The following is a 144,179-nucleotide window of genomic DNA, read 5'->3' as shown; positions in this document are numbered from 1 at the left end:
AAACAGCCATTATTATTTTCAAAAAAAAATTTTAAAGCAAATATTCTTAGGGAGGTGAACGATGAGGCAGAACTCAGCAAGTGTGAGAACCACGCGTTTGGGCTCCCAGTTGGAGGAGGCTGTCTGGCTAGTAGGTGGAGTGAGGGTGAACGTGGACGATCTGAGGTCCACATCTGTATTTCACGTCAAGTTGCAGAGCAGGTGGGAGTGATAATCCTGGGGGCCCGGCTCCCTGTTTCGCCTTCCCCCTCTTTATTACCGAAAGCCCGTTTTAATGAGCATCAGGGTAATCGATGGAGGACAGGACCAGATGGCTGTGGGTGCTGGAGTTTTGCCTCCAGATACGGGACCTGACACCACATCACCTTTCCCCTGCTCGCAGCACTCCTCCCAGATCTGCCACGAGGCTGAGGAGTGGGCGCTCATTCCCTCCCGCCTCATCCCCAAGCACATGGTAGAAAAACTGGGCTGCGGGAAAGCTCACCCCCACCCGCCCTGGCCCCAATACCAGGGACCCTTCACTAACCGGCCGTGGAAATAAACAGGGACGTGGAGGCTGGGGACCAGCTGTCATGCAGTTTGTGTGTCTAAGAATGGAAACCCACTGGCTCTGTTCTTCCTGCCCAGTCTGCCTCTTCATCTAGGGGTGTCTGACCCCCCTCCCCCCACAAAAAACCCTCCTCGGCCCCTTGACGCCGGCCCCCTCCCAGGTATCTATTTTGACAAGAGAAAATGGCTGAATTCCCGTCAGCTGGGGTCACTGTCTTAAAGAGGTGGGCGGTGGGGGGGGAGGGCTGGACGCAGGAACCCGCAGGCACCAGAAAACTGCAGTCGGCCTGGTGACTTACAGACCCATTCCAGCGTGGTCTCCATGTGGGAAGCCTGCCTGCCCTTTGCTTTTCTGCCTTTGATTCAGGAGAAAAGAAGGACTGGCAGGAAGCAGGGAGGAGGCGGAGCCAGCCCTGGAAGGCGCCCTGTGGTCTCATGCTGAGCACCTGCGTGGCTGAGGCTCTTCGCGCACCTGTGCTGAGCCTGGTCGTCCTGTCCCTGCAAAGCTCTTCTCCTGAATCCTAACTCCCAGGGTGATGACACTAGATGGTGATGGTTTTAGGAGGTGGGACCTTCGGGAGGTGATTAGGTCATGGGTAGAGAGTCCTGGTGATTGGGATTGATGTCCTTGCAAAAGGTGGGGATGCAGGGAGGAGGTGGCCATCAATCCTGCTGGCGCATTGATCTCAGTCTCCCCAGCCTCCAGACTCCGGGAAATAAATGTCTGTGGTTTCAGCCACCCAGTAAATGGTTTTCTTGTTATAGCAGCCCAGATAGACTAAGACAGACACTTAAAACCAGTGCTTGCTGCCTAAGCCCCAGGTGTGCAGGGCTGTGTCCTCGGGGCAGTGCTGGGAGGTGGTGTGGTACGGAGGGTCACAGGCTGGACTAGCCCCCTCTCTGCGTCTAACAGCCTGGGTGATCGCACAAAAATCACCTGGACCCTTGGGGTTTGGGATGCTCACCTATGAAACACATGGCGGAGGGCGCTGGATTTTGTGGCCAAAGCTGCTTTGGAGCTGGACCTGGACCTGCCTGCGATTCTGTGAATGCAGCTGTTGACTGCACGATGGACTTAAATCTAGGGACCCTGCACAGCCCTGCAGCTCAGATCGCCGCAGCTCTTCCTGCTCCTGACTGTGAGCCCCAGTCCATCGCACTGTAGTGACAGAGCAGTCATTTGCACAGCTCTTCGTGGACGGCCCTGCCCTGTGTCAGAGGTGCTGAAGGACTGTCGAGGGGCTCCTCCTGGGAGAGTGCCTTCCTCAGGGACTGCCCATCGACAAGAGATGTGACCGCATTCCGCTGCTATTTCCAGCTTGAGGTGCTTCCTCCCCCAAGGCTCCCTGCTTTTGAGATTCTGGTTGTATTAAACAGACATCACAGTAAATCCCAGCAGAGAGGAAGTACAAGGGACCCACATGACAGCGAGACCGCCCTGGTCGAGCAGATGGGCTCTCTCATCTCTGAGGATCTATGGCCCAGCACCAGGCAGGGCTCAAGGGGGCTGCCACCTGCCCTGCCAGCCCTGCGGGGCTCAGGTCTAGAATGACCTCAGCTGGAGAAAGCAAGTGCCTTTGAGCAGTTCCCATGGTCACTTCAGGTACATTTTCAGGTCCTTCTGGAAAAACAATAATCCACTGTGAACACAGGGAGAATGAACATACGCACCTTCGATTCCAAAAGCGGCCCCTCTGGGGCTGTCAATCCACACTCAGCTCTCGCTCCCAGAAGAAAAAGTCTTAGTCTTCAGAGCTCAGTGAATCCGCTGCCTGTTCCGTTGCTCACAAATTGCTGGGCTGTCCAGGGAGGGCTGGGGTTTAAGCGTCTTTTACTGGCTGCCAGCCACAGTCTCACATACCATTGGAATTCGATATTAGCCATGACTTCTTGGAGACAGGAAGTGTCTGAAATTGCCCTGTCTAGAAAAATGCAGGTCGATGGATTTCTTAATAAATATGTAAAGTGAGGACTTCTGCGAATCCATGCTGAGTAACAAGGAATGGTAATTAACTTGTGTGTGTTCTTGGGTTTTCAAAGCCAAGTCAGAATAACTTACAAACCAAATGTTTTCTCATGAGAGGGGGAATTTCAAGGGCTTGCCGGAGCCCCACTCTTTACGGAAGTGAGCTAGTGAATGTCCGAAACACATTCGCTTTCTCCCAAGAGCCGCTTTTTTCCTATTCATTACATTGGAGACAAAACTTGCGCCACACAGACCTGAACTTGACTTCTTTAGGACGACCAGAGATTAGGGTGTGGTCATGCATTCATCCCGCGGTGTTGAGTGGCCATGGGGTACAGGTACTGCGGATACGATAGGTTAGATTTAGTCCAGAGATGAAGATGAAGATGGGGGATGCCACGTCACGAAGTCATGGGATCTCTAAGGGGCCACCTGCGGTTGTAGACTGTCCCCGGGCAGCTGAAGGCCAGTGCGTCTGTGCTCCAGGCAGAGGGAATGGCCTCTGTGCAAGGCTGTTGCATAGGCACAAACGTAGACGAGATCATGGAAGGAGTGAGCAAAAAGCACGAGTGTGAGTCGGGGGAGGCAGGGGTGAGGGCGGAGGTGGCTGATACGGGCAGGGCAGGCACGGAGATCCTGAAGGTGTGACAAAAGAATCTGGATTTTACTCTCACGCAGGGCTTCTCAGCTTTGGCCGCGCCTGACATTGGGTCTGGATAAGTCTTTGTCGTGGGGCAGGGCAGGAGGCTGTCCTGTACACGGTGGGATGTTCACACCCACAGGATGCTCAGCAGCGTCTCCCCAGTCGTGACCATCAAAGGTGTCTCCAGATGTTGCCAAATGCGCCCCCTGCCTGGGGGTGGGCAGCCGGATGTCCCCCTGTTGAGAACCTTTGTTCCGGGGGCAACAGGGAGCCCGGGAAGGGTTTTGAGCTGCGCCAAGGCCCTGCTAGCGGGAGAGTCTGCAGGGTGAGTTGCTCTGCCATTTCGTCTGTCCTTGCTCCCCGACTTCCTTGCCTCCTTGGGTTGAGCTTCTTGTGAGCATGAAGAGTTAGGAGAAAAAGGAGTTAGCGCGCCTCTTCTCGGAAAATGGAACAAGAGAAAACTCCTGTTTTTGGTGCACTTACCAAGCCTGAACAGTTTCCCTCTCGGCCCTGATGGTCAGAAAGCTTGGACTCGTCTTTCCACTCGGTTCCATCAGTCTGTCTTCACTGATGCGAGTCCGAGTTGCCCACCTGTGCGCCACAGGTGGAGGGTGGGGACCTCGGAACCAGACGTGGCACGTCTCCGTCTCACCTCCAGGGGGCAGCATCGCCTCAGCTCCCACCGTGGGGCCATTGCGTAGGATTTGGGGATTGTTCAAGAAAAACAGGAAATCCAGGTTTCTGTGTCAAATCTCCCAATGTTGAATCATTGGCAATGAGATAAAATGTGTGGAAGGCATGTGCCAGGCCCAACCAAACAGTCCTGGGGATGTTTTCTGCTCAGAGGTCTGTTTGTAACCTCTTAATCTATGGTTTTTGTTTCGATTTTTTAAAAATGTATCCTGTTTGTCTCTTTGCTCTGGTTTTAATTATTTTAATTTCATTTTTACTTCTTGGAAGGAGAGGATGGTGTTGAGTGTTTTCCATTAACCCCACCCAAATCCATTTATATCCATCTTTCTCCACGCGCCCTGGGTCCTGGGAGCCAGGACAGGCTCTCTCGCCTGGTGACCCTGGCAGGGTTCAGGGGAGGAAGGAAGTTAGAATACGCCCCCCCAGGTCTCCCCTCCCTCCCCCTGGGCTGACCAGGAGGGGTTCAGGTTGGCCAGCCTTGCCTGCAGCACCCTCTCCAGCCTGGACTTGGTTCCCTGCCCCCGACCATCCTTCTAGGGCAGGTGAGCTAAGGAGCCTTCACACCTTCACCAGAACCTTGGTGGTTTCCCTCATCCCAGCCCAGTCTTTGTGAACAGCCCCCTCGTCAAACTCTCCTCAATTATCCAGTTCGCGGGTCCCATTTGCTTCTTGCCAGGGCCCACGACTGACAAAAAGTCATTCCAAGTAGACTGGGGCAAGGTTGGGGGTTGTGCTTGTGAACAGAATAGAGATCCTGGCTTGGTCTCAGAGGTTGGTCTCAGCAGGGTGGATGGGAAACCGTAAGGGCAACAGAAACAGGGTGGGTTTCTAGATTCCTCTCTATCCAGTCAAGTCCGCCTCACCTGACGTGAGCCTGAGCCCTGGGTGGAAAGCAGCTGGCGCCGTCTGTGCGGAGCGGCGTTCGCCCCGTGTGAGTCTCGCTGTTCTCGAGCACGCGGTCTCCCCTGGAGGGGAAGCGAGGGGGCACTTCACAGGAGCCTCGCGGGTCTGCTCTCCTCGCCACGGCTTATTTCTGCCCCTTTGTCCGCTTCTCTGCAGCCTCTCCGCTCGTCAAAGCCATCTGGGTTCTTCTAGGCGGCGCAGAGCAGCGGTTAAGAGCAATTGCTTTTGTTTAGTAGGGCTGATCTGCAATGTCAGGTTAGTTTCTGGTGTGCAGCATGTGCTTCAGCTATGCACACACACATTCTTTTTCATGGTCTTTTTCATTGTCGGCTGTTACAAGGTACTGAATGTGGCTCCCTGTGCTCTACAGTAGGACCCTGTTGTTTCTCTATCCTGTATGTAGTACTTTGTATCTGCCTTTAAATTAGAGGCATTTGTGTCGGAGTCTCAGCTCTTGTCATTTTACCTGATTGGCTGGGTACGAGCTACGTCGTCTCCAAGCTTCCATTTCCTCCTCACACGCACCTCTCAGGGTGGCCGGAAGGATTAAGCGAGAAAGTGTAAGGAAAGCACTTAGCATCACTCTGGGCACGGGTGGGGGGGGCGGTAAATGGAAGAGACTACGGGCAAATCAGCCCCATTGCGCAGGAAGCTGTCACCGTTGACAGTGAACGTGTTTACGTGAGCTTCTGTCTGTTTACAGTGCACTGGAAGTTTCCTTCAGGGAAATGACCCTGAAGCAACGCACAGTTCTAGATCAGTGTCCTCCAGATCATCAAAGATCGCGTACCGTTTGGTCTCGTGCTCAACGTTTCCTTCTTGTTTCTGCATTTTGGAAATTCCCACGACGGGATCTGTGTCCAGCCCCTCCGTGCTCTTCTCACCCTCCCATGTGTGTTTCTCCAAGACTGAGGTGGTGGCTCTGGGACGACACCTGCAGACCCGTCAACATCACAGGTGCGGCCCCTCTACACCTGGAGACCCACCTCACTGAGAGATGCGGCTGCTTCCTTCCACCTCGTCACGGATCGGGGGCTGCAGTCCCCGTGCTGGGTGCCTGTCTCAGAGCCTCATTTCCCCGACATGCTTGTAACTTGCCAGGACCACAGATGTCACATTAAAATCAGCATGTCACTTGCTGGGACCATAAGGTCAAATGCACTGAGTCAGAAGCGAGGAGGACTGGAGGTGGTGGCGATTCCAACCTGACAGAGCTGACACAGAGCGGAGGGTGAGAAGTGCTGATCCACCTCCTGTGGTCCCTGTGGGGCTTGATTCTCTCTTAAACATTCGGTGATGTCCTCCCCAGCCTCCCTGCAGATAACGCCTCCCCGGAGCCTCTTGTTCTGGGTGAGCTGGTACAGGCTGTCATGAGCCTGGGTCATAGCCTGCACTGTCCGGTCACATGGCTCCTGGTTCCTTAGCTGTCAGTTTGACTAACACCATCAGCCACGTCCTGCCAGCACTGCGGGATGTTTAGCACGTACCGGCACTTGGTGAGGATTATCGCTTTGCTCCCCCAAGACAAAGCCCTGAAATGGAGGCTCCTGCCGGCTACCACGTTGTGCAGCTCGGTGCCGGGCAGCAGTGAAATCTGCGGGGCCGGGCAGGATGACTTATGATGCGTGTGCGGATGGGAAGAGGAGACAGTCTAGGGCTCGCAGTGTCTGGAGGTCAGGAGAAGGAGGGTCCAGCAAAGTAGGCAAGTGAGAAATGAGAGAGTGGAATCCAGGAGCCAAAAGCACCGCCCTGTGTCTGGCTCCCTCCGTAACTGTTGGCAGGGGGTGCAGCTTACAGTGAAGTCTGTGTTCAGGAGAAGACAGACCCTCCAAGGAAAGAGTAGAAGACACTGTGGGTGAATTCAGCGAACACAGAGCTGTGCGCTCTCCCCCAGGTCTGAAGCATTGACCAGGTTGTCCCGTGACCTCAGCCAGCCCTCCCTCAGGGAGATGAACAAGGCCGTCCAGGAAGCCATCCTTAACCACCCTCTGGCTCCCGCCCATTCATGGCAGCAGGTCTACCCTGTGCCAGGTGTGCACTGGGGCTACAATCATGAATCAGACACGGCCCAGCCTTCCAGGAGCCCCGGCTGAGCAGGAGGAGAGCCAGCCTGGGGCCACATCTCAAGCAGCGGATAGACAGACTCTTGACGTCAAGGAGAAAGGCAAGCACTATCGAAACTCCTGTGGGGAAGCGCCTCCCTCCAGGAAGAGGCGCGCTGGCTCCGAAACCCCGCCTTGCGGTGGACACAATACTGACGGTGTCCTCGCAGCGCTGAGCAGATGGCGGCTTCGAGGCTGAGCACGGGGGAAGCACTTGGCTTGGCTTGCGTTTTGAGGTCATGTTGTACGAAAAATATGCGTTGTAGCTTTAAACATGGGCGTGTGGGATGCTCCCAGCACGAGAGGGTCGGAACTGGATGCGAATGTTCACAGGTTCACACTCAGGGCGTATGCTAACGGTGGGGCTGGCTGGCAGAGCCCCACACGTTACTGACATTATTTTTTATTGAGAGTTTTCTTTGAGCACCTGCGGTGGAATTCAGTCGAGCTCAGTGTGGATGTGACGGGACCTGACTGCAAAGAGATGACTGTGGTGTCATGTGGCAAATGCGATGCTGTTTCAGAGGAGGTGACACCATTCTGAAGACGCAGCAGGAGCCCCCACCTCCAAGGCTCCCGGGGATCCAGAGAGGCTGGTGACAGTTCTGGTCTCTGCCTACGTGGATGGTGGAGCTGGGTTAGTTCTGGCCCCAGTTGGTTTCTCCCAGCCCATCCCACTCGCCCAAAAAAGGGTAAGAGTGGGAAAGACCCCTGCCCCAAGGGCCCTCTAGTGGCCCCACACAGGGGGACAGGAGGCAGAACAGCAGTCACAGCGGGCCTGTAGGAAACTCTCCGGTCCTGCCTCTGCACCATTTCGATTCCCTCCTTCCGCGGAGTCCTCCCAGAAGACTCAGCACATGCTTCCTTCGCAAGCCCCTCCAGAGGCCCTGCACCCAGTCAGGTCCATCCTCCCAGGCCCTGCGAGGATGGGGTCTGCCCACGCAGTTCCCAGCGGGCTGCTGTCACCGGTGCACACCGGATCATTCCAGCCCCTCCCCAGCCTATCTCCTCGCCTCCTCCCCAGCCTCTCCAGGAGCCTCTCCAGGAGCCCATCGGGCCCCGGCCTGGCACCTGCTGCAGACGCACTTCCTGGGCACAGCGCCATGGGGTTCACTGCAGGCTCCGCATGCAGGCGTCCCGGGTGGTAGACCCTCCACTTCTGTCCATCTGAATCTCTATTTGTTGTTGTTGCTGTTCCTTTGAATGTCTTAGTTTGGGGATAATTTCTGCTTTTTATGTATTTTTTTTATCAAAGTATAGTTGATTTACAATGTTGTGTGAGTTTCTGGTGTACAGCATAGTGATTCAGTTATACACACATATATTCTTTTTCAGATTCTTTTTCACTGTAGGTTATTACAAGGTATTGAATATAGTTCCCTGTGCTGTACAGTAGGACCTTGTTGTTTATCTGTTTTGTATATAATAGTGTGTATCTGCAAATCCCGAACTCCCCAGTTATCCGTCCTCACCCCTGTCCCCCCATTGGAGCTGTGTTTATTCACTTTTCAGCCTGCCGATCCTGGCCTGCAGCCAGTTCCGACCTCCATTAGCCCACTAAACAATAAGAGAGCTCCCCAGGGGCCCCAAGTGGCCGGGCTCCTGGCGGATGAAGACGCCCACGGCCGCAGGCAGGAGCACGTTCCAGGAGCACATCTCCTGTCCTCTTTGGGTGAGGCGAGGGATACAAGGTGGGTGTGATTAATTGCCAGTGGCTACAGAGATGCCGAAAGCAGTGAGTTCAGAGGCAGATCTGGCCTCACCTGTGACCCCGGGCTCCTCACAGGATTCATAATAATGCCCCTCCAGGGGGTTGTGAGTGTTCATGGAGCTCATTTCTGCAGAGCAGTCCTGGCACATGGTCATCTGATGGACGGTGGCTATGCTCACAGGTAGATTAGAAATGACGTGTGGACAGTGTGGACTGGACGCCATGCTGGGGCAGAGGGAGCTGCGCCCAGAGAGGAGCTGGGTGGCTCCATTTGATGTCAGTGTCACTAATTCCATTCTTCCAACTCAGTGGAACTGCCACTAAGGGCAATTTGAGATACAGAAGCAGGGGGTCCAAAACAGCTCTATGAGGTGGAGATTAGACTTGGCCAGTGTGGAACAAGGCTTTGCATCCTGAAGTTTTCCAGACTTTTCAAGTACCTGACCGCATGGAATCCTAAAACAGTCCTTGAAGCCATCATGACCCTTCCACAAATGAGAAAGTGGGAATACAGGAAGTTTGGCTTGCCCGTGGTCCCAAAAGCCACCACATGGCAAAATTAGAACTTGAACCCGGAACCCAGCTCATTGCCCTGCATACGATAACAAATGCTTGTTGACCGAGTGAGCAACTGAATAAACCAACAGATAAATTCAGTACTAACTTCAAAATGCGTCGTCTTTTTACTGTTGCATGATAACCCTTTCATTATCTGATAAGGTTTTAGAAGATGAAATAATGGAACTAAAATTATACAAAGTATAATAAAAGGTGATGTGAGCAAAGAGTTGCTTTTTTTGAATTGATTTTTGAATTCTCAAGGCACTCTCACCTGGGAATGGAAAATTCTCTTAGGCTGTGATCCTGAACTTTTACAGAAAAGGAAGAAAGGCCTTTTGAGATTTGAGCTGCTAATAAGTGAGGTTAATAAACAGTGCAAATCTTATCTGTTTCTGACAATTTTTTTTTAAATTTAGAGGAACTATTTGTGCAATAAAGGGTTGAAAATTAAGGTTCATGTTTCAAAATAAGCACTTTAAAAGTTTGCCCTCTAGTGGACAGAGGTAAAAATGCACACAATGTTAAAAGAACGCAATGTCGTACTTAATCCCTGAGGCCGACTTTGCACCCCCCCCCCCCCGTGCTTACCTGAGCTCGTTTCCGCTAAGAAAACAGGAGAGCCGCTGTCGTGGGCTGAATTGTGTCCCCCACCTTCACGTGCTGAAGCCCCTCCTGCCCCAGGCCCTCAGAACGTGACTGTAACTGGGGAGAGGTGTTTACAGAGGGGATTCAGTTACAATGAGGCCTTCGGGGGTCCCTCATCCAACCTGCGGTGTTTTTATAACAAGCAGACACCTGGACTCACAAAGAGACGCCAGGACGTGGAGCACAGCAGGAAGACCAGTGAGGACACAGGGTCTGCCAACAAGGAGAGAGGCCTCGGGAGAGGCCAACCCTGCCGACACCTTGATTTTGGACTTTCAGCCTCCAGAACCGTGAGACAAGAATGTGGTATTTGTTACGGTGGCCCTCGCTGACTCACAACACCACCTGGGAACAAGCTTCCCCACCGGTGAGGAGGCTACACATTTGGGTACCACTGAGCATCTATTCTCCACACGGTGTCCTACCTCCTGAGGGGCCGCTTGCCGGGCAGGCCACCATCGGACTCAGGTGAAACCCTCGCCAGGCGTCCTGGGAAGAGGGCAGGTCCCTCGTGGAGCCCCCGTGGCAGCACCCGCTCTCACGCCAGCTGGGTTCCCCCCTTTCCCCACAGCCCTGCCCACTGGCCTGTTACAGAGGTATGCAGCGCTCGACTTGGCAGAACATAGGACAGAGGCAGATCTGCAGAGGGAAGAAAATTCATGTCATGGTTTCCAAAATAAAAACCTAAATAAATTCAAATATTCTGTGTTATACCTTTGGTTGCTGGTGCATATGGGGAATCTAGCATTATCTGTCATGGGCATAGACTCAGGCCATCTCCTCACCTCCCACTTTGTTACCCCTTTGGAGGGCGATGCTTCCTGTGTCAGAAATGAACCAAGACTCCTGGGGGGCGGGGCGGGGTAGGAACACAGACGATGTGGAGGGAGCACAAATGGGAAAACCTGGGGCCACACGTGATAAGATGAAAGTGCACATGCCATGGTTGACAGCCCTGGATCCGAAAGGCTGGAGAGACTGCTCAAACTTTCATTTCTGAGTGAGTGTTGGATGCCCACTTCTGAACAGTCACGTGGAATCTTGGAGCAGACAAAGATCTCTCTAGAAAACACAAACATGCTATCCATAAAGAAAAAAAGCTGGCAGATTGGACTATATTAAAATTAAGAACTTCTGTTCATCAAGACACACTAAGGGGGTGGAAAGGCCACACACGGAGTGGGAGGAGGCATTGGCGGTGTGCACATCTGACAAAGGACTGATAGAGGATGCCTGCTAACCAACCAGAAAAGACAGAAAACCAGCAGAAACATGGGTCAAAGACCTGAACAGATACCTCATAAGAGAAGATACCCAAATGGCCAATAAAAAGGAAAAAGTCTTCTGTTTTATTCATCATCGGGGCAAAGCACAAGACCACAGTGAGGTTCTAGTGCTCACCCACCAGCCTGCCTGAAAGAAAAATGGCAGCCAACGTCAAGTGTCGGTGAGGATGTGGAGCAACAAGAACCCCTGTAAACTACTGCTGAGACTGGAAGTGGATGTGACCACTCTGGAAACCTGTATCTATCTAAAACTGACCCCACGCATACCCTAAGACTTGGTGATTCACTCCTAGGGGTCCACCCAACAGAATGGCACATGTAGTTCTCCAAAGGAGATGCACAAGTGTGCTTGGAGAAGCTCTATTTGTAAATAATCCAAAACCAGACACCCAGCTGCCCATCAGCATTAGAATGGACAAATTGGAGGTGGGACAGCCCCACAGAGAGCGCTGGTCAGCGGTGGTTCTCCAAGCGCAGTCCTCAGGCCAGAAGCATCCGCATCATGAGAAACTGTCTAGAAAAGCAAACCCTGAGGTCCTGCCCCAGACCTACTGATTCTGAAACTCTGGGACAGGGCCAGGAAATCTGTGTTTTTGACAAGCCCCCAGGTGTCTGCTCAAGTTCGAGAATCACTGCTCAACAGCAGTGAGATCAGACTACAACTCCATACAGAACTCTGGGTGACTCTCACAGCATAACGTTGGGCAAAAGATGGCAGACACAAAAGGGTGTGTAATGGATGATTCCATTTCCATGAAGCTCAAAAGCCGGCAGGACTCATCTGTGCTCTTAAAAGTCCAGATCAAGGTCAGTGCTGGGGCGAGGGAAGCAGGGTGCCTGGGGCAAAATGTAAGGAGGCTCACATGCAGACTTCTGAGTTTTGCATCCCAGGGGCAAAACTTGCCTCCCCTGAGCCACCATCCCCTGGGAGGATGCTCCCACAGAAGGAGCACGTCCAGCCTTCCAGCTGCTGTGAATGTCTGTGTGTCCGTCCGGGTGCTGGTTGCATTGGGTGTTGGGTTCCTGAAAATTCACCACCCTGTGCATGTATGACTTGTAAACTTTTCTAAATATAAATTCAGAACAATCTTTCAAAAAACAATTTTTAAAGAAGAGATTAAATACATATTCAACTGGAACGATCCCCTTAGTTCAGTGATGAAATAACAAATTGCATGCGTTGGTAGCCTTTGATTGTCGTCGCTTTCAGGCCAGGGGCCTTTTGTTTTATTTTGAAATGGGCTCAGGAAGTACCAAAAAATAACCCAGAATCAAATCTGGTGGATAATATATAGGATCAAGATGGGTAACATCGTGATCTTTTGTTCTAAAAAATGAGATGAGGTCTCCAATGTGGCTTCAGTGGACTCTGAGGCCACTGCCAAGGAGAAGGGCGTCTAGGTGTGCTCCGGGTGGGAAAACTTCAGATTAAGGTATAACTTCTCAGGGAGCTTCTCTGAGCAGAGCCTCCTTGAAGTCAGTGATGTGGGGCACATGCGCTAACAGGCCAGCCGTGTTGCTAACAAGCACACGCGGTAAAGAAAGAGTCTCCAGCCCGTGCCCCTGCCCCCCAGGAAAGACCTGACACTTCTCTCTCAGTTTATGCCGCTCTAAACTCTTGGAATGGCTGCACTCACCTTCCCTGCTGGGTTTTTTTGGGGTGGGGGAGGTGGGGAAGACAATTAGGTTTTGTTTATTTTATTTTAATTTTGGGGGGTGTGGGGGAGTAGTTAGACTGTTATTTATTTATTTTTAGTGGAAGTACTGGGGGCTGAACCCAGGACCCTGTGAACGCTAGACACACACTCTACCGCTGAGCTCTAGCCTCCCCCATCCACCTTTGTTTTTGGATGCAGAGGGGGGATGTCCCCACTGGCTGTGCTTCCTGAGCTCGGCTGGGGACAGCGACAATGCATGAACGAGGACAGACCCTGGGAAAAGCAAAGGCCTTCTGTTGAGATGATCAAGAAAATATGAACAAGTCATTCTGGGGTCTCCCGCCTGGAGGCTGGAGGAGTCTGATGGTTGGCGGGGAGCTGTTGGTCAGAACGCGCCCCGCTGACAGCTGAGCCTCGGACCCTGGGCCGGGCAGCAGGGAGCACTGAACGACAAATGGCCCCTCTGACAACGTCTTCCCTGCAGCAAAGGCCTGGGACAGCCTGTGTAGATAAAGTCCAGCTGGAGTAAGAGGCGCCTGGCTCCCCCCCTGGGGCGCCCTCCCCGGGCTCTAACCCGCTCTGGGGACAGACCCTGCTTCTGACCCGGAGCTCCCACCTGGCGACGTAAGGACCCACCCAGGCCTGGCCGAGGGTGCTGAGCAGCCAACGGAGAATAACTCTGTCTCTTTCAGGATTACTTCACTGTCTAAACTCCCCCGGAATTTGACTGAATACGTAAGTATTTCCACAAATGTGCTAGCCTCTCTTCCCCCAAAGCACAGTGTGCCTGTTTTCATTCCGCTCAGCATCCAGGTGCTAAGGGAGGAATCATTTCGTTCTGTCTGTCTGTCTGTCTCTACCTAGCGTGCAGCCGCTTCCCCTGACCCCCGGAGCCACCATCCTTGCCAAGCCCCCTCCCCTGGAGTGTTGCAACAGCCTCCTATCCCTGGTCCACCCTTGCCCCACCTTCCCCGGCGCACCTCTCCTGCACTGGAAGCCGAAGTCCGGGGAGCCACGCCCATCCTTGGCCCCACCCCTGCAGTGCTCCCTTCTCCTTCCGTATTAACCTTGTATTTCTGATGCTTTTTGACATCTCGGGGACTTGCTGACCCTGGAGACATGGCCTCTCCCAGGACTGGCCATTTCAGAGAGATGGCGAGCCGCTGGCCTGTGGGTGCTTTCATATGTCAATCAACACCCCCACCCCCTCTGTGGAGCTGCCCTGCTCAGGACCCCCACTCCCCTGTCCTCATCACACACAGAGCCAGGTCCCCGACAGCCAGGGGCAGCCCCGTGCCCCAGAGCCCCCGACGCACGCTCGCCCACCCTAAGCCGGCTTGTCCGGCCTCCCCTGCCCCTTCCTCAGAAACCACAGTGAAGGCTCTCAGCCACGTTTCCCCTCGCCATCTGCCTCCTGACTGACCTCCGAGTGGCCCTCTGTGGAGCAGGGTGTCCCCTTCTCTTGTTAACTGTCAGTGTGACCGACTAACTTTATTTCTGTTTTTATTGACACTTTTTGTTTAATGGAGGTACTGGGAGTTAAACCCAGGACCTGGCGCACACTAAGCACGCGCTACCCCCGCGCTACCCCTGAGCTGTGCCCCGCCCCAAACTACCCCTCAGTGCCAGGTTTCTCCCATTCACCGGCCTTGCCACGCCTGCATAATAATAAAATCTACATTTTAAAACACTCTCAGAGGAAAAGTCAAGGTCTTCACATGGTCTAGGCTCTGCTGCCCACGATGGTAGCCACCAGCTACCTGTGGCTCTTGGGCACCTGAAATGTGGCCGGTCAGGAGAGGTACCACGGGCCAAAGCACACGCTGGGTTTCAAAGACAGCACCAAAAAAAGCACAATGTCTCATCATTAATTTGACCACATGTTGCAATGATAATATTTCAAACATATTGTGTTAAATAAAACATCTTAAAGTTCATTTCACCTGCTTCTTTTTGCTTTTTCAGTATGGCTACTAGAAAATGGAAAAGCACACATGGCTGGCATATTTCTATGGGACAGCCCTGCTCTACGGGGCCTCACGTGATCTGACCCCACTGCCTTTCTGGCCTCATCTTCTGTCCCCACCACACTGGCCTCCTTGAAGTTTCTTTTTCTGTTTTTAGAATTTTATTTAATTTTTTTAAAGTTTCTTTTGTTTGTTTTAGAGGGGAGATAATTAGGTCTATTTATTTATTTATTATTAGGGTTTGTTTTTTTAATGGAGGAACTGGGGATTAAACCCAGGACCTTCTGCATGCCTGCTAAGCACACACTCTACCACTGAGTTATACCCTCCCCACTCTCTTTGATTATTCTTGAGTGTGCTCAGCAGGCTCCTGCCTCAGGACCTTTGCACTTGCTGCTCTTTCTACCTGGAACAATCCTCTCAGATACCCACCCATGTGGCTGGCTCTCTCTCTTCCCTCCCGTCCCTACCCCATGGTCACCTCCCAAGTGAGGGCTGCCCTGGACTCCCTCTCTAAAAGGTCAGCATCACCTCCCAAATTCCTATCTCTCTCCCCTCCTTTATTTTTCATGCTTAATGTGTATCTCTAGCCAAAATCGTGCTCGTTTATCCTGTTTATGACCCACGTCCCCACCGGCAGGAAAGCGGCTAACAGAGGGGTTTTGTCTCTTTTGTTCTCGGCAGTGTCCTCTGTACCCAGAAAGAACAGTGCTCTGCACACAGTAACACTCAATAAATATTTGCTGAATGAGTGAAGACAGAATACAGGCTTTTAGCCTCAGGATTCTCACTCCAAACGAGAGAAGTCAAATATTTATAACAGATAAAAATTTATATAACAGTGCGGGGGTGAGGGAGTGGAGCATGAGAGAGCGGCAGGCGGTTGGGAGCTCGACCAGCTGAGGCGGCCAGGTCCCGGCCAAGAGGCTCTCAGACCTACTCAGTCCCGCTGCCAGCTGGTGGTGGTGGGTTTCCGGCTGGAAAGAACAGAATGGAGAACTTGTGGTTTTCAAACTTTTCTATTGGATCACTATTATATATTTATGGGACTCACTCATGGAGACCAGCCCTTGGTGCAGTGGGTTATTTTTACAAGTGTGATGGGACACTATGGATGACGAATTGGCCCAGCTTATAGGGCAAGTGGTCCAGAAACTTACTGCAGAGACTCGTCCCAGAAATACAGATTAAAATTTGTCCCCGTCCCCAGAGAACCGTGTGCCTGTCGCTCTTCAAAATGCAGTCCGCTCCATTAGCGGATGAATGGAGAGAGAAAATGTGGTCCATCCATACAGTGGAATATTTTTCAGCCTTGAAAAGGCAGGAGATTCTGATACAAGCTACAACACGAATGAACCTTGAAGACATTGTACTAAGTGAAATAAGCCAGACACAAAAGAACAAATATTATACGATTCCACTTACATGAGGCACCAGAGTAGGCAAATTCATAGAAATAGAAAGTACGATGGTGGGGGCCAGGGGCTGAGGGGCAGGGAGAATGGGGAGTTTGTGTTTACTGGGGACTGGATTTCAGTTTGGGAAGGTGAGAGGTTCCCTGGATGGATGCTGCTGATGACTGCACAACAGTGTGAATATACTTAATGCCATTGCACTGTGCACTTAAAAATGGTTAAGATGGTCAGTTTTATGTCTGTATATTTTACCACGTCTTATGAGTGCTTCCGCGTTTCCCAGGCTGGGGCCTGCGCATCTGCACACCCAGTGAGGCTTCCGAGGGGGCTGATGCTGCCTGTCCGCGGGCCTCCAGCGCAGCTGGCACAAGTCAGTCCAGCACCATCGAGCTCCCCACCCCCCCAAAGCACCTCGATCCAGTGTCCGGCTAAGGACCAGCGTTGTGTCTGCTGCTCCCCCAAGCTCTGCCCTCTGGGTTAGCAACAGTTTCAACAGTAAACACAAGAAGCCCCCACAGCCCCGCCTCCTGCATTCAAGGACCAACCGCTCTTTTTCAGGGAATCCAACCTCAACATCACCTCTACCAAAGCACTCATGTTGTAATTTCCCACACGCACAAAGCAGAGTATCCCCTGGGTGGAAGTGCGCGTAAGAGTTTATTACAGAAAGCTTGCACAGATCGACAAAGAATGAGTAACATCCTGACGGGAAAACAGCCAACAGTAGTCATGAAGAGGCACTGAGTGAAATAAGAACTACCAATGGCTGATCAGTGTCAAAAGTGATGAACATCATGAGTAATCAAACAAATGGAGGAAAACATTACAAAAATGCATTTTTCACAGATTGGTTTGGAAATAAATTAAAAGAATAATAACCAGTGTTGGCCTGGGTGTGAGGAAAGTGACCCACATTCTCTGATTGGAGAGACCGTAAACCTGTACATTTAAGCAACAATCCAGCAAGGTGTATCAAAAGCCTTTGCAGGACAGCACACTCTTTCCAGGAGTCTGTTCTTAGGAAAGAAGCAACAGGCACATGAAGATACATGCCCGGGATAGTTCACTGCTGTGTTGCCCAGGATAGCAAAAATAATCCAAACCTCCTAAACAACTGGTAAAACACATTTAATCTGTCTGTGGTAGTAAGAGAGGACTATACACTCATTAAAAGAAAAAATACTGTGCAGGTAGGCAGGGCTGAGTGGTGGAGTGTGTGCTCAGCACGTGCCCAGGGTGCGCTTGCGTCCTGGGTTCAGTCCCCGCTACCTCCATTAACAGCAATGAAGATACTGCGGATTATAGTTCCACTTTTACTCATTGGGAAGGATGTTCGGCATGCATGTGTTGGAAAAGCAGTTTAAACAGCTGTGTAATATGAATGGCATTTGTCTGAAAAGGACATACATATTTACATTCAAAGTCAGGAATCAACATTCCTGTCTCTGGGTGGAAAGATTTGGATTATTTTAATCATATCTCTGGTTGTTGCCTACCTGTATTATCTAATTTTTCTACAAGGATTATGTATAACAGTTTTTTCTTTCTTTTCTTTTCTTTTTTTTAATCTCTCATTTTGGCACATGAAAAGGGGCCACGAAGAACCCGGCCACCAGGATGAAGGGTGTTTGCCAGACTGAGCTGTGCCGCGGGGTCGCAGGCGAACTGAGAAGGGGGAGATTGGACGGAACCTCAAGGGCTGAGGCTTTCCGGGGAGACGCAGAGCCCCGGTGTTCACCGGGTGCCAGGAGGACACCGGGAACAGCAAACCCGGGGCTGCGGGGAGGGGTGAGCTTTCGGGTTCGGGACCCCGGCCCGGCCCGGCGATGACCCGGGCGGGGATGCTGCCCCCCCCCACAGCCGCTCCACTCCAGCCCCCGCCGAGCCGGCCGGGAGGGAGGGGTCCTGTCCCGCCGCAGGCACAGCGCAGGGTCCCTCCCGGGTCCCGCCCGCCCTGCAGATGTGGCTCCGCGGGCTCCGGGGTTTGTTCCCGCGGCAACCTGGCCACGGCCCAACAACGCAGTGACAGAGCCACGGCCCAGCTGAGGGCAAGGTCACAGTCACGCACCATGCAGGGGAGGGGCGGGCCCAGCGCCCCCTCCGCCCCGCCCCGCCCGCCCCCTCCCTCCCGCCGGACCAAGGCCGCGCTCTGCCTGCCAGTGGGGACCCTCCCCGCCCCAGCCGGGCTGCGCGGGTCCTGCCATCCCACCCCCGGGGGCTCTGTCCCCGCAGACCAAGGCATGAAGGGCGCCCTCTGGGCACCTGGGCCACAGGGGCCCCGACTCCCGGATAACGATCCGGTATCCTAAAATCAGGATAATCTGTTGGGGACCCAATTACAGCTCGTTTACCCAGATCTCCCATCTTCAGCAAAATGGACCACACCGGACACACCCGAGAACTGGAGGAGAAGCACGAAAATCAGAAGTAGGAATTGAGGTTTCAAAACCAGCATTTAGAACCCCGGGTCAGCAAATGCATCCGGCCCTCAGTCCCGGCTGCCTGCTCTGTTCTGGTACAGCTCCTGTTTGCGGAACCAGCCACAGACCGGGCAGCTTACCACCAGCAGAAACTGGGCTGCATTTGCCACCAGAAGCCACCTCTGAGTGCCCCCCGCCCCCATCCTCTATCAGAACGAGGTCTGTATCCTGGGCATCCTCAAGCACATGAGGTCAGGGTCCGCTGTTTCGCTCACGGCTGTATGAGGGCTCAGTAGTTAAGGGTGAAATAAGTGAACAAAGTGCTGTCAAGAACCCAGAAAGCCACCTGGGGCCGCCCAGAGCAGGACAAAGAGCTCTGGCCACTTACTTCCATGGTCCGAATGCACCCGTGCACCAGAGCCCAGGACAGCCTCTCCCACTCGGACCAGGAGCCCCCAGCAGGGGCTCTGGGAAGCTCCAGTTTCCACAGGACACGTTTCAGTCTTTGCTCCGGTTACCCCAGCCTCCTTGAACCAGTACGTGGGCTATACCCCAGGCCCAGGGTTCCCCCCAGGCACCTGGACGGCCTCCCCAGCCCCACCTGTGAGGCCTTCCCAGACAGGGCTGGCTCCAGGCTCCATTCCCCCAGGCCTGGCGCTCCGGCCCCCAGGCCCTTCTTCTGGGTTCCCGACAGTAGCTTTCACCCCCGAACATCCTAACTGTTTACTTGTTTTCCTGGCTCACTGTCTGTCTCCTGGTGGAGCGTAAGCTCTGTGCGATCAGGTTTATGGTTGTTTTTCCCCATTTTGTTCAGGGCTGTCTCCCCGGTTAGCCCCACACTGGGCACACAGCAGGCACTGGATAAATCTTTCTTTGTTAAGGGAACATGTAAGATGGAAGCATACAGTTAAGCATGGACACCCGGGACAGAGTAGTGCAAATCGTGAGACGAGGCTCAGGAGGCATGAAGCCTGGAAGCTCTGAGGCTGTGCTTGGCAGGGGGCTGGATGGCAGGCAACAGCCTAGAGAAGACGGAAATACTCGGCCCTGCTTTTCTCCCTTCGTCTGTGCTTTCTGAAAATGACCTTAAAACCGGAAGGGAAGAAAAGCTTATGTGATGGTGTAAATTAGCTCTGAGAGCTTGGAGGGGAGACAAGTCACTGTCTTCAGTGTTTCTCAGTCACCTCCAGCCTCCTCCTACCCCTTTCCCAGTTGAGCAGGAAACCCAGTCTCCAAGATTTCGTGAAGGCTTCTTCCCGCAGGGTTATTCAAGAGTCCCTAGGAAAGGGGTGTTTAAAAGTGCCCTGCAGGCCCCTCTCATTGTCTCCTGGCCCTGCCCCAGGCTGGACAAGAGATGGTGCAGGCCCCCTGGGCAATAGTCTCACCCTCTCTTCCAGATCTGGCCACAGAGACCCAAGTTCAGTCCTGGTGAGCAGAGCCGTGTGGTCCAAGGAAGGAGAGAAAGCAGGCAGTTGGCACTGAATCTGTCCATCAAGTCGGACAGGCAGGTCCAAGTGAGGACCCTCCAGGAGGCCAGGGGGAGGCTTACTGGAGGCACACAGACCGTTAGGAATCTTTGAGAAATCACAGGAATGGTGAGAGGCAAGGATATTGGGATGGGAGTGGGGTAAGAACAAAGGTACCAAAACCACAGACCAGTGTGACCTTGAACACTAACATCTGTCCAGGTGAGATTAACAAACCAATGTCGTGTTATTAAGCTGATGTTGCCCGTACACTAAGGAGAAGAATGAATGATTCTAGGGCGTTAACTTGTGTAACCTCATACCTTATTAGTTTTCTTGATAGATTGAAACTCGGGATAAAAGAGCGTCTTCATTTCGGCGAGATGATTTAGGCATAGACAAGCTGGGGAAATGCTGGCCAGACGAGTCGTCCACACTACATACATCCTCACCTCCTGTGCTGTGCGAGACTCCGAAATCAGGAAAATGAATAAAACGTGGTCCTCGCCTTGGAGAAGCTCAGCCTGGTGAGTGAGATGGCTATGTAAAGAAGTAATTATGATACACTTTGATAAATGCGGCCATTGAGTCATTCCAAAGTGCCGTGTGCGGCAGAAAGGCAGCTGACTTTGTAGCTGGTTGAAGGACATTAGTTATTCAACATCAAGGTGGAGGGAGGTCTCTATACTACTTCAGCACAAAGATTTATATGTTGTCCAAACTCTTTTAAAAAACTTACAGGAACGTAGAGGGAGGGTATAGCTCAGTGGTAGAGCATGTGCTTAGCATGCACAAGGTCCTGGGTTCAATCCCCAGTATCTCCATTTAAAAAAACAAAGCAAAACTGAGAAGCAGCTGGAGCCCTGATGATCTGGGGCCTGCCCGGTCCTGGCTGCACAGAAGCGCCACATAAGACCCAGCTCTCTGCATAGTTCCTCGCCCCCTAGAACGATGGGGCCCATGCTGATGACCGCCCTTGCCCCACAAATTAATTGGATCGAGAAATAGTTAGTACAGCTCTATGCTAGAAGCCATTCTGATACTGCTCTGACACTGTAAGCCAGCAGCTCCTTTTCTTTGCTTATGAGGAGGAGCGGCTGACTTCCTTCTGCTCAGGTCTGCGTATCCTGAGGTCTCCTGTACCTGTTTCCTTAACTTCAGCTGCTGCCTGATGCTTACTGCCTGCCCCTCTCTTCCAGCCCTGTTTCTGAGGTTCAGGCTCCTCCCCCACCAGCCACATCACTGATGGAGCCTCTCGGATAAGTTGGTCTTGTGCTGGCACTGCTGCTTCCTCCCTCCCCACCTGTCCCTTCCCTGCTCCCCGATCTCCATGCCTGCAGGACCTGGATGTACCAAGCCCCTGTCTGATCTCTAAATGTCAGCTTCCCTTCTGCCTCATGTCTACTCCAGCCAGGACCCCAACACATGCAAACATACATTCCTGTGTCCATGCACACACTTACACACAGACACATGCCTGTTCACAACCCACCGACTCCCCTGCCTTGGGCTATTCTCCCAACCCCTCAAATCCAGAAGGCTTTGATGTATTGTACCAAGGGGCAAACCAGGGCAGATGGGTGAACATTCCTCTGTGGCAGATTTTAGATCGGTAAGAGAAACAACGCTGTTAAGACTCTTTGGCTCAAGAATATTATGGGAGGGGATTTCTACTATTCTCTGTAGGGAGTTAGACCAGGCCAGTGTTCCCAGATCTGGCTGTACAGCAGCTTGTTTAAATGCAGGCTCCAAGGCCCAATCCAGAGCTGCCATGTTCGGATTCAGTGTGGGAGGTGGGAATCTGTATTCTTAGCAAGTTCACTAGATTATTTGATGCAGCTGGTTCTGCGACTGGCATCTGAATTAGATGCTCTTGCCTCTAAGGGGGAGCCCACATTTGTGCTTTTTTCACAATGATGGCTCTGTGAGGTCAAGACACTGTTCAAAATGTTACAGCTTAAAAGGCTAAGTTTCAGAGCAGCTCACCCTTTAACCCTGCCAGCAAAGCCAGGACTGCCATTCCTCACGTTCAAGGATGCTGCAGCCTCTGGGACTACTTCCTGCTCAAATGCTCCTGAAAGGTCAAGTGCATGAGCGTCAGACCTCTGCAGAGGCTGTGCTACCAGAATTCAGGTGCATTCCCTGGGGCCCTGGCATGGCCTCGCCTTGTGAGCACGGCCCGGCCAGGGTCTGACTCTGCCGACGCTGGGAACAGCCCTGAACATCTGCTTCCCTCTTGAAACCATGAGCCTGCGGGTGAATCCGCGTGGTTGGGGCTGGGAGCCAGGGCATCACAACTGTTCTGGCTAATCGTGCAGGAGACCAGACCCCATCTCCACTGGGAGAACAGCCCATCCTCTTCTGACACAGGGCCTGGCCTGGGTTTCCCTTCTCCTTTAAAGAAAAAGATATTTTGGACTCTCATCATTTAGTACTTGAAATTAGCATCTCTCTGTAATTATACATATATAAAATAAATATATATATATAATGAGAATGTACTGTGTATATATTTCTACCTGTCTCCTGTCTGTAATGTCTGACACGTATCTGGCCAACTCCTAACCCTTCCATCGGGAACATCCCCTTTTTTCAGTGTATCACCTTCCACCAGCACAATGTTTCTCATATCCAAAGGAGGCTAGTAATAGTGTTATCCACAGTCACAGTGGACCAGTTTTACTTCTTGGTGTTTCATTTCATCCCAGGATACGCTGAGCTTCAGATAAACATATACAAGTAAACTAGAACACAGGTCATGAACCCCAGACGGAAAAGGACAACCTTTTACTGAACAAGCCCGGGATGCAGGCAGCAAGGGTAGAAAGAGGGCGGGCAGAGGAGGAGCAGCCAAGGGCTTAGATGTCCCTGGAGCGCTTCACAGGGATGACTGTGCATGTAAAAGTCCGAAATCCCACGACAGCTGCTGAGGGCCATTGATGCCCGTGAAATGCACCCACCATAAAGCCGGGGACTTGGTGGGATTTAGGCGTGAATCTGGAGGCAAAACAAGGATTTTCTAATGTCGAAGCAACACACCAAGGGCGTCAGAGACTCTTTGGTGTGCTTGATAAAGCAGGGTCCTGCTCGCCCCACCCATGCAGGACAGTGGCAGTGTGGAGCCCTCCCCCTCTGGCCCTGCCGCGGAGCTCTGGCCCAGGTCTCAGAGAGCACGGGAGAGGCGTGGGGCACAGGACGGGGCAGCACCCCATTCTGTCAGAAGTATCACTGGTAGACAAGGAGTCAGCCTGGCAGGAGTCCCGTCCCCGCTAGTCTTCGAGGCTCCTGGGCTTGGACTACACACCCTGAGGCCGGGGATCCGGGTTCCCAGCCCCCCGGGCTTCAGTGGGAGGGAGTCAGGACCGTGGGTGTGGCTGGCAGGACGTTCGAACCTGCGCCTGCGCAGACGTGGAGAACGAGGGCTGGGGCAACTGGCCGGGGTGGGGGTGGGGGAGTAAAATAGGTCTCAGTAGGCTGGTGGTCTGAGCATGAGTAATTTTCATATGAAGTGGATGTCACAGTGGACTCTGCGTGCAATTTCTGTCTGTTAAAATGAGGTGGAGGAAATGCAAGTAGAATTGCTCCAAAAAGCAGCACAAAATCATCCTGCAAAACAGCTTGTTTTAATCGCCAGAAATCATCTGTTGATTGTTATTCTCAGGATCTGGGCAAAAGAGCACCGCAGATTCCATCTCTGCCTCCCTCGAAGCTCGCCAGTCAAAGAGAGACACGTAAGTAGGACACGGAGAGCAGCGGAAAACGTCTAAGCGAGGCGGGCGGTGAGGGAATGGCAGCCCGCGTAGCTCTGGCGCGCGCAGCCGCAGTGCGGAGCACGGCCCGGAGCGCTGCCGCGGGCAGACCCCGCAGGCAGCCCGGCCTTGGTGCGGGCCCTCAGCGTTCAGAGCGCTGGCCGGGGGCCAGCCCTGCACCGGGAGTCTGGAGGTGTGTAAAGATGAAAAAGGTATGATCCTCACTCTCAAGGAGGGTACCATCCAGAGGACATTAAGGCATACACGTGATGGAGTGGAAACAGCACAGGTGTGAAGGCTGCCATCAGAATTCAACTTCATAGTGCCACTCTGAGCCACTGTTTCTTCTTCTGTAACAAGGGGTAATAGTATGGGCCTCCCAGGGTTGTGGAAACATTGAAGGAGCTAATAAAAAGGCCTAATGCAATGACTGATCTAATAAATGTTAGTTTTCCTCCTTCCTTCCACCAATTGCCCTAATACAAGGCCGAATGTGATATATCACAGAGGTAAAAAAAAAAAAACTGTTCTGAGAATTCAGAGAACTGAGGTGCAGTTACTTACAGCTGGGGGAGCTCATTAAAGGGTTCATGGACAAGGTGGCCTTTGAACTTGACTTTGAAGATGGGTAGGTTTAGAAATGTAGAAACAGGGGTTGAGGAGTTCCAGACATAGGGACCAATATGGGCAAAGTCCAGGGGCAGGTGGACGCTGGCGTGGGAGATAACATCGGGAGATCACGAGGGGTCGTGTCATTGAGGGCCTTGATGCCAGGCTAAGGTTAAACCTCAGGTATAATCAAAGGTATCTGAGCAGGAAGGTGAGATTGGTGGGAGCTATGCTTTATAAATATGCATCTTGTAGCTGAGTTTCTAATCAAGTGGAGAGGAATTCTTACCAATTCTAGAGGCTAGAAGGTGATGATGTTCTAAACTGTGCAGGGGAAATGGACTAGGAGGTGGCTGGAAGACTTGATAAGCAGGATATGTGGGTGAAGAGCACAGAGGAACCCCATCTATGATGCTGGAGCCTTAGAGACTGGAGGGATGGAGGCCCCTTTAATAGAAACAGGAGAAATGCAAAGAAGATGAGGAAGTCAAGCTGGTGGCGTCTATTCTGGGAAGAAAGGACCTACAGAAGAAAGGAACTGTAGCTCAGAAGAGAGGTCCTACATAGAAAGAGATGCTCGTGAGTCACCGACATCAGGGTCGATGGAGCTGATGAAAAGAAGGCCGGGGACAGAGCTTTGGGATGAGGACATCGTGGGGGGAGGGGGAGGGGGAGGAAGACGTGGGAGCCAAGGAGACGATAGAGAGGCAGAGGCATGGGGCAGGGCAGCTTCAAGGAGGCCAAAGAAAGAAAGCTCCTGGCAGAAAGGGAGGTGACCTCTGGTCACTAGTGACCAATGGTGCAGAGACACCAAAGACGATGGAGAACAAGAGGGTAGCTTTGCAACTTAAAGCTCATCAATGGTAATTCTTTCAAATCCCATTTTTGTTGCTGTATTTTTTTTTTTTTTGCTTTTGCTTTTGCTTTTGGATTTTGCACAGATTGTTTTTGTAATAACAACAACAAAAATTACTAATGATCTTGACCAGATAAGACCTCTCAGATAGTAAAGACTTCAGGAGAGTACTAAGTTAGGAAGTATACGCGATGGTTGTAGGTGGCCCTTTGAGAAGTTCCATCACCAAGAGAAGGAGAAAGATGGTTCCAGGAACATCTTATGGAAAGATCACTCCAGGAAGAGTGCAGTGATGATCCAGAGCCCCCTGCTTTGGGGACAGCTGGTTATTAAATTGTCAGGAATTCTGTGAGCTTCTTGTTACAACTGGCTTGAAATACCCCCACCATGGGCATGTTTACACCACAGAAATTGGCAACTGCTACAAATCACTCACCCACCTCCTCTCCACAAACCCAACCAGTAGCTAAACGCTTCACCAGTGTTAAGATGGAGATGGTGATCGTGTTTCTCTGCTGGGTAGATGAACATGATGGAGGGAGAGACTGGAAGTGGTTAACGTGGAGGGACAGGAGGTGGGCCGGGGAAGGGAGGCGCCAAGGTTCAGCGAGGCCCCAAGTGTTGCTGTGGCAGGTAGGGATACGGAGGTTACGGAGGATGCCGGATTGTGAGGGCCAGGTTTTGGAAGCATCATCATGTGAACTCAGATGAAGGACTAAATAAACCCCCCCTAACCTACCTGACTCCGCGAGTGAGCTAATAAGCATCAACTCCATCTCAGCAAAGAAAGCAATTAGATCAAACTGAAAAAAATTATGCTTGAGGGGAAAATACCTTTAATTGAAGCTGGAAAGCCATGCCTTCACTCTGGTGTGGTCTCTCTTTGGGTTGTCATGCCTCATGCCCTAGAAATCATTGCCAGTGTTAAGGCTTGTGGTGGAATCCCTGAGTTTAGCAGGACCCCTCAGTCCCATTACCATGAGAATAACTCCATCAACCAGAACCAGAAGAGCTGGACAGGAAGGCACATTGTGGTCTGAGTGAACATGATCACAGAGATAATACACTCTACGTGTGTGTGTGTGTGTGTGTGTGTGTGTGTGTGTGTGTGTTTGTGTGTGTGTGTGAGTCCTTGCACTGGCCAATGGAGATATCCTTGGTGAGTAACTGGGCTCTAGTGTGACACTGGGGGGGAGCAGGGGGAGATAATTAGGTTTCTTTCTTTCTTTTTTAATGGAGGCGCTGGGGATAGAACCCAGGACCTTGCGCATGCTGAGCATGCGCTCTCCCACTGAGCTACACCCTCCTCCGTACATTGGTTTCTTTTTTCTTAGGAGAAAATGAACATTTCAGCTAGACAATCATCAGATTGTGAGGCTAAGATTGGAAACTTGGTTAGTGGTGACAGTAACCCTCAAAAATGAGCTGGAAGTTTCTTTCCTCAGATACAGTATTTGAAATTTGCTCTTTCCTGACACTCTTATGACACATTCCTTGACCTTTCAGAATTTTCATTTAATTTTAAAAGGAATTATGATAAAAGTACATCTTATCCTAAAATATATTTAACCTTCATTGTCGGTTTTATTAAAGTGTTCTGTGTAGGTTCACACACACACACACACACACACACACACGGAAAGAAAGTACATGGAAGAGGTAGATAAGGAAAGAAAAACAGAGACAAGAGAGAACAGAATAGAACACGCTGGGCCGCCCGCGGGTGAGGACCCAGGTGTGACTGAACAGCCTTCAGTAAGGACATCACATCTCTCAGGTCCCCTCATGGGCATTAATAAATACAGGAATTTCTCACCATTGCAGGGCTGACTGCAGGCAAGGGCTACCAGCTGCTTCCTCACTTAGGACGGCAGTCCCCCTGGCTCCCAAGCAAACGTTAGAAATGCCATCCCTACTCCCAGACACGTATCTCAGGAAAGACATTCTCAGAGCAGCTGAGGACACTTGCTTCCATTTCCTTCAAATCAGTGATGTCTCTGACTAACACACTTGGCCCCCCACTGCTGAGATTTCCAGAGGGGAATTCTTTGCAACTCTCTGTGATATGTTATCTGGCCCATGAATAAAAACCTGCTTTTCTCTTCTTTGAGGATAAACAGTGTCGTCAGTGGATGGGAGAGAGATTTCTCAAAGTTCTCAAAGTTAAGATGGAGCCCAAGATCTTGGACTCAAAAGGTCAGGGACGGGTCATCTTTGATTGAAGGGTTTAAGTTAAGGTGACTTTCACTATCAGCTCAATGTGAATTAACTTGGAAACGTGACATGCTCTGGAAAGAAGCTAGAATGACATTGCAGAGAGAGGAATAATAGTCATAACAGAATCTAAAAAAAATGAGAGGTGGTTGATGAGAATTTCTCAGTAAGTGCATGCCACTGTCCCCAGAGAGGAGGTCGGGAGAGTGACCAGGTGTCTAATCTCTTTGCCATTCTTATTGTGAACTAAATAATTTGGTAATCCTGGTTTATACAGGTGTAAATCTGTGTTTGAATAGGTTTAGGTTGAATGATAATTTATAAATCCATTTTTTAAAAAACAGCAATAAAAGTGATGGTTAATACAGACAGAGACTTGACTATGTGCCAGACCTTGATCCCTAGAATTTCTTTTCTCTTCTTTATCACCTGGCAAATAGCTAGCTAGCTATCTTTCAAGACTTGCCTCAAATACTCTTTAGCCTGCTCCCTCCTCTGGAATCAAACTCTCTCCATCCTGTGTACAGATATCCATCAGAGCCCTCTTGACACTTTCTTGCACTCATTTTTGTAATTGCAGGCACCTGCAGGCAGTGACCACGTCTGATTCATCCTGATCGTCCCAGCACAGCTCAGGAAGAAGACTTGGGTAATTTTTTTGTCAGCATCCTTGAAATGTAATCTACATACAGTGAAGCTACCATTTTTAATTAAACAATTCAGTGAGTACTGACAAGTGTATACCATTGTGCACATGATCACAATCATGAGACAGAATATTTCCATCTCTCCAGAAGTTCCCTCTGGCCCCTCTACATTCATTCCCCTTCTCCCACCCCCTGACCCAAGGCAAACTTTGATCTGCTTTCTGTTACTGTATTGCCTTTTGTAGATTTCACATAAGTGAAGTCAAATAGTATATTTGTGTCTGATTTCTTTCACTTAGTATAATATTTTAGCAATCCATCCATGCTAATGCACTTGCCTCTGATTCATTCCTTTTTCTTCCTGAGTAGTATTCCATTGTATGGATATACCACAGTTCATTTATCCATTCACAGGTGGATGAGCATTTGAGGTATTTCCAGTTTGGGGCTGCTATGAACAAAACTCATAAGAACATTTGAGTACAATTTGTCATGGACATGTGGTAGGAGTGGAGGTCCTGGATCCTATGGTAAGTGCATGTTTAACTTTACAAGAAACTGCTGAATTGTTTTCCTAAGTGACCATAACGTTTTTCACTCTGATCATCAATGCACAGGGGTTCCAGTCACTCCAGATCCTTCCCAAGGACTTTTTTTTAAATTGAAGTATAGTCAGTTTACAATGTTAGCTTCAGGTATACAGCAAAGTGATTCAGTTATACATATACATACATACATATGTATATTTTCGGTTTTGTTTCCATTATGGCTCATTACGAGAAACTCAATTAAGTTCCTTGAGCTATACAGCAGGTCCTTGTTGCCAAGGATTTTTTTTTAATCTTAGCTATTCTAGTGGGTATCTCACTGATTAATCAGGTTAGCATCTTTTCACATGTTCATTTGCCAAACTCAGATCTTCATTGATAAACATATTGTAAATCTTTTGCCCATTTTATTAAAACGTTGGGTTGTTTGTTTTCTTTGTATTTAGCTGTAGGCATTCTTTACATATTGTGGATATAAGTCCTTTGTCAGACACATGTTTTAGAAATACTTCCTCCCAGCCTGTGACTTGTTTTTTAATTTTTCAGCACTATCTTTGGAAGAGCATAAGTTTTAAATTTTTATGAAATCTAGCTGATGAGTTTTTGCTTTTGTGTCCTATTTAATAAATCATTGCCCAGCCTAAGGTCACTAAGAACTTTCTCCTCTGTTTTCTTCTAGTAGTTTTATAATTTCAACTCTTTTATCTTTTATTTGTATCCATGTACCATTTCAAGTTAATTTTTATAAGTGGTATGAGGTAAAGATATATATATATATAGATATAGATATATATATATATAGCTATCCAGTTGTTCCAGCATGATTTGTTAAAAGATTATCCTTCTTCATTAAACTGTTATGGCAATTTTTTCAAAAACTCAATGGCCATATATATGTGGATCTATTCTGAAGATCACTACTCTAGTTCATTGAACTACTTGACTGTCTTTAAGTTGATACCACACTATCTTGATTTCTGTTGCTTGTAACCAGGGAGTGTGGGTCCTCCAAGTCTGTAGTTCTTGTTCAGAACTCTTTTGACTATTCAAGGTCCTTTGCATTTCCATGCAAATTATAAAACCAACTTGTTGATGTCTATTTAAATAAAAAAAAAGCATGCTGGGATTTTGACTGGTATTGGTATTGTTTTGAATACATAAAAATGTTATGTATATGTTATATGTTAATTTGAGAAGAATGGACATAATTGTAGATGAATATGTGAACTCCTTTTACATGCAAGGTGCTTCAACCCATTTGATTTGTATAGCACTTTATAGGTTCCAAAGTCAATTCACATATGTAATCTCATTTGATCCACCGAGCAACCAGAGGGAAATGGTGACCTCACTTTGCAAATGAGAAAACTGAACCACAAGAGACTGACTGGGGGCAACGAGTGGGTGTGTGGTGGCGCCAGCTGGCCTGGCTTTTTCACTTCACCTCTGCCGGACATTTGATGCCTGATCCTGTAAATATTGATCTGGTGGATCTGAAATGCTGGCATGTAGGCCAACGCAGAGAAGATCTGGCACAGAGCAAATTCAGCCCTACACTTCCACTCCCTTTTATTTGGTAAAGAGTTGGCTGGAGACACAGTCACCCCTGCTTTCAGACCAGCCCTGGGGAGCTGGCGCCAACCATCTTGTGCATCATAAACATCCCGGAGCTTTAAAAATGCAGATGCCTCTGCCTCACCCCCAAGGTTTTGATTCACTTGTCTCGGGGTAAAGCCCGAGTATTAATAGTTCATAAAAGCCTCCCCGGTGATCCTAATACACAGCCGCGTTTGCAAACAGCAATCCCGGTGTTCCCAGGGAAAGAAAGAGCAAGAAACCAGAGGAGAGGCTTCTGAGAGCTGCAGAGAGTGAGAGGCCTGTGGGTCATTGGTCCCTGGCGTAACGGGCCCCGCTGATCAGAAGGGAAGGGATATGAGAGCTGCGCGGAGGGTCTTGAGAAATTCCTTAGAATCAGGAGCAGAAACCATACACGTGACCACTCCCTGCGGGGACCGATCCCCATTCCTTTAAAAATACCCTTATCCTCAGTGAATAATCAGAAATTCAAGTCTCATAGAATCAGATAAATTCATAGCAGGAAAGGGCTCGAGATTATTTTGTCCAACTTTCTCATTTCACAGATAAGAAAACTGAAGTCCTCCGAGACTAACGGCTGCGTCAGCACCGTCCCCCTCCCCTCAGACCGGGCTCTTTCCACTGCTCTGTGCAGCCTGAGCCATCCGTCCACTTTTTATGAGGAGGTAACTCCAGCTGGGGTGCGGGGCTGATTTCTGGCTTATGGACCGCTCAGGCCACTGGCTCCCAAATCTTGGCACATCCAACGCATCACTGGGGAATTTAAAATATAGGCTCCTGAGTGCAGCCTAGAGCCCAGATCTTTGGGGTGGAGACTAGGAATATGATTCATCCCCTCCCCTACTCCCCCCGGCTCCTGTCTGGCCTCTCTTGTCCAGTTTAGTGTCTCTTGCAAAACTATGACCCAGTCTTCATTAAGCCCCAACGCCCCACCCACCTCCCTCCAGCCCCTGGCAACCACCACCTACTTCCGGTCTCTATGAATTTGACTCGTAAAACAGGAGAGCAAGCAAATTTCCATGCATTTTCTATTGACAACATTTAAAATGTGATGGTGATAACTGAGTTTATTTTTCGGTGAATGAGGGAGGAGGGGCTGGGGCTGGGGGCCCAGTTCTCCGTGAACTTCACCTTCCTCTGGGGGGCTCTGTGCTGCCGCTCCACCCCAAACAGCGCGGGAGCGCAGCGCACAGAGGAAGCTGCGCTCGCGTCTGCGCCGCCGGGGCGCCCGGCGCATCTCCTCCTGGGTTCCCTGCAGCCACTCAGCGATCACCAGTGACCCCGTGGGCAGGCACATTCTGTGTTTCCAGCAAGTTTCAGGCGAAGCAGATGTGCGAGCCTAGGGACCACGCTTTGAGAAAAGCAAGGCACCCCCCCCAGCTGGGGGAACCTTGACACCCAGGCCAGGCAGGGCCTCCCTGAGGTTCAAAAAGTCCAGTCCCAATTTGTTTTTTGCCTTTTTACTTAATCACCTGATAGATTAAAAAAATTTTTTTAATTTTATTATATTATTTAATTATTTTATTTTGGCAGGGGGTAGGTAACTAGGTTTGATTTTTAGAGGAGGTACTGGCGATTGAACCCAGGACCTTGTGCATGCTAAGCATGTGCTCTACCACTGAGCTACACCCTCCCCACAATCACCTAATACATTTTTTAAATGGGAGAATGCCAAAGCAGTTACAAAAATATTGGAGTATTTTAACTGTTCACGGTTTAACAAATTAACACGTTGGTCACACCCACACAGATACAATGAGTGTAACTGTGCCTGTCACAGAATCATGTGCTACATTTAAAAAACATAGATGAATTCCCAGAGCACGGCAGGTGTGCGGTGTGGGAACGGGACACAATTTCAAGGTGTGGGATGAACATCTTGCACTCTCGGCAGTTTTCTCTGGGGCTGAAGGTGTAATTTATTTGGAAATAATGTTGAAGCCAGGGGTCCCGCAGGCCCGGTGCACACACCTGGTAAATGAGACTCGGAGACCAGAGGCCCGGCCTTGCCAGCAGGGCCCGCTGTCCCAGTCCTGGTTTGGGGACCGCCTCTCTCCAGATGACTGTCACAAGGTTATGTCTAATTCCTCCAGTGAGTCCCCACCCTCTTCCATCCAGAGGTTTGGGCTGACTGTGGCCTCAGCAAGATCCTGCAGGACACGCAGGAGAGAGTTACCCAGAAAACACCAGGAAGGGGGCGTGGGGGCCGTGCGCATTCCCACTGCTCTCCGGGCCTGGGCGGGGTCTGGCCACATCCATGGGACCATCTCAGAAGCTGATGGAGCCGCTCTAAGGCTTCCCAGCCCCTCCCTGGGCCTGTTTCTTGAGCTCCCCCGTGTTTTCAAATGGGGTGACTTTGAATTACAAAAGTTCTCATTCTAGGAAAGGAAAGATGACATTTCCATCTGTAAGAAGCTAGTTTAGCAGACTTAAAATGTTAGTAGACCTGCAACGTGGACCACCTTCCCCCACCCACCCAGCACACACACTTATTCTCATCAGTCCTTGGAACCTAATATGACATCTGGCTGGCCTCAGTGAATGAATGGAGTTGTAAGAGCGGTCCTGTGAGACTCTAATATCACAGTGGTGCCTGGACTTGCCTCATGAAATCCCAGCTGACCCGCGGGGCCAGGGCCCCCCCCAGTCCTCCGGAGGGGTACAGGCACATCAGAATGCCACGGGCCGGGGCCAGCCCTCTGCGTCAAGACTCCGTCAGGGTACCTGTCCTCCCTGAAACGCCTGGTCCTGTCATCCCGTTCACTGGCTGTCCTTGTTCTTATGCAAATCTAAGCCGCAGCGCTAGGGAAATCAGTCCTCTGTAGGTACCCTAGCCCCGGGCGCTCCACCTCCCCAAGGGCTGGGTTGCTGGGCAGACCTTCACGCACCCAAGTCTGTCTTCTCCAGGTCGCACGCACCTTGGGCACTGCTCCCTCATGACTGTCCCCTCTCCCTGGCCAGGACAATTAGAGCGACCTCATGTCCCCATCTGGAAGTCTTTGGAATCTTCTCCGCCTCCCCAGGCAGGGCCGAGCAAACTCCTTAGTAAACAGGTTGGCACGACACCAAGTCCTTTCAGTATTCAACACCATTTACTCCCGAGCCCCAACTCACCTGGCTGTGTGATAACCCTTTAGACGGCTGCTTCCTCCTGTCCTTGGGGCTGAGAAAGTGGGTTCTGTCTAAGGATAAGAGCGTCATTTAGACATCATCCAGCATGCAGAAGAGACTTCGGCTTGGGACAAAGACAGACCGTTTCTAAGCCAGTCTCTGCTGTCTGAACGTGGTGGACTCGTCCCACAAGGCTGGGATTGTGCGGCTCGCAAAGAAATAAATGAGCTTGGAAGGGAGTGTGAAAGGGCTTTGTGAGAGCATGCTTGCTGTGAATGCGCCACCAAGAAGTAAGTGTCACTGCTTCCTCCCTGTAAGAGCTGGACAGTTCCATTAACTCTTAGGAGCGTGCGATAAACACCAAAGTTAAAAGATGAAAAGAAAACATATTCACGGAAACAAAATCATGCAGACACATTTTCATCATCTATTGACACAGTCTGACTTCCAGCTGGTATACGGTCAATGTCAAGTAACCTTTCCTTAAAGAAGAGGCTCCTTCAGAGAAGAAGAGCGTCTGTAAGTGACGAGCAAGCGGCGGAGGCAGCAGAGGGAGAGGGACCCCAGACCAGCTTGCCCGGTGCGTCAGTCAGAGTCCTTCCATTGCAAGTAGCCCCAAACCAACTCCAGTGGCTTCCAGAGAAAGGCTACTTATTGGTTATGGAACTTCAAAGTCCAGAGAGGGGACAGGCTTCCAGGGTGGTAGGTCCACCTCCAGCCCCCGGCTTCGTGGTCTCTCTGCTCTGCCATCCTCGGGGTCCGTTTTCTCCCAAGACCGCTGCCCCCTCTCCCTCCCCTTCCATTGACTTCATGGAACAACGTGATGTCACTGACTCACTGCGGAGGGAAAGACACAGATGAGGTGAAATGTGAACGCTGGCTCTGCCGGGGAGCCGGGCGTCCGGGCCAAACGTGCACCTCTTAGGCACCAGCTCCCGCATCTGGAAAACGGGAAGGGAAATAGGGTCTGCATCCTGGGGTTGTTGTGAGCATTAAATGGGACGGGGAGGCGGAGGCCCCCACATGGTGAGCGTGGATACACATAAGAGCTCACTCTGTCTTTATGGGACATATTAAGTGCTTACAAAGTGTCAGGTATTGTGCCCGCTTACAAAGACAAGAGTTAGAAGAGAGAGACACGTGTGTGGCAGGTACCCTCCCTGGATATCCTTACTCCCACGACAGGAGCAAGATTGGGAACCTGTCCGACTGGCATCTGGGGTGTGGCGGAGAGAGGTGGGCAGGAGAAATGGGGAGGAAGGTGACACTGGCCTCCAGGGTTGCTTCAAGGCGTTTAGGCTCCTTCATGTTCAGCACGGAATTGATTTCATGTTTAATTTCCAATCAAACCACGTACAGAGACACTTCAGGCTCCATTCCAGACCACAATAAAGTGGGCAGCACAATCGAGCGAGTCACATGAATGTTCTGGTTTCCCAGTGCATAGGAGTTATGTTTGCACCCCACTGCAGTCTGGTAAGTGTGCAATAAAATAGCATTATGTCCGAAAAAACAATGGACACACCTGAGTTTTAAAAAATTCACTGCTGAAAAATGCTAACTATTATCTGAGCCTTCAGCCAGGCACAGTAGTGACATCAAAGATCCCTGATCACAGATCATCATGACAGTAATAGAGAAGTTTGAAATATTGTAAGAATGACCAAACTGTGGCACAGAGACACGGAGGGAGCAAATGCTGTTGGAAAAATGGCTCCGACAGACTTGATCAACACGAAGTTGGCACAAACCTTCAATCTGTAAAATATGTGGTATCTGCGAAACGCAATACAGCGAAGTGCAACAAAACAAGGTCTGCCTGTCCTCGGGAATCATGGGGTCAAAAAAGCAAGCAAGAATTTTGTTAACTCAAAGGGAGCAGAGATTTTTTTTTTTTAAAAACACAAAGGGACACAACATTTTCTAGGACTGGAGATCAAAGTCCCCACACCCTGCTCAAACCCAGGGAGCCTGGGCGGTGCGGGGCCGCGGGAGGACTCAGGGGCGGGGAAAACGGGGTCCCTACTTACTTATTTTGGAAGATGTTAGGGAAGGTACTGAAGTGTGCTTAGAAATGTTCAGTGCTTTTAGTAGACGTCAAAAATTGAAATGGCTAAGCAACTTCTCCCAGGAAGAGAAAAAGCAATCAAAATCTATTTAAAATAACCATAAAAGTGAAGACATTTGACCTCTTAGAACTTCTGCTCACTATGGGGGGAAAAGTCAACTAGAAACTGTAGCTTTAAACACCGTCTTCCCAGATGAACTAGTTTAACTCATTTTTTAAATTGGAGTACAGTTGATTTACAATGTGTTAGTTTCAGGTGTGCAGCAAAGTGATTCAGTTTATATATGTGTGTGTGTGTGTGTATTTTTTTTTTTCTTTCAGATTCTTTCCCATTACAGGCCACTGAAAGATAGTATCTTTCCCTGTGCTACACGGGAGGTTCTTGTGTTCACCTGTTTTATATGTAGTAGTTTGTATCTGCCAACCCCAAACTCCTCCTTTACCCCCTCCCCACTCTGTTCCCCTCTGGTGACCATAGTTTGTTTTCTATGTCTGTGAGTTTATTTCTGGTTTGTAAGTAAGTTCGTTTGTGTCATTTTTTAGATTCCTCATATGAGTGATATCATATTTGTCTTTCTCTGTCTGACTTACTTCACTTAGTACGACAATCTCTAGGTCCATGCTGCTGCAAATGGCATTATTTCATTCTTTTCACAGCTGAGTAGTATTCCATTGTATATACACCGTATCTTTATCCAGTCATCCGTCGATGGGCATTTAGGTTGCTTCCATGTCTTGGCTGTTGTAATGGTTTTAACTGACGTTTTATCATCAAGTGCCCCCTCCCTGGCAGCCACCGTGCCAGGTGCCCCTACTGGGTGCCCGTGTCCTTGGGGAGTATATCAGGCCGGGTTTCTGCTCCTGTGACGCTCAGAGGGTGGGCAGGTAATGCGGAAAGCAGGTGCGGTGAGCTCACGCGAGGCCCCTGCCAGACTCTCCGGAAGGCTCAGCTCACCCGTGCAGATGGGTACTGGCACTCTGTAAAGATGCCAGCTTGGCTTGGAATTCACCGAGCAGCCCCGAGTCTGCCTGTTGGGACTGGTTACTCCCCACGCTCCCTGCTTCACGCAGGGAAAGCCGAGCCCCAGGGAAACAGACTGAGGTGTCCCACCACTGCCCCAGGAGACGGTGAAGGCCAGACTGCAGTTCCCATGTCTTCCTCCAGAACGTGCCATGTCCTCAGGCCAGGCGCTAATGTCCCCTTTTCAGCCTGACCCTGGACCGCACGTCATCACTCGGCATAAAATACCGTGAAGGAAATCTAGTTCCAAAGGAAAGACGGCCGGGCATCCTTTCAAGTCGGCTGGATGAGAGGGGCTGCAGAGCACCTTGGCCCCGGCGCCCTGGCCCTGAAGAATGGAAAAACCAAAGCCCGAAGGAAATGCCATTTGTTAAATGAATGTTTAAAACCTCCCCCTTGAAAGTGCTCGACTTAGCACACAGGCCATCTTCCTCCGCGTGGCCGACTGTGCGGGCGAGGACTGGGCTGGCGGGGCTCTGGTTAGTGTCGGCTGTCTGGCTGGTGGAGAGAGGATGGCTGGAAAGGAAGGCGGGTATTCTTTAGGGAAAGGAATGTGATGGAGGAAAAGGCCTTTGAACCCGGGGCTTGAAGAAGCTGCCAGCCTCCCCACTGCATCAGCCTGCAAGGCGGGGAGCTCTCAAAGTTTCTCAGAACCAGCGGTGTCATCTGTCCACAAGAGAAGCAGCTGCTTTTCTACATAAAAAGAAGAAGAAAGCAACAAGCTAGAGAAAATCCCTGAATTACAGAAGGCGTGAATAATGTGCGGAAGGGATTTTCCCAGCACATCTGGGCAAGATCTTCCCCTCACCAACTGGTGAGTCTAAGAGCTTCATGCTTCCCAGGGCTGTTTTATTGGGTTACTTCCAAGTTTTATCACTTTACTTCCAATTTGTATCCTTGGGGACAGAACAAAAGTGATTTTCTGAATCATAGGAAATGATTCAAGCCGGGTACAATTGGATACTAACCGAGGGTGTCCGGGAGCCGCAGATGAACAGAGCACCTCTTCACAGAGTCTGAGCCGGAATTCAAAGTGGCAAACATTATTTTTTCCCCCTAATGTAATAAAGTGACAGAACAAGTTAAGCTATTAAAGATCTGACACCCCACCAGGATTCCGCAGCACTGGGGTAAACTGAGTTACTCTTTCTAAATAACACAGCTGGGGAAAATGAAAGTGTTATTGTTTCCACGCCCAAGAATGAATGAAGAAAACATGTTTAGTTTTATGAAGAAATTCAGTCCTGAAGACTTCTGTTTAAACAAAAAGTCAGTGTGATTAAAGGAATTCTTTAATTCTAGATTTCTTCCTTGATCCTACGACTTGCCATTTAAATTGCCTCGCAAGCACTCGTAGCTTAGCAAATACCTGCAGTCTGTGGAGTCAGGATGGTGGGTAAAGATGACACTTGCCTTTGAAAAATGCTGCTGTGCCAAGACTCAGGGAGAATAAATCTGAAAATGTGGACATACTCTTCCAGTCCAAGCCCATGTTGAGAACACCCTATTTTAATTAGTCATGTGGGTTCTGGTGGCATTTTTCAGACCATAGGTGAACCCAGTCTTTTAATACTTTATTCTCCAAAATAATTTCCATCTCCCACCAAAGAAAAAATTACTTGGAAATACACTCAAGAATGCTTATGGCATTGCATACTGAGGAAGAAATCACTGTTAATGCCTAAATATAAAGTGAGATTGTCTCTTAGTATCACTCAAAATAGAAGCGATTCTCTGATATGCAACATTTTAGACTGAGTAGGGCCTAGACTAAATGAGGGTTGTCAGATTTAGCAAGGAAAAATCTGTATATTTTTATTTTCACTGGGCATTCTGTAGAAGACTTTATTCTATAAGACTTCGAGGATAGAAAGTGAGGAAGACACAACTAAATGAAAAGATACTCCATGCCTGTGGTTTGGAAAAATTAATATTATTAAAATGTTTATACTACCTAAGCAATCGAAAGATTCAATGCAACCCCTATCAAAATACCAAGGGCATTTTTCACAGAAACAGAAAAAACAATCCTAAAATTTGTAGAGAACCACAAAAGACCCTGAACTGCCAAAGCAATCCTGAGAGAGAAGGACCAAGCCAAAGCCATGACACCTTCTGATTGCAAAATGTATTACAGAGCTAGGGTGGTCGCAACGACATGGCATGGGGTGCAGTTTTCCCAATACCATTTATTGAAAAGCCTGTCCTTCCCCCACTCTGTGTTTTGGCTCCCATGTGGCTCGTTAGGTGACTGTCTAACTGAGGGTTTATTTCTGGGCGCTCTGTTCTCTCCCATTGAGTTTATACATCTGTCCTTTGTCGGTAACATACTGTTTTGGTTTTTTTTTGAAGGACTGGACTTTATTCAGATAATTCTTCTTTAAGTTCCAAAACAATAACACTTACAAATAAGCGAGTTTACTTGCTTATAATGTTTGCTTAAGTTTTTATATGTTTTATTTTTATTTTTAGAACCAAAACACATACTTAAAAAAAGGAAATACTCCATTTTTTCCTGTTGTTTCAAAGTGCAGATTTTTAAATGTAAATATTAATATTTAGATAATTTTTTCCCATTTTTTGGAGGGATGAACACCCATGAAATAAAAATACAACAAAGACAACATCAACAGAATCTTAAAGAGGTTTAAAGAAGTCCTTAGTACCATACTGTAACAGTAATTTTTAATTATTATAGCTTTGCAGTAAGGTCTGAATTCAGAAAGTGGGAGTCCCCAAAACTTTATTCTTTTAAACAATTATTTATGTATTTATTTATTTATTGGGGGGAGGTAATTAGGTTTATTTACTTATTTTTAGAGGAGGTACTGGGGACTGAACCCAGGACTTCATGCATGCTAAGCCTGCGCTCTATCACTTGAGTTACGCCTCCCCCCTAACTTCACTGTTTTTCCAGATTGCTTTGGCTATTCAGGGCCCCTTGCACTTAGCTTGAATTAGAGGATAAGCTTGTCCGTACCTGTGGAAAAGGCTACTGAAAATTTGATAGGAACTCCACTGAGGCTGTAGGTTGCTTTGGGGTACTGACATCTTAACAAGTCTTCCTGTCCCTGAACCTAGGATGATTTTCATTTCTTTAGATCTTCTTTAATTTCTAAATTTTGGGGAGAGGGGGGTGTTACTTATTTATTTATTTTTAGAGGAGGTGCTGGGGACTGAACTCAGGACTTGTGTATGCTAAGCATGCACTCTACCACTTAGCTACACCCTCCCCGCCCAGGTCTTCTTTAATTTCAGCAATTCTGTTATTTTTTTTACCTTGTTGCCTAGATGCATTCCTAAGGATTGCCTTCATTTTCGTGTTGTTGTAATTGGAATTGCTCTTCTCTTTTCCTCTCTGGATGGCTCACGGCTGGTGTATAGGACCACGGCTGATTTCTAGGTGCTGAGCTTGTACCCTGTAACTTGCTGGACTCATTTATCAGCTCTGCTGCGGATTCTCTGCACTTTCTGTATGTAACCTCACGTCATCTGTGATCAGAGACAGTTTTACCCCTTCCATTCCAATTTGGATGTTTTTCTTTTTCTTGTCTAATAACTCTGGCTGGAACTTCCAGTACCATGTTGAATAGCAGTGGTGGAAGCAGGCATGCTTGTCTCGTTCCTGATCTTAGGGGCAAAGCTTTCAGTCTTTGACCATTTCACGTTAACTGTGGGTTTTTCATAACTATTCTTTATCACGCTGAGGAATTTCCCCTCTGTTCCTAGATTTCTAAAAGCTTATGTTAAATGCCTTTTCTGCATCGAGATGATCATTTCCCCCCTTTATTCTATTAACAGGATATATTACATTGATGGTTTTCCTTTTGTGAAACTAGCCTTGTATTCCTGGGGTAACTCCTGCCTAGTCATGGTCAACAGCCCTTTCCGAAAGCTGTTGGATTTCCTTTGCTAACGTTTGCTTGAGGATTCATCTCTTCCAAGAATCACTGGTCTGTAATTTCCTTGTGATGTCTTTCTCAGGCACTGGGATCAGAGTCTATGTTGGCCTCATGGAATGAGTTTGGAAGTGTTACCTCAACTTAAAATTTTTTGGAAGAGTTTGAGAAAAAGAGGCACTGATTCTTCTTTAAACGTTTGGTAGAATTCATCAGTGAAGTCATCTAGTCCAGGACATTAATTTGTGAGGTTTTTGGATTACTGATTCCATCTGTTTACTTGGAGGAATGTTGAGATTTCCGTTTCTTCTTGATTCAGTTTAGGTAAACTATGTGTCAGGGAATTTGTCTACTTCTTCTAGGTTATCCGATTTGTCAGTGTCCAGTTTTTACAGTATTCCCCCATAAGCCTTTTGATCTCTGTAAAGGCAGCAGTAACGCCGCTTTCGTTTCTGATTTGAGTTATTTGCACTTTCTCACTCCTTGTGTCAGACTAGCTGAAGTTGTCGATTTTGTTCATCTTTTTCCAAGAACGAGTTTTGGATTGCAGCGGTTTTCTCTATTGTTTTTCCTGTTTTGTTTCTCTTTGCCCTACGCTTTGTACTTTCTTTCCTTTTGCTGTCTTCGGGTTTAGCTTATTCTAGTCCCCGAAGGAGTAGTTACGTCACTGGTTTGAGCCTTTTCTGTGTTTTCCTGTAGACGTTCGCAGCTCTGCATTTCCCTCTGTGCACTGCTTTGCTCCTTCCATAGCTCGGGGCACGTTGTGCTTCCTTTTTCATTTGTCTCTAAGTATTTTTGTTCGAATGAACGCCACAGTTCCAAAACGGTCACTTCAGACTGTTTCTGCCAGTACGGTGTTGTCCAGGTGGAGGTGGATTCCTGGCATCTCCTAACCCAGCATCTCCCGTGACATCACTCTCCTGCGGACTATGTCGTAACACAGAGTTAACGCAGCCTTGAAACAAGACAGAGTGTAACGGCTGACCTTCCCACGTAAACGTCAGGTATTTCCATCTTCCTCATTGATGGGGGACTAAGGATGTGTGTGTCTAACCAAAAGCCACATACGAAGCGCTAGCAGCTGTGTTGGTCTGGTCTGGTGAAGCAGAACTGCCCGGCACAGCAGCTGCACTTGCATGATGACTTGGCTCAGCTTACGCTAAGTTTGCATCTGTCAGCCACCCACTCTGACCCTTCGACTTTCGCAGCATGTCCTGATAGTTGGCTGACCTGAGCTTATCTTGTTACTTTTTTGTGTCTTCCAAAGCAGTTAACAAAGCCAGCCAACCTGATGATCTTTTAAATACCCAGGCCCCAGCTTCTTCATAATCCCATGATCCACCTGTAGCTCATCCTAAATGACCCCAGGGAAAATCTCAGTAACGTTGACACTGCTGCAAATCATGGGTTAGCACGGACTTTACCAGCAATGGATTCCTTATTGCTGACATCTTCTGAAGACCCATTTGAATACAAACTTTTCTCGCCTGGATTCCACACTCCCCCCAAACAGCAGACAAGACAAAGAATTGCACACAGTTGGTTCACGTGTGAATGTGGTCTCAGGGGGAAGCAGAGTGAACTAAGGGAGGGAACAAGAAAGGAAGGAAGCCAATGCAAGGACGCATATTCGGCTGGCTGCCACTGTGGGTGACTGGTGCTCGGTTCTGTCAAGACATTCAGAAAAGCCACATGAAACACATCTCCAAACTGCTCTGCTTTGGGAATCAGTGGAGGAAGCATCTACCTACTGACTCCTTTAATCCATTGCTCAAGGTAACCCTATGGGCATCAGTTCCCCTTTGCAACCCGAGTGCAGTGAGGGTCCTATGAGCACTGTGCACCGAAGCATCAGAGAAGCTTAGTGGCAGGGAAGGACACACACTTGACGGGGGTGGGCCCCGGCAAAGCACCTGACCAAACATGTGTGCAGCCTGTGTGGAAGCAGTCACTGGGGCAGTGGCTGGAGGAAGAAGGGGGCCAAGAGGATTCTTAGGGTGCACAGAGTCCAGTATGACTGGGCATAGCAAAAGCCTTTGACTAAGTCAGAGAAAAATTTTCAATGCCTCTTTTTGCCTCTGTACAGCTTACTTTTTGCCAATGCGGAAACTCTGCTGGAAAAGCAATTACTGTATACTAATCAAGTGGATTTTAGGGCCTGTTAAACCAGCACCAGTTTTTACATCCACTGTATTGTTGAGTATGCTTTCAACAGACAGTATCAGTAACTAGTACAACAGAAGTTCTTTTTGTAATTTAAATGCGAAAGCACACCAAGAAATGACTTCCTCTGAAAACAGAGCGGCCCTCCCTGGCAGCGCACAAGCTTATCCGTGTCGCCTCTGGCGACTGCTGCTCAAGATGCGTTCCGCGCTTGGGACCAAGGCCACTTCACCCTTGGTGACCGTCCTAGGCTCCCTTTCTCTGGGGCCTGGAGCCAGATTTGACTCTGTCACTAGGCTGACTGAGTGAGTGGGGCACGATCTCTCCAAACTTCACTTTCCTCATTTGTAAACTGGGAAAATAATACTTAATGCATAAAGCCTTTGTGAGGAAACCTTATGTGTGAAATGCTTCACAAAGTGCCAGGTACATGGTGGGTTTTCAGTCTACTTTGGGGGTCCAGATGCGATGAGAGGGTTAATTATGCAAATTTGAACAGCGGTTTATAGTTTGCTTTACACAGTGCCTTCCAGCATTTCTGTGACCGTGAAAGCATCACCAGCATTACTGCAATTCTTATTACTGGCAGGGACTTGGAAAAGTTGAGTGACTTGACCAAGGACTTGTATTAAGTAACCAGCAGGGCCAAGATCTAGGTCTTCTGACCCCAAGCCCCGCCTTCTTCTGATGCTCTGCACCAACCCTCACCTGCCAGGAAGCCCTTCCCACCAGGCTACTCTCTCCCCTCAAAACAGGACAGCTAAGCGGGAAGGGTACAGCTGGTGGTAGATTCAATCTCCAGTACCTGCATTAAAATAAGCAAGTAAATAAATAAACCTAATTACGTCCCCCCAAAACAGAAATGAAAAAACAAGCAATGAATAGAAAAGAGGACAGCTGTGGCTCCCAACCTTCCTTTTAGTGCTTGACCCAATGTTGTGTTTCCAGCGTGTGTGTATCCTGACTCCTTGACTAGAGGTTCTGTTTGTTTCATGGACAACTAACTGACCTGGTATGTGTTGGTACCTTTCTGGACTTTCATACTGTTCCACTGATCCATCTACTATTTTTCCAGCACCACAATGCCTTGATTACTGGAGGTCTAGACAGGTCCAAGTCTGAACACCAGCACATCCTCTAGCCGCTCCTTTATTCCATTCCTTTGCTTCTCCATATAAATTTTACAAAATTTCATTGACTTTCACCAAATATCCTTCTAGGATTTTAAATGGAATTGTGTTGTATCTATAGATCAGTGTGAGAAGAACTGACATTTAAACAATATTGCATGTTTCAATCCATGAAAACAGTGTATTCTCCATTTATTTATTATTCTTTGATTCCTTTCATCAGGGTTTTGTGGTTTTCAGTAAACGTATCTTGCACACACATCTTATAAGATCTGTGCCTAAGTGTTTCATATTATTTTGGTGCTAACATAAGTGGTACTTAGAAAATTTTTCAATTGCTAATTACTCAGTGCTAGTGTAGAAAAAATACAATGATTTTTGTATACCTTGTACCCTACAACCTTGGTAAAATTCACTTACTGGTTCTAACAGCTTTTTTGTAGATTGTTTGGAATTTTCTATATAGACAAATATATTATCTGTTAATACCAATGGTTTTATTTCTTCCTTTCCAGCTTGAATACCTTTTTTGGCTTGTTTCTTTAATTCAGTGCAAACTGAGGGAAATATATCAGGAGAATCTTAAAATCTAACAAGGTAGGCAGAGCAATTTCAGAAGTGACTGTAGCACACAGCACAACTAGGAAATACAGACGATGGTGAGTATTTTGGTTCAGTTTTAAGTTCAGATATAAAAATAGTTATTGAATGCAAACTAAACGCCAAGCACCACCTAGTTAAGGAAGAATGTGGGGAGTCCCTGCCCTCAGGGGGAAGGACAGATGGACAAATCCACAAACAAAAATCCACGTGTACAAAAATGCTAGGCAGTGACCGCTGCTCTGAAGAGAAGTCAAGCAGGGAAAGAAGATAAACTGTGACCGAGGAAAAACAAAGCAGAACTCAGTGAGCTGAGAGCGAGCCTGGCAAATGCTGGGGCCGGTGCCTGCACAGAAGGCACAGCAGGGAAAATGCCCCGAGACAGGAACGTGCTTGACATTTTTGAGGAAGAGGAGGGAGGCAAGGGCAGCTGGAGGAGAGCCGTCGATGGGGAGGGGAGGCAGCGAGGCAGAGAGGGAGCTGCCGGACGGAATACTTGCGGTGATGCTGTGTGCGGGCACCACGCTAGCTCGTTCTCAGCGGGACTGCAGAGTCCCCGCCCTCGCGGTGGAGACAGACATCAAATACACAAACAAAAAGACACACGTGGATACAAATGCCAGGATGCCCGGCACACTAGCGTACACTATACTCACACTGCTGTACCGAGCACCGCAGAGAAGAGAGTTCGTGTGGAATCGTAAGTCATTACTTCATCACGGAGCCAGAAGATGCAGGTAGTATTAACGAAAACAACTGAAGAGATTTATTCAGAGGCCACTTGTTAAGGTACATTTTAAAATAAAATAAAACACCTTTGTGTCCATAAAAATACAGTTGACTCCATATTTAGATTTATGAAAAATAAATTTATTACATAACACCTTGTTTTTAACAATGTTCGATTTTTTTAAATTCAGAATACTTGTGTCATTCATGTAAAATAGTTTGATACAGTACATTGTATGTTATAGGGTTTTTTTTTCCTCAAAAATTCTAAGGCTCTCCTACTCCTTCTCCTTTGCTGAAGTAAGGGCACCCTAAACAACGTGCGAACAAGTTTTAAAAAAGAAAATGAACTGAACAAAATTTTAGTAGCACTACACCAACCAGCTTCAAAATCAGGACAAAATATCTGAATTGGATGCCGCACCTTTTTAAGGAAGTTATCTTCATGCTTTTTTCATCTTAAAGCATGCTCACAAGTCAGCAACACCAACAGGAAAAATAAAACACTGTCTATGACAATCATTTTAGTTTGTTTGCTGAACCAAACAGGTTTATATCAATGACAACATATTTAATTACTATCAAATAGCAGCTTTAATACCAGTCAAGTCATAGATTGAAAATAAAAACAACTTATAAGTTGGAAATTAATCTTTGGGAGTTTTGAAACCTTCCTGGAAAACCTATGTGGCTTTTTGTACTTTCAAAAAATCCAAGCAATCTTGGTCAAAAAATACTGATTAATGTAGAAAATGAATCAACCCACCGATAAGACACTAAAATGAAAGGTGTATCGAAATCATCTCATTCTGAGTCTTGGTTATTTTGTTTGAGTTACATATACTGCATGTTTCAAGTACCAGTTAAACGTTTGTGTATGCGTGTGTACTATTGGTCAGGTAATGCTGTTACACTGAAAGAATTCACCACACATGACGACAAATGCTTGCCCCTAGCGCATTTCACAGCTTCAACTGCTACAGACTGTCACTGAAAAAAACGCACTGGTCAGTCTGAACCATGTCAAGTAAACCATGGAAGTAGCAAACCCACAACACAAACTGTGCTAGCACTTTCTCCTCAAGTCTAACTCCAAACAGGTACAACTTGGAAGCCACCACCCCGTCTGCGAGAAGTGGTGGCACTCGGCTCCTGGACGCCGACTCCGGCTGCACAGCACGCCCGCGGGGCTCGCGCCAGGCGCCCGCGCAGCCCGCGGCCGGCCCGCAGCCCAGCGGCAGTGCAGGGACAGTGTCCAGCGCAGCTCAGTACCGGTGGGCCTGATGAGAGTACTGTGGAGGCTGCTGGGAGGTAGCTGAGTATCCCATGCTGCTCTGCGGCTGCGATGTGCTTGGTCCAGGGTTGGCGTAGGCAGCATGTGGATTGGAACGCTGCAAGAGGAGGTGGGGGGGAAACGTTGACTCGGGTGTTTCTGCGTGCTGGCTGTGTCCCAAGCCAGCAAGGCTTACGTGTGTTTGAAATGTCACTTATCTTAAGGCAGTGAGAACCTAAAAGTCTTGGGCTGTGTACTGGCTTTAGAATTAAAGTGACAAAATCCCCAAATCTTTTAACTCCAGCTTCTCTTTGTGAAGGTCAGAAGTATTGCTAGTGAGTACTACTGAGCTGAGTCTACTGTGCTGAGCAGTTCATTTTTTTTCTGTAGCAGGAACCCCTTTTATGCTGTTTTGTATCTACTCGATAAATAATAACTCATTTGGGAAGCTTACAGTGGAACTTAATGATATAAAAGCTAATTTACACACTTGTTTCTTCAACAGAAAACTCCCCAACATACACATGACTAAGAATAAAGATGAGTAAGACAAGAAAGGGTACCAGAGAATCACCTTCTTCGGCATTAGATATCTTTATGCTGTTCACACTAATGAATCTTATTTTCTGCTGCAAGTGATGTATGAAGGTAAAGTTACAATTACTGAAATGCAGCAAGAGGGACATTCTCAGTTCTAAGAACGGCACAGTGGGCGGAGTTTAGGTCCTCCAGTCTCGGTCTGTTACAGCCTTGTCCTCATTCCTGCACCACTGTTGGTTCCCAAGACAAACACTACAAGAGATTAACCATAATTTATTACCTTTCCTCTTTCAAAACATATTTAATAAACCATATACTTCAAAACTCAGCCAACTCTAGCAAAAGTAACATCCTAAAAAGAGTGGACACGTGAAATTCTAGTCAGAAAGACGATTTTTGAACTCACTAACAGAAACCAAGCACAATGACTTCCACAAAGGGCACAGCGCCATCTCCTCGGATCCGGCGGCCAAGGTCAGAGCCCCGCCCCGCGGCACTCTCAGGACGCATCGCCCGGGCGGGCAGACACACGCGGGGCCGGAGGGGTGTGCTCCTCCCCCACCTTCGGACGGAAAGGGAAGGTCCTGGAGCAAACGCCAAGCCCCACGGTGCCTGACCTGGCGTCCCCTGCTTGTTCAGCTCACTGGGAGACAGTTACTGCTCAGACAATGATGTCCAGCGCCTGGTGGGCTGGGCCCCTGTAACCACAACAGGGTTAGGACCTAATTCCTGAGTGTGGCAGCAGGCTGAGAGCCTTATCAGTTTAACAGGATCTCTGTTTCTCTTTTAGTAGGTCAGTAACTCTAACTGGTCAAGTCTGCAGTGTGCTTCCCACACTGACAGCCAGATTAATTGGAGTAGGATTAAATAAGCGGGGAGGTGGCATATAATTTTCAAACTGGGTCTGCCTGCAAAGGAACTGACAACGTCCCGTGAGGGGACCCACAAATGGCGACAGAGCAGCCTCTGTGGTGGATCAGAGTCTGCGTCCTGGGCCCATGGCCCACTCGCTGGGTGAACACAGGGAAGGTGTCTCACCTCCACGAGCCTGGTTTCTGAAATGACAACGGTGACACCTCACAGTTAACATAATGTCTGGAGGAAGCCCCGCCTGTGTCATACTCGGCTGTGCACAGGAAGCACCTGTCAAGCTCCTACTACAATCACAGCCGTCACCAGCGCCCAGCACCTGAGAAGTGCCCCCTGTGCTGGGATCGCTGCTGAGAATTTTAACGATGGCATCGTAACAGGAATGAGCAGCCTGCCAAGGGCCTGTCAGCCAGCTAGCCACCATCCTCTGCCTGCATCCTCTCGTCTGCTCCTGACCTCAGCCTCGCGCTTACCATGATCCGAAATCTGCAAGTGAGGAGACTGAGCACATCTGAACCACTGGCCCCAGGCTGCCTGGGAGCCGGTGGCTGGGCTGGGGTTTGGAAGCCATCACAGCGGTCCGCTGCTGTTTCAAACCCAAGACACTGCTTCCTGAGCACCTGCTGTAAGCTGGGGCTAAGGTCCATCAGGTCCACTCCGCCCCTATGGTGGCTGCGGGTTAGGCCTCGCGTCTCACGTCACAGAGAAACTAAAGCCGGGACGTGCACGTTACCCGTCCCAGGTCACACAGCTAATGATCAAACGCGTCACCGCGCTCGGCAGAGCCCCTCCCGCACCGTCAGTACCCTCGTGCCAGTAGCTCTTCGTGTCACCGTGGGTCCTGGGCACAGCAAGGTCAGTGTCTTCTTAATGATGTCGCATTTTCCGGTGGCCACAAACCCACATGCAAATACCAACACGGCAGGTCAAGACAGAGGGGACTTGGAATACCTGATAGTCTGAGGTCACGATCAGTCCGCCTGAGGTAGTGGTCGGGGGGACCACTCTCACTTTCTTCAGCGGGGGTCCCTGCGCGTGGCCGCTGTCCTGGTTGCCTGGGTGGCCGGTCCCGTTCGTGTGGTTATTGCCCTGCTGCTGCTGCTGGTTCTTCTCAATGGGTTCAAGACAAAAACAAAGTTCAGCTCAGAAGGAGAACAGAAGACGTCCACACCAGAAAACAGGACGCGGCCCTGAACAAAGCAAGAAGCAGCCGACCGTACTTTAATACTTACTTTGTCTCCTTTGTCATCGGGTTCTTCTTCTGTTAAAAATTCTCGTTTTGGGTACGGGATCTGACAACCGGCAAAAACGCTGATCACAAGAAACAGAAAAACGATTTCTGATACACCAATCAGTACTCCAAATGCTTCACTGAAGTGGTTTCCCTTTTAATCTTTTAAGGTGGACTCTCTGTCTCCCTGTTTGTGACATAAGCACCTTTCACGCACCTGTGACACACTGAGTCTCCTCCCTGACCAGTGACACCGCGGCAGGACACAGGAGTGCCTTGCGGTGTATGGAAAGAATCAGTCGTCATCTAATTGGGCTCAACATCCTCCTCTGATTCTGCGACTACTCCTTTATCACCACAGCCAAGTGCAGACTCCAGCTGGAATGTCACTATTCAAACATACTTTTTCACTCTCCACACTACATTTAAAATGAGAGTACGGGGAGCACAAAGGGACTGGGGACTGGGGTTAGAGATGGGACGTGAAGCTGGAGCTGTGAGCAGTGAGGGGGCGACAGCGTGCGCAGCCAGCCTGCCGGGGGCGACGTGACCAAGGGCATGGAGGAGTGGACGGGAGCCTCCCCAGCCGTGACCCTGCCGACACTTCCGTCGTCAGAGCTCAGCTGCTGCTGCTCACAAGGATTTCCCCGGAGCTGACAACTAAAAGAAAGCGCGCCCCTCGAACTTCTGTGAGGCAACAAACTGACCACTTACTCTGACGTGGGAAGCGGATCCTCCAGGAAATAGGGATCCTGCATAGCCTGTTCTGAGGTAATTCGCTTTATTGGGTCCATGGTGAGCAACTTCTGAAGCTGAAACCACAAATCACAAGAAACCCCTGCATTACTTCACACAGCTAGACCCTCCGGCACACCTGTGGGAGCCGTATGTTTTTTGATTAATAACACCACAATTTGGAGGGTGCTTATTCCTCCAAATTAACCCAAAAACTCCCTGTTAAATTTAATGTAGTCGTGGTAACTCACATTTCAGTCAAAGATTCATGATCTCACTTGGTTCTCCTGTAAGAAGTAACTAAACTTAACATCTTCTTACTCTAAACCAGTGATCTTTCCCTGCATTATCTAAATTGCTATATCCAGTTTAGTACAGGGCTAAAATTCTTATATTTTCTATTATTTTTCTACTAAGGGGAAAATCGTAACACAAATAATACAGTAGCCACATGTGTCTATTTAGATTCAAAGCCAAATTAAATTTAAAAATTCAGTCTCTTAGTCGTATCAGGTACATTTCTAGAGCTCAAAAGTCACATGTGGCTGGGGGCTACCCTGCTGGACCGCACAGATCATCAGATGAAGGTCCCCTGACAGTGCGGTGCTAGGCTGAGAAACACGGTGACTGACCTGGAATTTGTAAAGCACAGAGGTGTGGTTACCAATGGAGACTCTGGAAGGGGACTACTTGGCTTCAAATCCTGACTTGCATTTATTAGCTGAGTGACTCTGAACAAGTTACTTAACCACTTGTAACCCCATCTGTCAAATGGGGATTAAAAACAGCACTTGTTCTCATAAGCTTGTTTTCAGAATTAAATGAGTTAATACATGGAAAGCAGTTACACTGGGGCTGGGAGGGAAGACAGCACCATGTATGTCTTAGCCATTGTTATTACTACTACTGCTCCATAATTTACTGAGGGCTCTATGAACTAGAGTATTTGACTTCAACATGTGATTTAAGAGATTCTCTAAATAGTGGACACTTAGTGTATAATCTCTGCTCTAACGCAATGTTTTTCAGACTCCCGAGGACATCCGACCCACCCCTCGACCTGGAGAGCTTCCTAATGACTGCACAGCTCCGGCCCAGAAAACCTGGGCAGGAGCACCGGCACCTGCACCTCCAACAGCGGCCAGGTGACTCTGGTGCTGCTGCACTGGGACCACACTTTGAAAACAAAGGGATAAGCAGACACGGGAGTCAACAGGAGATGACACAACCGGAGACCAGGACAAGAAATACTCAGACGTGCAGACAAAATGCTGGGATTCAGAGACTAACTGTAATGATCTGCTGTTTCAGTGGAAGCACAATTTAATTTTGAGATTGAAAGGAAAAGCTTGGATTTGCTACTTAAAATACTCAATGGGGCAGGGGGTGGAGAGTAGAGCTCAGTGGTAGAGCACATGCTTAGCATGCACGGGGTCCTGGGTTCCATCCCCAGTACCTCCATTAAAAAACAGATAAATAAACCTAGTCACCCCTCCAAAAAATAAATAAAATAAAATAATATAGATAATAAAATAAAATACTCAACAGTTTTAATGGGATTATATCAGAGCTATCAGCCGGGACCACCCAAGACAGGTCATCTTTGTTAAAACAAGCGAGTTGCCAAGGCAGACCATCTGGGAGTCAGCGGCTGTGGGGTTGGGGGTCTCCCCAGACTGCACTGAGGAGCCGTGAACTGGTGGGGAGTAAGAGAATTCCCCTACATTGTGACTTCTGGTCTACCATTAGTATCATTATTTTGTTAGAATAAATAAGGCTGTAACTTTGAAGGCTCTAACTTACCTTCCAATTTGGGTACTATTTTAACTATAAGAAGCCATGATTTGAATAATAATACATTGTGTAGTAATATGATAAATTAAGCACTGCTTTTAAAAATGCTGATTAAATACAAAATACACGATACATGACATGACAAAAAAAATTAGCAGAAGATGTAGAAGCAGAAGAGTTAGAAGAAGAAAAAAGCAGAAATAGAAGAAACATCTGCCAAGTAGCCTGGTACTGTAATAAAGGAACATTCAATCCTTTCGAAGTAAAAAGAATTCCCATTTAATGAACTCATTTAAAAATACTGGGAATAAGGGATTAAACGAATTTTAAGCCAAGCAAAACACAAACTGCTTCCCCAAATTCCCCCTTTATATTACTTTTGTCAAGTCATTTTTCCACTATACATTACTTACATACTGCATCTCTCAGACTCCTCCAGGAAAAGCAAACAATGCATGCTCTCCCTGAAGGACCCCTCACAGACAGGTGTGTAAGAGGTATGCTGGGAGTTAAAATTTTACAAACAATCTTTCAAAGAGTTGAAATACAAAATAATTTGTAAAAATTAGTCCTGAATGGTGGGATTGTTTTCATCTTAATTCTTCTTTGAAATTTTTAAATGATGAAAGCCAATAAATGGAATTTTAAAAATGATTTTGATGACTATCTTAGAAAACCTGATGTAACCACACATTAAGTCTGTCAAACCACATTATGGCATTATGGGTTTGGAAAAACAAGTGTTTTGGTATCTTTACTAGTAGCACCAACAAGACTTCTGTATTTACTATTAGAGAACGCTAAGAGTGCTGAGCAACCATATAAACTGCCGCAAAAAAGCCTCAGGTTGGGCTTAACAGGGGAAAAAAATGCATTTCATTAGTACTATCCTCTAAAGCTTACCAAGTGGAATGCTTTACTATCTGGTTTAACTTTATGTTTTTCCATATACTTGATAAGGCTGCAGTTGGTATACCTGGAAGAGAAATACTATGAAATATCTCTATTAGATTTGAGGTTAATTTTACATTGGCTGAAGTTTTTCCAAACAGAATTATTTTAATCATAACTGATACAGAATATATACTGAAAATGGTATTAAATCAATTTCATATTTCATTCAATGTTCACATGAGTCACTGTTGAATGGATGCCACTGATTAAATGCAAGATAATTTCATGAAAAAAAGTTGTATACACTGTTTAGCTCTGTTTCCACAAATGCAATCTCAACAATTATCTTCCATAACATATGGGTCCAGAGTTTAACTCAGCCTTACTAGTAAGTTTGAAATAGATAAAAATTTAAAATAAATTTGCCATAGGACTATAAGTCTATAAACTCCCTCTCCCAATCCCCTGATCTCGCATTGAAAGTGAATGGAATAGTCCTTGTTCTCCATTAAGACTTGCTTAAATTTACAACACGACCTGGGTGGGGGCAGGCGGCCGCCAGCACCGTCCGTTCACTTCAGCCCCTTGCTTCTCAGCTGTGACCCTTTCCTCTGATGCACAGCTTCCAGAAGGTAATAAACAATGGAGGAAATGAACTGACTTTTCCCCTCACAGCCAAGTCGGCTGCTAATACTAGATATTCACCTTCTTTATATCACCACTTAAATCTCTTAAGAAATGAAGACTATCATAATGTGAAAAGATTTATCAGAGTAAATAAGCAAGCTTATTTAATAGAATAAGCTTATGCTGAGTATTCTATTACACTGAGTAGTATTCAGTCTTAGACTGAGTATTCTAGAAAAGCAAAAATCAACAAAGGGCCCGTTTTTGTTCCAACTTACGTATTTCTTCTGAAATCTTTCATTAATGTTGAATGTTCAGGCATCTTTTTTATATCTTCCCAGTCTTTATCTGTGAAGCACATTGATAAAATTTTATATTGTCTATGTTCCTATTCTCAAGAATTTTAATAAAGGTCGCTTCACTTTTCATTACCTGTCCTATACTTTTAACTTCCATGAAAGCGCAGACTTGAAATAAATGGTCAGCTACAGCAAATACCTTAAGCCTATAAACGCAACTCCCCACACCTTGTATTGAATTAGAGCTCTCTCTTTTTAACTTTATTTTTCTAATGCCTACTTCCCATGTGTTTTACCAGAAGTTATCTCAATTTCTGTAACAAGGGGGGGACAAATTATAAATAAATACGGCTTTTATTAAATAGTTCTAGTTCTACCTGTAAAACCACTTTTTCCCCACCAAATTTCAGCAACCAATCTCTTCAACCATAAATTTAACATTTCCCCCCTCAGCAGCTTTAAGATGTGCCTCTTTTTGCACGGCCCCTCCTCACGTTCACCTTACTGAAGACGCAGCTCTCGGCGGGGACCAGAGTGAGCAGTGACAGCTGTCTGAAGCAGGCCAGAGTCGGCTCTGACCAGCACAGCAGTAAGTCAGCAGGGGCCGTGGCTCGTTGCAGTAACACTGACACAGACAACCCCAGCTACTGGGTACGTCAGGTGGGGAACATGCAGTCGGGCTTGCTGGCACCAGCGTTGCCCGACAACCTGGGCGATGTCAGAGGCCCGCGGTCACCTCAGAGGACTCAGACGCTGTCAGTGCCCCGCACTCTTCCAGGTGGCGCACAGCGCCTCTGCTTCTACGTGAGCTTCAGGGCTTTGCCTTTCTTTCAATTTATTCATAAAACACTTGCTACCTACCCTCCAAAGAGAACACGTATTGTAAAGAAAACCAAACACATACTTTAAACTCCTAAATGGAACTTCTCCTTAACTACTTCCTTGTTCCAATTCCACGATTTCTGTCAATTTCTCAAGCTAGAAATCTTGAGATAATCTTTTATTCGTCCCTCAATTACACGCTTTCTGTAAAAAGCTGTACATTGATCCTTTCTTCTCCAGCCAAATCACTTTCCCCCCGGAGTACCACTCCAGTACTGTTACCTCTTTTAAACTGATTTTTACACACTGTTGCCATACTAACCTTTCTGAAGTACAACGTAAGCCACGTCACTGGTTCTCAAGAACTTAACCGAAGCTCTCACTCTGCATATCAAGTTCAAATTCTGCTGCCTGCCTCTCGGGTTCCTTACAAGCTAAGCGCCCCCCAACGGTGGAACCACACACCAAGAACCATCTCCCACAGAGGCCACCCCACCTCCTCCTACTCCTTCCCCTGGGGCCTCTGAAATGGTGAGTGCGTTCAGAAGTGGGAAGAAGAGGCCATGCGTCTCCATCCACTCAAACTACTCCTGTTCTCCCAACAGTCTACTCTGGAGCAGAACAATGTCAACTCCAAGAGGGCAAGAATCATGTCTGCTATACCGACAGTATTTTATAGTTAACTCAGTGCCTAAAACATGGCAGGTGCTCGATAAACATTAGAGGAATAAATGAAATTCCCATCATGACAAAGCAGTCTTTGCAGAAATGTTGGTCAATTTTGGAGAAAGGGAATGACTCCGCATTTACTGATCGTTAACATCCTTACAAGGGAAGGTGGAATTAGAACTGTTAGATATTTCTCTATTAGTTCTGAGTTACTGACCGAGAAAAATTCCTAAAAAGAAACAACTATTAATAAGTGCTTGCCTGGCCAAAATTAGGAGGCGTTTTAACCAAATTTTCACCACTTGGGGCCTCTGGGCAGAGTTTGTGCTGAACCGTGGCCCTGCGGTATAATGAGGGGCCGGGATACAGCTGGGGCTGAATGCCTGTGATGAGACACCCCAGGAACCGGCCCCTGCTGCCGACCAGGGCAGGCGCGGCTGCTGTGAATGCCAGGCCTTCCCCACATCCTGGCTGTTCTTCCCGACAAGGATCACAGAGCAGAAGACGCTATTACTCAATACAGTGTGATTCTGCACAGGGCTCTAAACAGAAACAGTGTTCAAATTTGTATTCAAATACCAAGTAACGGCATTATTGCCTGTGCCGCCAGACAAAAATACACACCACTGAGTTTTATTTAGTTTCCAATGGTAAGAACTAAAGGCACCTTTTAAACACACGTATTGCAAATATTTTATCACTTCAAATGTTAAACAAAACAAAAAACCAAAATAAAGCAAAAATACACTCCTCAAATTCAAGAAACCTATAAATATTTTACACTAATATGTGAAATCTACAAATTTTGCTATTTCTACGGATCTTTGTTTAATGCAAGTCATAAATATGAAGAAATGAGTAAGAGTAGCTTTCAACAGCTAAAATACACACTTTCCAATGAAGATATCTAAGTTCAAACAACAGCGATTTAAAAAACAAAAACAGAAACGTAACGTGTACCTGCAGGAAATCCCATTACATTGAATATCCTGTCCAGCTGGTCATGGTGGTAAGGGTTACTAGTTTTGATGTCCTCTTGTCGACAGTGAAATATTGGTTCTGACGTTAGTAGTTCTGCAAATATACACCCTATAGCCCAAATATCTTTAAAACAAAAAAACAAAAACAAAAAAAAAAAAGAAGAAAACAAAAAAGAAAAGGAAAAAAGAAAAAGAAAGGAGGAAAATAAAGTGGTTCTTTCCAAAAGAAAATGCATTTTTATCTTGGCAGGGAGTGTTTTTTCATTCTTTTTTTTCCCCCTAATAAGCCATATTCATTCCTAAGCAATTACAAATACCAAGGAATATTGTTTGTAAATACATATTCCCACCCCACCCACCCCAGTTTTTCATTGTTATACCTCCATCCCGCCCAGCGGCTTCATTCTAAGTTTAAATCAAATTTATTACCTAAAATTTCTGGCAAGTTTAAGTGCCTCAAACATTACCTTGTCTGTGAAACACATACAAAGCTGCACGTGGAGCACAGGAACCAAAAATAAACAAAACTAAATGAAAACTTAAACAAACAGAAACCCAAATAGCCTTGGAAACCGGAAATGCTTGCCAAAAACAACCAGCACCATTTCTTGAGGTAAAAAATATTTTTTCTAGTTTATGCACTCATTAATTTGTAGAGCCTACCTAGTAAGTACCCTCCCATGCTAGTGCTAGTTAGCACGCGAAAGACAACGCCTGGTCTCAAACACGCTAATGAAACAGCGTTTCTGCTGGAAAAGCTTTTCGTTCAGCGTGTCTTCGTGCTATAGCAGTGTCAGACTGTGCAAGTTTAAGTATTACATAAAGACAAGAAAATATGGGGCAAAGTACTACTTTTAAATGGGCACAGAGGTTATAAATTCATAAGAATTATTTATAAAAGCCAAGCAAATGAATTCCTTGGTATACAACAAATCCTTTTCATTCACTTTACAATACAGGCTAACTTTCATTCATATTAAATTCTTACTAATGGAATTGTTAGTAGAGAAAAGATATATATATATATATATATATATATATATGCCAATTTAGAATTTGAAGCTGCAGGTACACCATTTCTGCTCTTAACATAATCCCTGAACTGACGGTGTTAACTTCTCTACACCAAGAACAATGGTATGCACACAGCAGACGCTCAATAAGTGGTTTTCAACTGATCTAACCAATACCTATGGTAGATAAAAATAACTACAGAAGGACAAATCAAAATCACTATTTTATTAAAGCTGATTATTCCTAACTCTATTTTGATAACTCAAAATAGAAAGTGAGAAAAATGTTTGTTTATACTTGAGTATATATTTAACTGAATATATATTTAAATTTATAAATAACCGAGAATTCTTTGAGTCTAAAACTGAAATATAGATTTTTAATTTAATGTAAAATGATCCCACTGACATTTTAAAGTAACAAGTTAATCCTCTATTTAAAGTGATTTTTAAAATGACACCATGTTTGCCCAATGCTTTTCTCCCGCATTAGAGAACCAAGTCTAGACAATATGGAAGAGTCTCATCAAGAAATGGAAGCTAAGCTATTTTCTCTTCAGCATCAGAAAGTAAATGGGAAAGTTAATTATCTTGGGGTTATTCTTTTCACATGGGTGCCCCACCTGCAGCTGGCCTCTGATGATCTTAATCCAAGGGGAGACATGCACACTAAGCGGGGCCACAGAAGGGCCTGGGGTTAGCCTGCATCTCTGAAACTCTGCTCACAGCACCCAAGACACTGGGACAACCCATTCTGGTTGTGAAAATTCTAAAGAAGAAAATAAAACACGTAAAGGAGGATAAGAGGTCAGTAAACAGATCAGCTATCCTTAGAGCTACATTGCTTTTAAAATAGAAAGTCAGGGAAGCAGGAAAAAATACTTTATGGAAACTTGCTTATTAACCTTACCCTAAATAACCTCTTTCTTCCTATTTTTTCTATTATCTTTCACCTTCTACCAACTTCACCACCTTTCCCTTCTTCAAAATCCTGACCCAGCATTAATCATGAATTTCAGTCAGCTGATCAATTATTTCTGACAAATTTCTTAATCTCTGTAAACAAGCCCCTCTTCCCTATCTCGCCTGTTCTCCCGACTGCGCCAGGTTCATGGGAAAGTTCCCTCCTGCTCCCCGACCTGCCCAGCTCCTTCTGGAATGAGTTTCTGAACTACCCGACACACAATCCCACCTTCTGCTCAGCCCTGTGATGCTCACAGGTAGCTGCTGAGCTAACCGGGCAGAGCGGAAAGCAGTGGGCAGGCTATGGAGACCCAAGCGCAGGGGGAAAAAGATTGATTAAATCATGTTTTACTCAGAAAGTACACTAATAGCAAGCTTCTATCTTAATGAAGGCGTAAACTCTCATTTTTCCTGTCTTACTGCGTACTTCCCACTTAATAGAACACTACATCATCGGGGCATTCGGTTACTTGAGGACAAGCACCTGAGCATGAAAGTCCATACCTCAGTAAAACTTTTAAGACTGCCCTAGCACAATTAATTAATTAAAGACTGATAGCCTCCTGTCAGCCTTCTCCACAAAGTCAATCAAATAAACCCTCAAACGCTCAAGACTGAATTCAACCGTGTCCCTGGGAGTACCGAGCCGACATCCTCTCTTTGGGTTACGGATCCTGCTTGCAGCCCCACACAAGCGCTGTAACAGAGGGCGGGAACATGCCAGCCAGAGTGGGCTCAGACTGTGCCCTTTGCCCTTCTGCTGCTTCTTAGTACCTTCAGTTTAACAGAATCCACCAAACTGGCAGATTCAGTCCTTCTAAAAGATGCCACTAAAATGAGCTTAGGAACATACTAGCAATTGGATGTAGATTCACCTGCACCCAAGTTAGCTTCCTCTGTCACCACCCAGAGGGCAGTGGTTTCTATCTAAGGGCAGAGAACTTTTAAAACTGAAGGGGATCTAAGAGATGATTTAGGCTAAACTTCTCATCTTCAGAAAACAAAGCCATAAAGGACTACATTCCTTAAACACACAGCCACCCCGAGCGGCAGAGCCAAGGCTCCAAGTCAGAGCGCTAGCGTTTGCTACTTCCGTTGTTCAATGATGACAAAATTATTCTATGCATATATTCATACTGTTTTCTCACCTGGACTGGAGATCCCTTATGGGTAGATGACAAACTTTGCATTCACTTTGGTTTCTCTTAAGTTTTAAAAAGTTTATCTAATCGTTATCCAATAAATTTTGATGTTGACGAGGAGGAGGAAAGCCATTTGAACAAGGGAATCTACCTAATGGCTGGTAGCCCAGCTGTATGACAAACGGCCAGGACTGAAACTGCTGGACTGCAGAGTGCGCTGCTGAATGAGAGGTCATACAAACCTCAACGCTCACAAGAAAACACAGGTGTCTTAAGAAAAAGATAGTACAAGATGAGCCAGAGTCACAAGCCTATGTGACAGTGTATTTTTTACTCAGTTTAAATCAATTCAGTCTCAAGTCTTCTGCCAAAAGCAGCTAAGATTAGGTCCGTTTCCTTATTTCCTTACTTGTACTGTCTGTTAACCCGTCTTACCAAAGGTAATGCTGCTTTTAAATATTCATCTTCTAGGTGGAAAAATAACCACGTACATATTAGAATGCACTTGTAGAAGAGATAACCAAGTGTGTGCTTAGGTAGTAATACACATTCAAAAATAGGACTAGCTTCAATAACATTTACTTTTCCTTCTAACTGACATTTCAAAAAATAAATATTCTATTTTGGAATAATTTCAGACTTGTAGAAAAGTTGCAAAGATAGTACAGAAAAGTCCCATATCTAACTAACTTAATCTCCCTTTATTTTTCTATACAATATAATGTGACCTCAAAGCAGGTATGAAAATTAGTGAACATGAGAGATTTTGTGAAAAAAAGACATGCTGGATTCAAGATTAATATGGGGGAATGATCCCAAGTACCTGTCCTGTCCCCTTCTTGAGTACACACTGAAATGGCAGCAAAGTAATAAAGGTACAGATCCAATAAAAAGAGCAGGAGGTCATCAGGGGCAAGAGTTGCTCACTCACTCGGCAGAGAACCCAGTTCTCGCCGTGGAGCACGCAGGCGCCGGCCTCCAGGGGTGAGCAGCCAGGCGCCGCCTACCTGTCTGGTGGGATTTTAGATCCTGCATGATGCTCTCCAGACCGTAAGATGCAGGTGTGATGGGGAAGGCAGGGTGGCTACTTCAGACTGTGATCAAGGAGGTTCTCTGCAGAGGTAGTATCTGCACTAAGACCTGAATGAAAAGAGCCTGGACATGCGCAGACCTGGCCCGGCAGGGACACAGGTAAAAGCGTTTCTGCAAACAATTCAGAGAAAGCTCCAGTCCACACTGCTACTGCTGAGTGGGAAGAGGCGTGTCCTGGGAAGATTTTATACTTGGAAACACCAACCACAAAGTCTGCATTTTGAACTGCTGACCCTCTCTCCCACACCCCGTTCATTTACTGCCCTGGGGCTACCAGGTACACAAAGCTTGGGCCAAAAGTTGGAGGATCTGTCCCTTAAAGAATCTGAATGTCCTCAGAGCAAAGACGTGAGCGCACTGGCATCTAGTTTCCCCAGTTAAGGGCAGTTCCCTGCTGGGCCCCCCTGAAGTAAGGCCTGCCAGTCCGGGAGCCCTCTGATCTGTGTACAAAGTTCCCAGGCAGCACTCTGTAACCCGATTCTTCAACGCAAAGAGACATCAAGAGTCAACAAACAGCTGAACACTTGCCACATGACATGGAAGACCAAGACACAGAAATAAAGAGTGACTACAAAGAAAGAGACAATTATTCCAGGAATACAGCAAATCACAAACAGTTAACACCTTCATCACTGTCCTCACAGACATCTAAGCTTCTCTTTTCATAAAACAATGTTAAGATGTTATGAAAAATTAATAATCAGAGAGTAAGAAGGGATTCTTAGAAATAACAAAGACACAGGTAGAAAAACATGAGAAGAAAAGTGGTAACAAAGGATCAATCTAAGAAATCCAACATCCACGTATGCTCAGTTTAGGGAAGAGAAAAACAGCAAACAGAGAGGAGGAAATCCAGACTTTACAAGAGAACTTCCACACACCTGGGATGTAAACTTCGCACTGAATGAGCCTGTCCAGTGGCCAGCACGTCACTGTGAAATACAAGGATGAGAAATCCTATTTGTTTTCAGGAAGGAAAAAAGTCCCAGGTAACCCACCAGTGACGGGGAAGACTGGCATGAGGCCGCGCTGACATGGCGCTAGGAGACAGCGGGGAGCATCGCCACGGGAACTGTGTTGTACCTGGAACTAAAGCCTGCCAAACTGCAAAGCATAACCAAGGTCTTTTTCAGAACTACGAGAACTGGAACATCTCCTCTAAGATGCCCTTCCAAAGAAAGCTGCTTGAGAATACGCCGTAGCAAAGCAAGGAATGAAATAAAGGACAGAAGGAAACAGACCCCACCCAGGGAACTCACAAAAGGGAAAACCAGGACGGAAACCAGCGCAGAACAGAGCGAAGTATGGAAGACTCGGGGACGGAATCATCCGGCAAAATAAAAGCGGGTCTAAGGCCATGCTGGGGAACCAGAGCAAGTTAAGTAAGGAGAAAAGAAAGGCGAAAGAAACACTTCAGAAAAAACCACTTGATGATAAAATTCCACCAAATAAAATGAGGCAGAATAAAGATGCCAGTAATGGGAAAGCTGTGCTCAAAGGGCTGTGGTCGTTGAACATCAGATCCATTACAGTACATAACCTCAGTATAAACAGTGGAAATTACGGTTTGCAAACAGAACGTAAATGCTATAAAGGGGAACAAAGTCGTGGTAGTAACAATGATGACAATGATATTACTCATGTGGCTTATGAACTGCTGGGAGGAGCACAACACTAATTCCCTAATTCTGCCAAGAGAGAGGAACCAAAACGACCAAAACTCAGAAAGCGGTAAAAACGTTCTAAATTCCCACCTGCTTTCATGATCTTCTTTCCTTTAATTTTATGGTGATCTTTTAGAAGCTAGTTATTTTTTTCAGTGAAAGAAACATTTGTCTGAAGCTCAATGATTAAGAAATTTCCATGTGTTTTATTTCTCTTTTTAAATAAAATAAAATTTCAAATACTTTTTATTTAGAATTCATAGCATGACCCCATAGATGTAAAAAACTGTTTTAGCATCTATTTCTCTCCTGGAAAGAGATGGCTGGGACGATACACCCCTAATGCTGACGATGGTGTCTCTACGTAGCAGAGTTTAAGGATAGTTTCGCTCTTTTATAATCTTCTATATTACTTGATTGAAAAATACATAGAAATATGTAGATTTTACAACAACAAAGCTACTTTTAAAATATGGAATTTTAATTAGTTCTACTCACCAATAGCTTTGGTATAATGTCTTGCTCCAAGAAGTAATTCTGGGGCTCGGTACCAGAACGTTACAACTACTGGATCCAAATCTGCTAAAGGCTTCAAAGGTGAGTTAAATAATCGGGCAAAGCCCATATCAGCTGTAAAAAAAAAAACATAATGCTAAGTAAATAGATTTTTACAAATTTAGTTGATTACTCTAATTTTATCACTGTTACTCAGTAAGATATGAAAAGTGTGAGTTCTGGGCAGAGAAGACCAACAAAACATCTCACCCCTTTCAGAAGTCTAAATATAAAACAAGTATGAGACCTTCGTTCCTTGCAAACTTTTGTCACTCACTGTCCCACTGGGTTAGAGACAGGTTCTGCTGCCAGAGGTCAAGGGCGACCCTGCTCCTCCGGGCAGATTTATTTCATCTGTTTTACCACCACTGGGACGGGGTTGTGAAGCTGCATTTCCATTCTTTTTATTGGTCACAAGCACCAAGAAACTAGATCAGTTAGAGTAAGGCTTTCCATTATCTGCATCAGCAAGCGTGTTTGCTGATGTAATCAGAAGTTGGCTATGCAGTATGTTAGCACCACTACTGCCCCTCACTTACTTGGGTTGAATTTTATTAACGTCATTTTAAAGAATCATGGTATTTTTTTAAGCTGGAAAAGACTTTCAAGGTCATATAATTCAATCATTTCCCTTTTCAAATGAGGACACTGAGGTTGGAAGGAATCACGTGATATGACTGATGTCGTAAACCCCCGTCTCAGAGCTGGAGCTGCGGCGCGCAGCTCGGAGGGCAGCCATGCGGGCGTGGCTGTTGGCTACTGACGTCATCCTCTCACAGACAAGACCTGGGCTCTCCATCTCTCTGCCTTCTAGCATCGAGTGCTGTCACGACAGGAAGTTTTTGCCAAGTATTACGTTAAGTGAACAATCACTATCCATACCACCTATTCAAAAATTTCAAGATTCGCTTATCATCTGTTTAGTTTTGCTCTCCTAAGATGTATTTTTAATGAAGGAGACCCTAATCTAATCTACTTAATTATAGAAGTTAAAAAAAAACCCACAGAAATTTGGCAAAGAATTAAAACCACAAGTCAGATTCACTGAATACTGGTTTGCAGAACTAACATTTCTTCTTTGTGAATGCTTTAAGCTGTGAAGTGTCCCCCAACCCTGCCAACATCATGCATGTTATACAGAAGTTTAATTCCAAACTAGATTATTTTTAACATAGTATATAAATTTTCCCAAAATCTGACAGTAAAGAACACATCTGTAAATACTGTTTGGCTGGGTCTTTTATACTTTGCATGCTTTGAGCTTACATCTGATTTTGATGCCACCAAGTGGGACTGGACAAAATCCCTTAAGAGCAACGTCAGGATTTAACAGGTGTAGATGACGTTATGGGTAAGTACGGACAGGGCCTGGTTCTCAAAGGAAGTCACGACTAGGGTACTTTGAGGTGCATCAAATTTCACACTACTAAAAACTTTGCGAAGTTCATACCATAAAAGAGTATTTTGAGAGTCTAACTAGAAGTGAAAAATGAGATTTGGGGACTTTCTAGGGGAGGACAAGGAAGAAGTGTTAGAACACCCAGGTTTTTCTTGGTTGGTGAAGTGCTACAAGTCAGTTGATAATTCTAATCTTTACTAAACCCTGCAATCGGAAACTCCTGTCTACTTTACTATATACTCCCATACTCCTGCTGCTTTTAAATTATTATAATTTAATTACTACATTTCTCCTACCCTCACACAGAACAAACTAAATAAATGTGACAAACACAACTTGGAAATGACAATGAAAAAATAACCAGTTAGGGTAAATAAATTTAGTTCTATCCTTACAGGTTATCAGACCAGAAATGAATAAAATTTTGCATTGATATATGAGAAAACAGCTATCAGGAAACATGCCGAGGTACAGATTGCTCGTTCGCTTTTTCCCCTTCAGGCAAAGGCGCATCAGAACCGAAGGCTCTGTGCCCACCCAGCCTCGGCAGTGTTCCTGGTCTCATCCTAGCCCAGAAGAGGCTGAGAGGCACACGGTCTGCTCTGATCTGGCTCAGGCGAGCAGCCCGGAGGGTGCAATCACCAGCATGCTGTGTGCCCTTGTTCCTCAAGGTGAGGCTGGCTTCCTGCAGGGACAGAAGGCACTAACCTGTACACACTATTTTTCAATGATGGCAAAAATTTCTAAAAAAAACTTGCACAGCTTGTTTCGTAATTAGAACAGTTCAGTCTCTAAGGAGTGCCTGACACGTCTGAAGGGTGTGGACAATTTTCACTTTTAATGTGTCCTCTTTACAAGTGGATTGGTCACATGGAACTACGTGAATATATGCATATTATTACAGCAAAAATCAGAAGCGATAAAGCTGCCGGCAAAGGTTTTAAAAGAGTGCTACACTGTGACTTATCAAAGATGTAACATACCAATTTTTACTCTTCCTCGCTCAGGACCTTCACCCATAACTAAAATATTAGCAGGTTTCTGTGGAAACAAAATAGTGGTTTTTTTCAGTAGACAGTAGTGGTTTCTCTTAAATAGACAATACGCCAATATAACATAAATCCACCTTTAAAAAAACCACATAATATCAAACCCAGAAGCAACCAAAGCAGCTGTACGTGTATATATGCAAAGCAAGTCGCAGACCTCAGGAAGGCCCAAGTGTGACAGTGCTGTTCTCCACGCAGGGCTAAGGCTTTTCTTGGCGCTGCGATCAGCTGGCTTTCACGACTGTGGAACATCTGGCAGAAAGTTATAATGTTGTACTTCTTCCTAACTCTTTCAATTGCATAAAATATCCTGCAACTTTAAGGGAAAATGAATCTTCAAATGAAATTTAACACTAAGTAGCAAATTAATTACAAAGAACGGGCCACCTGATATTCTTCTTTGGAAACGGTGCAGTATATACTCATGTTTCAAGTTAAGTTCTACAGAGATCTATTTAATAAAGTCTCTTCTAAATGAGATAGCAAATAGGAATTTCCCATGACCTGAACAGTTTTGAGGTTTTCATCTTTTAAAAAGAAAGGAAGCTGACAGTTAAGGTGAGATTTTACGAAAGCAGTATTTCAGTTTTAAAATCTCTGCAAATGTGTAAGAGTAACTGCCATGTAAAACCTGTTAGAGTGGGGTCTGCTGTACTATCCTGGGAGGGGCCACCCCTCTTCAAGGAGGACGAGAGGGAAGGGGAGGCAGCAGAGGAGGAGGAGGGAAGGAAGACCAGTCCCAGGCCTCACTCAGCTGCCACCCCGCGGCCCCCTGATCCGGGCTGTAATCCTACCAGTCTGCTGAACAAAAGTGAAACTGGGTGACAGCGCCTTTCAAATACTGACCAAAGCAACCTGACAATCAAATTAAAGACTTCAACGAAGGCTGTTTACAGTGGTCACCAGCGCACAGGCTTCCCTGGCCGACTGAGTGGCAGCCCCTGTGCTGTCAGCGACACAAGGTAACAACACAGTGTACCATTCTATCACCTAGAAAGATCTAATCCTCAGCAAAAACACGCTGCTAAAATGGCAGCATATACATTTCGGAGGTGAAAAATTCCTACAGTTTTCAAGGTGAGGAAACTAGGCACCAGGGGGAGTGGACGACCAACGAGACCGGGGCAGCAGCAGAACCCACCCCGTCTCTGAACAACGCAGCCCCTCTTCCAAGTGTACCATCCTGGGGGTAACTTTATGCGGCAAGTTTGAAGACGAATGTGTATTACCATAACAATAACAACGATGATAACGATTAGTTTCAGGACCCCTATCGCCGTCCACACACTCCTGCCCATGGAGATAACTGGCTGAGCACCTGAAGGAAGAGAAGCACGAACAATGTTCCCCAGGAGCCGCAGGGAGCAGCAGGCACAAACAAAGCTGTTCCCGTGCACCACGCTAATCAATCAACACCGGTGAGTCTCTGCAGACTTGGAGCTCAGCCTGCTTCACATGAAACGAGAAACTAGAAACCAGAAACCAGATCTCGAAGTCGCCTGTGAAATGCTGATGGCAGCAGGGGAGGGCCCTCCAAGAGGAACAGGCAGCCTGTCTACCTGGCTGAGGGGAAAGGCTTGCTCTCAACTCACAGTGTCTCAGGCTCAGGAGGTTACTTCATGTTTGTGCTAGAACCCTCTTGTTGTGGTTCATCAGGGCAGGGCTCCCTGAGCATCTCTTGAACCCCGTTCTGATTCTCTTCCCATCCATCTTCTGTACCATTCCCAAGGTTCTCTCTCTAAAAGACAAAGCTGATCATGTCACGCCCTTGCTTAAAATCTTCCACAGTAACAGGGGAAATTATTACCAGATTAGGTGAAGACAGTGGAACACAAAATGATCCGTAGATTGTGATCACAGCTAGGATAAAAAAAAGTGCTATGAGTAAGGACTAGGACAAGAAAGGACAGAGCAACAGAGATACGGATAAACCTCTTCAAAGGTTCTTTGAATGCTTTCACTGTACTTTATTATCAGTAAAATATTTGCACTTTCCCTGGCCCCTCCCCGTCGGTGAGTAAGACAAGCCTTTGTAACGGGACACCAGGCACCTGTAAGCTCGACCCCACTGATCTCTCCAGCCCCACCTTCCAGCACCCCACACTCCTGCCACATGTGCGCTGCATGTTTCCAGTGTCCTGTGGCTGGACCCTTCGCAACTAGGTCAGCACTAGCCCATTCTTTCTGCTCCAAGAACTTTCCTGTGTCATCAGGCAAAATCTGATTCTTCCCCCGCCCCTCTTAGCGATTTAAGTAACAGACGAACACATCCAGGTTATAAACAAGTCAAACTATGAAGTCACATATAGTTAAGAGTTAAAGGCTCTCTGACCACCCATCACTCCTTAAACACATCCCAAATTCCACTCCCCCCTCCCGAGTTACAAGCTGAGTAGCTGGTTTGCGGTGGTGGATTTTTCTCACGCTGAAGTGCTCCTGAAAGATCCTCTCCGTACCTGCAAAAGCACAAGCACACCAAGGCACCCCTCTCCCTTTCTTCCAGATGCAGTGGCAAAGGTCTCTCTTTTGCTTTCTTACTCATTCAGCAGCTGGGCAGATCTGAGAGGCCTGGGATGGGTGGTACTGGTCAGCCTGCTACAAGGCAAGGGGGAAAACTCCCTCACTTGGTCTTCATTTTATTACAGAATAACTGGACTGGCCAAGTCCCAAGCTTGGGTTTGAGCACTGGTGGGAAACAGTTTCTCTGTCAAGGTCTGGCCTAGTACTGGGGTTTGGGGCCAAGGCTCCGGCTGATAATTAAAAACTACTTTGCTAGGCAACTCACTGCCTACTCCATGATACGAAGCAGGTCTAGGGGCTGAAAGTCAGTACTCACACTTAAGTAAATTTACGTTCTGTTTGGGCATGCGTGCAGTCAGAGACAGAAGAGAAAGGTGTTAGTGCTGTTTTAATAACACCACTTACAAACAGTGGGTCCCTCCTCGTGGCAACTTCCATGGTGGCATTCCATATGCCACAGGGTATGCTATTCTGATTTAGTAGGCAAATCTAATACTGAATTCTTTTGGTGAATGTAATCTAATGGAAATCGCAAGAGAAAATGGTAGAAAGGCCATAAAGATCACGAATACTCGTATTTGTTTTGTTGCCTAATACATAAGGAAGGCTTCAAAAGACTCGAAGGATAATTCTTGTTTTAGTACTTAATGTCACATGGAAACAATATTCTGTTCTCCAAAAAGCTAATTTCTTTTTTCTTTCTCTCAGTGGGAGAATTTGATAGCAGTGTTTAGCTTTAGAGTCAAAGCTTCCAAGTGTTGGTGATAATACATGAGATAATCAGTAAGAACAATGACTTTGGTCAACAGTCCGTGATCTTCAATGTGCTATCAAACATACTCACCTTAAAAGATCATGTAAGACTTTGCTGGTGACATTCTGAGGAGGCATGTACTCCATTAAATTATTTGTTGCTATGGAGACCAGAGGTCCAATGTGACTTAGAAGTACTAGAACATCAAGACGTCTTCAAGAATAGCCATCCTATGCACAGAGCTGATTATCGAACACCCTGAACTGCCTGCTGAACCATGGACGGAATCAATGAGACACGTGTTTCAAGTATACTTATTTGACTGTTTCAAGCTGTGATATCCTTCTCTTATTTTATTTCTCCCAGAAAAAAACTATTCTTGTAATTTAAAAAACATGCTCTTGTTCTACAGTCTCATGGCTTTTCCTCTAGTTTTCTGTTGCTGGGCTCCGAAGAGCCCCACTGACACTTCCTAGAGCAAGATGTGTGCGTCACGGAGACAACAGCTCCTGCAGAGACTCTCTGTGCTCCAGACTCTGTCACGCCGGGAAACGGCAGAGACGGGATATCAAAAATCCTTTAGTTTTTCAGTTTCATTCACCATTACGATTTTAACCAAATTTACAAAAAGTGTACCCAACAGTTAATAATCAAATCTGAAAATCACTGTAACTCCAAATATTAGCCTAAACAGTGTTAACTTACACATCTGGTAGCGTAACAGCGATCACTGAGTAGTACTGTTTTGTGCTGTCTTCCCCAGTACAACTTTCTTGACAAATCTGGGGGTTTGCATATTACTTTTACTAACTATATAGTATTCCTCTACGAAGAGACAGTTGGTTGTATCCCACACCCCCATCCCCCACTTTTGGCACCAACCCTAATGATGTTCCCATTGACATTGTATAAATTATACCCCTCACCCAACAAACCCCTGACACATATTACCAGGTAATTTCCTTGGGACAGAATCTCAAAGACAGAATTAGAAGATCAAATAATATCAACAGCTTTATTATTTTTATGGATAAGAATGACAAGTTAGTGTTGCAAAGATAAATGTTACTAATGTAATCAAACATTTAATATGTGCCTCAAATATTAAAAGCCCTAAATATATTACAATGACAGCTAACACTATAATCTGGTCATATAGGGGCTCGCTGCTGAAGTGATTCTTAAGTAAAAACTTCCCAGGAAGCAGGGTACCCACATGTGATTAAATGATACCCCCAAGATGATTTCTCTGTAACACCCTATGTGATACCCCTAATTGCTTTTGATCATCATCTAGTTTTTACTCACTTATGCCTTTTATTGATTAAAAAAAGTTATTAGCAATAGCTTTTAAAAATTAAAGTAATAAAAACAGACACTCAGAAAATTAAAATACAGAAATGTAATAAGAAAGTAAAATTGACCTGAAACTTCACCTCAAAGAGTTAGGTTATTACAAACATTCTCGTGGACATAATTCTAGATTTCTCCAAATCTGTATTATTTATATTTATATAAATATCTTGGAAAGGCTCTTTTGATTCCTGTATTTGTTCACTCAACAGTGAGCAAATAATAAATGTACAAATACAGCACTATTGTATTTATCCTACTTTATTTAGCCTCCTCTGTCATATCTATTTAGGTTATTTAGAGACCAGAATAGTTCCAGACATTGTTAAATAATAGTGGTAACAGAAAGGTTAGAATAATAGCTATTGACTTGAGATATATACACACACACACATATATACACATACACACTTACTCTTTAAGCTTAGAAGTTTCCTTCTTTATTTTTTAAAGAATTTCAACCAGAAATGAGCATTAAATTTTGTCAAGTGCTGAATACTGAATTTTGCAAAAGTTTTACATTTACAATTATTGAGACAGCCATAGCATTGTTCTCTTAGCATTGTTAATATGAATTTTGTTAGCAGGCCTCCAAACACTGAATCATCCACACATTCTTGAAATGCGCTTCATTTACATAGAGCATAGCATTCTTTAATGTTTCCTCTGGATCCTGTCTGCTAATATTTTATTTAAGATATATGCATAAATATTTATACGTGACACTGACTCATTATCTTTGTTAGGTTTATGTCAGTGTTATGCTTCCTTCCTACAGTCATTAGGGAAGCCTCTTCTCGCACTGCTCTAGAACAGCTTACACAATGTAGGACCTGCTGCTTGGTGGCTGAACAACTGTGAAGACATCTCCATTTGTTATGTTTTTTAGAGGTAGCCCTGTGACAAATGTCTTTAAGTCTTCCATGGTTACTAGTCTATTTAATTTTTCTACCTCTCCCAGGGTCAATTATGGTCATCTGTATTCATTTTAAAATGTTAATTTTATCCAGGGTTTTGTAGAACACCAGAATAATCCAACACCTATTAAAGAAATTTAAATGGTAGTCAAAAACCATCCATCTTCACTTCAATGTACCAGAATCAGTTTTACAGATGATTTTTACCAACCTTTCAAGAACAACTCTTACATTATACAAGCTATTTCAGAGACTAACATTTTCTGAAGCTAATCATGATAACAAAACAAAGTGTACAAACAGAAGATTACTGACCAACTTCACTTGAGAATATAGACAATAAAATATTAGGGAATCCAATAATGACTGGGGAAAAAAAATCAGGACCAAGTAGTGCTGACCTCACTAATTGCAAGTATGGTTCAGCATTAAAAACCAAACAAAACCTCATAAATGTAAGCTACCACATTAAGAGATTAAAGGAAGTAGCCATATGACCATCTCAAAAGATGCAGAAAAAGCATTTAATAAAACCAATTTTGATTTACAAACAACCAACTTAAATGGATGTAGAAGGGAACATCTTTAACCTGGTAAAAGGTAACCACCAAAACCCCAGAATAATCACACAAAATGATGAGACTTAATAATTCTTATTAAAGACAGAAAAAGTCACCCCAATTATTTGCCACTGCATTAGTCAGTCAGTCCTAGCTATTCACCACAACCAAATGACAAGGGGAAAATGCACTTAAAGATTCCAGTGTTTACTTTCCTTTTAAAATTCTACTATTTCTGTAATTGGGTTATGTCTTCTGAGCTCTAAGGACGACAGCTGAACTGGCAGCATGTTTTCTGTCTTACTGATACATAGACAATGCTGCAGCTTTCAGCTTTCCAGCCTGTGCAGTAAAAAGACATAATACGAAACGTTTAGGACAGATTGAGTGTCCCAGTCTCACAGGTGGGAGGCTACTAAGGAATTTTAGGGAGGGTGATGACATAATGGGATTTACTTTTTAGTAGGATGATTCTGACAGCTTGTAGATGCTGGACCACAGAAACATAAGACACAAGCAGAGAAGATCACCTGGTGTTTTCTCAGTAATCCAAGTACCTTGAAATAGAACAGCAGTGATAGAAATGATAAGAAGCAAATTCACAAGGCAAGGAGTGGAGTGCAAAACATTCAACTGTGTGAAATGGGATGTCAAGTTATGTAGGGTCAATGAACAGGAGTTAATGACATGAACTGGCAGACCTGGAAGCCTACCTGGAAAAAAACCTAATCCATGTCCTGGCAGCAAGGAATTTTAGAATCTCCCTGTTAGTCTGGCTCCTGATTTATGGGATTGATCCAGGGACCCTGAACTGGGAGAACTGCAGAATCCCTGCTAAATTTGCCTTCTTTTCATGGTTTACTCTTCCCACAGCTTCTTCTCCCTGAAAACAAGCACTGCAGTTTACTTTTCTTTGAGAAAAGACACTGTGTCTTTTCTCAGATGACTGGGACCAATGGCCACTGTGCTATATTCAAATCTGAGTAATAGAAGGGTCTTAGCTCAATCTATGTTTTGAAGGTAGAGTTGATAAGAATCCATTCATTCAGTGAATATGTATTTACTGCACATCTAATATGCGCCACTCTGGGTACTAGTGATGCAGCAGTACATGAAATGGACGAAGTTCCTGCCCCCAAGGTACTTATAGTCCTAGGGCGACCTGACACTGGACTGGAAGTAACGCACACTGCCTGAACACTTACTACGCTAGGCAGTCCTAACACCGCAGACGAATCTCTATCGAAAAGACAAAAATATGGGCCTGGCTCTATTTTGTAAATGAGGAAGGCAGCACTTAGATTAATCCTTCCAAAGGTTACGTAATTAAGTGGTGGAAGCAAGATTCAAACAAATCTCAAGTCTACTACAACAGGGGGCTCAATTCTCCTTCCAACTCATGATGATGAAAACTGATCACTCAGGACAGAAAACCTAGGATCCTTTACCGCCCCCACCATATGCAACCCCCTTATTTTTCTTATTTTTCCTTTTATCTTTCCTCTCTTCTCCCCACTTTTCACCCAGCTCTTTTTACTTTCTGATTCTGTCCCTCTTCACCATGACAACCCAGACAACTTTTGAATTTACCAGCTGGTGTTAATCAGAGGGGAAAAAAATGAAAGAGAAGATCAGTCAAAAGAAGAGAGAGGATCAAAGGATGAAGTGTCATGAATCCCAAATTCTCAACTCTATCCTCCAAGGCTTACAGCTGGAAACGCTGAGCAATCGCAGGACGGTTACCTGCTGCAGGTCTTACCAAGAACCCCAGCAAAGGGATGAGAGTGGTCATTTCTAAGATGTCTTTCAACTTCACGGTCTATTAGTCTATGAAACCAGGAAAAACAAAAATGGTCTTCATTTCAAATGGCACATGGTATTTATTTAAACAGATTTTCGAACTAATGAGTTAAAAAAATTAGCACTATACCTTCTACCTTTTATATTTTTGTTAAATAATTAACTTAAACTGCACTGACCTGAATTACAAGCTTATCTGTGACTTGAAAAGACTGGAAATTCAGAGTTGAAACTAATCTTAGCAATCAGACAGCGATTTTAGTGCCAAGAGTTAGGACTCCTCAGCTTGTAAACCTACTTAGAGTACTCTACGGCATGACATAAATCTGGAGGCAAATTATATATAAATTAAATAATTAGAAACAGATATAGGTAATTATAACAAAGTGATATAGTAAAAAGGAAAAGCAAAATCCAGCTGTACTGGAGAGTGGGAAACTTTAATAAAGAAATATTTTTTCAAGTTAATTCAATAACTATTGCTGAATCAGTACTGAATTGTACCTAAGAAATTTTTTTTTAATTTTACTAAATCTAAAAAATAATTCCTCTGTGTTGATTAGGACAACATTTACAATAATTTACAGAAAATCTTGAACTTTTAGGTTGAACTGACTTGGAAATGCGGCTAGCTGCTCGCGCTTACGCCTGTAGGAAGGCTTACTTTTCCCCTCTTGTCTGGACATTTCTCATTCGCCTCTATCCAGTAACGAGAGAGAGTTATCAAACTGGAAAAGGATGAATGAGAGATGCATGTGATCATGGGCACCAGTGACTTAAACCAGGTTTAGGCAACAATTTTAGCTGAGATAAGAGAAAGCCTTATCTAATATATTGCCTTTAAAGATTAAACTACTTTGGCAAATCTTCAGAAATCGGAAAAATTATATAATACTCTAAGGCCTGACTTCATTACTAGAAAGTTAGACTGAGGTGTTAATTTTTATATGCTTTTCCTGAATATAATTCACAGATTTCAGAAACTTTTTTTTGGAAAAACCTTTGCTTGGTATTCTCACTACAAACAGTGTATTTCTCTTTATCTAACGTAAAAGTCCAAAGGCCCAAAGGAAAAAAAGTAGGGTGACCTGGTAGGGACCTGGTAAACTCTCATCTTTAATAATGTGACTCAGAAGTCCTTTAGATAAAACTTTCCCAAATCTTTCCTGTTTTAAGAAACACACTGCTCTGGATAATAGTAAATTTGGTTATAAAAGTGGGAGCAGTTAAAATTACATAATGGTGTGAGCCATCAATTACATTAAAAATAGATAAAAGATATATGTGACTTAAAACTCAGATAATACTTTCGGTTGATTTTCAGGATTACTCAAAAATATTTTCTGAAATTGTATGTTTTTAAAAAGCTTGATGAAATTATTTAAAATATCTGTTCTTTTTTTAATTGAGTTTTATTTTTAGTAATTTATCAAAAAAATTTTAATGTTGATTATGTCTTTAAAACCTATAATAATACACTGAAAGCTCTGTCCTAAGATTAGCCACATAGTTTTAAACAGATAAATTTATAATCTCATTCTTGTGCTCACATTACCTTTAGATAGGTATTTACATACCATGGTAAACAGGCTATCTTCCGTATAATTTATAGAAGAAAAACAGAGTATCTATTCTTGATCGGTGAGAAATTTGACTAAAAAGATTCTAGCATTGTGCTGATAAAGATCTGAAAAGACTCATCCAGAATCTAAGGAAAAGTAGACTAGAAGCAATATGCAAACCAAGTAACACAGGATTTTATAATCAATTTGTAATCTGCCCATATTAGCATGTACATTTGCAGTTGTGCTATTTAGTAAAACTAAGTGGGCCACTTGCTCACTATTTACAAACAACAGAACGCACTTCACCGAGTATGCTCAACATCAGTATCAAAATTACACAAACGCAGCCTGTATGAAGAAACCAAATGGGCTGCTCACAATCAAACACTTCCAAGAAGGAAAACCACCCAACTGGTTATTTAAGAAACATACTACAGAATAAGCACAACATCCATCATACTAACTGAAATTAATGCAAGTCTCATTTAAGTTGGCCTTAGTCCATTCTTATCATAGAACCCACGTTTTATCTTTAAGCCTAAATTTTATGGATGCAATTTTATACTTTTTACTAGTTACACAATTAAACAAACAACAAAATTGAGTAAATCTTTGGAGATTTATTTATTTTCACTTATTCCCAATAAATGCAGCAAATCTCAAGTAATAGGCAGTGATTAAACCTGACAATCATAAAGCATTTTTCTTCAAAAAAGCTCTGTTTTAAAGAAACATGCTTACTACGTTGCCAACACTCACTCCAAGGAAACGGAAGGACGGAGAAGGGGCGGAAGCCGAGCAGAGGCGAGGACACAGGCCGCGCGCGGCCTTCGCTGCTCCACCTCTGTCAGCATTTGAACAAAGTCAGTGTCCTTTCTGCTTTTTCTTCCCCCTTGAAGAATGTACTGGCCCCTCTTTTTAGGCAGAAAAAAAAAGTGTATGTGTGGCTTTATTTTTAATAGTAATCTTCCTCTACCTACATAAAATAAAATACACCAAACGACACTGAATATTATGTGTAAACTTTAATGAAAGCCTAAGCAGACATTTTCCTCAGTCTCCTGGTCCTATATGATTATAACAATAATATATGTTAGCTGTACACTACTCAGACAATTTAGGAAAGTACTAAAGGAGGACGCTTTGAAAGAGCTCCAGCATCTCTTAAATATGTTAAACTTGCCTGAAATTCCCCTACCCATGAAAAAACCCTTCTCAGAAAAATATATTCCCTACAGGGCTATTCAAAGTGATTTTATTATCAATGTCAAGAAATTTGCATAAAACATTAAAGTAATTATAATTCAAGACAAAGTATTTTCCGAAGATTTGACTAAGCTGCTTCCTTGTTCTTTTTTCCTCACCAGATCCAGTGTCTTTGGGGAAACAGCCTAGTGCAGCAGCTTGCAAACCTTTTTGAATACAACCCACAGGAAGAAAATTATTTAATATTATATGATCATACTCACATATACACATATATAACTCAAACAAAAGCTTCATGAAGCAGTAATTTCCCTCAATATATATGATACACTCTGATGTTTTATACATTCTATTCTATTCCATTAAAAAAATAAAAAGGATGGTTGTACTATGTGATTTCCCAACTCACTTATGGCTTTCAACCTGCTATTTAAAAATCACTGACTTAGAGGAAAAATCCCTAAATTCAGTGACCTAGCTTTGAAACTGTTCTCCAAGTAACCAGAATCAAGCCACTTAACCTCCCTTGCTTCTCAGTCTTTCCACTTAGTAGTACAGAGTTCAGCAATTAATAAGAAAATGCATCTTAAAAAACCAAACAAATCAACTGATCATTTCATCATGAACAAATGTTACTATTAGTAAGCAAAACTAATAAACCAGGCAATCTTTCACTCGAATAAAAACAATCAGATCCAATTCATCATATTACAATCAACACATAATAAGGTGTCTTCATAAAGGAGGCCCTATGAAACTGACTTTGAGTCAATGGCTCACTCCGAGATTTTGATCTTACTGAACAGTTGCTAGGAAACCAACTTATCCTTCACCAAACACAGCTGAAACCCCATCAAGTGAATCCAAGTTACCCAGTATAATTAAAATAAACTGTGCAGCAGCAGCAGCACTATCAGATTTTTTTTAATAAGTCAGATCAAAGCTTTGATATAGCTCCAGCATCTCTTAAACATGTTTACGCAACAGCCCACTGGCCTCTTGCACATCACGTACACTCACAGGAGTGCATCCCCACCGGGACACTCCCAAAGGAAATCTCTGCAGACTTATTTTCTATTATCTTACCATGACAAACGAACAAACAAAAACAAAACAAAAAACCTAAAAACCTATTTTGAATCGGTTTAGGACAGCAGTGACCAACGAGGAGACAGCTGCAATACACCAAACACTCCAAATTTCATATATAGCCTTGTAATTCAGCTTACATGAAAAAAGAGAAAACCATGATGAACAGTTGTATCATAGTGTATCTCACTCAGTATCATGTCCCACTTAGTGCAGGAGGATGAAAAGACAACCCCACGTGCCCAGCAATTCCAAGTTAACTCCCACTATGATAAAACCATCAAGGGAATAATTAAAATTAATTCCGGATATAGTTTTTTTAAGTGGAACACATTAATGACCATAGGAGAACTTAATATATACTGAATGAAAATTGATGGCAAATAGGCCAGTCATAACTATTCTACTAAGCTCCTTAGTTAATATGTCAAAAGCCCAGGTCTTTAACACTTACTTAAATACAAGACTGATTTAAGTGTAAATCATTTCTGTGGTACGTCTGATACGGCTGCATGAATATTTTCAACAAAAAGCATAAAATTCAGCCAACATTGAGTTCACCAGAAAATTTTAAATGAACTATTAATAAGAAATTAAAATATTTACATTATGATTAGTCAGAGATCAGTCAGTTAAATTGATCTAGTCAGTTAAATGTAGTATTCGTGAAATACAGGGGGGTGAGTACAGCTCAAATGGTAGAGTGCTCGCTTAGCATGCACAAAGTCCTGCATTCAATCCCCAGCACCTCCATTTAAAAAACAAACTAATAAGTAAATAAATAGACCTCATGACCTCCCTCCACAAAAATATATTAAAAATTTTTTAAAAGCGAAATACGAGAGTTGCAAGTGCAGAAGAGCTGGGATGTTTAGGAGAAGGGAGGTATGACTCCTTACCTACAATTAAAGAATAATTCACACAGAACTTTAAGATGTTCTTGAAAAAAAGGGAAGGATGTAAATGAACTATGATGGAACTGTTCTACCCCTGAGATTAAAGGGAAAAAATTGGAAAAAATAAATGACACAAAGAGAACAATATCAGAACAAAGTAGCAAAGGGCCAGGAAACAGGTCTCACTGGGTGGAACAAAAACCCTGTGTAGAGGAAGAGTGCGATGGGAGAGACCAACAGACCAGTATCAGTAGCTGAATGGTCTTTGAACTGACTGATAGGGGCTACGTTCTTTCAGGTGGAAAGAGGAAGGCTGCTGAAAGGACTACAGAGACTTTCCTCTCTGCTGACCCACTGCACTACACCGTGGCAGGGGTAAGAGGGAGCAAAAAGCAGCAGTGCAGCAGAGACCGTTTCTGGACAGATGGAGAGGCATCAGGTAGTTCCAGAGACAACCTACGGAGAATAACCTTGGAGGCCACTTTGTTTCTGTTAAAAAGGGGTAGTTCACGCATTCAACAAAGATAAGCAATACTGTTTACACACAGTGTGTATTTTGCTAGGCACTGGGAAGGATACAAACACATAATAAACCAAAGTCTTTGTCCTTAGGAACTTATCGTTGAACAGAGGACACACAATTACCAAAACCAGTAAGTGCCCCATGGGTAGTTCAAAGTAACCGCAATGGCATTTTAGATGTAAACATTCTCACTTCCAGCTAGTGTGATGGTGGCGGGGGTGGCCCTCTATTGATGAGGTAGCAGGAACAGAGCTTTAAAGGATAAACAGATTTTCAGATGCTGGAGATGAAGGGAGGAGGGGATTCAAGCAGGCAGGACAACCTCTGGGTTGGCTGGAAAACAAGGATAAAGAGTGAGACGGAAAAAACAACTGCAGCAGCGCCGTCAGTCTTCAGGTCACTAACACCAGCATGCATATGTATATGCTTGACACCGCTTTCCAAATTTTTAATCTATCGTTGAATTTTTCCTAGTAAAAGAAAAATTAGCTGAGTTGGAGATTTCACTACTGCACAAGAAAATCATTCCTAAATTTAGAAAGTTTTATAAAAACTAGTAAGTTCTATGGAAAGAGGCCAGATAGAGAGTGAACTGGCTGCATGTCTTCAAAAAGGTCACGCAGAGGCCCTGATGGTGAGAACTTCTCATGCCCCCGTCGATCTGCTTTAACTCCATCCGGGAAGACCATCTCTCAGAGGAAAGAGCTCAGTCACCACTGCTGAATCAAACCTTGGCTTCTATGCAAAAAGTACTCAATATGATTTTGGTGCTTCATGTTTTTTTTATTTGACTGGGCTCAGAAAAACCACCAAACTCAATCCAATTAGACTAAAAGACTTCAAATCCTTCCTTATTTTGAATCACTTAAACAAATCTTTATTTGAAACTTTCATAATATTTCACCCTTGGTTCCTCTTTATGGAATCCAGGCTAAAAAATCTTATTGTTGCTCAACCCAACAGTTCTATTTTATATAAGCAGGTACTGGGTGGGGGCAGCAGGATGGGCCCCTGAAACACCTTGTCCCACATTACTTAGACTTGTGCCTTGGTTAACCCACTTATATAGGATGGTTTTTTCATGCGTCAACTTGGCTTAACCATAGTGCCTAGGTATTTGGTCAAACATCATTCTGGATGTTTCTAACAAGGTGTTTCTGGATGAGATTACCTTTTAATTGGTGGAGTTTGAGTAAAGCAGATTACTCTCCATAACTTGGGTGGGCCTCATCCGAGCAGGTGAAGGTCTTAATAAAACAGAGACTCAACTCCCTGAGCAAGAAGGAATTCTGCCAACCTACCCTGCAGATTCTGGACATAGCAAGACTCCACAACTGCCTGAGGGAATTCCTTAAAAGAAATCTCTCTCTCTATAATATGTACACATTCTGTTTCTCTGGAGAACCCTGGTTAATATGGACAGTAATGCCAGAACCAGGACTACAGACTCTTAGCCACACTGTTTTCCTTTCTCAAGAAGAGGCAAATAAAAGAAAGGGGGAAGGAATTAGCCAAAGGAAAGAACAAAGCTAACTTACACACGGCTTTGTTTTTATTCATCTCTACCTACAGCAAACAGAAGACCAACTCATAAATAAATATTTTAATGCTCTAAAACCAGAAAGCTTGGTTTGGATTCATAAGTTATCTCACAAAATAAACACTGCAAGTTTTTCCTTTCCAGACCCCTTTTTCTTAGAACATCCACATGTGTACTTATTACCACCTTCAGAGTTTCAGAATTATTAAATCTTTATTTCCCACCAAGGATGATGGCCACGGTTACTGATAGGCTACTACACAGTGAATAACAGTGACAAAGTTAATCTTTACTAAATAGGATTATTAAATGGTAAAGTTCAACCATACATATCAAAGAAAAGACCTTCATAACCCAATCATGTCAAACCAGTATTTCTATTAATAATAAATCCAATTTTATTATGCAAAAGCTTCAATAACATTCTGAACTATTATCAAAATGGTGTTTTTAGGGTATCTGTGCCAACTATCCACCTTAGCATGAAGTTTCTTGTGGAAAGTCAGCCACTTAACCAGTTAATGCAATTCATAACACTAGAAATCTGCACAGATCTGTTAAGGTCAGTATCGCCTAATATCATCTAAAACTGATTGACAAGGAGCAAAGAATATAATTAATGAGGAATTATATTTGTTCTTACAGGGTAAATATTTCATCTGCAAATAATAAATATTTGAGAAGGGGTTTAAAAAAGTCACATTATATAGCTTCTAAAGGATGTCCTTCAGAGTAAAGACCTTACTACTACGTATATTAATAGCTTATGTAGCTAGAGTTGAAAAACTATAAAATATCAAACTCTAAAATTTAATTTTCAGTTGGCAGGAAGGTGAGCATATAAATGAAAAACTATGATAATGAATCTTTCTTTCAAGAACTGAAGACCAGTTCAAGCGGCAGGCACCTGGACCAGTCAGAGCCAGATTAGGGGCAGAGGTTACCATTTTAATGAGACAGTGGTTCTGTGGGCCTCTGTGTCCCTGCAGTGCACAGAAGGGTTTGGTCTTTGGAAAGAGTGCCTAGAAGTCATGTACAGACAATACAGGACATCTCACTTCAAATAGGAAAATCAAGGTGGTAGCAGGAGACAAGCAATGTATTACAGTCTGGGAAATACCTCGGATGAACAGACTTCTGAGCAGCCTGCAGTGGCACACCGAGGAGGGGAGAGGAGTAGAGCTGGTTTGCCTCAGTGGACAGGAATATTTTATCACCGATACTGTTCAGAATTGCCAGCGTACCGTGACAATACAAAGCAACTGTTTTCAGTCTGTTTCATTATCATTTTTAAATCAGCGACCGACAGGCAGCTTTTTGTTGCCTGCACCTAGGTACACTGCTCCACTGTCCCCGGCTCTAGGCACCACGACCAGAGGCCTCTGAAATGACCCGCTCTACACTGCCCCTGTGCCGAAGACAACCTGTTTAAGCTGTATCAATAGAAAGAGCGCTCCCCAAAGAGACAGAAAAGAAATCAGACTTCGTAATTATTTTCACTACTGCAGTTAATACTAATATTAAGTGGTAAAAGTATATTATGACATTAATATAAAAATTAAATCTTGGCTTAAAAATCAGTTTGTACTCAACCAATAAACATACACATTTTAGTGATGAAAAATATTTACATTAAAAAGAAAATGTAGTGTTATTTTAGCATAATTAAATCCATGGGGGGGGGATATGCCCTTTAGCCACACTTTACTCTTTCAGAGATCATTAAAAAAGGTCAGTAGTAACAGTTTTTCCCTAAGTTAACTCTCCTCCTAAAACCTGAAATTTATATTTTGCTTCATAAAGGGTAAAAGGATTTATCTTATTTCGGTTCTGTAAATTCACTGTTTATAAATAAAATTCTATTAAAATAAAAGTTTGCATAAAAAAAGTTCTTTCAGCCAAATTTCTGATGTGTTATTGGTCCTATTCTAAATGCTTTCTAGGTGTGAGAATTGGAGATAAAACAACTACCATTAAATGTATTTCAAGGAGGTTTACTGAAGATAGATCAAAGAACCAGAGACTATGACATTAAAACACCTGATCGAAGGCCAGACTGAATGCACTGAATACAGAGCAGCTTGGAAAGAATATCTGAGTGCGGGGCCGAGCGGCTCCACCTCAAAGCCAGCCGTTCTCTCCTGTGTGCTCATGTGATTAGAGACCGGAGCATCACTTCCAGCACTGTGTGTATAATTGTTTGAAATGAAGGCACTGTTACAAACCTTGCTAGAATTACTACCTTTACAAAGAACAAAAAAAAGCACAATGTAATTACGCAATACGAAAGGGGGAAGGGAGAATCTGAGATTTAAATAATTTAGATCTATGAAGATTAAATGAACAAAGCACAACTTAATCAACAATCTAATGCTATATGGGTTAAAGAAAAAAGGGCACAAACTATTCTACCCTGTAATACAAAAATAAGAAAGTCAATTTCTGAAGTTTCTAAATTCTTAAAAGTTTAATACTCTTTAACATGACAAGGCTTCTCAAAAACATATTTAATGATGATTAATAAAGACTATTCATTGAGAGACTGCTACTAATATAGTAAGGTTCAAAAAATAAGCAGATTGAATAAACATCCCTTTTTCTAATATACAACTCAGTAGGCTCCAAAGGGTTTATTTTCAAGTTATTCATAAATATATCAACTTCCAGTGTTTGCCTGGCATCTAATAATCAATGTAAAGCAAGCCGACGCCTTATTTACAGACTTAAAATTAAAAAAGGCTTAGCAAAACAAATACGCCCTCTTTCACCTCTTCAGTAAACAGCAGCTAGTGTCTGTCAGGGAAGCAGGATGCGCTACACAGAAGCACAGGCTGGCTATGCTTCGAGACTGTGGCATTCCCACTTCCTCTACCAGGTCTGCAGGCCTGGACGGCACTGATACCTAGAGACAACTCGGAAATCACCCAACCATAAGTGCATCTTTCGAGCTTAAGCCTAACTGCATTTTAACTTACCAGATCCCTGTGCAACACCCAGTTAGCATGCAGGTAGTGAATCCCATCCAGAATCTGATAAAGCAGTGACTTCACCATTCCCCGAGGTAACTGAACTGGCTTCTTGTTTGCTTTAGAAGCTCTGTGAAACTTGATTATATGCTGAAAGAAAGAAAAATATCACCAGACGCTTAAAAAAGAAAAGGAAAGAGTCTGATACATCATGTTTTCCTAACAGAAAAAGAAACACTCAGGGGTTTCCAAAAGTATTGAAAATAAAATTTCACATTCTGCTGGATAACATAAATAACTTTAGAATTTTCAAATAACTAGAGCTAAAATGTCATTTCCTAAGCATATGATAGGTTGTCAGAAAATAAATGATTACAACAGAAAAGTAGGAAATAATGTAGTTTTATTTTTAAAATATAACAAAAAATTACTCTGAGTTACTTGACCCCTGTTTATCTGATAAAAATTTTCAAGAACAGAATACTTTTTATTCTGTAGTGATTAAATGAAAAGAAAAAAATAGAACAATTTTCAAGAGAACTGGTTGGTTGACATAGCATAGATGTAGTACCTATTTATAATATATGGGTTATAAGGAAAGAAATGGGGAAGTATTTTAATAAAGTACACACAAGAACAAAAAATTAAAAGATAAATGACCAGTTCATACTGGAAATATTCAGAAATATGAACGATTCAGATGAAAAAAAATTTTTAAAAAACAGCCTTGTAACATCCATCAAAGCTTTCTAGGTATAATGTTGGGGGACACCCAGTAAATACAATACCACTGAATGAACAGAAAAATCATTTCATAAATTAATGTACCTCAACAGAAACAAGATCCAATGTTTCAAACTCTCTCGACAGGTTTCTTCATTTTAATTAAAGCACTCTTAAACTGCAAGAAAATCTAGAAGTCAGCTGCAGTCAACTCTGCTGTACGCACCACTGTGCATACTCCCGGCATCTAATATGCACAACAGCAGACACTTGGCCAGTGTTTGTGAGTGAATATTAGGCGCATTCTTGCACTTAGTAACAATAATTAAAACAGGAAAACAGGAATGAGACATTTAATATTATAGGTTAATCTTTCCATTTCTATTTTCTTATGATATAGAGGTAGAAATTGGATAAGCAGTAACTATGATTAGTGAGTAAAGGAGTTTTACTTTCCAAAGAAAAAATACAGAGCAAAGAGCCCCTGGCGGGGAGGTAAGAGTATCGATCAGCACGTGTATAGTATGATTAATTTATACTTTATTAACAGCATTACATTATTCTAATTTTCTTCTCAGTTTTTTTTCCCGAAGTATTGAAAAGCAGGCAAACAAAACAGAGCTACAACAACTCTTAATAATCTAGAATGTCCTGTCACCTATCCTAAGACATGACATGGCCGTCAAGTCTGTTCACCTTCAGAAGAATCAGAGCTCTCAAGAGCTTAAAAAAAATAGATTAAAATATATTTAAAAAATAAAATAAAATAAAACCTGCCAGAGTAAGAATGGAAGGAACACATTCACAGGGGAGCTGGGATAACCAACTGATGTGGAACACATTTCCTCAGTCAACATTTCCGCTAGGATACCACAAATCAGTGTTTACTAGTATTTTACAGCTATAAATTACAGTGGAGGAATTTCTTACCTTCATTTCTATCTCAGGGCTGCACAACAAATATGCAATGTGTACACCGTAACATGTCACCAATACCTCAGTGACTTTTGAAAATGACTCTTTTTCTGCAACTGTTTCTGTCACCCTCTGCTGCCTTACGCCAGCTAATTCATCTGAATATTCCAATTAAAATAAGGAAATAAAATGGATAAAGTACATTTTGGCAAACTGAATTACCACTTGGTTTTTATTAAAATGAGCATTAAAAATACTTATTTGGCTTAAAGGAGTATTAATAAGAAGATGATAAACCAGCCTGGAAATCTTCTCACAGACTTGGATTCTATAATTTGATTTTATGTTAGATTTGAGTATGATGAGTGTTCCATTCAATACTGGCTACCCTGATTTAGTAAATTTCTGTTAACAGAATCCTGATTTGATTTGATTAGATTTTTTCAAAAGAACAGAAGCCAACATAAAAAGAAGTATTTACAACCAGCATGGACCTTGGACAATAGTTTTGCAAAACAGAGAAAATTTCATGTGTCTATTTTCTGCTTGAAAACAATTATTTCCAGATAACTTATAAAATTTTATTCAAATCATATTTAGTCATGGAAAATAGGAATCTACAGTGTGAAAATATTTTTTATAAATCTACAAACATATGAAACTCAAATAAGTGTCAATTTCTGAAATCTGTTAAAGTTCAAATTATGTGAATAAGGCTAATTCTGGAAAATAGCAAGAGTTTGAAACTATTTTACTATTTTCAGAAGGTGACTTTACCTTTAAACAGTTTTACTGGAATTTGTGCTGATTTTATTTCAAAATTTTGTATTTGCATTTACAAACTACGGCTGAATAAAAAATTTTAATTACATTGAACATTTTGAAACTGAGCCAGGTTATTACAATCCCTTGCATATCAGTATGTGTTTTCTCTTATTTATCCCAATAAATACACAGCCATGCTAATTTTGTAACAGATCAGTTATGCAAAACACAGTGAAATATTTAAAGACATTATTTATTAAATATCAGAAAAAATAGAGTTCACAGTAGTAACATGGTTGTTAATGAATTAATTTGATGTATTTCTGGGTTTTATTTGTTTTGTGTTTTAAATTGTAATGTGTGTTAACATGTTCTTCGCACAAGACTGGTCAGGAAATAAGTTTTGTGAGTATGTTTCAAAATTATTTTGGCTGTAGATTTTCATTATATATATATATCATAAAGTCTTATCCCTAAGATGGCATTTCAGGTTTTTAAAAAATGCAACATATTTAATAAAGGAGTAAATTTTATAGTCACTTAAGACTCTGTAAATCCCATTTTAAAAGCAATCTGCTGAATAAACGCACAATACTGAGTCAGCTGTTTGCATTTCACCTATTTAGACAAGATGAATTGAAATCCTCAGTTTATAATAATGTTTATCAATACAGAATCATTTTTTTCATTATATTAGCTAAACTAATAAACATAATTTCTTGACTTTCAGAACCTTCAACTATTTAATTGGGTCTGGTATCTAAAAATAGTCTTATCATAGGTTGGACACACACAAAATAGAAGCCAAAACAGACTCTATTTTCATGCCAATCTCATTTTGCAGTAGAGCTCTCTTCCGTAAGGAATTCTTCCTATGTAAGAATGTGCTGAATTCAAGTAAGTACAATACTGAATTTCTGCTGATGAAAACAATACACTAGAATACTGAAAATCAATTGTGAAAAAAAAAATCAATTGTGAATAATACCCAATAAATGATTAATAAGTTTCCTACTGTATTTGAATAGAACACTTAGTTTATAAAGCTTTTCAAATACAAAATTGTTCTTCAGAAAAATCCTGTAAAAAAAAAAGAAGCAGTTAAAGTATCACATTTTACAGATGAGGGAACTATATCTCCGGAGCCAGTATGAGATCTGTGGCATGTGACAAGTAACAGACGGACCCGTCAGATCGCAACTGCCTTTCCAAACAGATTCATTTCCCTACATGAGGGACCTCCTTCCCATCCTAAATTCCTTGACACTACAGAATAAAAGGAAATATGCTGCTTTTAAATTCTGTAACAAAATTTATTACCTTTTCAAATATTATCAAAAATCTACAGCTAAGAAACAATATTTAAGAGCTGTTTATATGCTTCAGATTCTGTTGTTTTCTGTAGTATGTTTCAAAGGTCAAAGTGGTAAGATCAAAAGTAAAAATACAAAGCAATACTCTAGCCTTGGTAATTCACCAACCACATTCTAGGAGGTTACTTTTATTTTAAAATTGTAAATCTCACAGTAAGAGGAGCTCCCTAAAGCTATTCTGAGTGGGTCCCTCTTCATCCCTGACTGGAACCATGGCTCCAGGTACACCGAGTCCCCTTACCCAGAGGTCATGCTCAGCGTAGTCAAACAGAAGCCACACTTTCCTATCAGCATGAGACAGAAACACCTTTTGAAGAGAGATGACATTTGGATGCTTAAGCTCTCGAAGTAACTGCAAAACAAAGGAGATTCATTAAAAATTGTTGCCATAAAGGTAACATTACAAACCCCAGACCATTTGTAATTCAAAGGCAATACAAATCTAACGGCAATTAATCCTAAAAATCTAATTTGAGGTGCCCAGACAGGTGCTTAAGTAACAAATGAGAAAAAAATCTGTGGGGAAGATACTGAAAGATTTAACTGAGTAAATCTATCCATACTGTTGTTGTTTAGTTGGTTTTTTCAAAAAAATTTTACTATGGTAAAATATATGCAACATAAAAATGACATTTTAACCATTTTTAACACTACCATTCAGCAGCGTAAGTACATTCACGATGTCACGCAACCATCCCTGCTGTCCATTTTAGAGCTTCTTCACCACCCTGAACAGAGACTCTGTTATTAAACAGTAACTCCCCATCTTCCTTTCCCCTTCAGCCCCTGGGACTGTTCTACTTTCTGCCTCTCTGAATGTGCCTCTTCTAGGGACCTCAAATAAGCAGGATCATACAATATTCATCTTTTGTGTCTGGCTTATTTCACTTAGCATAACATCTTTAAGGTTCATCCACGTCGTGGCCTGTGTCAGAATCTCCTTCCTTTTAATGGCTGAATACATTCTATTGCACATATAAACCACACGTTGTTCACCCATCGTCAGCTAATGGACACTGGTCGTTTCCATTCCACATTTTGGCTGCTGTGAACATTGGTGTACAGGTACCCGAGCTCCTGCTTTCAATTCTTTGGGTAAGTACCTAGGAGTGGAATTGCTGGATCATGTGACAATGCTATCTTTAAGTCTTGGAGGAACCACCAAACTGGTTTTCACAGCAGTTGTACCAGTTCACATTCCCATCAGCAATGCATGAGGGCTCCAGTGTCTCCACACCTTCACCACCATTTATTTTCCTTTTTAAAAAAATTTTATAATAGCCACATCCTAATCGGTATGATGTGGTATCTCAAAACCATAAGCTGTGGTTTTGATTTGCAATTCCCTAATGACTAATGACGTTAAGCCTCTTTTCATGTGCTTATTGATCACCTGTGCATCTTCTTTGGAGAAATGTCTACTCAAGTCCTTTGTCTATTTCTGAATTGGATTTTTTTGTTGCTGCTGAGCTGTAATCCTTTATGTAGTCTAGATATTAACCCCTTATCAGATGTATGATTTACAAATATTTTCTCTCATTCTGCTAGTTGTCTGTGTTTTGACATCACAAGACAACTGAACTCAAAATAAATTTGTAGCTTGTAATTCTTTCAAAAAACTAACTACAGTCACCCCTCAATATCCGAGAAGGACTGGTTCCAGGACCACCCCTCACCCCACCTGGCCCCAAGTGGTACCCAAATCACCCAGTGCTCAAGTCCCTTATATAAAATAGCATAGCATTTACGTATATAACCTACCCATATCCTCCCATATACTTTAAGCCTTTAGATTACTTATATCTCATACAATGTAAGTGCTACGTAAATAGTTGCTGGAGTGTGGTAAATTCAAATTACGCTTTTTGGAACTTTCTGGAAATTTTTTTCCCCCAAATATTTCCTATCTGTGGTTGGTTGAATTCATGGATACAAAGGGCCAACTGTAATTGCAACATTAGTAAAAAAAACAACACTCATCACCACCAAATGTCAGATCAGAATTAAGATCTGTAACTCTGTGAGACACAGAATCTATTTTTTCAGGTATTTAAATTATAAAGGAAAATTGATGAAAATTTTGTAAACTTTTCACAAAGTCATAAAGAGCTTATACAGACAGAAGCATCCGAATAGAACATATTTTCATAGGTTTATTAACCTTTCTCATCTCCTAGAAGGGTATTCTTTTATTTAAAATCTTTCATCTCCTTATTTTATCTCCATGTAATAACCCAAGCAGCCCTGATAGTCCGTCAGTTAGAAAGCATTCCCACCCCACCACCAACAAACACAACAGCAACAATGACAAGAGAAAACCTTTCCTGAAGCCTGACGCTAAGCCTTATCAGTCAGAACTGACTTACGCAGTGCCTTCCAGACACATGACCGCCACGTGAGCACGTCAAGGTCTCAGAACTTAGGACCTCAGCACCTTTTTGTAAGAACACTGTCACCAAAACAAGTCAATATCAACGTAACATTAACAATATATGAGGGCTCTGGAACGAATTCAGCGAAGCAAAGACTATGAGTGGACTACATATTAAGTCACTTATATCAATGATTATTCTCTTGAAAGTGATTATTTTATTCAGAAGCAAGATTAAATTCAAGTTACATATTTCTGCTTTTAGAATATCATCTCAAACTTATGAGACTCTAGAGATCATATACAAATGCACAGAAACTGAAAGCCAATATCTAAAAGGGACCACTTCCTATTAATAAACAAGGCACAGACTGTGGTATGGGAAAGCCTGCCGGCAGGGTGGCCCAGGATCGCCCAGCTGTCTGGAAGAGCTGGATCTGGCGCTAAGTTCGTTTCAGTTCTGGGTCAGGGCTTTCTCCATTACCTCACAACTGGAACACACTTCTCAGCTGCGCAGCTAGTTCAAATCCTTTCTGGAAACAAGCAGGGTAGAAATGACAACAAACAAACTCCAAAGATTTGGCAAACACTCTCTCCAATTATTAGGAACCTACATATAAAGCTATTCTTGGCTATTGCCTCAACCTCACCCCCAAGATGAAGTTTAGCTCCTGTATTTAAAAAAAAAAAGAAAGAAAAGAAAAGGAAGGAAGGGGAGGGGGAGGGAGAGGGGGAGAGAGAGAGAGAGAAAGAAAGAAAGAGAATGAAGGAAAGGGGAGGGGAGGGAAGGGCAGCAACCATTACATTCAGCTCTTCCTAGGTGCCAAGTATGGGGCTGAGCATATGACATGCAGTATCTCACTTAATCGTGAACTACCCGATGAAATATTTATGTTGCTCGTATTTACCAGAGGGGTAATAGGGTTAAAGGGATTAAACAATTTGCTCAAGGTCACATTCCTAAGTAGCGGATTTAAATGCTTTTAATGTTAATTAATTAATTTCTAAAATACAAAGCCAGTACTCTATGGTCTAACACCAATACCTCCCAAGCCCTGAGATCCAGGGGAATAGCCTGTCCTACAATCCAGAGACACAGATATTTTATGTATATACTAACGGGACAATGGCAGGCACTGTGTCTTGCTCATGACTGCCCTGCCAGCTTCGAGCACACTGCCTCGTACCCGGCAGGTTCTCATTAAATACTTGGTGAATACAGGAATAACTGAAGTCACGAATAAACAATACATACCAACTAAAGGGCATCATACAACACGCCCTTTGGCTTCTGAGCTACGACTAAGATCATTGCTTCCATCAAAAAATCCATTCTATCTTTTTAAAATCCATCTGATTAGTCAAATGAGTCTCTGAGGGTAATGATTTTACCAGTGACTAGGTACTATGACGACGGCAACAAGTAACAGTAAGTGTTATGGACTGAACTATGTTCTCCCAAGATTCTTGTGTTGAAACCCAAACCCCTGGTACCTCGGAATGTGACTATACGTATTTGGAGATAAGGCCTTTAAAGAGGCAATTAAGTTAAAAGGAGGTCAGTGGGATGGGCCCTAATCCAACCTGAATGGTAACCTTATAAAAAAAAGGCGATGAGGGCGCACAGAGGCAAGCAGGTGAAGACGGTGGCCACTTGCAAACCAAGAGAGGCCTGTGCAGGCGCCCTGATCCTGGACCAACAGCCTCCCCCATTAAGGACAGAAGTTTCTGTTGTTTAAGCCACCCAGCCTGTACTCTGTTATGGCAGTCTTGGCAAACTAATCCAGTAAGTAACTATTACTACTGAGTAAGTAAAGCACTCTATGTTGGGAGACGGGTCACTGCGGGGCTGGAGCTGGAACTGAGAAGCTCAGCGGGGAACTGCCTCTAAGTAAATATTTACACTGAAGTACTTCCAGGAGCCCAGGGAGCTGTGCTACATTTAGCAGGGCTAGCATTTACTGAATGCCTGCGACATGCCAGGCCCTGCGGTGGATGCCGCACGAAGTCCCGGGACAGAAAATGTGCTGAGACCGTCTGCTGGGGTCCCCCACCAGACACAAGTCCAAGTCCAAGTCCAAGTCCCAGGCAGTGCTCGGCTGTGGCTGTGGCGCTGCTGACAGTCCCTGAGAAGTGAACATGCACCCAGAGTTCACTGTGCCCCAAGAAGTGCCCTGAGCTCCTCAAGCAAAATAACCCTATGAGATATCATTATTCTCACTTTACAAAGAGTAAAGCACGGGGACTGAGTGGCCTGCTCTGCGTCCTACAGGCTACTTAAGCGGGACAGCCAGGGTAAGAGCTCAGGTCACCTGGCTCCCGCGACCCTGAGGCCGGCGCCCCAACCCGGCGAGGGCGCCGTGCAGGCTTCACACCCAATGGGCTTCACCACCCCACACAGAGCCCACAGGAGGCAGATGCCTATTTCTTGACACTGTATAAAGTATTCTTGCCTTTCTGAAGATTTTATGTTTAAAAATGTTTAAAGGAAAGGTTTAAAAAAATTTATATAATGGTTTTCAGCACAGAGATCATCTAAGTTTTCCTAATTCTACTGGAAATAAAAATCTTATAATTTCCTGAGTACTAAGATCACTGCTAAAAAATACAAATGTTTTAAATCATCATTCATCATAAACTTAATTCATTCCAACTGTGTCACACAGTATCTCACTTAATGTGAACTCTAACAGTACAAATATATGAAAAATAAATTAATAATACTTAAAACTGCCAATAAATGCCACTTACAGTGGTGAGTGAAAAAATAGGTAAGTAAACCTCTAATATTCTCAAAACATTGATTTCAAATGTTAAAAATTTACAATATAGCAAAAATAGTAAATTCTAAATTTATGCCCTAAGTATGATAGTCGAGTTGAAATTACTATAAAAGCATCAAGAAAATTATTCCAAAATGATTTCAAAAAAAATTTTTAAGCTGTGGACTTTTCTTCAACTGAATTCTTGCAAATTGATTAAAAAAAAAAAAAAAGCCTGAGGTGCCTAGGCTAAAGCAAACGTGAGCTTTAAAAGCAGCCCAACTACAAGGCAGCCCTGTGATACAGATGGTCCACTGAGACACAGTCTGAACACCACTCAGTTAAAGGGACTGCAGCTCCCAGGAAATTCTGGAAATACACAACAAACCACGTGTAACACACTGAGGATGAGTGTATACAACGCTCTTAACTTCAGTAGAAATTCTCAGAGTTCTTTCCTTCTCCCCTTCCTTTTATAATTACTTACTGAGCCAAAGACTGTGTGTCAGACATGGTACACACTGGGGAAGAAATGTGTTAGGTGGGGGTAGGGATGACAAACAGAAAATAAGGTAACAAACAAAGAGATTATGATTTGTAATGAGTGCTATGAAAGGAACAAACTGAGTGCAGATCACAAGAGAATAATGGAGGTGAGTGGTGGGGAGATAGGGTTTTTCAGAGGAATATTTAATACGTGGAGGGAGAGGTCTGATAATACTTGCTAGAAAGATGGGATGTTTTTTCTTTTTGATTTTTTATTATAGAAAAAATTTCAAAAGTAAATAAAATACAATAGTAAAATAAAACAAACCTCCATGTATCATTATCCACTCACTACCTATTCTATTTTATCTATATTCATACCCACTTCTCCCACCTCACATTGAATTATTTTGAAGTAAATCCCAGGCATCATATGATGTCATTTTTAAATATTTCAGTATGTATCTCTAAAACATAGTCTCTTTTCTCTGACCACAATAGAACAAAATTAGTAAATGACAACAATAAATTATCTGGGAAGCCTCACATATTTAAAAATTAAATAATATATTTCTAAATAATCCATGAATAAAAGATCACAAAGAAAACTGAAATCCTTTTGTACTAAATGATAATCAAAATACAATGTGACAAAATTTATGAAATTTAAAAGAGCTTAGAGGGAAATTTATACTTTTAGTTGTTGATATTAGAAAAGAACAGTTTAAAAATCAATGCCCTAAGGTCTACCTTAAGAAGATAAAAAAGAAATGTAAGTCAGAAGTAAGTAGAAGGAAAGAAAGAATAAAGGTAAGAGCAAAATACAATGATACAGACAAAACACAGATTAACAAAATCCACAGTGAAACAGGGACATTACCATGGAAGCAACATTTGTGAAAACAGAATAAGAGAATATTATTGCTGTTGCTTTGTGCCAATAAATTCAACAACTTAAACAAAATAAACAAATTACACGAAAAATACAACTTATCAAACACAAGATGAAACATTAAATGTGAAGAGCTCTATATCTATTAAGGAAATAATAACAGTTTGGTGAATTCTGTCAAACATTTAAGGAAGGGTAACTGTCAACCCCGGAGAAACTCTGTCAGAATGTAGAGGGCGAAGAAAGGCTGCCTAACTTGCTCTGTGAGGACAGCACGACTTGGACCTAAAGACAAAGACATCACAAGAACCACAGACCAACATCCCCCAAAAGACCTAAAATTCCTTTAAAGAAAAAGAAACCAAAAAACAAAATGTAAAGCTCCTTAACACATTAGTAATTCAAATTCAGTAATATATATAACCAAGCAGGGATTATTTCAAAACTGCATAATTGGAAAAATATTAGACAGTAATCGATGTAGCCTACCCATGTAACAGAGACAAACTATATGGTCATGTCAGTACATCCAGAAAGAAGTATTTCATAAAACTCATTACCATTTACAAGAAAACAGAAGGGAACTTCCCAAATCTGACTGATGGCATCTATAGAAAACCTATAGCTAGCATTCTACTTGATGATGAAACACCGAAAATACTTTCTGCCAAGATTGGGAACAAGTCCAAGACGATGGCTCTCACCACTTCTCAACATCGTCTGAGAGGTTCCAGCAACACAATATGAAAGAAACAAATTGAAAGCATAAAGTTGGAAAGAAATAAAACTACTCCTATTCACAGGTGACATCATTATTTATGGAGAAATCCCAAGATATAACCAAATCTATCAGTGAACTTAGAACACAATTTATGTAATATATGTAATAAATAATATTTTAAAAAAATCAATCCTATTGCTAAGTTTCTAAGAAGCAAACAAGTAGAAAATAAAAATTTTAAAATAATCTCATTTATAATGTCAGAAAACATAAAATCCTTAGGAATGAATTTAACAAAAAATGTGTAAAGCCTCCATACTAAAAAAACTATAAAATGTTTTTGAGAAAAATTAAAGAAAATCTTAAAAAATAGAAAGTATATCTTTCTAAGATTCATGCCTGGAAGTTTCAGTATTATTCAGATGTCAATTCTCTCTAAACTGACGCAAACTATAATCCCAGTAGGCATTTTTAAGAAACAAATTACTAGCTGATTCAGTAATTTATACACTAAGGACCTAAAAATAGCCCAAACAACCCTGAAACAAAGAGTAAAGCTAGTGGCTTTACGCCACCTTACCTCAAAGTCTTGCTGTAAAGCAGAGCGACCTAGTATTAGCTGAGCGTAGAGAAGAGATCAATGGAAGAGAACAGAGCCCAGAAAGTCTCACATTTACAGTCGTTTAACTTTTTACAAAGGTTCCAAAGGAATTCAGTGGGGAAGAATCTTTCCAAAAAGTGCTACAACTGTCCAAGCCACCTGGGATGAGGGAAGGAGAGGCTCAAACATTACATCAGACTGCAAACACAGATGAAGTGAGTAGATCACAGACTGAAAGGTAAAGCTAAAATTGTAAGCATTTAGAAGAAAAAGAGGGAAATACCTTCACAATCAGCGAGCAGAAAAAGCCTTCTTTAGCCCGACACAGAAAACAATAGTCATAAAAGGAAAAAACTAGTAAATTAGACACCATCAAAATTAAAAATTGCTGCTCACCTTAGGTCAAAGAACCACAATCAAGTACATTAAGAGTAAGCTTCCGTAGTCCTTTTTGTGCTTAACTTTACTTACAGTTATCAACGTAGAAAAAAGCTAAGAATGTCGGTTCCTGAAATGAAGTGGGGTTTTGTTTGTTTTTAAAACTTTGTACTGAAGTATAATCATGACAGAGAAAAGCACATGGTCGGAAAGCACGCAGCTCAGTGAGTATTCTCACGTGAAACCCACATGACCAGACCCAGGGCAAAATCGAGAAACAGAACATCACTAGCACCCTGAAAGCTCCCTCGTCTCCTGCTCTGGTCCCCCCATCTCTCCAAAGGTAACCACTCTCATGGCATCCAACATCACTGACCACAGTTCAAGAGATTTAATTCTTTAAAACTAGAGTGTAGAGAACTGACATTTAGTGTACAGATGTCTTGCCTCAAGATTCAGGAGCATGAAAAATGTATCAGTTAAATGAAATACCATTTCCAATACGGTATACCTCTGGTTAAGAATGTCCCCATCTCACTCCTGTTCTCCTCTTCATGGAGGGAACTCTTACATGCCCTCCAAATTCTAAAGCCTTCCTCGATTCTCCAGTTCAGAGGCACACCCTTTCCCAGTCTCTGTACGCTTGGACCGCAGTGCGCAGCACACCGCTATCAGCACTGGTGTAACACTTAAAGGTCTCTTTCCTCGTAGTGTGTAACACTTAAGGCCAGGAAACCTGACTTGTTCTACGTTTCTTTACTTTCACTTAGTTTAGTTCCTGTCAACATGTTACACAATAAATGACCATTAGTTGAAATCCCAGTAGTATAGAATCTGTTAAATGAGTAAAACTATTTAAATTAATACCTCCAGTTCACAATAGCCTATGTCTGTGTAGACAGATGGCTGAAAGCAATCAAAGCAGATTATTATAACATATATACTCTAAAATATTCTGATTAAAGACTGAAAAGACAAATTTGGACCCACGGTTTTACAACAGGAAAAACTGAAGTAAAATCTCATGGGAGTAATACTCACTTTAAATTATGAATAATTATTTAGTAATGCATTAACGACGTGAAAAGTATTTTCCTTCAGGATCAAAATGAGTTTCTAATTACCATAGGGCAATGGTTCGCTTCCAAAAGAAAAAGGCATGTGTTTTCACATATTCAAATGAAAAGGCAGATACAATGAAAAATCAAATGACACAATCTCATTTTAAGTTCACATAAGTAATGAGTAATTTATCTCATCTTATTAAAAGAGAAATAGTATTGATATGAACTAACATACCATTTTTACCGCGTTCGATGAGATAATAAGAAAAACTGCACCTTTACCTATTTAGTGACATTTCTGGGAAAAATACATACTTACATAAACAACTGAGATTTACTTAATCCCAAATAAATGTATTTATATAGAATTTTTTTGCTAGAATGACATGCCACCTTTACTTCTCTTCAAAAAACAAATGCATGTGTGACTGAAGCACAATGCGAGACACCAGAAATTGACACAACATTATAAACTGACTATGCTTCAATAAAAATATATTTACAGGGAAAAAATGTACTTTTCTATAGATATTTGACAAAAATATATCTCAACTCTCAATGAATGTGTCTATGTGACAAATACAATCCAGAGACCTACAGAATGGACACCCATAAGCCAGCTGATAATAATGATGATAAAAAGAGCTTCACTTACTGCTATTTCTCTACATGCCGACATAGAGATCCCGGTTCCTTCTATTTGTTTTAAAGCATAGTCTTTATCATCTTTCCTGTAAAAACAAAGTTATTTTAATATACAGATAAATCTAAAAGTATGTGTATTTTTAATAAAAAATATAAATACATATAAATCACATATACTTTGACACTTTCAACATATACTCACAAATTTCATATGGGAAAAACATTTTAAATGATCTAGTCCAATTCCACTACTTGATGAGGGAAGTTAGATTCAAAGGAATAAAAAGACTTATTCAAGGCCCTGTGGTTATTTGAGGAAGACAAAGATTTAGAGATGACGCTCCTGACTCCCAACGACAGGTTCTTTCTGCTATAACATGCAGACGCTCCCTCTCTCCGTGTGTGCACGCATGCGTGTGTACACAAGATACATACACATAAAACAAGAGTTGCTTTCTTAAAGCCCATTCAGATATTAGGGGCCAAGAAAACTAAGAAATGAATGTATCACTAAACTACAAAATGATAGGATGTAAAACATGGTACAGTCCTTATGTCTCCAAATACCTTCAAAGAGATTCACTCAGCAAGTGTTTACTGAGCACTTACTATGTCTCCAGAACTATGCTCAGTCCTGGGGATACAGCAGAGTTCTCCCCGGGTCCGCCAGCCCTGAAACGTGAATAATCCACCACAATGCGATGCGGCGAGTGCTCGGACGGGGCCTTCACAAACCGCAGAGGCTCCCCGAAAGCCACGGGTGGAGACCCAAGCAAAGCCTTCTCCGAGGAAACACCACCTCACTGAGGCTGCAATGGCAGTTTCCAGCCTTTTTGGACTCAGGACCCCTTTACTCTCTTGGATATCACTGAGGATCCTGAAGAGCTTTTGTTATATCTACCTACGTTAACCCTCTTTGACTTTAAAAATGGGAATTTTTAAAAAGATACCTACAAAAGCACGATATCCACGAGCCACCAGGGCAACGGTATCATCACGTTACATCACCACGTTGCATTACCTCTGAGAAAACCCCACTGCACACGCGTGAGAGAGTGAAAAAGCATACAACACAGCACTATTATGAAAACAGCGCTGATCTTGCAGACCCTCTGAAAGGATTTTGGGGACACCAAGGGGCTCCCAGATCACACTTTTGAGAACTGCTAATTTAAGGGGGGGTGTGGGTGTGTGTGTGAGTGTGTGAGTTAAGAGGGGAACACAGTATGAAGGCATGTGAGGTAAGGGAAAATCATTTGAAGAACAGATACAGTAAACAATGGGAGATGAGGCCAGGAATATAATTAGGAACCAGATCATAAAAGTCTTTTTACTCCAAGAACAAGAGGAAGTATTCCATTAAAGATTTTTAAACAGGAGAATATCCATTCTATTTTGTTCAGGGCAAACATCTTCGGCTGCCTTTTGAAGGCTTCGGGGGACTAAATAAGAGCAGGAGGCAGAGACCAGTCAGAAGTCAACAGTGTTAGAATGACGCAGGTGACATCGGGTGAGAGGGGACGGTGGCTGCTGCGGAGAGCAGACGGACCGGAGCTGTGAGGTGGAACCTGCAGCACTTGGGGACAGAGTGCCGGGGATGAGAAGGAAGAGGCATCGGAGACAACGATGTCGGCCTCGGCGAACAGGCTAACCACAACCTTACGCACTGAATAAACGCAGCAGGAGGGAGAGCTCTGAGGGAGCCGGAGGTTCAGGTCCCCTGTGAGACACCCACGTGGGGATGGTAACCTGAACAAACATGTCTAAAGCCCAAGAGAAAGCTGAGGACATCAGCACATACCTGCAGCCATCAGGGCCACCAGAGTATGTGAGGGGAGACCGAACAGAAGGACTGTCGAGAAAGAGACTCCCCCAAGAGGGCAGGACAGTAAACAGCATCAAAAGCGCAGAGAGGTCTAGCGAGGCGAGGGCCGAGCCGCGTCCATGGACTTTGGCGCTGGATGAGGCAAAACCCACTGCGGTGGTGCGGTGGTGGGGTGACGGGGTGACGGGATGGTGCAGTGACGGGGTGAAAGGGTGGCGTGGTGGAGGGGTGGTGTGGTGGTGCGGTGGAGGGGTGACAGGGTGGCGCAGTGGCGGGGTGACAGGGTGGCGCGGTGGAGGGGTGGCGGGGGTGGCGCGGTGGCGCGGTGGAGGGGTGACGGGGTGGCGCGGTGACGGGGTGGTGCGGTGGTGCGGTGGAGGGGTGAAAGGGTGGTGCAGTGGAGGGGTGGCGCGGTGGTGGGGTGACTGGGTGGCGGGATGGTGCGGTGACAGGGTGGCGCAGTGGTGCGGTGGAGGGGTGACGGGGGTGGCGTGGTGACAGGGTGGTACGGTGAAGGGGTGATGGGGTGGCGGGGTGACGGGGTGATGGGGTGAGGGGGGTGGCGGGGTGACGGGGGTGGCGGGGTGACGGGGTGGCGGGGTGGTGCGGTGGTGCGGTGGAGGGGTGACAGGGTGGCGCGGTGATGCGGTGGAGGGGTGACGGGGTGGTGCAGTGGAGGGGTGGAGGGTGGCGGGGGTGGCGCGGTGGAGGGGTGACGGGGGTGGCGGGGTGGCGCGGTGACGGGGTGGTGCAGTGGAGGGGTGAAAGGGTGGCGCAGTGGAGGGGTGGCGCGGTGGTGGGGTGACTGGGTGGCGGGATGCTGCGGTGACGGGGTGACAGGGTGGCGCGGTGGTGTGGTGGAGGGGTGACGGGGTGGCGTGGTGACAGGGTGGTACGGTGAAGGGGTGACGGGGTGACGGGGGTGGCGGGGGTGGCGGGGTGACGGGGTGGCGGGGGTGGCGGGGTGACGGGGTGGCGCAGTGGCGGGGTGACGGGGTGGTGCGGTGGCGGGGTCTGCATGGCACGGGGCCGAGCGCCGAACGGGGCCTAACTCGGCTGAGACAGTACATGCAGGTGATTCTTTGGCGGGGAGAAATTAAGGCAGCAGAGTTACATACAAGGTTAAAGAACTTTTTTAAGATGGAAGAGACTTCAATATGTTTAGTACTGAGAGGAAGAACCCAGGGGAAAGGAGGTGACAGGGAAAACCGGAAGAGCAAAGACCAGAACGCTGGGGAGAGAGGAGAGATGAGACTCAGAGCTGGAAGGGGAGATGCGTCCTCCTCCGCAGTAGGAGGAAAGCGGCTGGAGGGAAGAAGAGACACGGGTGCAAAGAGTTGGTTCAGAGGCAAAAAGCCAGGGATTCCTCATTTTGATGGCTTTTACATTTTTCTGATGTTGGAGATGAGGTCAAATACTAAAACTGAGGGCAGAGTGGTAGAGTTGGAGTTCTGAAGAGAGTGGAGTTGAGTGAACAAATGAGGTAAGTCCTTAAAAAAAAACTATCAGGTTTATTTAATACTTCATTATTTTAAATTGTTAATAAAGCTTACATAACTTTATCTTTGTTTTTATGATATATTTACACCAAATCCTTGGCTGCAAAAACAAGTCCCAGTTACATTATTTTTCTGGAAAAAAAAAAAGATTTGTTTTATGACAGTTTTACAAGTGCTTTCTAGCAAAGCACCATGGGCACACATTATATTAAAAATATATTAAGAATATCTATAGCTAATATTCACCAAGTCTAAGTGATTTCTGAAAGACTTGAAAGGGTATTAAAGAGGGTGACACAAAAATAAAATGTAATTGGGGTCAGACTAAAAGTATTAGACACTTTCATGTGCATAGTATTAATTTAACCACATAGTCAACCCAAGAGTGCAACACTGTTATGTCTACTGTTGAGGATAACGTCCTAGACTTGAGCCCTTTAAGGAGAGAGAGTGCTCTGAGAGGAAATAAATTTAGCCAGAGATTTAACCATTCACTAGCCCTGGGCTTTATTTAAGAAAAGCCAAGTCATTAGGTGGAAATTTCTCTGCAAGGAACTAAAAAATTCTAATCTGAAATCAGTCCTCTCCCCTATCCCAAATAGTTTCATGTTTTATATTTTATAAAATTATCAGAAAAGTAAAATGGGAGAATTAAAAATGAAACTTTAGAAAGATGTATGATTATCAAAAAGGCAACTGTCTCTTGAAAATCACTTAACATAATTACGGTCATAATATAACAGTGCTTTGTGGTTTACAGAGCTCACTTATTTATCTAGCCATTCACACAGTCACTTTTTAGTAAAAAAGCACACTGGATTAGAAAAAGATTCACTTCCTAGCTCTGCGCTACAAGCAGAGTGATGGTCAACTGCACCTTCAAGGGCTGCAAGAAAGCTTCAGAAAGAGTCTACTGAAGCAGACAGTCTTAGGACTTAAGAAGTGTGTCAGGAAAGGAAGGAGGGGTTGGGAAGGAGATCAGGAGTTACACGAGACACCCCGGGAAGGGAAACAGCTGGCATAAACCACAGCAGCACAGCCGGGGTCTCAATGCTCAGTGAGGAGCGAAGGGTAGCGGAGGCAGCTTAGCATCAGGGAAGCACGCCCACAGCCCCACCCAAGGGAGAGGCAGGAGAGGGGGGGCACTTATGCCAGCTGCCTCCAGAGAGGGTGCAAAGTATGTGTACTTCACTTCAAGGAGTGTACAAAACAAGTGAGTATGACAACAAAATAGCACCTTTAAAAACAAATAAATCAAAGCCGAGACAGCTTGTGAACGTGAGAAGAGCAGAAAGAAGAGGGCGCGGCCATGATGAACGCTCGCCTTTAACACATGGGAGGATGAGTCGCAAATGTAAAATGGTGGTAAAGGAGGGGTTAAAAAATGAGTCTTGTTTAGGCAAAATAACATACTGAACACAGATACCAAACTTCACTCTCCTCCTAAACCCTACTAAAAACTATGGGAAAGGAAATGTTTTAAAGACATAAACCCATAAAGGATGAAAAATGGGAGAAGACAGCATAAAAATATGGAAGCCAGAATGTAAGTGGACAAAGAGGAGCTGATTAAGAGGATCCAAGAAAACTAAACCAGAAGCTGAGAGCGGACAAAGCTGAGAACCAATTAGGTCTGCACAGCGAAACTCTCCAACAGCAGAGAGCAGAGCACAAGCCTCCCCTCCCAGCAGCAGCTGGCGGGACGGAGGGTAAACTGAAGAAGCAGCCTAGAAAACAGAGCAATAAAACGAAGGTAAAGAAATGGGAACGAAAGTCAGGACACCAGAGAACCAGTCCATGAAATCCAATACACAAATAAGTAGGAGCTTCAGGAAAAAAGAGCAGAGAGAAGAAAGGAAGAAAACTTACAAAGTGAGACATGCACAGAATGGGTTATATTGTGGACATAAGGGTCAACAGGATTTGGTGACCGCCTGCAATACTGGGCACTGACAGAGAAATGCATCCAAGATAACTCATTAGCGATTGGGTGAATAATGTTGCCACTAAACACAAAGGAGAATACTAAGAAGTGGTTCAAATTTGAATGCATTCAGTTTGAGAAACGTGTGATACATCAGAATGGAGTGCGTGGATGAGCATATGAGTCCGGAACTCGGAACCCAGGCCTGGCCTGGAGATGCAGACTTGACAGTCCTCAGGACACAAACAGCACCTGAAGCCTGCAAATCGACGGTACTACCTCAGGGGACAGTGAAAGAGGAAAAAACAAGGCTGACATCTAGACTCTGAGGCATCCAGCTCTGAGGAAGGCCAACATTTACATCTGAAGCAGAAGACAAGGAGGTCCCCCAGAAGGAGGAGGAGAAGTCATACGTATAAAATAAGAATGAGTGCAGTATAATAAACCAGAACTTAGAGATGTTTCAGAAAGGGAAACTGTGCTGAAGTGTAAGACGCGGGTGGTGACAGGAGGGACTCACTGAAGGACCACAATGTTGGAAGCATCGTAAAGGTAGTGACTCATTCCTTTCTCACAACAACCCTGTAAGAGAGCTTCTTTATCCCCATTATACAGATGAATAAATTAGGGCCTAGGGAAGGTAAGCGACATACTCAGGGTCACAAAGCCAGCAAGCCACACAGATCCGGAACCTGAATTCTTAACCATTCTGTGATCTTGGCTCCTAAGTGTTGCTGGGTTTAGCAGTGTAGAGAATAGTGACATTAGCAAGTAGAATTAATGGAATGGTGGCAGCAGAAGCCATTCTGCAGTGGGCTGAGGAGTACACAGAAAGCGAGGAACAAGAACTCTTAAGAAATATGCCCATGAGGAAAGGCGGAAAGACAGGGCAGAAACTGGGAGTCAATGCCCAGAAAGTATTGTTGTTGAACTTGCTACTAAAGGGAGGGGTCACACACTCGAATATCTACAGCGATCAGGCAGACATCACTTCTACAGCAGTAAGAACCACCAGTGCTCACATACATTCACAACGCACCAGGTACTATTCTAAGTATTTGGTATGTATTAACGCATGTAAGGCCAAGAACAGGCCACTAGTGCCATTTTACAGATGAGAACAGTCTAGTAGTGGCCAAAGTCAAAACAGCTAGCTGGAATTCAGACCTCAGCAGCCTTGCTCCCAAGTATCATCTGTTAAAGAAAAGGTCAGGATATGCATGATGTAGGGGCTCTGGTAATGTGAAGGGCACATGCACCCTGAAGAGCATGCCTAAGGCTCCCACAACGGCGAGCACTGCACACACACACAGTGCTCTGTGAGGTGACATGCTCTGGGTCTGCTCTGTCCAGTACAGGAGCCACCAGCCTCACGTGAGCACTGGGCACTTGAAATAAGGGCGGTGTGAATGAAGAATGGAACTTTACATTCTACTCCATTCTAATTAATTTAAATTTAAACAGCCACATGTGGCTAGTGGCTACTATACTGGACAGCACAACTATAGAACATTGTGAATGTTTAACTGAAAGATATGCCAGAAATAAAGATTTTACAGTGAAATCTTCTCATTTTAAAATGTTGGTTCCTTTCAGAAAAAAGCTGTTTATCAAACAATCCAGATATGCATCAAGAGAACAGATATATGGTTTTCACAAGTTACAATGAAATTTATAGCAATAAAATGAGTAAGAGGTAGCTATATGTACCACTGTTTGTATCTCAAAAACAATGTCTGAAACAAAGTTGTGGAATAAGTACCACTCAATACCATTTATGACGTTTAAACATGTGCACAGGACCACATAACATATATATACATATATATATATATATATAATACAGACATATAAAGGCATTCATAGGAATTTTAACATCAGGTTGCTGACTACTTCTAGGGTGAGAGATGTAAATTTGATCAGAGAAGGTATAATAGTTTCTTATTGCTGGTCCAACAAGCTACCACAAACGTGGCTTAAAATAACGCAGATTTATGATCTTGCAGATCTGTAGGTTGGAAGTCCAATATGGGTCTCAGTGAGCTAAGATGAAGGTGCTAGCAGGCAGCACTCTTTTCTGGAGGCCCAGGTGGAGAATCAGTTTCCCTGCCTTTTCCAACTTACAGAGGCAACCACTATATCCCTTTGTTCATGGAATTCTTCCTCCATCTTCAAGGCAAGAAACAGTGGGTCAAGTCCTTCTCATGTGCCATCACTCTGACCTTGCTTCTGTCATCACACCTCTTTCTCTAATACTTCTATCTTCCTCTTCCACTTTTAAGGACCCTTGTGATTACACTGGGCCCACTCAGATAATCCAGAATAATCTTCCTGCTTTAAGATCAACTGATTAGAAACCTTAATTCCATCTGCAACTTTAATTTCCTGTTGCCATGTAACAACGTTTTCAAAGGACATGGATATCTTTGGTGGGCAAGCACGACTCTCACGCCCACAAAGAGCACACAAGGAGCTTTCACTTAGCTCTATTCCTCAAGTAGAAAAATAGAGGTGTTCATTATGTTTTTTATTATATGTCTTTATATACCTCAAATATGTTTAGAAGCTTTTGATGTGAGGCTTTCTTTCAAGACAAGCTTTTCAAACTTTCATAGAGCCTTAAAACTTTAATGAGCTCACTCAGGAGCAGTAAGGGGTAAAGGGAAGGAAGCAAGGAAAGAATCAAGACTTTGGCCCTGCTTCAACCTAAACACATCTTCTTTTTATTGCCTTTTTCTTTTCTACAAATATTTTACTTGAAAAGAAAAAAAAACAGATTCCGGTTATTCAAACGAACAAAAAAGAGAATACCACTGGTCTGAGGTTGTAAGAAAAACTATAATAAAATAAAAGCAATTTATATGGTACAAGAAGTAGATAATTAAACAAGCTAACTCAGGATTTAATGACAGTCAAAGAGATATGTTTAGTTCTACAAAGAGGCTATTGAGGAGCTGAATGACGCCTTGGATAGTTCTGTAGGGCTAAGGAGATAAAACTTACAGTCCAAGGACCACTAAAGCCAGGGAGGAAAAAGGAAGGGGTGTCAGGGAGTGCCCACGCACTTTGCTGAGGTCCTCAAGAGCAATACTCTAAGAGCAATATGAACAGGTGTCCTGGCTCTCATGAGGACTGCAGCTCAGCTTCAAATATCAAAGCTTAAAAAGAGATGGAGTCCCAGACTGCTAGCTCCTTCAGGCACCAAATAAAAATGCTCACTGTAGAAGACACTATCTCCTAGGCATAAAGTTCTTTCTACAGAAAACTTCCAAACATAACATCTAACATAGTAACAAAATAACCAGGCTCGTAAGGAGACAGAACTAGCAGGAGCTGCGAACAGACACAGACTCACAAGGCCCCAGTCCACGCCGTCTGCAACTGTGCATGCTGTGCTCGGGATGACGAAGGCCGGAGAACTCTCGCAGCCTCAAAGCCCAAGAACAGGCCGCAACAGACTTCTGAGGAGGAACAAATCATAAACATGAAAAACGTAACTGCATCGCATAATACTATGGGTGGGTTTAAAAGCAGAAGCACAGCAGACGGGAATATTAACAGACTGGAAGAGAGATTATAAGAAATTATACAAAATTAAGAACAGAATGACAAAATGATGAAAATTATGAAGGAGAAAGTAAGAGATATAAATAATACAGTTGAGAATAGTTAGCATACATAAAATTGGATCCCAACAAGAAAGAAGAAACAAACAAAAAAATAAACAGAGGTCACAACCAGTATTTTAAAAGACAATGGCTGAGAATTTTCTAAAACTAACGACAACACATTACAGATTCAAGGAGTATTATGAACCACAGCAGCAGGCGATCTTCAGGTAGAGAGAAAATGACCCAGAAAGGAAGCACAGCAATGCAGACACATTACCTGTAAGGGAATGGTTAACTGCACTACAGTGATCTCCTAACAAAATCAACAGAAAACAGAAGAATATCTTGAAATACTGAAAGAAAACAACCGTAATCTAGAATTCTACACCCAGCAAAATGATGACATTTTCATTTGTTATGGGAGCTAAATCCATCAAGGCTTGGATTGTCCCATCTAAACATCTACCCAAATTTGGACAATATTCTCTAAATGCAGACGCTAAGAGAAGGACTAAAACCAACAAATGAACACTTTATGGAAAAAGGAATCATTATACCTCATACTAATCCTTGTAATACCCTGTCTTCCTGATTTACAACAAAATCAAAAATACAATGGGAGGGAATATAAATTTATTTATTCAGGACCTTAGGGTCACAGTAAGATAATTCACCTCCCCTCCCACCTCACCTTCCTACATAACCAAGCCAAAATATTACTTTATCTTCACTGCCCCTTGAAGATATATATTTCGTATTTGTAGTGTCTTTCTGTAGTGTTCCTTTACATCAAAATACTCACACTTGTTTGCCTTGGGAAAATCAACAATACAAATGGATAGTTACACCCCAGGAGTTCACAGAGGCACCCTCCAATTTTTCAACAAGTCCTCACCCAGTTTTGTTTATTATGGGGTAGACATAAGCCTTTCCTTGTTGGAAATACACAGCTCAAACAGTAACAACAACAAAAGCAACAAAAAAAGTACTTGATTTTGTGTTCCCAGCCTGAGGAATTCCAATCTTTCTCTCTGATGAGCGGTACCCATTTTGCTGAAGCTGTTATTAAGGAGTTTTCCAAAGCCCTTCCACTTACTCAAGAAACTTCACTGTCCTTAACACCTCCAATCTTCAAGAAAGGGAGAAAGAACAAAGGGAATTCTGAAACTAATACTAGCCAAGGTCTCAGAGTCTCTCAAGCTTCTCTGGCCTAAGATAAAGCCATTGGCTTTAATGACAATGAAGTCAATTCTTCCTGGAGCTCAGCCAATCTCCAGTTACGACTTAGAGCAGGCCAGCCCACGTTCCTAGGAATGTTCTCTGATACTAGGCTCCACGCTCCGGCAAGCAGACAAGGCCAAACACTCTCTACCAGGGACTCAATATACTCAGTCTCACCATCAGCAGGTACGACATCCTGGTGAACAAGTCCTACGTGACCTGAAACCTGGAGACACAGTCTTCTGGAAGAGACAGAGAAATACAGGCCTTGCACCTGATGGAAAGAACTTACCTACTGTTACCTACTCTAAGACTCCTCGGAATCATGTCGCTCAATTAAAAAGGTGTAACCCAGCCTTGAATCACTGGATGACTGTTCCAACCAGACACCTCAAGCTGAGGATTCTCAGGAAGCTTCTAGAAGCAAAAGATCATTGGAAGCAGAGGTCTTCAACCAAAGACCTCCAGATCAAGACTCACAGATCAAGACCAGTGACTGTCATGCTTTAATCTCTACTGTTCTGCTCTTTGTTTTCCTAGCTATCTTCTTTCCTCTTTTGCTGTTAAGGTTACCTTTGACTATGACCTATGACTACTTTTCGGTGACTATGTCACCTAAAAGGCCCCTATTCTTAAAACTGGTTTTTCCATTTTCAGTCACTTCCTTGTATGAGGCCAATACCTGGCTAAAATTTACTCATGATTTGATTAAAGCATACAAACTGCCTCAGTTCATCTGGGTTGCTATAACAAAAATATCGTAGACTGGGTGGCTTATGAAAGAATGAAGGCATTTCTTGGACATGCCTTCATTCTATCATGCAATATTTTTAAAAATGTGTCTTCCATTCACCCTCTCTCAGAAAGCTACTCAAGGAAATGCTTCAGCAAAATATGGGAATAAATTCGAAACAGATGGAGACCCAGAAATCAGGATCCCACACAGGAAACCGGTGATAGAAATACTAAGGATGGTTTTCTATGGAAGTTCTAAAACATCCATGAAGATGGAAGAGGAAAAATGTAATTATACATGGGGACGAGAGAAAGTGCGTAACAGAACTCAAGTCTTCATATTCCATTTTAGGAAATCAAAAGCAAAGTCTCAAATTCAAAAATAAAGAAATAGGAGAAATAATATGTTATGCTGAAATTATAGGGAGGAAATAGCCAAGACTTGAAAGTCCTTGCCTCTTAGAAGCAAAAATCACAAAGGAAACAGGATGGGGGCCAAAGATGCTACCTTTCCTTCTCAGTTTTGCAGTACAATTTTACTTTTTAAAATTTGAACATGTATCATTTCAATTTAAAAAATTTTCAAGCAGTTACCAGTTCATTGTTGTATTCGAGTTCATTTCTATGACTCCCAATTTCACCACTCTACTAAGAGATGAGCAATAACAACTCTTTCCCTACACACGTAATACGTGGGCGTGTGTGGATATGTTATATGTATATATAAATATCAAACATTGCTGATGTCACATTTAGTCTAGCTTTTTAACTTAAGTGTAGCTCAGTAAATTATCTTCACTATCTCTTAGGGCTTCTATGTACTGTGGCTTCAAAAAGGTCTCTTTGTTTTGCTATACACTGTAAAGAGTTTGGGTATGCACATCTGGACGCAGAGAGGAGTCTGAAATGGGGCAGGCACATCCAAGTGAACCAGAGAAGCCAATGATGCTGGATGCTGCATGAAGGCAGAATCAAAAGGAAGAGGGACTGTCAGGAACAAAAACATCTACTAGAAACTTTTGAAGCATGTGAAGCTCTTCTTCTATTTCCTTTACAAACACTTTAGTAAAGTCTACAGTCCTGAATAAAGCAGCTGTGTGCGTGCTGTGGGGAGGGAGGAGGAGTGCAGACGGGACTGGAGGATTAGAAGAAGTGCTGAGTTCAGATTCCAGGATGCCATGGATCGAAAACAATGGAAGACAAAGGATCTGAAGAACTGAAGACATGAAATGAAGTGACAGCTGATATCTGATTACATCTACAATTTAAAGAACGTGAAAACATGCTTAAGTGTTTAGTAGACCACCGAAGTACAATCATGTGCCTGTTTACACGACGCTTGAGCATGAAGGCTGGCTCACATCCTGATTTTTTAACAGACACTATTGGATTCTATGGCAGCTCTGATTAGATACAGCTCCTTATTTTATAAACTATGCTCCACATGTCAAGTAGTAATTTTTCCATTTAAATATAAAAAAGCTCACCTCTCTGTCTACCTAACACACATCAAGAACCTCACCAAAAAAAATTGAAGGAGACTTTTATTTTTATGTTTGCCAATACATAAATCAAGTCAATTTGGAAAGTAAAATACTTCAATGAACTAGATTTTAATCAGAAATTAAGCCATGCTACTCAAGAGAATCATCCTTTTTTTGCTATCTTTTACCTTAAATTCAAGAGAAAAACAAAGAGAAAAGACATCTAAATGAGATAAGAGAGTTATCCAGTTTAAGTTTTATAACTGCTTTTAGTCCCATGTTACAATTAAAAAAAACAATAAAATAAAACAAAAACTGATGATGGTGCATTTAGTTATCTAATAATATTTCTGCCAAAAAAAAATTACAGTGACTTATAACCTGTAGTAAAATGGATATATGGGATCTTGTCCAAGGAACATTTGTGACCAGTTTAAGATTAGACTATATCACAACTTCATTTGTTCATCTACCTACTGCTCAGAAAGAACTTTTAGTCTGAATTTGTTTGTTTTTCTGTGTATGTGCTCACTTTAAGGTTTTATGTATGATTTTTGTAATTTTCCAAAATTTCAACTAGCACATTTTACATTTATGATGTGAAGAAACAAATGTTATTTTCCTTAAAAATCCAAATACCAACATAATGAGGTATCAGTTCAGGTTAATGTTAGCTAATTAGTGAAAAGAAAGCAAAAAGAGGTAAATTTAAAGTAACCTTCAAGAAATCTGCTCATAGGGACCTGGCAGAAGAGAAAAGGTTTACACAGCATATATATATACTGTATTCAGCAATCACACTCCAATTGCACTTTTACTATTTAGCACAGGGTCTTCCTCCAGTATGGAGTAGATGATCCTTTCCTTTGCTCCTGTAACATTCAGACATACTACCATCAGATTAGTATCACTCTACTGCAACTATTTTATCTGCTTCCTGAACCCCCACTCCTACGCTCATTGATCTAAACTCTGAGCAGTGAAGGGACACAACAGGCACCTAATAAATGCTTAATAAGTGGCTAACAAGTAAAAGAAAAACAAGGATTATTTCTGAAAAGTGTGAATTAGCATAATTTTCATAAGTAAAATTATAGTTTTTAATAAAGCAGCTTTAATTAACACATTTAATACACAGCTATGCTAGTTATTCCTAGAAGAAAGTTCATGGTAAGAGCTAACATCTTCCTGGGTCTGGTTTCTCTAATTTTGTTATATGTAAGAAATCACATTCAATAAAATATCTGGACAACTGGCAGAATCTAAAGTCAAACTATGTAACATTATTTTAATACCAAATATTCATGACTCCCAATCCAAACGCAATATAGTACTCAAGAAAATCTAATAGGTTTCACAAAAAATAGTGTTGGTGTATTAGATTACGGGAGAGTAATCTTAGGCATAATATCAAAAATTAGAAGAATTTTTTGACAAATTATTAAAATTAAGAATCAAATTTAAAGGTTGATAGAATCAATGTCCACATAACAAAAACCAGCTGTATTCCTATATACTAGTAACAAAGAAACAGAAAACAAAACAAATAAATACAAATTACAATAGGATAAAAAAAAATCAAACACCATGGTATAAGTCTTAACAAAAGATGTATACAAACTTTACTGAAAACTGTGAAAGACTAGGAGAAATTATTAAAGTCCCAAAGAAATGAAGGGTATACCATGTTCATGGATTGGAAGGCTCAGTATCATAAAAATGTTAATTCTCCCCCAAACTGACCTATCGATTCAAAGCAATCACAATCAAAATCTCAGTAGGGTTTTCGGTGTGTATTTGTGTGTGCGCGCACACACATGCATGCTTGGTAGAAATCAACAAACTAATTCTAAAACATATAAGGAAATAAAAAAGAATGGCCAAGATCATCTTAAAGAACAAATCAGAAGACTTACACAACCTGACTTAAGTTTACATTTATTATAAAGACTTATTATATAAAGTTAAGGTAATATGACAGTGTGTACAAAAAATCTTGATCCTAACACAATATACAAAAATCTACCCCAAATTTTCCCAAATTTGTCCAGTAAAAACCTCTTCAAGTCAGCTCCTATTCCTTTTTAAATAATTTGACATCTCTGAAGACAAGATGTCACTAGAGGCCAGAAAATTCAGGACATAAACAATTAAATCAGACAAATAATGTAAGACAATTCAAAAAGGTGGCCCCCACACAGATTCCTGTTCTTCCAAGTCTTACCTCATCTCTTCATTAATGGCACCACCATCACTCACTCTATTACTCAAGCCAGAAACTTGGGGATAATTCTTAGCCCTCCCTTTCCCTTATTACTAGCTGAAGAAGGAAACACGGTGGTCAGAGGAGTGGTGCACTATTACTTTCCAGTTCATGCCCTTCTGTGTGCTAGGTATATACTGTTTATCTTCTTCCATGATCATTTCATTTTTTTTTTAATTTTTAAGTACTGTTTAAAAAATGTAAAGCAAGTCTGTGGCTCATTAACTTTTAAAGATAAACCAACCATCTCCAGGTTTCAGCATAAGTTGTACTTTTTCTAGATTTAGCCCATTCAGAATATTGTTCTCTAACTGATAATGATTCCTGATATTTTATTATAAAACCTCAGAGCTGGTAGGACCACACAGGTCATCAAGTTCAAACACCCATCCAATACTTAAGTTTCCTCTACAACAAATCCATCAATTTGCCATTTAGGATATGTTGAAGCCATGTGTAGAAGGAATTCTCTGCCTTTAATTCCATGTTTGGACAACTCTGTTACAAAACTGCTCCTTATGTTACAGTGCCAAAGTGTGCCTTCTTTAGTTTCCAGTCATTGGTCACAGCTCTACATCTTGGGTCACAAAGTTTTGTTCTTCCACGTATGTGAAACAGCACCCTTATGGGAAAGTATGCTTATGCCCCTTGATTTAAACCTCAGAAGACTGAGGATAAAACCTCAAATTCCATTTAGTAATTAGCTATAGATCTATCATTCATAAACACATCTAAAATTTTCTAGAAATTCATTATGTTTTCAGCAGCAAAATAAAATACTATAGAGCTTCTGCCCAACTGTCATATCAAGATTGAGAAAGGAAGAAACAACAGCTCATAAGCCTGAGATTTAGAAACCAGCCCATATTCAACCCACCTGCACAGTCACAGTTTTTGCTACAGCTGGCCTCTGTATCCGCAGGTTCCGCATCTGCGGATTCAACCGACCGCAAACAGAAAAATATTCAGAAAATTCCAGAAAGTTCCAAAAAAGCAAAACTTGAATTTGCTGCACACTGGCAACTATCTGCATAGCGTCTGCATTGTATTCAGTATTATAAGTAATCTATAGGTGATTTAAAGTACATGGGAGGATGTGTGCAGGTTACGTGCAAATACCACACCATTTTACGTAAATGACGAGCATCCTTGATTTCTGGTATGTGGGGCGGGGGTCCTAGAAACAACCTCCCCCCCAATACTGGAAGCCAAATATACTTCAAATCCATCCTCTTAATTTCCAAGACCAAAGATCCAAATCTTTTTAGATTATGTCCTATGGTGACCGTCCCCAGTCATTTTACTTGCTTTCTCCAAATCTGTTCTAGGTCTTGTCTTCCTACAATGTAACAAGATTTGTCAAAAGTAAAAAGTCACTATGATTTTATAGAATGGTATCATTACATTTTCTACTTTGTTTTCAACATATGGTCTAAATGATACAGTGAATACAGTAGTCCCGCTCCACCCCCTGCGGTTTCACCTTCTGTGGTTTCAGTTTTCCATGGTCAACCACAGTCTGAAAACACCAAATGGAAAATTCCAGAAGTAAACAATTCATAAGTGTTAAATTGCATGCCATTCTCAGCAGCATGATGAAATCTTGCATCTTACCGGGGATGAGAAATCTCCGTCCAGTGTATCCATGTTGTGTATATTAGTATAGGAAAAACATAGTAACTATAGGGTTCCGGTACTATCCATGGCTTCAGGCAGCCACTGGGGGTCTTGGAATGTATCCTCTGTGAATAATACTGTACCTGTTTCATCTGCTGAACTCCCACCCCAACACAAGTGTTTTTCTACAGATACCCTCCCCCTGCAATTTTCTGGAACCCACTCAAAATAGCTTACAATAAGAACCACATTTGTACAACCAGATCCTATCAATAAGCACAGTTCACTGAGCTGAGCATGACCACCTGCACTAAGCTAGAGCAATGACAGTGTCTCAATCTACAAAATGCGTCATCTGGTCCCTGCAATCAACAAGTATTTACAGTACTTACTATTTACCCTGTACTGGTAAATACAGGCAATTCTCTTACAGCATTAGTTTTTATAACATAACGTGGTTATAACATCACCAATTAATTAAGGGGAAAAAATCACCACATAAAGGCATTATTATATGATGTAAACTAGAAATGGCACAGAGTAAATAGGAAAAAATAATAGTTGTATGCAAAGAACAGGCACACACAGATACACTGAGTGTCCAGGTGTTCCTCTAGAGTGGAACTGTTTTGTTTACTCAAGCATTCTTTTATTCTTTTCTTTACCACCGGCAGTAGTAACCATACTACAAGCAAGACTGCATGGTCAAGGTCAAAGTTGAGAGGGGAATCTAAGAACCTTCTAAGTAAGCAGACTAAATGGAGGAAACACTCAGTTTATTTCTGTCACTTTTAGTCAACAGATGCATTCCTTTTAGATTACAACTATAAAAATACTTGTATCACAGCAAGTCCTATGGAAACCCTCTACCCTTTAAGAAAACTACCTACACAAATTCTTCTTGAAAATATGAATTAGTATAATTGGGCACTGAAGAAATAGGGAATCACAAGTGATTAAACAAGTGAGATTAATTTAATAAATATATTAAAACACATGTAACTTATAAGGCCTTATGAGAGTACAAAAATTTCCTTTACATGTTTTATCTTATGTTATAGAAAAGAACTTTGTGGGATGAATTTATTTTACAGACAAGAAGTCTGAAGTGCTCAGAGAGATTAAATGAATTCCTCAAGCTCATAAAGCTAGTATATTGCCTATGTCAATCTCATATCTAATAATGTTGTAAGAATAAAAATTAGCATTCTTACCTAACAGAGGAACACTAGAAACATTCCCATTTAAAATCAAAAGTAAGGCAAAAATAATCCCCACACTACTAATATTAAAAAGTTAGTTATTAAATAATTACAACCAATGCAATAATATCAGATTTTCTAAAGTATTGGAAAGGAATTATTTAAACTATTAATATTTGCAGATGTTATGAATATCTGCCTAGAAATACCAAGACAGTGAACTGAAAATGTTTAGAATTAAATATAAATGTATGAAAAAGTGAGTATTTTAAAAATATAAGACGAAAGAGTCACAAATACAATAAAAGATTTTAACTTAGACAAGAATAGAAGAAAGGTAGGTTAATGGGGAATCACTGAACTATCTTTACTTTTGGATATATTTTTAAAATTCCGTAACAAATAGCTAATGAATCATTTTCTAGCCTAAGTATGTCAGAAATACTGCATGAGCCCACCTGACACACGAACCTATGCGTGACTACCAAAATAAAATAAAATTCGTAGCAGTAAACAATATGTGGGATCAATATGAAGGATCTATATGAAGAAAACCATAAAGCTTTATCAAAATTCGTAAGATAAAATCTGAACAAATGAAAAAACATAACCATACTGCTGAGTATGGAGAATAATTAACATATTTAACACAACTTAAACCCAAGCAAAAAATATTTTTCAGAATTTAAGTTGCTGACTTTAAAGTTTAAATGGACAGTAAGTTTATGGAATAAATAAATGGACAAGAAAAACTATAATTTTTTTAAGAGGAGGAATGAAAGGGTATGGCCTTACCAGATGTTATAAACCTGTAAGACTTAACACAATAGGGAGTAACACAGGAATAGACAGATCAGTGAACTAGCAGAGAGTCCAGGATACGAGAACTTACGGGAATGATGAAAGTGGCATTTCAGATCAATTGTGAAAGAAGTATTCAACAGTATTAACAAGACTTGAAACATTACAGTTAGAACCCTAATAACACTCTAGACTAAATAAATTTAAGATAAGTATAAATATGACTACAAAAAAATTTTTAATCTATAAAAATGTTAGAAGGAAATGTAAGAAAAAAATGTCTATAATGGAGAAGTCAGGAGCAATTAAAGAATGACAGATGACGACATATTAAAATATCATAAATATGAAAATAGGCCAAAAATTGAAAATACTTGCAATATGAGTAAAAGGACTTAATATCCCAATAAGCAAAGCACTTCACAAAAAAAATTTTTAAAGAAGAATATTATAAGAAAATGGGTAAAATATGATTGGGCAATTGACAAAAGAAATAGTGAAAAACAACAAACTGTAAATTTAAATGTTAGTGAAACAAATGTAAATAAAACCATGATTCCATAGGTTTCCTATCAATATAATCAACATATAAAGATTAAAAGGAAATTATTTTAAAGATTAAATAAAAAAAACATGGATCAGGGAAGTGACAAACATTACTCTTGTTCATTATGAATGAGATTACAGATTAGCTCAAACTTTCCAGGAGAAAATCTGGCCTTACGTATTAAAAAGCTGAAAAACTGATCTGGCAAATCCATTTCTAGACATTTTTCCTAAGGATAAAATCATGGATATCTACAAAGACATAGCAACAAAATTTTAATTGCAATGAAAAGTTGAAATGTAAAAGTAAAATACAACTACAGAATTACAAAAAAGATATCATCACACAGCACAATAATAAATACACATACTAAAACATAACAGACATATAGTTAATAACATGGAATATATACACTTTATTGTTGAGGGAATGAAGGTTTTAAAACAATAGGCACAATATAATCTGATTTTAAGACATGCCTAGAAAAAAGCCTGGGTGGCAAAAATAAGGTGAATTTTATTTCCTTCTTAAAATTTACTTGCTTTTTCTATAATTGATATTTATTATTCCTATAACTTAAAAAACATAAAAGTTTCCTTTTTAGGTGACAGGTGACAACAAGGGAAGAGTAAAGGAAAACAACGTAGGCAGATGAACTCTAAAAACACAGCTATTCAGTACAGGAACCAATACACAAATACACACATATACATAGAAATTACATAATATACTTTAGGATGATTTTCATGCACAATGATTTTAAAATAAAAGTTTGGTGAATAAAAAGTGAACCACTAACCCAGAAAACTTAGCAACCTGGAACCATACATACATAAATATTTCTAAGATATCCCAATCTATCAGAAAAGTTTAAGATAACACCAGATGCACAGAATTTAAACTTTATGAATCACAGAATAGGCAAAACAATCTTGAAAAAGTAAAAAACAAAACTAGAGGACTCACACTTCCTGATTTCAAAACTTAGTACAAAGCTACAGTAATCAAAAGTTTGGTAATGACATAAAGACAAACACATAGACCAACAGAACAGAATAAACAGTCCAGAAATAAACCTTCACAGATACGTTCAAATGACTTTTGACAAAAGTGCCAAGGCCATTCAGTGGAGGAAAAGACATCTTTTCAACAAATGCTTGAAAAGTGGGTATCCACATGCAAAAGAATGAAGCTGGACCCTTACCTAACACCATTTACAAAAACTAACTCAAAATGGATCCATGACCTAAATCTAAGACCTGAAACTATAAAACTCTTAGAAGAAAACATAGGGCAAAGGCTTTACAACATTGATATAGCAATGATTTCTTGGATATGACACCAAAGGCATAGGAAATAGAAGAAAAAATAGACAAATTGGACTTCATGAAAAATTTTCAAATTTATGTATCAAAAGACAATATCCACAGAGTAAAAGGCAACCTACGGAATGGGAAAAAATATTTACAAATCATATATCATATTAGGAATTAATATCCAGAATATGCAGAAAACTCCTAAAACTCAACAACAAAAAATAATGAGATTAAAGAATGGGGAAAGGACTTGAATAGACAGTTTTCCGAAGAAGATATAGAAGTGGTCAACACCTGTTATCTTTTTTTTTTTAGTAGCCATCCTAATGTGTGTTAAGCAGTATCTTGTAGTTTTGATTTACATTTTCCTGATGATTAGCAATGTTGAGCATCTTTTTGTGGACTTACTGGCCATTTGCAAAATCATGTATCTGATAAGGGTCTAGTATCCAGAGTATAAAAAGAAGTCCTACAACTCAATAATAAACAGATAAATAACTCAATTTTTAAATATGCAAAGGACTTGAATGTTCTTCCAAGAAGATAACCAAATGGTATGTAAGTACATAAAAGTACTTACTGATACTGAATGATACAGTAAGTACCATTCATCATTTGAAATGCAAATCAAAACCATTATGAGATACCACTCAATGCCTATAAGGATGGTTATTTTTTTTCAAAGGAGTGGAGGAGATAAGTGTTAGCAAAGATGCGGAGAAACTGGAACCACTGTGCATTGCTAGTGGGAATGTAAAATTGTGCAGCAACCAAGGAAACAACTTGGTGGTTACTCAGAAGTTAAGCATACAGTCCCCATATGATCCAGCAATTCACTCCTAGGTATATATCCAAGGTACTGAAAGCAGGGACTCAGATAACTTGTACACCTACGTTCACAGCAGCATTATTCATAATAACCAGAAAGTGGAAACAACTCAAATATCCAACAACTGATGAATGACTAAACACAATGTGATACATGCTAAATCATGGATGAGCCTTGAAAACATTATATTAAGTGAAAGAAGCCAGTCACAAAAGACCACATATTGTATGATTTCATTTAAATGTAATGTCCAGAATAGGCAAAGCCAGAGGCAGAAAGCAGATTAGTGGTTGCCTAAGGCTGGAGGATTGAAGGGAAAGGAAAGCGACTGCTAATAAGTACAGGGCTTCTTCTGAGAAGGGATAAAAATATTCTAAAACTAGATTGTGGTGACAGCCACACAACCCCGTGAATATACTAAAAAACAGTGAAATGTACACTTTAAATAGATAAACCATATGGTACATGAATTGTATCTCAATAAAGTTAAAAAAAAAGTTACGTACTTTATAAATGTACAACTTCTTGGAAGGTATTACTAGTATCTTTTCCACGAAGACAACTGGTATTTAGTTTCTCTACTTAGTACACTGCAACGAAATCAAAACTACGTTTTAAACACTTAAAAATAAATAACTGGTGGCCAATGTTACCTTATACTCCAAAACGTTTCAGGGATAATCACGTTACAGAATTCCACTGAAGGAAAAATATAATTGTCCTGCATTCTGATTTGAAAACCAGCAAGCATGCTTAAACTCAGTGAGACCAATTCTACAAAGTGCAAGAGAAATAGAGCAAATGCTACATGATCAAAGTCAAAAAAGGTTAAAAAGTGGTACACTTGGTCAGCATTTTTTGCTTGTGCTGAAAACTTAAGTACTTAAAGACTTTGAGGCTGAATCACCTTTTAGAACTGAATGGTCCCCCCTCCCCCCCCCACAAATCCAGAAGAACAGTAGCTGAAGTATGAGAAGTGAGTGCTACTTTAATAAATGTTCTTATGTTTCTCAGTCTGCACGTCCGAGCCCAGCACTCGTCACAAGCCCGAGGGGACCTGCAGAGGCCAGCTAGTCTTGGCCAAAACAGGACAATAGTGACTTTCAGCTACAGGGTATCTGGTTTAAACTCTCAAGTAGAGCAGGACTCATTTGTACTAAAATAGATTTTCAGATAAAAAGATAAAATGTTTACTTTTTCAGCTTCTTATCTACCAATAAGGAGTAAGTACTTTCTAACTTCTGTTGAGCAGAAATCATGTCTATAAAGAAAGAATTATGCTTAGCAGTACTTTAAAAAATACTTGAAACTTTTTTTAAAGTCTCTTCAAAATTAACAAAATACAGCAGAATTGTCTTATAGATAACCCTCTGCCTGCTTACCTACCACAAATCATTTTCTCTGCTGAATATGAAAAGTCAAGCAATTCCACTGGCAACAGAAGGGGGTCCAGCTCTCTAGTCTATGGTGGCAAACCCTGGAGTGAATGCTGCTGAGACAGGTGACAAGGAACAAGGTCAAAGCCAACATCAGCACAAAGCAGGAAAAGTGAGACAAAAAGTAGGGGAAAGGAAAAGGGTGGGTAGAAGAAGGTCGGTGCTGGGCAAGGGAATGAGAGGATGACCAACGCCAAGCAACAGGAAACGGAGAGCAGGATCATCTAAGCAAGAGCGAGTACTGACAGTCAGCACTAAAGTAAGTGGCTGGCGGCAATTACATCAAGAGCATCAATCATCTGTGGTGGAAGCAAAGCACAGCAGCAGTATTAGACTGGAGCAGAGAAATCTGATGAAAGTGAACACAAAATCATGTAAACATAATGATGACTGTAATTTTAAACATCCACAAGACAATTTTTTATGCCAACCAGTAACCTAAAATATACAGAACTACGTGGGGAAAGAAAACCCAAAGCAAAATTTCCGAATGAATAATCTAAACAAGGCAACGTTACAATGTATTTAAACTCCAGACTCAAGCGTGTCATTCCTGTTACCTATTCCCATTTCTCCCTTCCAGGTGAGTTTTGTTTCAGGAGTTTTGATGAGAGTGCAATTGGTGAGACCTGTCTGGAGAACAGATGACTGGACCTTTGAAGAGCCTATTAAAGAGACACTCCTGGGAGACTGGCCTGCGCTTCACCAGTGTGGCGGGGATGGGGTACTGCAATGGTTACCAGCAACTCGTACTTGGACATCATGATGATCCGGAGAACTGCTGAGAGATGCCGGGAGGGATAAAACTCCCTGTGGATACAACAAGGGAGTTTCTCATCATGAAAATTTTACTCCTTGCCAGCGGTACCACCCGCAGCAAATATCCCTGTAGGGAACTTCCTGGGGACCTGGGAAGTCCTATCTCTATCGGAGAGAATGCTGCGTGCAAAGACAGATATAAAGGACATTTCTGCTGTACTATTATAGGAGCATAAAAAAGTGAAAACAAACTAAATGTGCTTCATTTGGACCTGGATATTACATTATGTTCATAAAACAGAATGAGGAGCTGAGACATGAACTGTGTTACATGTGCTGTTATCCATCTCCTAAACTCGTGAACTGAGAAAGGCCAGGAACAGAATGTACGTTTACCCTCTTATACAACTTGCGTTGAAAGATGACATATAGACCTTTCTAACTAATTCTGACACATAACCCAGCAGCCATTAGAGAAATGACCGATAAATATGACTTTCTAAAAATACAAGAGTTGCACATGAAAAATAATACTATAAACAAAGTCAAAAGACGTTTGTGTCCACAAACTGGAAAGCATACAGAAGAGACATGTCAGTGGACAGCTCTGGAAGAAGAAATGAGTAACTGAAGGAAGACAGAGGCGAGAAGACAAGATCTCACTGCCTTAGTAATTTACATTTTTTCCATATGCATGAATTATCTGTTCGAAATGAATGAAGTATTAAAATAAATTTTAAAGTCTGCTCATACATATACACACTTCTATCTGCATACACACAAGGAGGATGATGATTCTACCGGGTATCCTGATGTACTGTCTGAATTTTCATCCTGAGAGTGTATTAATTTTATAATCCAATCTTATTTTACAACAGAAATACAGTTATTAAATGTATATAACCTTTGACCCTAAAACTCCACTTCAGGAACTTGGTTCTATGTTGGAGAACTGCAGATATATTTTCTAGGAGGTTCTCTGCTAAGTGAAACAGCTGAAATTTAGAGACTACTTAAATTTCATCTATCGTTAAGAGAACTGGTTAACTGGACATACATGTGTGTATATAATGTGATGCCTGCAATAATTACAACTAATGATTTAGAACTGTATTTACTGACATGGAAAGATGCATAATAATATTGAATGAAAAAATACAAGATCATAGCAGATTTCATTAATACATACTTATATCCACAGAGTTTATCTGGAAAAATAAGGAGAACGCTACCTAGTTGTAGAGCTGGGGCTTTTCATTTCTGTCTACATTTCTGGACTATGGTTTTTTTTTTTTTACAGTGAACATGTATAATTTTCATAATCAGGGGAAAAAACTATTTTCTTTTTAAAAAAAAAGAATGATCTTGAATAACATGGTGTAAGAAAATGAACAAGCAGCACCTACAGGTTTAGCTTCAGTAACGCGGCCAAAGTGGAACCAGAGACGGAAGTGAAGTTTTCACGGCTTAGCCCTGAATGATAAGGTTAACCACCAAAGTACCACGAAACGTTTGGGATAAAATCTGCAAATTGTTATAATTTAAGCTCTGATGTCCAAAAATCTCTAGTGGGATTTTCCTTTTGTTCAAAATAGTTAACTTAATCCAGACGTGTCACGATCTCCTGGGTCCTCTGTGTGGTGTATGGTATTGCTACCCCTCCTGAAAACACTCCCTCCCTGGTTATAATTCGACCTAGAAGGTCCTGGTTTTTCTCCGAGTTGCAGTTACAGCCAATAAGCTGTGCGCTGTACCATTCCTGCTGCACGACGGCATGACCATGGCTTCTCCTCCCCCTCAGGACTCGACTTCTTGGCCGCCTGGATAGACATCTTTCTCACTCTACACACTCTTCCCAGGCAAGTTCAGGATCATTCGAAGCTATTACTTCAAGTTCTTAGTAACTCCCAAGTCCGTCTCTAGCCAACAGATCTCTCTTGAGCACTAGACTGATATGTCTGCCTAATGGACATTTCTTTCTAGATGCTCAACAGCTACCTAAAATTCGATATACCAAAATTCAGGTCATCATCTTTCCCCTCAAGCCTGTTCCTCTTCCTGTTTTGACTCTCTGTATGGATGGCCACATCCTGCTGCTCAAGCCAGAAACCTAGGCAGTGTCCTTGGTTCTTCTCACGTCTTCCTCTCTCACGCCCAACAGATCACCAAGTGCTATGGACTGTTCCTCCTCAGCCACTCTGTCACTTGCTGAGTTCAAGCCACCAGCATCTCTCACCAGGATCACTACCACGTTCTCCTAACCCCAGTTCCCTATGGGCATTCTGACTGTGCTGCCAAGCAATCCTTTCAAATGATAAATCTCAACTTGGTACTAAGTGTTTAAAATCCCACAAATAGTCCTCTTTGTCTTCAAAATAAAGTATGGAGTCCATAACAAGATTTACAAGACCCCTCTTACTTCTCCAATTTTATTTTTCATACCTCTCACCCCACCCATTCCTCCTTTCTAAGTTCTGGCACTGGAATTCTTTCAATTCCCTCACCACAGTATCTTTCCTTCATAACTTTGTAAACACCATTCAGTGGTGGCTCCGAAAGACACTGGGGAGAGCTTTCCCTCTACAACACACAAGCTTCCCAGATTGCCCTAATAATTTTAATTAAAATATGTTTACTATACATCATCCAACCCCTACTGTACCCCCTTTTCAACCAGACTGCACTCCTTCCTGTGTAAAGAAATTCTGGAGCCAGATGCAGCCCCTCTAGCCTGCACTGTAACTCCCCAACCCCATTCGCTCTCATTTACTGCCCACTCAGGTGTGTAACTTCTCATTAGCTTTCAAGTCACAACCGAAACATCATCCTTGAGCCCCAAGAACAGATTAGGTACCCCGATGGCAACCTTTAATTTTCTCTATCACAGCCCTATCCCACATTATAATTACCTGTTTGCTTTCCTGTGCCCCTCAAAGTCTTGACTTTCCCCAAGGACTTAAGACTTGGCCTGGTAGCCGCTGAATTACCTATACCTGACACATTACAGACATTCAGTAATACCTACCAAATAAATTATAAATTCAAAAATTTGCCCCAAAAAATTGCAGCTAAAGAGAAACTATATAGAATGCCGAATATTTAAATGACTTACTCTCATATTTAAAAGAACCTGCAATGTTAAGTCAGCATTAGAAAACAAACCACAAGTATGCCTTACTCTGCGCTTAACATTTTCTTGGAAATTGTGTATGAACTGAGTTTTTCTGCAAACTGAGTTGCACAATAAGTATGCCAGGACAGCTTCTACACTTAAAGGGATTCTTTCATAAAGTGGAAAAAAAAAAAAACCCAAACAAATATATCTGTTCCACCTGAGCTTAAATTTTCACATGATTTACTGATTTCCTTAAAACAGCAGCCTCATAAAAATAATTTTTCAATACCTACCTTCTCTTTCCCCCCAAATATGACTTGTTTAACATAAACCATACTACTGTTTGACAGGTTGTTTTTTTAATCCCTTAGTTCTCTAGACAACCTATAAAATTCGGGTGTGTAGAAACACCCAGAGTGGGCCTTGCATGGTCATGTGAAGAAATCCTCTCCTCGGGATGACTGTTTGTTAGAATTCATGGGCTCTAATTAAGTTATAGATTTTAAAGAGCTTGTCTAGAGAGATGAGTAGCTAGTTACTTTGAGTAGTAGTTAACCTAAATAATTTTTTATTCCTATAACAAAAGTAAACTTCAAATACAAAACAACCACAAAGTTCAAACAAAATTAAATGCCAACTCTGGTTCACCGACTAACTACATTTTCCTTAAGTTTACAAATATAGGTCTGATCCTCATTTAAACTGATTCATTTGTAAGAGACACTTTTAGAAGATACTTTATTCTTTGTAGTGGCTCAGTTTTTCAAATACGTGGGCCTTCTATCTGGTTCAATTAACAAATCTTGCATATGCCTTTGGCTCTCGGTGTTTTTCATTCTGCTGGTATCAATTTAGCCGGCCCATCAAACTGCTTCTCTGGGCATTTTCACAAAGCACTGCTTTTCTTTTCTGTAATGCTCAAGTTTTTAAGTTTAGCAAGTTTAAAAGGAAGACTTTCAAATGTGAATTTTAGGTGTGCCAAAAATAAAAAAGTATTAAATACCTGTCAACATTCGGCAACGTGCCAGGAAGTGAGGGCAACAATCACTGCCCTAGAGGAAATCCGTAATATCTAACCCTAAACATTCACCAGAAAGACCCAAAGGACATATAAACATTAACCACATATACACTGAAGGACTTACATATCTATGATGAACTAACTATGTTTTGTGGGGTGGTGAGTGAAGAGAGAATTATTGGAGTTGTACGTTAAGATAAAGTCGTTAGGATTTCTGAAACTAAATGTTAGAACCCATTTCAGCCAAGGGAAAACAATTCCCAGCACAAGGTGCTGCCTGAGAACAAGTTCAGAATGGCGGTCTGATCTGATGGAGGAGGAGTGGCTATATTAATCTGTATTTCAAAATCACTGCAATAGACCAATGTGTGCACACAGTCCGGGAAATGCGGTGGGCTATTAATAAATAAAGTGTTCTGGGGATTAAGGTGTCCAGGTCTTGTGGACAAAGGATAAAGATCTTGGTCCTAAACCAAAGTCAAGGTAAAGCCACTCAAAAGTGGCTCTCAGCTGCTTTGGAAAAGTTCAGCAGCTTCTCAATAAGTTAAACATAGAGTTACCATATGGCCCTGCCCAAGAGAACGGAAAACATACATCCACACAACAAATCACACACAAAGGTTCACAGCAGCATCATTCACAACAGCCAAAAAGTAGAAACAACCCAGATGTCCACCAACTGATGAATGGATAAACAAAATGTGGTACATCCATACAATGCAGTATTTTTCAACCATAGAAAAGAATGCAATACTGATACATGCACAACGTGGATGAACACCAAAAACACTGTGCTGAGTAAAAGACACAAAAGGCCACATATTGTATAATGCTATTGACATGAAATGTCCACAACAGGCAAATCCATAGAGAAAGAAAATAGATTAGTGGTTGCCAGGGGCTGGGGTTGAAGAGGGCGAGTGTGGAGTGACAGATAATTGACATGGGGTTTCTTTTGGCGTGATAGTGGTGATGACCGCACAGCCTTGTGAACATACTAACCACCAGTAGATCACACACTTTAAAATGGTGAATTTTATGCTACATAATGTATCTCAACTTTAAAAAGGGGGTTCTCAGCATTTTTTCCGTGACAACACACCTGAAGGACATGACATAACTCTATCAGTAAAAGCAGCTTACTACAGCAGGGACTGGTTTCATGACTTTGACAATCACTGCACTAAAGAATCCAGAGAAAACAATACTAAGGGGTCTTTAAGTATTAAGACCAAAGTAACAGGTGAAAGCCACTTTTTAGTGACAACTTCAAGAACTGCCTTCAGGTGACAAGAGATATTTAAAGGCAAAAAATATCACAGCTGTTTCTAAGTAACAGAGAAATGGCCAAGGCCCACTTAAGCTGCTATAAGGGACAATTTACAAATTGTTCTGAAGGAGGAAAAGGCAGTAGGATTTTCATTCTCTAGCAGCAGCTAAGAATAGAGAAAGAATAAAAAAGGACAGTGAGGATTGGATTCAACAATAAAAGGCACTGCAAGAAAGATGCCAGCAGCCACAGGGAAGAGCATCCACTTACCAGCACTGACGGGGCGCATACAGCTCCCGACTTAGAGATCACGTTTCAAATGTGTGTTCATCATAATTCTGAACACAGTTGCCAGGAGAAATAACTTTTGAAAAGGTAGGTAAGTTTACAAATGGCCTACGATAATTTATAATAATTTGTCATCATTTCTGTTTCCCTAGCTGAAATCCACTACGCCAGAAGCCACCTCCCTACTGTCTCTTCATACACCAGAGAGTCCCAACAAGAGAAATTCCCTCCAATCTGTTGCCATCACCAACTCAGCAGCACAGAAAATGCAGGCTCCCTACTCCTCACAGAGGTGAGGCCGAAGGAGAACCATCTCTCCCCAGAGCCATAATCAAAAAGGAGCCCCACCACAGCAGCCTTCCGTCTGAGAGAGACCCCTAAATCAGCAGCTGGGGTTACAGAGGCTGCCTGTATCCTCCTGAGTCGCCAACGTTCTTGTGATGGGAACTGCCATACAGACAATAAGGTGCTCGGTGCATGCTGATAAATGTATGCCCACTGTGACATCACGGAGACCTCATCATGTCCAGTGGGACACGGAAGCTTTGTAGCGCACGTATGTAGTGCTACATGTACAGGAGCTCAAAAATGCTAGCAACGGAAGAGGTGTGGGAAGAAATAATTCAAATCCACAAAATTTGTTGGGGTCTGTAAGAGCACAGTACAAAAGCTCCCCCTTTGTCCTGTTTCTCTTGAAATGCCCTTTCTGATGACAGTCCCTGTCTTCCAAGATCAAAGAAGTGCCACCATCTTTGGCAGGCTTTTCCTGAAAACCTTAAGCAGCTGGAAGCTCTCATGTCTATGTCCCAACAGCACCTTGTATTAATTATTATAGTACTTATCTAGTTGCTACAGCATATTTATTTTTGTTGAAATATAGTTATTTACAATGTTGATTTAGTTTCTGGTGTACAGCAAAGTGATTCCATTTTATATACATATGCTTTTTCATCATGGGTTACTACAAGATATTAAATATAGTTCCCTGTGCTCTACAGTAGGACCTTGTTGTTTATCTATTTTATGTATAGTAGTTTGTATCTGCTAATCCCAAACTGCTAATTTATCCCTCCTTCCCACTTTCCCCTCTGGTAACCGTAAGTTTGTTTCCTATGTCTGTGAGTCTGTTTCTGTTTTGTAAATAACTTCATTCGTATCATTTTTTTAGGTTCCACGAATAAGTGGTATCACTAATACATTTGGGTTTCTCTGCTATAGCTTATTTACATGTTTGTTTCCCCAGTAGATACCTTCTCAAATAATGGAATATTTTATTCATCTCTGCATTCACAATACCTTGGACGGTGCTTGGCAGGTATAAGGGTCCAGTGAATATTAGCTGAATTAGTGAGGAAGTGGATTTCCTCCAATGTTGAAGAAACAGTGATAAGTAATAAACAAATGGACCAATCCAAAATGAATTAATTTGCCAGTATTGCTACTAAGAAAATGGGATCTAAGCGTGAAACCTCAAAGTGGTCTAATCAGTAATCTGAGTGCACTGAATATTTAAGGCAGAAAAATTCAACTGCAAGTAGGTAAGAAATGCACAGTAAATATACTGCTTGTCCCCTTCCATCATATGTTTTAAATGTTGTAAGGAATACTCCTTATTGGGCATATGAAATCCCCAGTGATGGGCATTATTACGTGTTATATTTGGCATTTCTGACATGTAAGGAAATATTTAAATCAAGTTGAACCAACCTAGGTTCAAATACTCGTAAGAAAAACTATTAGAATCCTTTAGGGGAAATAAAGGGTTCCAACCAAGTGCTGATCACAGCTAAGGAATTAAAGCCAAATGAAAGCTCTAATGCAGATGGAATCAGAAGAGTCCCTTGTGCTAGCCACCAAATGGACAGGTCACAGGAGTGGGAGCAGTCACATAAACCCCACACAGTAAGAGAGAAATCTGAGGGGATGCTACAGTGACATAAGACACACTAGGTAACGGAGCCGACAAGTCTTCGGAAGTTACTAGTCTTCTTTTTGGCAGGTGTTGAGACCCCAGCTAAAGCATGAGGCTAAGAAATATGGAAAGGTACTACTGTCTAAAGTAAAATTTTTGTTTTAGTGGTTGTTTTCCTAATCATGCAAAAGTATTACACTGTACAGTCATAATTTTTACTTCCTCAAATTATAATACTATGAAAGGCCCTAAAAATTATCAACTCAAACTCCCTAATCTTACAAATAAGCCAAGATCTACATGGGCAAATGACTTGCCCAAGGTCACACTGGTGATCAGAGGCTCTCTGAACTCAAACACAGTTGTCCAGACTCTCCAATGTGGAACTCTTGGCACTAGATGAAGAATTTTTGTATCTTGACGTAACTTATTAGTCTGCTCCTACACACACACACACACACACACACAGAGTCATACACATATACATATATGTGTGTATGTGTACAGAGACACTCACATATCTATATACATACTTTAGCAGCACTTGAAAAAGCCAGGGCCATTCAGAAACATACTAAAAAAGTCTACCAGTTAATTGAAAAGACTAGCCCTGTGATAAGCAGGTCTGAAAAACCTACTAAAACACCAAATCCCCATGTCTGTGTTTCTGTGTATCTTCATATGAAGCATAATGGTTAGCAACATGGGCTCCGGAGTAAAACACCTGCCTGTAATCCCCCAGTTCCAGCTCTTGACATTTTAACTGGTCATGCAACCATGGAAAAATTTGCTTAACATTTTTAAACCTCAGTTTCCTCACCTGTAAAACTGAAAAAACACAACTGACTTGTATGGTACTTGTGGATTCAAGAGATGATGACTATAAAAGACTTTGCCCAAGACCTAACACCTACTCAGTAATTTAGCTATTATTATTACCACTGCCTACTAATCTCTGGGTTGTTTACAAAAATGCCCCAACAAAAGTATTCTGTGTATTTCTCTCACTCTCTTACACACACATACACACACACTCCCAGTTACATAGTATCTGTTCTTTTGAACATACAGCACAGCAGACCAAGAATCCTATTCAAGAAAAAAACTTTTTGCTTTTCTGTTTTGGACATCAAACTCTTCCCCCAAATTAATTTTTAAATTCTACAAGGTCCAGTCCAATAATGAGAATTTAGAATTTTAAAATGCAAACTGTTTTCTGTCTTCTCACACTTTTCTGTTCTTCCAAACGAGGAGTTTTTGGTTGCCTGAATTCTGCAAAGAGGAAATGCAACTGACTCAGAAAGAAAATGAATCCCCTGCTTCCCACTGAGCACCCTTTCGGTGTTCAGACACAAAGGACACTCTCTATCTCATTTATGGTGACAGTGAGAGCGAATTATTTCCAAGATTTATTGTGCATTTATGCTTTAACTCTAGTAGAATCTGAAATTAACATAATTATAAAAGGTCCCTTTTCCAGGTATATAATCAAGCCTCAAATAAAGTATTTCCCGTCCCCTATTCTTTGAAACACGGAGTTTATCAAAAGTGTGGTGTACTAGCAGGATAGTATTACTAATTCTTAAAATCAAAGAAATGACCTTTGAGCTGTTTTATTTCCTAAAACAATAATTTAAGAAGCTAAGACCTCTAGTCTAAATTTTTTCACTAATCATTCATGTCTATGATGCTTGCTGGACAACGGAAAGGATACATTTTCATATATTCATTTTAACAGCCAAACACATCACAACAAAATTTATTTCATTTTTTTTTTATAAATCTCAGTATTCTCTTTGAAGGTGTTACTTTCTGGGTTACTAGAGTACTCCGAAATTTCAGTTGCAGAATATATAATTTAATTTGAAAGTAAATCAATACTAGAAACAAATTATTTGATCATCATCTTTTTATAAAAGATTAAACAGCCACAAATTTTATTTTACCAGGACTGAAATGCATTAAATTACATTTCACTGACATGAGATCAAAAGAAGCTCATAAATACAATGCTGCATTTTAGCAGAGTGAGGTTATAGGAAGCCAAACCGAAAAATATTCCCTCTGGAACACAAACACTGTTTTAAGTAATTTTAAAACTCTCTTGACATTTGATCCATTAAAAAAAGAGAAGTTCTTCCTATAAACAAAATCATTAAAGGCTGCTGAAAAACAAGCCCAAAGAATTATAAACAAAAAGTTAATTTTTTCAAAATGCAATGCTACTTTCTATCAAGAATGACTAAAAAATGTTCATGTACTATATACTATACATTCAGCTATCTTTAAATTGGGTAATTCTTCTAAAATTATTCTTAGCCTAAATTAAGACTTGACCATGAGATATAAAATGTGGTCAAAAGAACCTCTTACCAGTAAGCAGTATTAATTAGTTTTTTAATAAAATATAAAATCAAAGTTAATACAATTTACATGTTTTATTAGCTTAAATTGGTAATTTATGAAAACAGAATCGGCTTTTCTCAGAGAAGTTTAAAGAATTTAAAGTCACCAGAATTTTATAAAACAGATGACAGACTGGTCAAATGTACTACAATGTCTGATCTCATGGGATTGGGGATTTTATGAATATCCTTCAAATTATATAATACTGGGGGATGGGAAAATGGCTTTAGGCTTTTGGAAAATATTGTATGGGAAGTTAACAAGGATAATTTTTAAACTATATATGTTATTACAGGGTAATCCGTCAATGAAAAATATAATTAAACAGCAAGAGTCAACAGCATCTCTAGACGCGGATTTCTCAAATGTCACCAGACTATCCATCCTGCTAAAAAGTACTTTCAAACACATGCAGCACCCAGAGTATCGAGTTTTCAAATCCCTGCCTTTTGCAGATATCTGTACTGCTTTACTGCTGCGTATAAGCACTGAAATTCACATTCCAAATTCACTGGAATTAATACCTTCTTCCTCTTAGAGTCCATTTTAAGTTATTTAGAAAGCTATCTCAGGAAATCTAAGAAAAATGTTGAATAAATAAACACTTCCTTTCGCAATATTTAGAATACTAAGGTATTTATAAATACGGCTTGCCCCCAACCCAGGTAACTTCAACTTTATGAATGGTTTCATTTTCTTAGTGCTAATACAGTTCGGTTCTGAACATATACTTCTACCTAATTTGGGGGAGGGGGGAGCAATTATTTTAAATGTTAAAAAGCAGCTAACCAAACTAACTGTGGTGTTCAAGTAAAGCTACTTTGGTCATGTTAAAGTCTAAAGATTAGGTAGTAAGCTTTGACATTATCTTTCCAGAAACCTTCTAGAGCGTCAAAGGCAATAAAGACAACATCCGTTCTACAAGAGGAAAACAGGGAGTTAATAAAATACATTTTCTCAACTAAGAAATGCCTTCTCTTTTGTCAGTATTACAAGACAGTCATGTACTGACAAAGGAAAAATGAACACTTCACTTGCCTGTTTAGGAAACTAAATTGGGAGCATTAACAGTCATTGACTTAATTAAGTTATTTCTAGGGAAGAATATAAGCGACTATTTAAAGCTCGTTGCCAACTGCTAGGTTTTGGGGGAATCGTCTGAGCAAGATTCCCCAATTTGTCATTCGCTTTTTTCCCCACCACACACCCTTCACCAAACCCCCATTGTTCTAGGTAAAACTCGCAGCTAATGGTATCTAAACAGCAACTGCTACATTTACGTTGCAGAGGATCACTATGAGGAACTCTTCAGAACCACACTGACTTGCTGTTTTCCCTCCCCCGAATACAATCCGAATTGGGTGGGATCATAAATCAATCACAGACTGATTGGGGGAGGAGGGGAGGATCACAGCTTCCCTTCCAGACTGACGGATGTCACTCCAGAGGTGGGTGAGGAAAGCCCCAGAAGGTTACCATAATAAATCGACCCCCCTCCAAAATCATTTACACTGATGTTTTCTAACGAAATTTTACAGAAAAACCTAGTATCGAAAAGTATGGAAAAGTCCACAGCCGAGGAGGTGCTCCTTTTCCCCGTGAGCCCCGCAAGTGGAGCCCAGCGGCACAGCACGAGGGTCTGGCGCGGGCTCGGACCCCGCGCACCACTTCCTCCCGGAGCCCGGAGCCCGGAGCCCGGGCTGCGGGGACCCGGGCGGGGACCGGCAGGCGGGAGACGCGCTCGGGCGGCCGTTCCGCTCCCCCGCGGCTACCTGCCCGGCCCGCCGCGGACACTCACCCATCCTTCCTCTTGGCTTTGTAGACGTGACCGTAAGTGCCTCGGCCAACTTTGCAGCCCTCGTATTCAAACAGGTCCTCGACTCGCTCCCGCTCGCTGCTCAGCTTCACTTTAAAGTCATAGTCCATTGTCACAGCCTGCGAGGCCGGGGAGCGGGGTCGGGGCGCCGGGGGGCAGGGGTGGGGACCAGGGGAGCTCCGGCAGCCGCGGCCCCCGGGAACCCGCCCGCTCTACGCCCGGCGGCCGCAGCACCGGCCCGACCGCGGCGGCAGGAGCAGGAGGAGGCCCCGCGAGGGCGCCGGGGACATCCAGGGGGGCGGCGGGGCAGAGGCCGGCCGGGGAGGCGGCGCGGAGGTCCCCCGGGCGCAGGAGAGCGAGGAACGAGGGCTGGGGGCGGGGAGCGCGGTCGCTGCCCTTGTCCCCGCGGGCTCCCGGGGCGCCGGTCCCGGGCGCTCCGGCCGCGCGCTCTGCCCCCGCGGCGGGGAGCGGCGGGGCGGCGCGGCGGGCTCTCCCTCTGGCGCTCGCGCTCGCGCCTCGCCGCTCTCACACACACGCTCACACTCACTCACTCTCCATGCACTCAAACAGAAAGGCAGCGCTGCACAACAGCCGGTACCTCCTCAGAGAGCGGAGGGCGGGGACTCGCGGAACCCGGCCGCGCTGTCGCAAAAACGTCGCGAAGCCTCGGCGGCTAGGCCCTCCCTCGCGCCCGCCGGCCGGTCGCCCCCGCCGGGGCCCGCACCCCGAGGGCTGCGCGGGCAGGACGTGGTGGCCGGGGCCCGGAGCTGCCGCCAGACGCACCCCGTGGGCCTCCCTGGCGGTGGCCGCGGCCGCAGACTACAATGCCCAGAATGCCCTGGCCGCCGCCGTGGCCGCCCGCCCTGCGGCTCCACCCCCACGTGGGAAGGTGGGAGCGTTGCGGGATGGGATCCGTAGTCCGAGGGGAGGGCAGTAGTTCCAATCCCTTAGGGGGAAAATTTTTCTTTTGCTTTGATGTCGCTAGAGTCTGATCTGGGCCAGAAACTTAACGAAAGAAATTCAAGTGTGAGGGAGGTAGTTTGTATTAGGATCGCATTATGTGCCAGTTCCGAACTGCATAGTTTAAAGGTTTAAATTATTATCGAAAAAGTCTATGTATTTGTCAACTGCCCAAGGACTATTACTTGGTGTATTCTTGTCGTTCACAGGCTGATAAGGGCTGCACGATGATATCGGCGTGCTGACTCACGTTGCGAACATCATTAAAAGTGAGTCATTTAGGAGAGGCCACGCTGGTCCTAAATAGTGTCATTCTTGTGACCAGATGACCATCAGAACGCGTCCCATCCTCTCAGAGGGGACATCATTTTGAGTACGGTCTCCTGCATCACAGCTCATAAAAACAGCAACTATTAGCCATGATTACAGCAATGGGTCTAAATCCACGGAAACTGGTAATAATTTTAAGGTAGGAAAGGTGTCAGGTGGAGGACTCCTGATATCTTGATAATAATCCCTCGTTTTGTTTTATCCCTCTTATTTAGACCTCTGTTTTTCATGTTTTGATTTTATATTTATATTCATTTTACTTTTTACAATTGCTGTCATTTCCACTAAAGCTCCCACTCCCCAAAGGACATATAATCTCTCCCACTTTTAACCCCCATAGCACATTTTCTCACCTTTCCTGTGGTATTCATCAAATTCTGTTCTTATTTTCTGATCTCTTGCCAGATTATAAATTCCTATGGGAGTTCATATTTGCATCTTCCATAACACCTAGCATCATGGCTCGATGGTGGTGCACAGTAAACACTCGTTGAATTAATGAGTAAAAACATTTAGGTCAGAAATATCCACATCCAAATGATAAGTATGAAACCATTTTATGAAAACTCCTCAGAAGGGCTCTTACACAGATTTCCTTGGAGAAAATAATGACTTCACCACTGGTTTAAAGGAAGTTGTTTTCACCGAGTACATCAGATATTATTCAGTGTTTGAGTACACTGGCTGGTTTGGTGGGCCTGGGTTTGGATCTTGATGTGCTGCTTATTAGCAGTATGTCCTCGGCCCCTCAATCTGTTTCTTTGCCAAATGGAGATACAAAAGACATCAGTTCAGAGTAAGGGCACCAGAAAGGCAAGCTTCCACGAATGGGATGCTATGTTTCCATTCCATGATGTAATTTCGGTGATTCTCTAGCAGGACTGTTCTTTTGCATAAAGAATTCAAATTTTCCCCCTAAATACGGATTTAGAATAGACCCTTCCTGAAACATATAGTTTGTGTTTCTTGAAGGATGTATCTTTTCATCCAAGTATTGACTCATAGATCTTGAGAAACCAAACCACTAGTCCAGAGGAAATGTTGCAAAGTATGGGACTGGGCTAGCCCTTCCCCCAGCCCCCACCCATCTCCCAAACCACCTGTATGTGACATTCTCCAGCCCTGAAGGTCCCAGACTTCTAAAAATGTACTTTGACGACTGTTTTGACTCTCTGTACCCTGTGGCTGAAGATAACCCACTTTCATAGGGAAGTCTTTTTTTTTTAATACAAGTGGAGTTAAAAATTTTGGGGGGTAGGTAATTAGGTTTATTTATGTATTTATTTTTCTAATGGAGGTACTGGGATTGAACCCAGGACCTCGTGCATGCTAAGCACACACTCTACCGCTGAGCAGTACCCTCCCCTCCAAGTGGAGTTTTTTAAATAAAAACTGTATAGATTTTAGAGATACAGCATGATATTTTGATACATACGTACATAGTGAAATAATTACTATAGTCAAGCTAATTAACGGAGTTTTTACTATTAGTTATCATGAGGCAGGAAAGGAAACCAGCCTTGGACAAGGTCAGAGAAAGGCTGGCTTTTCTCTCTAAAGCTATGGTGAGAATCAGGGGTCTGGACTCCAGGCCTGTGGCCCCTTAACAGAGCATCAGGAGAGGGGAGCGAAGGAAGAGAGAGACACCAGGGCCCCTTAGAGGGGAGCTTGGCTGCTGTATTAGGAGAGTAGTATCTAATATCCCAGCTTTAGGTTTTCTTTTCTGTGGGTAATTCCATTCTGTTGTCCCCAGGATTTCAGCCTGGTCTGCCCTGTGGAGACTGTGTCCATGCGTGGAGGAAAGGAAAGAGAAGCAGCCGGAGACTCCACTGTGAAGAGGAGAAGGAGCCAAAGTATGGAGCTGGGAAGCCCTGGGGCACAGGTTTGGTTTCCAAAACTCTGAGGGATGGAATCTGTGTTTAGAAAAGGTTTCCTCTAGTCAACGGATCAGACTATTATTTAAATGAATTAAACACATCGGGGACAGAGAGGTGCCATCGGAGTTTGATTTTTGACACAGGTCATCCTGAGATCACACATCTCTTTGCTCCAGGATGACCTCCAGTGACACTGTAGAGTCTGTGACCCTCATTGGTCCACGTTCCAAACCGTGTGCAAATGACGTTCAGGCTAATTTTCATAAAATGTGGTTTCCTTTACATTCTAAAGAGAACAACTCCAGTCTAAACATGCCTCTCAAACATGAGCCCCACATTTCAACTGCCCCCTGTTCGGCCCAAGAGGATACTGTGCTGACATCTCAAACTTAAAATTTCTGAAACCCAACATCCCATCCTGTGCCGTGAACCTCCCAATTCCTGTGAAGAGCGATGTCAGTAGACAGACATTCTGTTGTTTTCCTGCCAGCCCTTCATTAGCTGTTCATCGTCCATCATACTCACACCAAATATGCCTTTGTCTGTCCTGCTCTCAAAAACTGGATGCTTCCTCATACCATCTCTGACCTCTGCGGTCCTACCCATTCTCCAAGGTACAGCTTAAATGCCTAACTTAGTCATGCAGACTTTCCTGGTTCTTGCAACTGCATGTGACCTTTCTTTACCACCAACTTGTACGCCAGCCCTGGCACCACTGCACTTTGTTTGTAACTCACATAGAAACATCACAGCTACCTTGTGTTTTAGTCATATATTTTAGGTACTTGAAAAAAATCTTCCCTTTAATAAAAACCTTAGTAACTGAATCTCTGACTTATTCATCTCCATGTCTCCCGACAGAGCCCAGCACACAGTTTGCATAATTATATTTAATTAGGATGTGTTTCATTGGATTGATTTCTATAGATTGAAATGGACCTTAATAATAAAAGGGGAGGCAGTCATTTTGAAACATTTGGCATTTGCCTCAGTCCTGCCTCTGATCATGTACTTTTTACAGCATGCAAAAAGTTTAGTGCTTTGTGATATATTAATGTAAAAGTCCTTCTATGTCTTCTCTGCACTGACCACTGTCTACAACTTTTAATTCAGTTTCTCGCTCAGTATCAAAGTCTGCTTTTGATGTTAAGCGTCTAATCTTTCATTCTGCAGGTGGAATGTTCATCACCTTTATCTTCAAAAAGCACATATTAAAGCACCTGTATTTGAGTTTTGTGTTAGACACAAAAAATGGCAAGTTAGATCAATCAATACTCCAGTCTTTTATCATTTTTCAAAGAAAATACTGTTGCAAAAAGTTTCTCAACTAACTCTAGAAGCATCCAGAATTTAATTTAGAACTTAGAAACAGCTAGAACCAAAAAACCCTTTCAAAAAGAACTTTCTTTCTCCCCTTCGTCATGTGAGTGTCATTTGTTCTTATGGAGTCATTTGCTCCACATGACCGAACACATGACCACCAACAGTTGCTGAATTTTCTATCAGATGCCTGTCATTAGAGAAGAATTGACTCTGTTTCTCAATCCCAGTTCTAAAAACCCCAGGAAGGGCTCTGGTCCAGCTGGGTCAGGGGCCCATCCTGGACCAGCGACGTGTGTCCAGGAGGCAGGGTCACAGAGGACCATGAGGGCTCTGTCATCCGGAGGGATGAGGAGGACAGGGGTGGGGGAGTTTGCAGGAGGTGGAAGAAAGTGCTAAGTAGTACAAAGAGGTACAGCAGGGCAATGAGATGGAAAGCGGGCCGGGGAGGAGGTTACTTAGATTGGTGGATGACGAGGACTCTGAGGTGATGCTTAAGCTGAGACCTGAATGGTGAGGAGCAAAGGCTGCCACTGGGAGGGAGCAGAGCAGTCCAAGTGGGTGGGTCAGATGGACAGCGAGTGCAGCAAAGGCCTCAAGCTGGGAGCCAAGGAGCAGAAAGAAGGCTTGTGTGACAGGGAGCGTCATGAGTGAGGGAGGGGCTTGTGTGAGATAAGGACGAAAAGGTGGGCAGGGCAAGACTACACAGAGCCCTTTAGGGCACAGGAGGAGCTTGGGTTTTATCTTAGGGCAACTGGCAGGTTGTAATGAGGGGAGTGACCACAGTCCTCACTTTGAAAAGCACATCTTGGCTGCTATGTTAAGAGTGGACTGTAGAGGCGGGGGGAGCTCAGGGGCAGAGCATGTGCTTAGCAGCACAGGGTCCTGGGTCCAACCCCCAGCACCTCCATTAAAAGAACTGAATAAACAAATAAAAAAACTACCTGAACAACAACAAAATTTTTTTATTTTAAAAAAGATTAAAATTTTTAAAAAAATGAATCGTAGGAGGCAATAGAGGCAGACAGACAGACAGGTAGACAGACAGGGGACTTGCTGCTCAGTTGGATGGGAAGTAACAAAAAGGAAGGAATCAAGATGACGCCTGAGGATGTTGGGACGTTTAGGGGAAAAAGTAAGAGCTCCATTTTGGACACACCCAATGTCTCAGAAATCTAAGGGAACGTATCTAGTGAGCAGGTGGATACAGGAGCCTAAATCTCAAAAGAAAGATCAAGACTGGGGATAAAAATGTGGAAATCACCAGCCGGACAAATTGGGTAGGTCACCTGCAAAGTACACTCCAGTGAGAACAGAACAGATCCCTGAAAATTCTGTTAGTGAAAGCAAGACTTGAGACCAGCCCAGATTCAAAGAGTGGGCAAGCGGACTCCACCTCTTAACCGTAGGAAGTGCAAACTGTCCCGGCCACAGTCTTCAGTCCATCCCGGGATGGACACATATCAATCTGCAGATTCGGCGAAAGCTGAAGTGGTTCCTTTTCAGATGGCTTTGGTTTTCTCTACAAAATAAAAGAAAAGTTCACCTGCTGTGAATGAGCAGACGGGGGTGGAAGGAGAGAAAGCAATGATTTCCTGTCTGAAAAGACTGCAGGTATAAAACAATCTTTGGGCAGAATTAGAGTTGGCAGGAGGCCATCGGAGGACATCTAGCCAATGTCGGGCCCGTTGGCAGGTGCAGCCGTGCCTAATACCAACATCCATCTGCCCAGTTGTGAGATTTCATCACCAGTGCTCAACAGCCCAGGTGGAGACCAGGCAAGGACAGATGTTGGATTCATCCGGAGTTAGGGCCCTGCCAGCTGAGTTGGATGAAAAGAAGATGAAAGATGGGAGGTGAGGATTATTGGCAGCAGAGTGGTCAAAATGACAGACCATGACATTTAGCCTAGGTCAGGAGGGACATGAAGACAGGATTTCCCCTCTTATACCATAACACAAGCTTGAAGTTTTTCATTTAGTTTTCTGCAAAATAATGTTAAACAAATACCTTCCCTCCTCCCTTGCTTCGTTAGTACCTGTGTATGGGGCCAAAACCCTCCCGTCAAATGCACACTAAGTAAAACAGACAGCGGGAAAGATAGTGTAACAGGTTAAAAGAGATTTATCCTTTTCTTAACTAATGGATTCACATGACAGTGACTGATAAGAGCATCCCAAACTGAACATCTCTCCCATTGGTTGATGATGAATTCTGCTCTCCAAAAGTAGTAAAGTGTTAAAGAAAATTTACCTCTTTAAACTGACATGCAGTACTATAATCTTGTCCTCTTTTCCTCTACTGGACACCTTTTTTCTTGACTAAACAATATTACTTTAGTTTTCAATTCAAAATATTTTGCCACAAAACAGTGTAGCAAGTCATCTATAGGAACACAGTTTAGTTTCGTGTTCAGTTTTTTTCAAGGTTTAATGTGTTACCCTGGCTTCTTGTTCCAATCTGTTTTGCCTTCCAGGTAGCCTGACCATGTTATTCAGGCACAATCATCAGAAAAGCCACGTCTTTTCTGGCTGGTTCCTGTACAAACATGGATCTCCTGTGAGTCACATGGCTCTCTTTCTATCAGACACAAACATGGTGAGGTCACCTCTGCAACCACCTGATACTTGACACCCCAGGTTACTTGTTTCCACTCAACTCCATGCCCAGAACCTCTGGAACTTTTTCTCCTTTAGTAGTCCTACCCCCCCACCAACCAGCCAAGGTCAAGTTCCATCAGATATTGTCCTCCTTGCTCAGAAACCCTACATCCTGTTTAAATTTGCAAATGTTGTACTTACATCATTATTCTGCTCAGAAATCTTCAAGGACCCGATGCCCTTTCATTGCCTACAGCATAAAGTTCAAACTCCTTCATCTAATATTCCAGGCTCTGTATTTACTGTAGCCTGACTCATGAAAAGACTTTAAGGCAGTCTGCAATAGGAATGCTAGAATTAGGTTAGAGTGCTCAGCTCCACCCAGCTTGGATTTCCACAATCTGAGTTCTTCTGTATCAGCTCCTAACCAGTTTCCCTGATGCTGCTCCCCACCCAATAAACAGTGGTTCTTGACCTTGGCGTCCATTGGAAATACCTGGGGAACACCCCCCCACCCCCGCCCAGCAATGTTGATGTAATTGATCTGGGCTATAGCTGGACACTGGGATTCTTAAAGCTCCTAATGAGACTTCAAGGTTGAGAACCGCTGTATGAGGACAAGTGTATTGATCCTCCCTAAAACATTTATCGTTCCACTCCTTCCCCATCCACAACCCCTTGGCTTCTTTACTTACTAAGCCCTACCCCCTCTTTGAGATGATCCTCAGGTACTGCCGGGACCTTCCCACCACCCGAAGCCGACACACTCCCATAGCAATGCCCTGTTTACACTTACTTGGCACTGAGCATGTACTTCTTTATTTGTGTTTATCCTGTCTCTTCAGCAGGATTCTAAGGTGTAGGAGGACAGGGCCTGTGTTCTGCAGCTCTTTTGACCTCCAGAACCCACCACAGTGCCTTTCATACCAGGTGCCACTGTGTTTCATGGGAGACGGTGACGACGCCGACCCGACGACGACGATGACGATGTAGCAGATGACTGACTAGTCAATGCTCTGACCACAGCCCTTCAGATTTCTCTCTTCATGGAGCTACCACCCTCAGGCTACTGGAACCCCTTTCACATGCAAAACAGAAGTGCCTGGGAATTAAGCCACCCCCACCTTAACTTAATGACCGTGGGCACAAGTATGAATACACCAGCTCTTACAGCCTCTGATTGGGACAACACTGGGGTGACCCGCACTGTCTCCTGTGTCCCCCTTAATTTAGGTCCAAGTTGGGATTGAACCATGACTCAGGCTCCTTTCTTCCCAGTTCCACTCCCCAACTCCCTTACTGGTTTTTCCTGGGAACACTTCCTAAATCATTTTCACATGAATCCTTGCCTAAGGTTCTGCTTTTTTAGAGAGGGAGGAGGGGAGAGTTAACCTAAGACAGGTGATAATAATGTAATAGTAATAGCACCTAATGTCTATTGAATATTTTCTACATGCAAGGTATTAATTCATTTAATTCTAAGAATTAGGTAAATTATCCCCATTTTACAGATTAGGAAATTAAGGCCTGCCGAGATTAAGTAATTTGCCCAAGGTCACACATATAATCAAAGCAGGAACTGAAAAAAGAAAAGGATAAGCCTGCAGGTCAAGGACAGTAGGGGGTGAAATAAAATTTAAAAATTAATTTCAGTTAGTTACCACTTAAGCCTTGTGGGCTAGTCTGAAACTGAACTGCCATGTATACTTTTATTGTTTCCTTTATGAAATGAGTTCTGAGTTCTGTTAAGCAATTTATAAACTTTCAAACACTATCAATTTGTAGCTTAGAAACTTCATTTCTAAGTGACTGTCATATAATCTCCTCTTCTACTGCCCCCCTCCTCCTCACTCCTTCCCACAGTACTTTATCTGCTCCCAGGAAGTAAAACCCATATTTGGACAATCAATAATTTTAGGTCTACTACAGGTTAAATGTGTATTTTTTGTGGGGCGGGTATAGCTCAGTGGTAGAGCATATACTTAGCACAGCGTCCTGGGTTCAATTGTCAATACTGCCATTAAAAAAAAAGTAAATTTCCATTATAAATAAATAAATACGTAAACAAACAAACAAACCTAATTACCTCCCCCAAAATGTGTATTTTGGAACCAACCTGGGAACTAGCATGCCTGTTTTCCCTCTAGGACATGCATTCTAAGCTGTGAACAGTGCTTATTGAAATGGTTGCCAGCTCTTCCAGCTCTGTGTCCTCCCCTTTCCCACCCCAGTGCACTGCTGTCTCCCCCAGATACGACACAGTTTTCAACAGGGCGTTTGTGGACTCTTCCTCACCCAGGAGTCACTCCTCTGCTCCTTCCCACTCCTTAATTCCTGTGACTGTTTACTGAGCTCCTATCTTAAGCTGTGCCCTGCTGGCTTCCATGAAACCGGCTGGTATGGTGTCTGGAACGTGGCGGGTACTCAAATGTTTATTTCCTTTTCCACTGACACTGACCCTCCCATGAGCATGTCCTTTCCTGTTCTGATGTCTCTTCCAGTAAAATAGGTATGCTTTAATCTTGCCGTCCTTTGCCAAGACTGTGTTTCGTAAGTCTGAGTAAAATTTGTGTTTCCTGTCCGTAGCCTGGAGATCCTGACCCTCAGACGTGAGATGCTTCCATCCGAGGACACGGGAAGAGTCCCTCTGAACGTAAAGCTGCTCTCTGGTTCCGCTGGGCTCCTCATGCCAGAGACTGACAAGCAAATCACCCAAACGAGGTGGGGCTACTGCCTAACAGAGGCAGAGAGAAATTTGCTCGGCACCCAGGAGGGCCACTGGGGGCAGTTCTTGGGATTCCCGTGCCTGACTGTAAGTCAGGGCAAGGGCAGCACTACGCCCTGAGAAGAGAGTGATAACCCACTGGGTCAGTGCATCCATAGAACCACCTCCACCGGCAGAAGAAACAGCTGAAGAGGAGGGGAATCTAAAAGCACAGTGGACAAGGGAGATAATCGTGTCAGTGACAGCCTGGGGGCCAGGTGTAGCTGCAGGGACTGTTCAGCCCATTATAAAATTTCCCAGAAATTGTGACTAATAAGAATTGTGGAGAAACCGTGCTTGGACGGAGCACCTTAATGGGAAAAGCAAGTGATCTAAGTGTTGCAGCGGGCGGACTGTAGTGAATCCTGCTTGTGCCCGGCCCAAACCCACTTTGTCAGCTGGTGCGTCTGTACTCCAGCTGCTGCGGGCACTGGATAACGATTCTAGAGGCCGCCTCCTGTGGAGCATTGTGCCCCTGCCCCTGCAGACCTCGGCCAAGGGCATGGGGGTACGGAAAGCTGGCCGTGCTGGGTCCCACTTGCTGGAGAAGGTCGTGGGATGAGTCGTGGGATCCTTGCCCCCCGGGCCAGTCCTGCTTCCTCTGCTCTCCTTCTCCGGAGAGCACTCCTCGAGCAGTATCGCTTGAATAAGAATTCTTGCGCAGGCTCTGTTTCAAGAGACCTGACCCAAGACAGTCTGAGGCTGAGCTGGAGACATGAGAGTGACGAGGGCAGGGCTGGAGGCTTTGGGCACTCTTCCCTTCTTTGGGGTGCCATCTTGTGTACAGGCTGGGACACTAAAAATGACACGACCCAGACTGTCTTGCGACCACTGTCCTGGATGCAAATTAGATTCTGCCACTAAAATGTATTTACCAAGGTGTGGAAAACAGCGCTGAAGGAGAAGCCATGTTTCCACCCGATTCTGGCTGTTTTTCTGATGGTGAGCAAGGCTTTGGAGAGGGAGGGTTTTCTGCATAGTGACGCAGCACAGGTGCCAGCTTTGATGGTGTCAGGCAGTGACTGAGGGCTGTGGTGCCAGAGGCTTTCCGGTGTTGGCTTCCAGACCACTGTGTCGCAGCAGGAATGCCACCCGTTCCCGGCAGGACTCCAGCGGCAGCCTCAGAGGTGGCAGCGCTGCTCTCAGGTCAGCAAATGAACAAATGTGGGGTTGGTCTGAGGCTCGGCCTGCAGCCCGCTCCACTACCCGCTGCACGGATTTTGTAGGTGCCCAGTTCCCTGTAAGAAATACATTTCTGCCTTAAAAAAGTAGAGTCATTTTTGTATCCTGCCTTAAATCCTGGCTGATTTGAAGGAAGATTTTTTTAGCTGCAAGAACCCTAGTAAAATAACCTAATTAAAGACAGAGAATGATGTGAGGACACAGGAGAATCACACAGACCCGTTTGCTGACAAAGTAACTGAACCCCTTGGGAACCAGCAAGCTCTCTGTTTGTTTCTTTTCTTCTCTAATTACAGTTTTCTTGCCCATGGCCTCCACCTGAGAGGTCTTAGCCTTTCAGTCTACGTGACATTTCAGTTCTGTTACAGTTAACCAACAAGGTCTTTGTGACATAATTCCAAACTCCCTGAAAATCCGAGACAGGTACCTTGTTTCAAATAGCTGTGGCCAGAGAGGTGGGATCGCATGGTCCAGAAGGACCCCTTCCAAGGGGTCCTGAAAGGAATGGGGGACCTCTCTCAAACACAGGTTTAAGAGGCTGAGCCCCCCGTTTCCCTGGGTCCACGCATCTGTCTGAAGGGTTTCTGATAGAGTGAGACTCCTAAGCTGTCGAGGGAGGGGGTCCATTCGTTTGCTAGCTCTGCCATAATCAAACACCGTAGACTGAGGGGCCTGAACGACAGATCTTTATTCCTTAAAGCTCTGGGGGCTGGGCATCCAAGGTCAGGCTGTCAGCAAGTTGTTTCTTCTGAGGGCTCTCTGCTGAGTTTTCAGATGGCTGCCTCCTCGCTGTGCCCAGACGTGGCCTTTCCTCTGTGTATGTGCATCCCTGGTGTCTCTTCCTGTATCCAAATTTCCTCTTCCTCCAATGACACTGGCCAGATTGGTTTAAGACCCTACCCTAATGGCCTCATTTTAACTTAACACTTTAAAGTTCCTCTCTCCAAATGAAGTCACATTCTGAGATACTAGGGGGTTAGGGTGTCAAAATATGAATGGGGGAGGGACACAATTCAACCCATAACAGAGGGTGTCCTTGAAGGTGGTTTTCTTATGCAGGGAAAGACTATAAAGAAGTTTCTCTTTAGGAATGGAGTACTGACTCATGTTACAGCATGGCTTTACAACAGTCTGCTAAGTGAAAGAAGCCAGGCGTAAAAGGCTGCCTATTGCATGATTGCATTTATAGGAACTGTCCAGAACTGGCAAATTCACAGAGACAGAAAGTGTATTAGTGATTACCAGGGGCTAGGGGTAGGGTGGCAAGGAATGGGATGACTGCTAATGGTTGTGAGGTTTTTTTGGGGGGTGATGAAAATATTTTAAAATTAGATTTTGATGATGACTGCACAACTCTGTAAATATACAGAAAATCACTGCATTGTATACTCTGGGTGAATTTTATGGTATGTGAATTGTGTAGCTCAGTAAAGCCATATAAAAGATATTTTCAGATGAAATTAATAAAATACTCTGTAAAAACTTTGCTTTAAACAGTTAATATTCAATTTAGCAAATTCCAATTCAGTGTCCTAGTTAAAACTTAGGCTTTTAAATCTGGTTTACAGCTCTTATTATTCTAGTAATAAGTATGGTAAACTTTAACAGATTTAGAATTAGACTTCTACTAACTAGATCTCATTCACATACTTATTTAATCATCTTGAAACATTTTAAATTATTTATAAATTTAATATTTTATTTCATTAATAAGTAATTCAAATGTTGGATTTATTGCTTTCCTGAATCTTTAAATAATCATGTTAAAATTAATCATAACACTTAATATGATGAGCCTAAATTTCTCTTAGCTGTTCTTATATGTCCACAAACTTATTAAGATTTCAACTTAAACTTAGAAGTCTAAATCAACTACTTACATGCATTTTAAATTTTAATTAAGGCTGTCAGTCTAAGAAGCCAAAATCATTTAAACATTGTAAGTATATAAAATAGCAAATATACAGAAGATCCTTTTAATGTTTTGGTTTTAATTCTTTTATACCTTTTTATTCTTAATTGTAAAAAGTCCTGGAGTTAAAAGACGCATACACACTAAAAAGGCCAGGTACCATCCCAGTAAATGAGATTAATTAGGCCAGAGATTTAGGCAGGTTATGAGACCTGAAAATACAGATATCCAGAATGATCCATCCCTCTGTTCCAATGATCATATCTAGAACCCTTTTATAGTCACTCTGTCCTAAGCTACAAAAACTGAAGCAGCATGTTAGATTCAAGTTACATGCATTACCTATCTACTCACAGAAAACTGCCGCTTTCCACAAAGTAAATCACTTGATCAGACTTCATATTTTTTGACTCTTA

At 43.0% G+C, this 144,179-nt stretch overlaps 1 protein-coding gene, 2 long non-coding RNA genes and 1 other non-coding gene across 8 annotated transcripts; 2 read left to right on the top strand and 2 right to left on the bottom strand.

The window, feature by feature from the left end:
• The first annotated feature begins 20,736 nt into the window (after positions 1-20,736).
• TRNAA-AGC (transfer RNA alanine (anticodon AGC)) lies at positions 20,737-20,809 on the top strand. Its single transcript has one exon. It is a non-coding gene; the product is annotated as a tRNA-Ala (tRNA).
• A 24,239-nt stretch (positions 20,810-45,048) lies between these two features.
• On the bottom strand, positions 45,049-131,529 carry CDK8 (cyclin dependent kinase 8). Of its 5 annotated transcripts, none has more exons than XM_072976033.1 (13): positions 130,801-131,529; positions 95,932-96,007; positions 86,243-86,353; positions 82,235-82,375; positions 64,471-64,528; positions 62,032-62,163; positions 55,640-55,783; positions 53,168-53,237; positions 52,272-52,344; positions 49,554-49,651; positions 48,841-48,919; positions 48,560-48,715; positions 45,049-46,316 (listed from the first exon to the last, which is right to left on the bottom strand). In XM_072976033.1, exons 1-13 carry the CDS (start codon positions 130,926-130,928, stop codon positions 46,191-46,193), a joined length of 1,392 nt encoding a protein of 463 aa, XP_072832134.1. In that variant the 5' UTR covers positions 130,929-131,529; the 3' UTR covers positions 45,049-46,190. The 5 variants fall into 5 exon arrangements, with proteins under 5 accessions (XP_072832134.1, XP_072832133.1, XP_072832136.1 ...); XM_072976032.1 differs by having other exon boundaries at positions 48,560-48,718; positions 130,801-131,527; XM_072976035.1 differs by lacking the exon at positions 95,932-96,007 and adding an exon at positions 83,054-83,126 and having other exon boundaries at positions 48,560-48,718; positions 130,801-130,934.
• A 458-nt stretch (positions 131,530-131,987) lies between these two features.
• On the top strand, positions 131,988-143,194 carry LOC140701068 (uncharacterized). The gene is made up of 3 exons (XR_012079835.1): positions 131,988-132,047; positions 133,862-133,990; positions 140,492-143,194. It is a non-coding gene; the product is annotated as an uncharacterized lncRNA (long non-coding RNA).
• Positions 136,648-138,836, bottom strand: LOC140685474 (uncharacterized). Its single transcript, XR_012058713.1, has 3 exons — positions 138,702-138,836; positions 138,107-138,242; positions 136,648-136,827 (listed from the first exon to the last, which is right to left on the bottom strand). It is a non-coding gene; the product is annotated as an uncharacterized lncRNA (long non-coding RNA).
• Positions 143,195-144,179: the final 985 nt, after the last annotated feature.

Source organism: Vicugna pacos, chromosome 14 (genome assembly GCF_048564905.1).
Source record: "Vicugna pacos chromosome 14, VicPac4, whole genome shotgun sequence".
In the NCBI taxonomy this organism is placed as follows: Eukaryota; Metazoa; Chordata; class Mammalia; order Artiodactyla; family Camelidae; genus Vicugna; species Vicugna pacos.
The sequence above is the reverse complement of the archived record's forward strand: the minus strand, read 5'-3'. Positions and strand labels throughout refer to the sequence as shown.

Excerpts from the sequence above, each read along its gene's own strand:
- CDK8 (XM_072976032.1), bottom strand. The coding sequence starts at position 130,928 with ATGGACTATGACTTTAAAGTGAAGCTGAGCAGCGAGCGGGAGCGAGTC. Across the intron at positions 96,008-130,800 it reads AAAGCCAAGAGGAAGGATGG|GAAAGATGATAAAGACTATG; the intron begins GTGAGTGTCCGC and ends TTGTTTTTACAG. Across the intron at positions 53,238-55,639 it reads TGTAATGGGATTTCCTGCAG|ATAAAGACTGGGAAGATATA; the intron begins GTACACGTTACG and ends TGTGCTTCACAG.